This window comes from Artibeus jamaicensis, unplaced genomic scaffold (assembly GCF_021234435.1).
Source record: "Artibeus jamaicensis isolate MK-2021 breed Jamaican fruit bat unplaced genomic scaffold, CSHL_Jam_final contig_2566, whole genome shotgun sequence".
NCBI classification, from domain to species: Eukaryota; Metazoa; Chordata; class Mammalia; order Chiroptera; family Phyllostomidae; genus Artibeus; species Artibeus jamaicensis.
The window spans coordinates 608,875-753,053 of NW_026521552.1; the positions used below are offsets into that span (position 1 = coordinate 608,875).

A 144,179-nucleotide genomic window follows, 5' to 3' on the forward strand; every position below is an offset into this window, starting at 1 on the left:
AGCTCACCTTGATTGTAGCCTTCCTCGTTCACTGCTTTTCCTTTATCCACATAATTATTGCTAAAATTGGTAACATTTCTTTTCAAAACTACTATTTTGGTGACCTTCCAATGATTACATTTTGCCTAAGGTCTTTGCCACCCCTTGCAATTTTTTTCCCCAGGAGTGTCACCTTCTTGAGTCTGTCTATAAAATGGCTCTGGGAGGGAAAAGGGCAGGTTCTGGGGACCGAATCTGAACACAGTGCTAGGGACACGAGGCTAGGCCTGACAAATGGCTGGGCATGTGCAGTGACAATTAGGGAGTGAACGAGTGCCCTGTGTGGACCTCCTGGGGAGTGGCCTGAATTTCAGGAGCTCTGCTTTCAAATTATCCTTTTCAGATTTAAAAATGCTGCCATTGAAACCGGAAAAGTTGGCATTTGTTTTGCCTGCTACCAACAGTAACAAGATGTAGAGATAGGGATTGAAATTTTATGGAGGTTTTATGCAAATGGCCTGAGATCTGAGAAAATGGTGGGTTATGTACCCTAACACACCTTCTTATATTTCATTTTAAACCAGCTTTTTATAAGGAGAAAAATATATAGATAAGGGGTTTGAAATTGGGGGCAGGAGGGTGGGGAATATAGATACAAGGTTTGGATTTAATGCAAAAGGTTAATGAGATAAAAACTGCAGTCCAGCAATCTCTTTACCATCCTTTCATCTGTTGACAAGTGGTTCTTTTTCTTTATTTAAATATTTTATTTATTGATTTTAGAAAGAGGGGACAGGCGGGAGAAAGGGAAGGAGAAACATCAATGTGTGGTTGTCTCTAGAGTGCACCCAACTGGTTCACAACCTGGGGAAGGGGCCTGACTGAGAATCGAACCAGTCACCCTTTGATTTGCAGGTCAGCACTCAATCCAGTGAGCCACACCAGTCAGGGCAGTAGTTGAAGGTCTTTAATAAAGGCAGAATTCTTCATCTTGGGCAGCTTTGATAAAGATAATGCAAAGAAGGCTCTGGGACAAAGGAGAAATGTATATAAACTGCTGACCTTGGTCATCATAAAAAGAAAAGAAATAACTAGAGGAAAATCTCACTAGGCGAGAACATCAGAAGTAGAGAAGTAAAGGTTGCAAGTTCTAAATCCACTCATATTAGGTGGAAAAGCAATCATAGCCTTTGACCCAGGACACATCCTTTCCCTGAGAAGCAGCCATGTTGTCCTGGTCCTGCTCCTCCAGCTCTGGGTTGTTTTCTCAGGTGATGACATACTCAGTAGTCAAGACTGCATTTTGAGGATGTGTCTTCTAAGGCCTCAGCACAGCCCTTTTATATAATTCCACCACACTCACTGGCAGAAAGATGTGGAAATGCTGGAAGTGTCACTCTCCCTTCTTTGTCACAGTCAGGAACAATAAGCTTTCTTTCTGCTTTTGTGTTGATGAGACACCTCAAGAGTTAGAAAGTTAGTTTTAAGTAGTAGTTTATAAGCTTAGTAGTGAATGCATGTAACAAAACTATTGTTTCAGGAACTGAATGTATGACTCACCCTGACTCCAAAAGAATACAGGCGATTCTACTTTTGTGCCCCAGGAGGACTGCAAAAAAATGAAGATCATATCTGACCCATCTGGGCTGAGATCACTGATGAAATTTTAATCTAGCAGGATTTATTTGCCAGATCATCCTTTAGGAGAGGCAGGCTGGACTCTATATGCAGATGGAAGCAGTTGTGGGGACGAAGAAAACAGAAAGGCTGGTTATGCAGTAGTGAGTCTTGAAGGGGTAGTGGAGGCCAAGGCCTTGCCGCCCAGAACCTCTGCTCAGAAAGCTCAGCTGATTGCATTGACGAGAACACTGAAATTGTCACACAAAAAGAGAGTGAATGCATATACCTACTCAAGGTAGGTTTTTCTGATTTGGCACATACAAGGTTCCATCTGGAAAGAAAGAACACTGTTGACCTACAATAGAAAAAGTAGAGTAATCATAGAGCAGAAATTTTAAAATTATTACAAGCCGTTCAGGTACCTTTATAGGTGGCAGTCATTCACTGTCTGGTGCATCAGAAAGAGGACACTGAAATCTGGCTGATGGAGCAGTGAAAGAGGCTGCTAAATGAACCCTTATAATACCTTTGTTACCTATTCTAGATTTGTCACAATTTGACGTTGAATATTTGACCGTAGACAGAGATAAAGCTAATAGCTAGGGTTTATCTGAAGAAGGTCCTGATAGTAGATAAAGAATAAGAAAAGAGCCATACTGCTTCCTGAACAATTGATAGAGCCAGTCATGAAGCGTTTGCAGGAGATGACTCACTATGGAAAGGGCTCTTTAACTGCTTATATTAAATCACGGCTCACAGGTCCTGGAATTTCTAAAGCCATAAGAAAAGTAATTGCTAGATGGGTTGTGTGCCACAAGAACAGCCCCAACACAGATCTCCATCAAAATAAAGGCTTGAGTGACGTAGCTCAGTGGGTTGGGCATCATCTCACAAACCAAAGCCTCACTGCTTCACTTCCCAGTCAGGGCACGTGTCTGGGTTGCGGGCCAGGTCCCTGGTGGGGTATGTGAGAGGCCACAGATCCATGTTCCTCTCACACATCAACATTTCTCTCTCTCTCTCTTCCTCTCCTCTCATGTCTCAAAAAGTAAAATATTATTTCCCTTTCATAAAAAGAAAGGGAAATAATAACAAGAACAGGGCCCATTTAAAGATTGGCAAATAGAATATGCCCAGTTGCCAGGGGTCCAAGGATGGAAACATTTGGTAGTCTTTGTTGACACCTTTTCAGGATGGGTAGAGAGGCCTATCATAGTAGAACTGAGATATCCTCAGAGGTAGTGAAAGCCTTACTGAAAGAAAGCCTTACTGAAAGAGGTAGTGAAGCCTTCCTCACTTTCACCTACCCAGCAGCATCAAGAGTGGTAGTGGAACTGCTTTCGTTTCAGAAATTACATAGAAACGTAGTAAATTTTTAGGAATCAAGTGGAGACTGTGTTACAGAACAGATCCGAAGTGGGGACAAAATACTGTTACCAAATGGACCCCCCCAATTCTCCCAGGGTCCTCCTGTACCAGGTTCACCTTCCCTGCTGCCAGGGAATTATAGCTCTCAATGCCACAGATTGGTAAAAAGGAAAGGAATTATTTATTCAAGAGTTATATAGACTTAAGAGTAATGACTTGATGTGCTCATTAAAATTCCAAAGTCCCTTAAGACACCCACCAACACACACAGTCCTTCCTTCCCCCCTTTGCCCAGTCTGGAGTAGCATATCTCAGGAAAACAAATAGAAGTCCATGGCTCAGGTAGTCCCTGGTTCTTCCCAAAAACCCAGGCTCCGCTGGCAGGCCTCCTGCAGTTCCCAACACCATTAGCTGTATTGCCAGGATCTCCAGTTCTTAATTTAAACCCGTGTGACATCTTCTCCTGGCGAAACAGCAATAGTCCTTTCACCCCTTTCCTTTGGGGAGCATCTCTCCTGCATTCTTCCAAACTGCTAAGAGAGAGCCCTGCATCGCTGCTACATCTTGCTTTCTGGTTTCCTAAGCTGCTTGGCAAAGGGAGCTCCAAAGCCATGTGTTTCCAGACCTTGCCAAAACTGTGTGGTCCTCCATCACCAAAGTCCTGTGGTTTCCCTATTGCAAAGGAGCCACGCTGAGTTTTAAAATCCCAGTGCCAATCTTCCTCTGTATCTCCATTTCCGACTCCTCCCACAATTAGCTACACCTGCCAACATTCCTGTATTTTTCCAGCTTTTCTGGGCTGCCATAATAAGTCCAGGCATGCTCAGCCCAGTGGTGTGGAGCCAAGTTCTTATTTTCTTATGCAAGTTCCTCTACAAAGTTCTTATGCATGACGCTGTAACCGGGGGAGTTGCCTCTCAGTTACATCCTGCATGGAAGTCTCTCCCATATCCCTGGCTCAAAGCATGGCTATATATATATATATATATATATATATATATATATATCCATGAAACCAGTTAAAAGTTACAGATATATTAAATGACATATCTATATGTCATTTAACATATAGTTATGTTATTATCTATAACATATCTGCTGAGGTTGTTTGCAAAACTTGCTGTGCAAAACAACTCTCAATGGCCCTGCTCCATGTGTCCCATGTCCCGTTTCAGACTGGTGGAGATGAAGACATCCTATATTTTTAATATTTCCTAGATACCCTGAGTTCTGGACCCTATTAAAATCCCTCTTTGGGGCCCCCCTGGCTGCACCCTGTTACAATTCCACACCACATGGAGAGCCCAGGCTTCTGGGAAGGTAGAGAAGATGTATCACACCTTGAAGCAAAATGTAAAGAACCTGAGTCAAGAAACTCATCTCCACTGAGATCAAGTTTTACCTATTGCCCCGCTCGGGGTAAGGGTAGCTCCTTGAAGTGGGATTCACTTGAGTCTTTATAAAATTCTGTACAGGTGACCATTTCAAGCTATGTTTAGAGTGGGAGATATGAATATAGATCAAGATGTGAAGGTAAAGAAATAAGTACAACATTTAAGTCAGAACTTAGCTGTAATTAATGACCTTGTTTGTATTAGACACCTTTGCCCACAGGTTTGCTGCATTCCTTTCAGCCTGGGGATAAGGTTTTACTTAACCCTTGGAAGACAGAATCCCAGAGAGCTTCCTAGAAGAAAAGTGAACTGGACCTTGGGACATACTCCTCACCAGCCCAACCTCAATGAAGTCAGGATGACTAAAACTTTAATTCATCGCGCCAGACTAAGGAAAGCACGAGAAGAACAATGGACCACCAAACCACAAGAAGACCTGAAAATCATCTTTCAAAAACAGTGACTTATATTCTTTTCATTACTTTTTGTTTAACCCCATTTTATGGAGAACTTTTTTCTTTTCAAATTGAAACCAGAAAAGGCTGTGTTCCTGCTGCTTCTCACATACCAGATCCAATAAGTAGAGAGAGGGATTGAATCTTTACGGACACTTTATTCAGATAGATGGCGATCTGAGAAGAGGGCCCATTTGTACCCTAGCAGATCATCGTAAATTCCATTTGAAACTGACCCTTTTTATTAGAAGGAAAGTGTAGGTAAGGGATTGGGAATTCAGGGAAAAAGTTAATCAGATAAAAAGCTGCAGTATTCTTTACTCTGTGTCTAGGGCAGTGGTTTTTATCTCTGCCTTGGGCAATACTCTTTATCAGTGTCACCCTGGAGTACAATGGCTCAGATACCATCCTGATGGCTTGCAGTCCTCCTGAAGCACAAAGATGGAACTGCTTATGGTTTCCTGGAGTCAGAGTGGGTTATACCATCAGTTCCTGAAATAGCTTTGTATATACATTGATTACTAAGCATCTTAGCTGTTACCTGAAAGTAAAATTTTTCCAACATTGGAGCCCCCCATCAAGTGGGATGAAAGTATTTGGGTATATTTAGCACAAGAGGATCTAAACATCTCTTGTCTTTCAGGAGGAACCTATATCAAACAAACTATCACTTCATGTCTTGTAGGTGTTTGTACTTCCCTGGAAAGCCTTGAAATTTATACTTTGTTTCAGCATATCAATAAGACCATAACCTCTGATATTTATCATTGGGGACCTGCAGTAACTCTAAAGGACAGGGAAATGTCTTCCTTAAAAGTCACTTATTTAGCCCCAGTGGGAAAGTGCACAACTTTTGTCGAATGTACTAAAAAGAGTTCTATGCTTTTAGCAAATGGAAATGAATTGCAACATCACCACTAATGTATCTTATGCCGTTGGCCAAGTCAAGTTGCCTGCAGGATGGTTGCTATCAATAATACGTAGAAGGACTGTTTATTCCTATGTTCCAGTATATACTTCCGGGGGACCTTGCTTTCTAGCAAGACTGACAGTGTTTATGCCTCAGAAGCCCCACAACACTCAGGCTCAAGGGAACTCTGTCTTTCACCTGATTACAATAGTGATTTGTACCTTTTTAGCTCCACTGAATATGTATCTTTGACTATATTTCCTTTTATTAAAATTAGGCACGTACCCTGACTGGGAATTGAACCTATGACCCTTTGATTCACAGGCCAGCACTCAATTCACTGAGCCACACTAGCCAGGGCTGACTATATTTCTAATGCCAGCCATGGTAATCTTTTTGAATACAGAAATAAGATTAGCCTGTGCTATGGTAAAAGCTTTGAATGCTACCTCTCAAGCCATAGGTATCATCAGTCAAGAACTAGGGTAAGTTGGAGAATTGATATTAGAAAATTGGACAACTATGACTCTGGCTGCTGTGGCTCAGTGTGTTGAGCGACAGCCTAGGACATGAAAGGTTGCAGGTTTGATTCTGCCTCAGGACACATGCCTGGGTTGTGTGCCAGACCCCCAGTTGAGAGTGTGCGGTGGCAACCACATATTAATGTTTCTCTCCCTCTCTTTTTCACTCCTTTATCCTCTTGTTAAAATAAATAAATAAATAAATAAATAAATAAATAAATAAATCCTATCAGAAAAAGAAAATCACACAACTATGGGTTACCTTCATAGTTGTGAAGTTGATCCAAGACATAATCATGGATATGAAGAACTTAAAGGACTCTGCTGTTGCAAACTGACTGATAATTCACATCTCATAGAACATAAAATAAAGCAAGTAAATTAAGAAGTATCCAAGATATAACAAAGAGAGGGATTCTTTTGTATTGATTTGTCTAAACGAACTTTCTGGTTGCCTAGAAATACTGGCATTCGAGGGGCAGTTGTTGTTTTTATTCTTTTCATCTCTTTCAGTTTTATAAGCTGTTGTACACAATGTGCCCCCTCTTATGTGGATCTGCAATAAAGGAGAAAGAGTGGGAGAGAAACATCAATGTGTGGTTGCCTCTCTTGTGTCCCCTACTGGGGATCTGGCCTGTAACCCAGGCATGTGCCCTGACTGGGAATCCAACCGGTGACCCTTTGCTTTACAGGCCCGTGCTCAATCCACTGAGCCACACCAGCCAGGGCTGATTACTTCTATATGAAACTGATCTCATAGAAATAAGGTAGTTTGGACTAAGAGTGGGGGAATTATGAGGGAACTGGAGTTGCAAAATTTTAGTTTTAAGTAATAGTTAATAAGCTTAGTAATTAATGCATATAAAAAGCTATTGTTTCAGTAACTGAAGACATGACCCACCCTGACTCCAGGGGACCACAGTCAATTTGACGTTTGTTTCAGGGAAGGACTGCAAGCAATCAGTCTGGCATCTGAGCCTCTGTGCTCCAAGGAGGTACATCCTGACCCCCAGATAAGAGATAAAGAACCACCTGTCAAAAGATGAGCAGATGCAAGAGAGATTGTGGGATCGCAACTTTTATCTGGTTAATCTTTTCCTTTAATTCCAAACCCCAATCTACAATTTCTCCTGAATTCTAAACCCTTTAACTACACTTTTTCCTTCCTTATAAAAAAGGTTGGCTTGAAATGAAATGTAAGATGGTCTTTTAGGGTACATAACCCTCTGTCTCCACACATCGCCAGCTATCTAATAAAGCGTCCACAGAGAGTCAATACCTGTCTCTACTTATTGGGTCAGGTTTTGACAAGCAAGACAAATGCCAACTTTTCTGCTCTCATACCAGCATTTTTAAATCTGGAAAAGAAAATTTGGAGGCAAAGCCCATGGAAGTTCAGGTTTCTCTACAAGCAGGTCCACAAGGTGGCATTCACTTCTTCATTCTAAGTGTGCTCGCCTAGCATCCTGTTAGGCCTCCAGCCCTGTTGGTAGCGATCTCCGCCCAGACTCTTCACCCAGAACGCCCCCTTTCCCCTCCAAGCTCCATCTTGTAAATATTGAAGAAGGTGAGAGTCCAAAGGGAAGGTCACATTGTGTGGCAAAGATCTTAGCTAAAATTTTATTATTGGAGGGTCACCAAAATATTGATTTTGTAGCGAAATCTTACAAATACTAGGGATAATTATGTGGCTAATTAAAAGGGATGACTAAGGAAAGCCTATAGGAGACAGGTGGAATGGCGCCCAGGCCAAGCCACTTCATTAGCCCCTCCCCTGTATTTCTCGGCTCGTCACAGCCACGCGCTGTGGACGCCCGAGCGTGCCCCGCCCCCCGCCCCGCCCCCCTACCCCTCAGTGTCAAATCGCTCATCTGCGGCTTTGCCCCGCCCATCCACGGAAAGTGTTAGGAGCATGCGCAGTCTCTGACAGACGGCTACTACTAACTGGAGAAATAGAGGTCTCTTCTTGGTTACTTAAGTGGTTTGGTTTACCCGGTTGAAACTTCTCCAAGTCCTCATTCCTAAGCAGGAAAAGGCTGAGGATCACTACGGACGTTGAAACCCCTACCAAAGACTACGGCGGGGGAGTGTACGGCGGTGAGTCCAGGGACCCTGAGAGACCAGTAGACACTCCGCGTCCGTTTGTGCCCCTCTCCCAACCTCCTCGCTCAAGGCTGGTTGCATCCCGACTTGGGCATCTGCGTCCGCCCCACCTGAGGCCTCCTCCTCCCCATTAAATAAGAGGCCCGAATTCTAGGACAGCACACTTCCCATAGGGTGGGTCTGAGGTGGGGAAATCAGCCCCACGCGGGGAGGGGCTTTGTGGAAGCGGTGACAGTGAAGGAGCGGCTGGGGAAGCTGCAGAATGAGGCTGTGAGCGGATCCGGAGGTCGAATGAGAGAGACGGGCACGCGAGGGGGAGAAAAGGTCCAAGAGGAACCGTAGGGGACGTCAGCGCGGGGGAGGTGGGAGGGACGTAGGAGTGAAAGGGTAAGTGGGGAAAGGAGTCGGAAGAGGAAGACAGGGGAGAAATGCCGAGGATACGGGGGAGCCCCAGAGAGACTAGGGGAGCTGACGGGGAGAGGGGCCTGCGAGCAGACGTGGGAGTAGTAAAGGGGTAGACGCTTCAGACGGAGGGAGTAGTTCTGAGGAGAGTCGAGGGGGAGAGAGCAGGGACAGAAAGGGGGGTTGGGGAGACCGATCAGAGGGAGAAATAGCACTGAAGTCAGCCAGCTGTGGGGGTGACAGGGAAGACAAGGGCCGCAGAGGGGACACAGCTATGGCGCAGGTGGGGTGGGGTGGGGATGAGTGTGGAGATGGGAACAATCAGATCTGGGAGAAAGAGCAAGTGAAGATGAAATAGGTTTCTCTTGCTTCGCGGAACATGTGTAGGGACAGAAATAGAGAAAAGAGGAGAAAAAGCAGGGAAGGGGAAACACAGGAAAGGATGAAAGTGCAAAGAAGGAGGGAAGAGGCAGAAGCCGATCCAGGCACAGAAGTACAGCGTAGCAGGACCAAAGTGAACCTGGATGTGGATGATTAAATTGTGAGATGTCAGCTTATGGTTTTACAATCTGTTAATATTTAACATTTCCTGAATTGTTTCCCTTAAGAACATTTGACTTAGAATTACAAATCTCTGATTTATAAGGATTGTGAATTTTATAATGAGTTGCTTGCATGTGCAACTTTTATTCACTCAGAGGTCCAAGACTTGTCTGCCAGTCATGGCTCCCTTTTCCTGTCCTGGAATGGCAACAGGGAGGTAACCTGGGATGTGAAGTAACTGAGTCTGTTACCACATGATGCTTTTTCCAGTGATATTAAATCCATTGGTTCTTTTTCTCTGTCTCCATTGTATTTGCATTTTTCCTTCTAACTCTTACATTGAATCTATTTATTTTTATTTATTTTTAGAGAGAGGGGAAGGGAGGAGGAAAGAGAAACATCAATGTGGTAGAGAAACATCCATAGGTTGCCTCTGGTACTCCCCCAACATGGGACCTGGCATTCAACGCAGGCCTGTGCCCTGACTGGGAATCCAGCCTTTGACCTTTTGGTTTCCAGGCAGGCGGTCAGTCTACTGAGTCAAACCAGGCAGTGCTGAATTAATTAAGCACTTAATTAATTTTAAAAAAAGATTATTTATTTATTTATTTATTTATTTTTAGGGAGGGGGAAGGGAGGGTGAAAGGGAGAGAAACATCAGTGTGTGGTTGCCTCTCACACACCCTCAACTGGGGACCTGGCCTGCAACCCAGGCATGTGCCTTGAGTGGGAATGGAACCAACGACCTGACCCTTTCTTTTTGCAGGCCAACACACAATCCACTGAGCCACACCAGGCAGGGCTGAATTTATTTTTCAAAAACATATAGAGAAAAATCTTAGTTTGTTGAATATCTCTTCTGTGAATAGTCTTTAACTTTTAAAATAAGCATTGTTGATCTCTCTCTTTTTATTTAATATTTTATTTATTCTTCTTTTCAACGGAGGGAGAAGGAGACAGAGAAACATTGATGTCTGAGAGCAACATCAATCATTTTCTTTTTGCAAGCCCTCAGGTGGGGATCCAGACTGTAACCCAGGCACATGCCATGACCAGAAATTGAACCAGTGACCTTTAACTTTTCAGGAGGATGCTAAATTGACTGAGCCATGCCAGTCAGAGCAAGACTTTGATCTTAGAAGTCATTACTTTAAAAAATACTTCTACCTTTGGCTAGTGTGGCTCAGTGGATTGAGTGCCAGCCTGTGAACTGAAAATTTGCCGATTCTATTCCCAGTTCTATTGCCTGGGTAGCTGGCCAAGTTGGGGTAGCTGGCCAGGTTGCCTCTTGGGAGTTTGTGAGAGGCAACTGAATCTCTTGCACATTTATGTTTCTCTTCCTCTCTCCCTCCCTTCCCCTCTCTCCAAATGTAAATTAATTAAAATAATTCCAGATAGTTTTCCTTTTGAACATACTGTGTATAATTTAAATTCTGAGTCCTGCATCCTTTCTACTCTTTATTATATCAGGCTGTTTCATTGTGTACTTGTTAAAGATGCCTCTAATCTTACTATAGTCAGAAGTAGCTTCAACTTTCAATTGATATTCAGCAGCTTTTTTCTTCCCTTTATGTGATTCATTAAATTAGTGACTGTGAGCCACAAAGGAGCTGTTTCTCTCAAGTTCTTCTTGTCTGTTCTCTGAAAATACTGAAGGATTGATCTGAAACATGGTTTCTGGAAAACCCATCTATTCATTGTGTTGATGAACATATTTTCAATCAAATATTTTTTAAAGTTTTCAGCATCATATCTTGCATTTATCATTTTATGTTTCTAAACTAAGTCTTTGTAATTTCTTACAAAATAAGAAAACATTTTTCCTTGGAAGCTTGTCATTTTAGAAGTTTCTGCCCCAAGTCCTAACAGTACCCAGAGGTCTGAGGTGTGCTAGGTCTGTTATCTCTGGACTAGTGCTATAGAAAACAGCTCTTGGGGAGCAGTGCAGGCACCAGGAGGGAACTAGATAAATAGGACATTTCATCAGCCCCACTGCAGATAGATCTACAGAATAATAACGAAGAGTGGGGCCCTTATTCCCTAGGGGTCTGCATGGGTATTTAAGCTAAAGTGTTTCCCTTCAGGTTACTATTATGTCACCTGAGAAGTTTGAGAAATGACATCAGCTGTGTCATCTTAGACAGAGTTGGACAACTGTCTGGGTAAAGCATCATTGTTTATTGAGGTGCTCTGGGTCATGCTAAGGTGATCCCAGGAATTTGCAGGAGTGCTTTGGGATGCATTAAAAAAAAATCCTCATTCAGCCCTGGCTGGTGTGGTTGAGTGCCATCCTGCCAACCAAAGGGTTGCCAGATTGAATCCCAGACGGGGCACATGCCTGGGTTCCAGGCCAAGTTCTTTGTTGGGGTATGTGGGAGGCAAACACACATTGATGTTTCTCTCTCTCTTTCTCCTTCCCTCCCCTTCTCTCTAAAATAAATAAATAAACAAACAAATAAATAAATAATTGATTAAAAAAATTCTCATTCATGGATATGGTTGTTGATTATAGAGACAGAGGAAAAGAGAGAGTGAGAGAAACATCTATGTGAAAGAGATGTGTGGATAAGCTGCCTCCTACACAGGCACTGAGGGGTATAGAACCCTTACCCTGACCAGAAATCAAGGTACAAAGTTTTGGTATATGGGGTGATGCTACAAAAACTGATTCACTCACATGGGTCATATTTTTTTTAATAAGAATAATTTTATTTAAACATACTCTGTCCAGAAGAAGTGGAAACAATAGACAGACTCAAAAGAAGGTCCCTTGGACTCTGGCTGGTGTGGTCAGTGGATTGAGTGCCAGCCTGTGAAACCAAAGATTTGCTGGTTCCATTCCCAGTCAGGGCACGTGCCCCAGTTGTCCAGGTCCCCAGTAGGGTGCATGAGAGGCAACCACACAGTGATGTTTCTTTCACTCTCTTTCTCCCTCCTGTCCCCTGTCTCTAAAAATGAATAAATAAAATCTTTAAAAAAAAAAGAAAGACCTGGCTGGTGTAGCTCAGTGGATTGAGCATGGGCCTGCGAACCACATGATTGCGGTTTGATTCCCAGTCAGGGCACATGCCTGGGTTGCAGGCCAGTTCCCAGCAGGGGACTCGCGAGAGGCAACCATACATTGATATTTCTCTCCCACTCTTTCTCCTTCCCTTCCTCTCTAAAGATAAATAAATAAAATCTTAAAAAAAAGAAAGAAGGAAAGAAATGCATACTGAAATTCCCAGGGACATAATGGGAGTATGCTATCAAATAATTTAGGAAAAAGTTTATTTACTATTCTTTAACTATTCTATCAGCAAGATTGTGTTAAAATAAAAACATTGGGAAAAAAAGGGCCCTGGCTGGTGTCGCTCAGTAGATTGAGTGCTGGCTTGGGAACCAAAGGGTCACAGGTTTGATTCTCAGTCAGGGCACATGTCTGAGGGCCAGATCCCCAGTTAGGGGCGCCCAAGAGGCAACCACACATTGGATGTTTCTCTTTCTCTGAAAATAAATCTTTCAAAAAAGAAGGGCCCTTGGATCTTAGCAGAAAGAAAAGACAAAGGTATGACGGCATGCCTTTGTAAAGCTGGGAGCACACTTTGCTCAGGAGAGGCAACAGAGTGCTTTCCTGGGTTTGCGGTTGAGGAGAGCAGTGCTCGTTCTCATTGCTGTATGAATTTGTGGACATCTGTGGGGGAAAGGAGCACCTGAAAAGAAGAGAAAAATTGCCAGTGTGGAGTTCGTGTAAAAGTTTACTATTCCTGATTCTCCTGTTACAAAGGACAAGGGTAGGGGACCTTTCCAGCATTTGCAGTTCTTTTTGCTTGTGGGTGTGCTGGAAGCAGATTACAGGGCTGTGTGGAAACCTTTGAATTCACATTCTCAAAATGCAGACCTGACTCCAGCAGATCATCACCTGAGAAAACAACCCAGAGCAGGAGCAGGAGCAAGACCAGGACAACATGGCTGCTTCTCAGGTAAATGATGTGTACTATGTCAAAGGTTATGTATGCTTTTCTGCCTAACATCAGTGGGTTTAGAACCTGTAACATTTATTTCTCTGCTTCTGATGTTCTTATCTACTGAGGTTGTTTTTGTCTGCTTATTTTTTTTCCTTTCTTGTGATTGTCAAGGTCAGCAGCTTATATACCTGTTCCCTTTGTCCCAGAGCCTTCTATTTATTATGTATATCCAGGCTCCCCAATGCCATGAAGAATTCTGCTTTTAATTAATGACCTTCAAGTACTAAAAACATCCCCTTTATCATGGATCCACCTGGGAAACCACTCAACACAGTAGCCTTGTTTGATGGGTGTCAGAGGCTCAGGTATTAATGAAGAAGGAAAATGTAGGTTTTAGGTTCATGTGGCTGCAGCATCAGCTCTGTAGACAAGGATAAGAAATGCTCATTTTACTGGTCAGGATAGCTCAGAAAGTTCTGACAAAGGAGACTTGATAGAAAAGACTCACTGATTTGGTGCAAAAGTCTTGCTATTTAAATGCACTACAGTATTTGTGTTCAGTACATGGGATGTACATGTGCATTGACATTTGCAAACATTAATGTTTATTTATGAACACTTTATCATAATTTATTTACTTTTAAAAATTTTTTTAGAAAGAATTTATTTATTTTTAGAGAGGGAATGGGAGGGAGAAAGAGATGGGAAGAAACAATCTATGTGTGGTTGCCTCTCATGTGCCCCCTACTGGGGACCTGGCCTATAAGCCAGGCATATGCCCTGACAGGGGTGTCAAACTGGTGACCCTTTGGTTTGCAGGCTTGCTTTTTTCAAAGTTTGTAAAAAAATACTTTAGAGATAGGTGAAGGAAGGGAGGAAAAAAAGGGAGAGGAACACCCTTATCTGGCCCACAATCCTACCCTGTTCGCTGAAGGGGAATTGAACCAGCCACCTTTGGGTTTGCAGGCTGGTGCTCAATCCACTGAGCCACACCAGCTACGGCAATGATTTGTTTTGTTTTGTTTGTTTTTTTCTGTGATGTCACAGCATGGATGCTCTGTTCTTGTGTGTGCTTAAGTCATCTGATACTCATTTGGCTTTAGTGGTCTCTTTACTATATAGTTAATAGCTTTCCTCCATCATTAACAAGGGTCTAACAAGGAATTACTGAGAGATTTGAGAAAAGCCATCATATTGCATGTGGAAACAACCCTCTCTTAGTTTTTGTTTGCTTTGAAAAATGAAGGCCCTTTCTTCATTTCCTAGAGATCATTGGCTTTTGATATGAAGGATTGAATCAATCAGGCCTTTCACCTGTAAATTTTCATTCTATTCCATGCTCATGTCACAGATATGTCCATTATAACTTTCTGTATTTTCAAGAAGGTTTACAAGACTCATATTAATGTATGTTGCATTTTGTTAAATTTCTACAATATGCCCTGGCTGGTGTAGTTCCATGGATTTAGCATAGGCTGTGAACCAAAGGGTTGCTGGTTCCATTCCCAGTCAGGGCATGTACCTGCTTGGCGGGCCAGGTCCCCAGTATAGGGCACTCGAGAGCCAACCACATGTTGATATTTCTCTCCCTCTCATACTCCTTTCCTTCCCTTCTCTGTGAAAATAAAAAAATAAAATCATAGAAAATTTCTATAACTGTTCCCTTATGGTACACAAAAATTTTAAAGGTAATAAGAGACTAAAAAACACTAGCTTTGATTTAGTTTTTATCATTATGTGCATTATTCCTTTTTTAAAAGGTAACAAAAAGACTTATGAGATATAGAGAATCGCAAAACAATTTTAATTTCATTGTCATGAAAATTGTGAAAATTGTGCTTTGTATAACTTTTTATTTCTACCTAGTTTCCATATATATATGTCTGTGTGAGTAAATGTTAACAGTTGACATATTTATATTTAGTCTTCTTACTCTTAAAGTGTTTCTGTTCTTCTCAGTTACAGAAACTCTAATGAATATCCATGAGGTCTCTTTATATGTCTTTGCGTGTTTATTTCTTTGAAAAACATTTTAGGTAAAGTTTGGAGTAAACCGTAAGAGGTATGTTTTACTGTATGGTTCAGAAAATACTCTTACAGGAAGAATAATATTGTTCTAAGTTTACTTTCACTAATTTTTCAAATAATATGTGGCTGATATTTTTGTTATTCCTTCAGAAATGTAAATTTTATAAAAGTCCGTCAACTCAAAGTCATGTATGAATTATTTTCTGTGTCTTCTTTTTTGTGCTATTCTGAAGTATGGCTTGTGAGACATTGATCTCACTAGGGAAAAGTAAGGTGGTTAAAGATGTGAAAACACAGGCCCCATCCCAGAACTTCTGAATCAGAATCTGCATTTTTACAAAACTGCAGTTCTTTGTTGGGTGAAGTAAACGTGAAGGAGTACTTATACTTTGAACTCACCATGTCTTTTCCTGCTGAGAAATGTACACAATTGATCATAAATGATACAAGTACCACACTCAACAATCCATATGCCTATATCTATTCCTTCATTTTAAAGATTTCATTTTTTTTTTAGAGAGAGAAGGGAAGGGAGGGAAAAAGAGAGGGAGAGAAATATGGATATGTGAGAGGAACATCAGTTGCCTCTCACATGCTCCCATCCCGGGACCTGTCCCTCCACCCAGTCATGTGCCATTGCCAGGAATCGAACCAGCAGACTTTTGGTTCACAGGCTGGCACTCAATCCACTGAGCCACCCCAGCTGGGGCTATCCCTTCATTTTTAAAGGTTATTTTTCTGAAAAGTAAAGTCTCTGCAGTGGATTGGTGGACATGTGTCAGTCTCAATTATCTGTGTTAGAAAATACATTAGAGAATATTACTGGGTCAAAATGATCTTGCTAGATAATTCAGTATACTCTAGGTTAAAACTACTTCTAACACTTTTCAGTCTGGGTTACATGATTAACTCTTGGCGGCCCCTTGGTAAATGTGTCTTTATTTTTTAGGTACTGTTTACCTTGAGGGATGTGTCAATAGATTTCTCTCAAGAGGAGTGGGAATGTCTGGACCCAGCTCAGCGGAAATTGTACGTGGATGTGATGTTGGAGAATTACAGGACCCTGGTCTCCCTGGGTGAGGATGACTTCCTTTCAGAGACCTTCCACCTGCAGGGTTTCCTTTTCTTTATTAATTTAAGGTCTTTGGGGGACTTAACGCTTTATATGGTAGCCTTTTAGATTCTTGCATTCAAGGGAGAAACTGAAGTTTATTATTATTCTACCAGTCTTAAGTGAGCACTAACTGGATTATAAATGGGAGAATCTCCATCAAAACTAATGTTTCTTTTATAAACAGGTTGTGTCTTCCCTCAGCCAGTCCTGGTCACTATTGTGGAAGAAATTAAGGAACTCTGGGACATGTGCAGAAAAAAGTCAATATCCACCTACCCAGGTAGGAGGGAATGGGGAAGCAGATGACACAGGTGAGAGGCCCAAAGGTCACAGAGGAAGGCAGACTTTAAGGTGTGATTTGGGAAGTTGTGTTTCAACAGAAAGAACTTTGAAAAGCCCAGGTTTATTTATGTTGCTGTCATAGAGGGCCAGCTGTTCTCCATCATGTCCCTTGCTCCCATATTATCTTGGGATTCTGGTTCTACTCCAGTGACCTCTGTCATCCTATTAGGAATTGGGGCCAGAGTCCTCCCCTTTGACTCTGAGGGCCACCATGGTCTGGCTCCTCTTTCATTGTGTTGGGGACCCAAGAAAATCTGTGCACATTGCTGAAAAATTGTAAGTTAAGTGTTATTTTTTAAGTTTTGTTTTTATCTCATGAACGGAGTATATGAAGGAAGTGGTTGAGATCCTGGAATTTGTTGCAGAAATCCCAGGAACCCTGGGGACAGGTGTCATGTTTTCTGGTTTATAATTTCTAACCCTGTGGAGGCTTCAAAGAAGATCCTACAATCTTTAGACTCAGTGAGTTCATCGCAACACAATGCATCTCCCCCAAATGAGACAATCTGATTCTCTATTTCACTTCACAATGTTGTTTTGCTTTGTATGAACTAACACACAAAATTTCCAGTTTGTAGTCTCCAATTTCTGTTAGAATAGATTAATGTGTCTCCTTACTGTATAGAGTTCTTCAATAAATCACTGCTATAAGTGGCCTTAGAACATTGACCACCATGTAGAAAAGTCTTTTATTTTTTTCCAGTACATTTTAATTTAATTTTTTCCACATTTTTTTATTATCGTTCAAGAAAAGTCTTTATTGTTAACCTGATTTGTTCATTGCGCAGTCATTTTAACATTCTCTTTTGTTCCGTCCATTGCTGCCTGAGAGACTGTGCCTTGATGTGTTTTCACTTTCTGATTAGACCTTGGGCAGATTTCTGCTTTTTTTAAAAGAAATGCTGATAGAACATGCTCAAATGTACTCATATGGCAAGAAGTGAGCTACAGAATTATTAGGCACTTTATATTTAGGAAAATGTTCAGTGGGGCTTCGGTGCTCTCTGAGTCTGCCCCATGAATGTGTCACTTGTAGAAGTGGTAGGGTTGCAGTCTGACATGGTTCTAAGCGGTTCACTGGGTGCACTGGCTCTGGATCCTCTCTTCAGGTGTGAGGTCAGCCACCACCTAGGAACTGCCCAGTTTCACCCAGCACCAGTTATAGAGCGACGTGCAGATGGTTCCTACTTGTGTTGGATTTGGAGGCCGAGATACAGTTCAAAGCCAGCTGCAGCTAGTGCTGTCTGTGCGGCCACTGAGTGAGAGGTACCGGGCTTGCAGAGGCCAGATGCGGTTTGTTTCTGAGATTAAGGAGGGTCTGAAGCACAAGGCAAAAGAAGCCATTTGTATGGAAAAGCCACTCGACATATCTTGGGTAGGCTGTCAATGTGATTGGTGTAAGGTTTTATGGAGTCACCAGGACAGGGCTACAGTGTTAGCCAGGTAGATGGAGAGTCAGTTATGGCACTGGTTGGTAGCTCTATGGTAGGAAAGGCTCAGCAAGGGAATAATTGCCTCTGCCAGGGCTGCTGTGTGGGAGAAAGCTGCCCTTCCTGTCTTTGCCCTGAAGCTAGACAATTCAGTTTCTCCTGTTACATCCCTGGTGCCTTTCAAGCTTCTGTCCTAAAGCTGGAGTTCAGAGTGAGGGTGTCCCAGTAAATCTATGTGCGGGCTCTTTAAGAGAAAGACTTGGACTCCAGCACCCATCAGTCTTACTCAGCCACAATTCCCACTGGTGTTCCAGCATGTTTCCTTTTTTATGATTGGTTCCCCTAATTTAGTTGACTGCATTTTTGATTTTCATTTCTATGTTATGAATGTGAATGATAATTCTTCAATTAGTACACTTAACATTGTGGGACTTGATTCAAATATGAATCAGCCACATGTCAGTTGCCATTAACATTATGTGCACGTTTGTGTGGTTTTTACCCTGCAGTGTTCATGACTTAACCTTGTTTCTGAGTGCTGTTAATGGTCAGTGGTTGATTGATCCTATGAATTTTGGAAATAGTCTTATATCTCTTCATAGCTGAATTTATGTTCTATTTATGTGAGAGGAAAAAACTTCTCAATTGATGTAATTTTGTAACGTTTTAACTATCCCTTTTAGATATTATATTTTATTGTATACTTTGATAAAAACTACCCTGACCTGTATGGCTCAGTTGGTTGGGCAACGTCCTGCAAATTCAGATATTGCTGGTTAGATTCCTAATCAGGGCACATAACATGCCTGGATTTCAGATTCTGTGCGTGGTTAGAGCACGTACGAGAAAGGCAGCCAATCATTGTTTCTCTCACACACTGGTGTTTCTCTCCCTCTCTTCTTCCCTCCCGTACCCTCCCTCTAAACATATAAGTATATAAAATGTTTTGAAAATCCTATGTGAGGAAAAAAAATCTTACCATCTTAACCATATATAACTCTATAGTCCAATTGTATTAAGTATATTCAATTTGTTGTGCATGTGATCATTTGAAATTTCCATCTTGCAGACAAGTCTCAGTGTCTATTAAACATCCACTTCCTCATTTGCCTGAAAACCAACGCCCAGGTGACTACCTTTTTCTTTTTTATGATGTTGACTTCATAAGACATTCACCTAAGTGGAATCCTATAGTGTCTGTCTTTTGTGACTTGTGTGCTTCACTTAAAAAAGTCCTTAATGTTTGTCTTTATAGTATCGGGTGTAACGTCTTTTTCTGTTTCTTGGCGGAGCAGTACTTAATGTATGTAGTAATTTTTAAAATTTATTTATCCGTAAACATGGGGGTTGTTTCCCCTATATAGGCTTTTGTGAGGAATACTACAATGGACACAGGTATGTACACATCTCTTACAAATCCACCTTTTAATACTTTTTGATAAATTCCCTGAGTAGAAGAGCTGAATGACGAAACAATTTTATTTTAATTTTTGTCAAACTCTTTATTGTTTTTCATAATGTTTGTATCAATTTATCTTTTATTCAATCATGTACACTGTCTAGTTTTTTCACATTTTTGGAAATACTTGGTGGTATTTGTTTCTTTGAATCTGGAGATTTTTATTTATTTATTTATTTAGATTTTATTTATTTGTCTTTAGAAGGGAAGGGAAGGGAAGGAGAGAGGGAGAGAGATATCAAGGTATGGTTACCTCTCATGTGTCCTCTGCTGGGAACTGGCTTGCAACCCAGGCATGTGCCCTGACTGGGAATTGAACCTCAATCCTTTGGTTTGCAGGCCCAGGCTCAATCCACTGAGCTACACCAGCCAGGGCTGAATCTGGTCATTTTTATTGTTGTGAAGTGATATAGTGTGTGTGTATGTGTGTGTGTGTTTCACTGGAGGATGCAAACTTTTGTTTCTTGGATGGGCATAAAGAACCATAGGAAAGGTGCATTAACCTCAGTACAGGTACTTCAGAGAAGAAGGTCTGTGAATGACTTTTTTATTTTTATTTATTTAAAAGATTTTATTTCTTTATTTTTATAGCGAAGGGAAGCGGGGGGAGAAAGAGAGGGAGAGAAACATCAGTGTGTGGTTGCCTCTCACATGACCTCCACTGGGAACCTGGCCTGCACCCCAGGCATGAGCCCTAATGGGGGAACCCAACCAGTGACCCTTTGGTTTGCAGGCTCAGTCCATTGAGCTACACCAGCCAGGGCTTAGCCTGTCAACTTTTTGTTTCATAGCACTGTGGTCAATCTACTGAGTCGTACCAGCTAGGGCTGTTAAGGATTTTAAAAAATATTTTATTATATATTTTACTGTTGTTGGCCCAGTTTTTCCCCTTTGCCCCGTTCCACCCTGCCCACTCCTTTATTTTTAGTTTTGTGAGGTCTCAAGCTCTCTTCCCAAGGGACAGTACTATTGTATATTTTCACCAGCAATGAAAGAGAGTTAGGGTTGCTCCACATCCACAGCAGCATTTACTGTTGTCAACGTTCTAGATTCCCTTCCTAGTAGGGGTTTAGTGTTGCTTGAATGTGCTGTTTGTATAACTTTCATTGTTTTAATGTGCATTTTCTCAGTGATATAAGGTGTAGAGTTTCCTTGCAAATACTAATTTTTAATCTATATATTTATTTTTAGCATGCTTTCTGTTAAGCTGTTTGTCCCTTTTCAGTAATTTATTTGTCACTGTTGAGTTTGAAAACATCTTTCTATGTCTTGTACAATAGTATGTACATACTGTCTTTTACAAATACTTTTCCCCGTCTTGTGGCTTCTGTTTTTTCTCATGATGCGGATCACTTTTTTGTTTGTTGTTTGTATTTTTCCTTAATGATTGAGACATGAGAATTTAAATCATAACACTTTGGGTTAAAAAACAAAGTTGGTAAAGAATTGGCCTTGAGAAAGTGTGAGGTACCTAAAATTGTTTGTTTTATATTCAATAACATGGATATTATATTTGTAGTTTTTTAAAAATTTTAAATAAGCACACAATGAGTCATAGCTTTAAGGAGAAGCTTATATTAAGCTTACATTGAGATATAATTTCTTTGATATTATGTGTCAACTAAAATTAAATCTCATATTTATTCTAGAGTTTCAGTACCATTATGCCAATGGTCCTTTTTTTATATATAATGCTCCATTATATATAATGCTCCTTTTTTTATGTATAATGCTCCTTTATATATAATGGTGTATATTCTGGTGGATATAATGGTGTATATTCCATTTTGAATATGTCTTCTCATATGCTTTAGATAAATCCCCATAAATGGAATTACTGTGTTATATGGTACTTGTTGGTATATTTTTGAGGGCCCTCCATTTTGTTTTCTATAGTGCTGCACCAATTTGTTTATAATCTCACTGACAGTGCATGGGGGTTCTCATTTTTTCACATCATTACCAATTCTTGTTAATTTTGTTTTAAAGATTGCATGTATTTATTTTTAGAGACAGAGGAAGGGAAGGAGAAAGAGGAAGAAAAACTTGATGTGTTAGAGATATGTTCATTGGTGGCCCCTAATACGTCCCCAACTGGAGACCAGGCCCATAACATAGGCATGTACCCTAATTGGGAATCGATCCTTTTGGTTTGCAGGCAGGCTCTCAATCCACTGTACCACACCAGCTAGGCCTGCTAATTTATTGATAATTGCCATCCTGATACATATGTGCTGCTATTTCAGTGTGGTCTCAATTTGCATTTCTGTGCTAATGAATGATGTTGAACATCTTTTCATAAGTCTATTGGCCATCTTTATGTGTTGTTTAGAGAAATATATGTTGAGGTCTTCTGCCTATTCTTTCATCAGAATGTTTGTTTTTTGGTGTTAAGTTGTATGAGTTCCTTGTATATTTTATACATTTAGCATCATTGGTGGATATCTTCCTGTGTTCAGTAGATTGGTCTTTTTTTTGTTTGTTTTCTTGATGGTTTACTTTGCTACGCAAAAATTTATTTTGTTGTAGTCTCACTTGTTTAACTTTTTTTCTTGTTTGCTATGCCTACCAAGATATATAAAAAAATGGTTTGTAAGAGCAATGGCACAGTTTATGAGTATTTCTTTGTTTCGTGGATTTAGGTCTTACATTTTAGTTTTTAATTCATTTTGAGTTTGTTTTGCTACATGGCATAAGAAAATGGTTGAAGTATATTATTTTTTGTACTGGTTCAGTTATTCTTGTACCATTTACTGAAGAATCTTCTCACCCCATTCTGTATTCCTGTTTTTTTATATTAATTAACCATATATCTTTGGCTGTTTTTAAAATTGTGTTAGTTGTTTTACCATGTTTTTCTGTAAAACTTCTTTATATATTCTGAATATGAAAGACTTATAAAATACAGGCTTCATGTAAATTTACTATATTTCACAGGCTGTGATTTTGACTCCCTGAGTATTTTCTTAAAAAAGTGCATGAGTTTTCATGTTTGGTGTGATCCCATTTGTTTACATTTACTTTGTTTACTTATTTTTGGTGTTATAATGAAAAAGTAAAACAAATCCCTAAATCTTTTCCATATATTTTTTGTATGCTTGATATTGGTCTAATGCGTGGTTTCTGTGATGTTTGATCAATTATTCATCTCCAGTATGCAATATAGTGCATGCACCACTTATTGACATGGTTTTAGCACTGTTTCACACAAAAAAGAAAAACATATTTCATATATGTTGTTAAATGGCAAGATCTTTGAACACACTGTACCCTCCATCTCTGTAGAGTCAAAAGTGGGGGGAATTGAGAGTTTCCTGATAATATTGCCATTGTGTGGCAATGGGAATTTGATCATTATGATTGCCAAAGGTAAACAACTGTTCCTTTTGATAGACCTTTTCTCGTTGTACCATTCTTAGTCTTGCTTTGAACACTTGATGCTTTTGAAGTACTCAAAAATCTACTAATATAGCCCTGGCTGGTGCATTTTTGAGTGCTGGCCTGGGAACCAAAGGGTAGCTGGTTTGATTCCCAGTCATGGCACATGTGTGGGTTTTGGACCAGGTCCACAGTTGGGGGCGTGTGAGAGGCAGCCACATATTGATGCTTCTCTCCTTTTTCTCCATGCCTTCTCCTCTCTCTAAAAATAATTAAGTAAATAAATCAAAATTTTAAAAAATGTAATAATATGTTTAGTAATTGCTTAGCTGCAACATATATTGACCTGAGTCTCCTAATTGTGAACCTTAATTTTGTATCTTTCAGATCTGACATCTGAAGACAACCAGGCCTTGTTGCAAAAGCCAGGAATAGAAGATTTAGTCTCTAAAATAATACTGGTAAGATATGAAAGGTGTACCTTTGATAGTGTAATGAAAGACTCATGAGAAAGTGTGTGACAAGAGAAAAGGATGTTAAAATGAACAGATCTTACCTGGAATAATTATTTATAATAAAATCCTTGTTATCAAAAGAGGTAAAAAATAGTAGACATTTGGGGAATCTCCCACTTTAACTGAGTTACATTTGCAGATCAAAGTGTTTCCAATTGTGAAGCTGGCAAACAGTTTTCTAAGTGAAAACTATTCTTCTAAAGGCAGTATGGAAAATCTAGAACTCTCATAATTTATGGTGTGAATAATCATTTGAATTGCCTAAAATGAAGAGTGGGATTAAACATTCAGTCAATATTTTGTAAACTTTAGTGAATTCTAATGCACAAGTAAAATTTAAATGTGATCAATAGGCAGTCCCTTTTTTAAGGAATTACCATATTTCATTGAGAAGGAATGTTTTCTTTTATTCCAAAAGAAAAACATTTTTCTTTTTGGAATAAAAATATCCCAAAATATTTTCTTTTGTATAAAATTTTCATGAACTTGGGAGTGGTTTGTGATTCAGCCTCCATATTTTAATAAGAATCTCAGATTTGGTATTTGGGAATAAGTATACATGTATAATGAAATTACAGGTGTCACTAAAGAATTTTCTATTTTCAATGATTACCAGAGTACATGTAATGAAGATAGAAGTTATGAATGCAGTGGAAATTGGAAAATGTTTAACCACAAGTCAAATAATAATAAATATCAGAATACTCATCTTCCAGAGAACCATTGTAAAGGTGAAAAAGTTTTTGACCAAATGTCAAGTCACAATATACATCAGATTATTCCTGTTGTGGAGATAACAAACAAACAAAGTAAATGTATCAAATTACTTAAGGAACCTTCTAATAGTACTGAACAAAAACATATTCCTGTTGGGGAAGAAGATTACAAATGTTTGCCGTGTGGGGAAGTCTTCAGTAAAATAGTTAATCTAAATAGACTGAAGAAAATCTGTACTGAAGAAAAACATACGTGGAAAGAATGTGATAATCGACCTTCAGGTCTGACTCTAGATCAGAAAATACATACTGGACATAAGCCTCACATATGTAGAGAATGTGGTAAATCCTTTATGTCGTTCTCAACCCTTACTATTCACCAGAGAATTCATACTGGAGAGAAGCCTTATAAATGTAGAGAATGTGGCAAAGCCTTTATGTCATTCTCAATCCGTACTATTCACCAGAGAATTCATACTGGAGAGAAGCCTTATAAATGCAGAGAATGTGGCAAAGCCTTTAGGGAGTCATCAGCCCGTACTCAGCATCAGAGAATTCATACTGGTGAAAAGCCCTATAAATGTAGAGAATGTGGTAAAGCCTTTAGCCGTTCTTCATACCTTACTCAGCATCAAAAAATTCATACTGGAGAGAAGCCTTATGAATGTAGAGAATGTGGTAAAACCTTTCGCTGGTCCACAACCTATAGAAAACATCAGACCATTCATACTGGAGAGAAGCCTTATAAATGTAGAGAATGTGGTGAAGCCTTTCGCTGGTCCTCATCTCTTACACACCATCAAAAGATCCATACGGGAGAGAAGCTTTATAAATGTAGAGAATGTAGTAAAGTCTTTTCCTGGTCCTCATCCTTTAGAAAACATCAGAAAATCCATACTGGAGAGAAGCCATATAAATGTAGAGAATGTGGGAAAGCATTTCTCCAGTCATCAATCCTAACTCAACATGAGACAATTCATACTGGAGCAAAGCGTTATAAGTGTAGAGAATGTGGGAAAGCCTTTTGCTGGTCCTCAGGCCTTAGACAACATAAAAAAATGCATACTGCAGAGATGTCTTATAAATGTAGACAGTGTGATAAAGCCTTCCGTCATTTCTCAAGGCTTAGACAACATCAAAATATTCATACTGGACAGAAGCCTTATAAGTGTAGGGAATGTGGTAAAGCCTTCCGCCATTTCTCAAGGCTTAGACAGCATCAAAATATTCATACTGGACAGAAGCCTTATAAATGTAAAGAATGTGGTAAAGCATTTCACCAGTCCTCAACTTGTAGTACACATCAGAAAATTCACACTGGAGAAAAGCCTTATGAATGTAGACAATGTGGTAAAGCCTTCCGCCAATTCTCAAAGCTTAGTCAACATCAAAATATTCATACTGGACAGAAGCCTTATAAATGTAAAGAATGTGGTAAAGCATTTCACCAGTCCTCAACTCGAAGTACACATCAGAAAATTCACACTGGAGAAAAGCCTTATGAATGTGGAGAATGTGGTAAAGCCTTTTGTCGGTCCTCATCCCTTACAAAACATCAGGTAATTCATACTGGGGAGAAGCCTTATAAATGTACGGAATGTGGTAAAGCCTTTCGCTGGTCCTCATCACTTACTCATCATCAGGGAATTCATACTGCACAGAAGCCTCCTTAGAGGGTGTGGCAAATCCTTTGGATTCCTCAAATCTTTCTCAATAGAATTCATAATGGTTGAAAAGCCATGTAAATGTAGGGAATATGGTCCTTTAGTTGGTCTTCAGCCCTTATAATCAGACTAATCATACTTGAGAGAAGACATGTAATTGTGGATCATATAGGAAAAGCCTTTTATTCACTCCTCAAAACTTATCCCTACATCAGGTCGTTCATACTGGAGAGTCACCATATAAATGTAAGTGCCAAATCTTTTCATCATCAGTAGTGTCTTCACCAACAGGAAAGAATTTATCCTGGAGGAAAACGTCAAATGTAGAGAATGTGGCAAAGCTTTTACCCTGTGTTCAAAACTAACTCAACATTGGAGACTTCAAGCTTGAAGGAAACAAAAAATGTGAAGAATTTAACAAAACTTTAACCATTGTTCAAGCCTCTTCAAGGTTAGAGAATTTATATGGAAGAGAAGTCTTAAAAATATAACACATTTGTGAAAGTATTAGGAATGTATGTAATTTAAACAATTTCAAAATATCAGAGAATTCACAGTAGAATGTTAAAAATAGTTTTCATGTGTTGCTATAAATCAGAATACTTACTATTAGAGAATCATCCAAAATTTAAAAACACAGATCATTACTTTATAGTGTGTTTCAAAATGTCAAGGGGCTGGATGACTGGATATGTGTACTTCCTCAGAATATATACTATTGCATAATGATGGTGTTTGAAATATTTTGAGAAAGAAACATTACTATGATTCCAATCTCTTGTTTGTTGATGCTGCTATGTCTTTATTCCCAGTGTATATGTGAAATCATGGGGTTGATTGTTGGCTCCTTAAAAATCTGTGAACTCTTGAACTGAGCTACAGAGACCTCATAGCCATTCTTTTTTTTTTTTTTAAGATTTTATTTATTTTTAGAGAGAGTGGAAGGGAGGGAGAAAGAGAGGGAGAGAAACAGCAATGTGTGCTTGCTTCTTGTGTGCCCCCAAGTGGGGACCTGGCTTGCAACCCAGGCATGTGCCCTGACTGGGAATTGAACCAGCAACTGTTTGGTTCGCAGGCCAGCACTCAATCCATTGAGCCACACCAGCCAGGGCCTCATAGCCATTCTTGTTTGAAGTGCTAGGGTGACAGCACCCTCTCCCACATCAGCCAAGAAAGCCCTTTTGGTCTGATCAGAGTTTGGAAATTTTCTAACACAATGACACATCAGAATTTGTTTAATATTTTTATTATATCTTCTGAAAAAATGAAGATTACAACTCATGGTGAACCCTGTGATTTTGAATGTGAATATGGGTTTTTGGAAAGTAACTAATGGCATTTCTGTGTTTGAAAATTAGAATGATCTGCCTTGACTGGAATGGCTCAGTGGGTTTGGTGTAGTCCCCTACACTGAAGGAGTCCCCGAAAGGTCTCCCATTCAGTTCCTGGTCACAACATGTGCCAGCATGGCAGCTGAGGATGTGAGAGGCAACTGATCCACGTTTCTCTCACACGTTGATGTTTCTCTCCTTCTCCCTCCGTTCCTCCCTCTCTCTAGAAATAAATAAAACTGATTTAAAAAAGAAAATTAGAATGACTGTTCTGGTACTGATTTTCATTAGAGTCCTTGAGAAGTTCTCAATGTTACATCATTATCTTCTTTACTGAAATAAAAGAGGACAAGTTGAACACATTTTATTCTCAATCATAAATGTAGCCAACTCTTGGTCATTCTTTCTGGAGAAATCTCAGAGTCCATAGCAGACTTTGGGGTGAAACATTTTCTTTATTATTTTGGACACAAATTTCTTTTCTGTGTTTTGCTTAGCTAGGGATGTACCCATTGGCCCACTGGTATCTTGAGTGTATTTCAAGCCATCAGCACCATTTCCAGGAATTTCAGGTGGGGAAAGTTTAACGTGGAAGTCCCAGAGTCCATTGGCTTTTTCAATGTCCTGTGCTGGATCAGTAGAAGCTGCTAAATATTAGTACCTAGGCATGGACCTGCCCAGAAAATGAGCATGCATACTATAGAAACTAGATACTGAACACTGTTCTACTTTACTTCCTGACATAGTTACAGACACAATATATGCAGCATTATTTATATGCATCTACTGATGTTTTGTATCTAGGACTCACTACTTGGATCAGTGGTTTTATGGTTTTAGTTTTGTTACAAGACAAAAGTCCAGTGCACAGAATGTCCATAGGAATAAAATCTCAGCTGTATGAGTTTTTCCATTTTCAGGTATATAACAGTGAAGAAGATTGAAGAGGTGTATGAATGCAAATATTACCTGCGTTAATTTTTGTAGGTTTATTCTGGTCATTTAAAAAACACATATTGCCCTAGGTTTAGAGTTAATTCTCTCTTAATTGTGTTCAGAATACATATTCTTTCGCTTTGGGGTAAAATTCTCTAAATGTGCCAAATCCATCTCCTTTTACATCTCATTTAAAACTGCTTTTGTTGTTGTTGTTGATTTTCTGTCTGTTAGATCTATCTGTGGATGTCAATGGAAAGTTAAAATCCCCTACTGTCACTGTATTGCTGAATTTAAAAATTGCCATAACTATATACCTATCAGTAATCACTTGAATATAAATGTATTAAATGATCAAATGAAAAAGAGAAAGTAACCCTGACCAGTGTGGCTCTCAATTGGTTGGGCATTGTATTGCAAAGTGAAAGGTCTGTAGTTCAATTCCTGGTCAGGGCACATAACTAGGTTGCGATTCAGTTACCAGATGGGGCACATAGATGAGGCAACCGATTGATGTTTCCCTCTTTCTCCTTTTCCTCTCTCTAAAAATAAATAAATCTTTTTAAAAATTGGGTAGTGAATAGTTAGAACAAAAGCCATGAATATGCTGTCTACACTTTAGATGAAAAGATACAAAGTGAAAATCAAAAGGTAAAAAGTTACTCAGCTCTATCTTTGGGCCTGAGAAGAACCTGCTCTGCAGAGAATTCCGTTCTAGTGAGACATCTCATAGTGGACTGTGTACACATAATAGGCATGAAAATAACTGTGCTAATAGTGAGCTGACTATGTGGTAGAGGTAAATTTTAACAGAGTCAACGTGTATACGGTTTTTAGATACCCAGAAACTTGTTTTGGCAGGTCCTCAGGCAGGTCAGAGCAGGTCTTATGGGTAACTCATGGAAACATACTTTTTGTTTGGTTGGTTTTTATTTATTTTTTTAATTAAAAAATTTTTCAAGATTTTATTTATTTATCTTTAGAGGGGAAGGGAAGGAGAGAGGGAGAGAAATATCAATGTATGGTTGCCTCTCATGCATCCCCCACTGGGAACTGGTCTGCAACCCAGGCATGTTCCTGACTGGGAATAGAACTGCAATCCTTTGGTTTGCAGGCCTGTGCTCAATCCACTGCGCTACACCAGCCAGGGATGTTTGTTTGTTTTTTAAATGTGAACCATTTAATTGATGATTGATTACTTTCTCTTGGAAATTTGGAATTGCAATAAAGAAAAGTCTATGCCATTGTGAAAAAAGGTATTTCATTTGAATAGAAATTTTAAAATGCTGTGGTAGCCATACTTATGTCAAAAGGAAAAAATTAAAAGAGAGGCTACAAAAAGAAAGAAGGATATTTCATAATTACAAATGGATCAATTTCAGAAGACTGTAACCCTTGTAAACATTAATGCACCCAATGTAAGAGCATCTGAGTATAGACGGCAAATACTATTGAGCATAAAAGGAGAGTTGGACCTTTTTAAATTTGGTATGCATTGTCAGAATTACTGAAATATTAGGGATTGTAAACCCTTATAAGGTCTGTAACTTATATTATTTTCTCCTTTTTGATAGACTTTTTACTTATGTGATAGTGCCCTTTATTGCACAGACCACTAATTTTGATGAAGACTGACTTCTCTTACGTCATCATCTCTCTGTTTTTTGAATTGGTGTTATATCTAAAAATCTACTGGCAAATCCAAGGTCATGAACATTTAACCCTATGACTTTATCTAAGAATCCTATATGCTTACTTCTTACATTTAGCTCCCATATATTGATAGCTTCTATGTCTTGGCTACATTGACCATTTTTTAATTTAAAATACCTACTGAATCTGCCCTGGATGGTGTGGCTTAATGGGTCAAGAACCGGCCTGTGAACCAAACGGTCACTGGTTTGTTTTCCAATCAGGGCACATGCTTGGATTGCAGGCCAGGTTGGGGTTGCACAATAAGCAACAGGTTGATGTTTCTCTCACACATTGGTGTTTGTCTCCCTCTCCCCCTCCTTTCCCCTCTGTACCTATAAATACGTACATAAATAAAATGTTTAAAAATATAAAACACCTGCCCTGGCTGACGTAGCTCAGTGGATTGAGCGCGGGCCTGTGAACCAGAGTATCGCGGTTTGATTCCCAGTCAGGGCACATGCCTGGGTTGCAGGCCAGTTCCCAGCAGGGGACTCATGAGAGGCAACCATACATTGATATTTCTTTCCCACTCTTTCTCCTTCCCTTCCCCTCTCTCGAAAAATAAATAAATAAAATATTTAAAAATATATATATAAAACACCTGTTGAGGGAGAGTGCTAACCACCAGGTTTTTGTCAGATAGGTGTGCATGAATAAAAAATATTTTCTGTTAAAAAATACTGTGTACATAATTTTTTATTTTAAAAAATTTTTATTGAATTGTGACATTAGTTAATAAAATTATATATATGTCTCAGGGGTATAATTATATATTATATCATCTACATATTGTATGTTCAACATCCAAAGTCAAGTGTCCTTCCATCAACATTTATCTTTCCTTTACCCTCTTGTCCCTTTCCACACCCCCCCTTTTGCCATTATGTTTTGTGAAGGAGGGTTTTTTTTTTTTGCCTAAGTACTTATGTACATGTTAAACCAAATTGTGTAATAAAAACTTGTTAACTTAAGCCCTGGCTAGTGTGGCTCGGATTGAATGGCAATTTGTGAATCAAAGGGTTGCGGATTCAATTCCAAGCCAGGGCACAGAAGTTGGGTTGCAGGCCAGGTCCCCAGTAGGGGGTGCATGAGTGCAACCACACATTGATGTTTCTCTCCATCTTTTTCCTCCCCTTCCCCTCTGTCTAAAAATAAATAAAATCTTTAAAAAATTAAAATAAAAAAGGGGCATTATTTGTGCCAGACCCTGTACATTCAGCTGTGCTTGTTAACTTGGTTCTATCAGTCAAAATGAAATGGAATGACAAAAATGTAAAACAAACAAACAAACTTGTTAACTCAGATTTGAACTTTGAACTGTCCATTGTATTAAAAATTATTAATATTTTTGAGTCAGAAAGCTGTTTTTTTCTTTAAATGCATTAATGAAGTCAGACAGAATATTTCTTGCATCAGTCTTCTTTTCCCTAAATGCTTGGGCATGTGTGCACATCAGTACATCGCTATGTATATACTTTTCTTTAATCCTAGTTTCTGTAGAGCTGCAAGGACATCCAGATATGCCTCTAAACAAACTGTACTGACCAGCCTTGGTGATAGTACAGAGCCTACTCCTCATCTCTAATGTGGGCCTGAGTAGACACCCCTTCCCAGGTAGATCGCCTCAAAGGAGCCTCTTCCTGACTTTCATGCCACTGCCACATGCAGAGACGTGGTAAGGATGCTTATTGCCTTATGTGAATAGTAAAAGCAAAAGGCAGTAGTTTTCAAATTATCAATAAAATCAATTATGCCAATCATTTTAAATGAGAAATATGCAAGTTAATATCTGTTCTCTTTGCTGTGGAGCTTCTGAAGATGGTATTGGCAGGTGTTGGTTCAACCACATAATAAATATACATACTACAGAAGTATCTAAAAAGTTATTTCCAATAAAGAGCATCTATTTTTCTCAGAACTAATACGAGTTTTGAACTTTCAAAGTATTTTTACCCTAATATTTTAGTGAGCTTTTATTATTTTAAGTAAATAAATAATATATTATATTTTTTGGTGTATAATGTCCACCCATGTTTTTGGCCCAACTTTCAGGAAAATATCTTTCATTTTAATTTTTTCAATTCAATTTTTTATTTCCATTAGATTCTTGTTTTTTTATTATAAAGGAATTTTGCCATTTATTTTTGAACATATTATGATACAAGAAATTTTATGTAACAGAATTACAAAACAGATATTTCTGATACCACCTATGTAAAGGTATTTCGGATACCACCTGTATAATGGGCATCCTTATTTTCCCTCAAAAATTTGGTCAAAACATATGCATTATACAGGGCAAAATTGAACCTTCAGAAGATAAATTGCTCTTGAATTAAAATAGGAAACAACCCTTTCCCTGACTCTCTATCCCCACTCCCAGAACTGAGCTCACTGCCCCTGAGCTCTGCTCACTGTACATAGTCTCACCATCTCTCTATAGACAAATCTTCCAAAGAAAACACACTTCATAGATATTGACTAGCACATATAACAACAAAAATTATTGTGTAGAAAGAGAGGTAAACTTAGTTGATATTTGGTAACTTAGTTGATATAAACCTAATTTTCCTTAGGTTCATATTGCAGATAATATACCTCCCTATTAAATGTTGCAAAATTAGTGATTCTTGAGGCAAAAATAAATCCAAATGTTATCTTGAAGTTATACAATTTATAGGCTTATTCACACCTAACAGAATATTTTGAAAAAGGACACGAGGAAAAGGTTACAATTTTATTTTTTATTTTTAAAATAAGAGAGTGGGAAGGAAGGAGAAAGAGTGGGAGAGAAATATCAATGATTTCCAATCCGATTTCATCCACTACTACGTCAGCCAGGGCAAGGTTACAATTTTAAAATAAAAAAATAAGCTTTGTAGTTACTGTCCCAAGGAACATAAAATGAATTTGAAATTATATTTGGATACGATTGAAGGATGTTCTGATATAAGGAAATTTCAAAGATGTTTAAAACTACTCCAAGTATGGTACAGAACAGTTAATATACTTTACATCAAGTTTTAAAACCTTATTTCCTTTTTGAAAGCAATGTACATTGTCCTGAATAATTACCTCTTCTGGTCTTTCTCACAACCCAGGTCATATCTCTATTAAGACCATGAATGAGCCTTGCTGAATCCTGGCCTCCCTGGTAAATGGGGAATAGAAAAGGAAACAGTGCTGAGTTTCATTACTTGATTGTCTGTTGTACCCAGGGAGAGCTGTGTATTTCACATTCTACTTAATGGTTACACATATAATTGCAGTAGTTGTTCAATAAAACTTTCTATTAATTCTAATTGCAGTAACGTTTCTGGATCCAACTCCCTTCCCACCTCCAGCATCTTAGGTCCCAGTTCTTACAGAGTTGCATCATCCTCACCAGCAGGAAGAGCTTGCAATCTTAGGCAAAAATAGCTGTTGACTTAAACCTTTTCAAAGGCAATACAAAACAGCTTACTTTTTAACGCAGTTGGCTCATATAAATGTATGTGTTGCCTTAAAACTGTTCAATATAGTGACTTAAATTCAGTAAGAAGCAAAGCTTCTCCACTGACAAAAAGCACACAGGAACATTTCTCTTTTAAAAAATTTTTGTTGCCTTGGCTGGTGTTTCTCAGTTGGTTGAGCTTGGAGCTACAAAGTGAACTGTATCCAGTTTGATTCCTGGCCAGGGCATCTGTCTAAATTGCAGACTCAGTCTCCAGTTGGGGTTGGTGCAAGATGTTTCTCTCCTTTTCTCTCTCCCTTCACCTCTTCAAAAAATTTGGTTTTCAATTACTGTTTACTTTGAGTATTATTTTATATTAGTTTCAGGTGTGCAGCCAGTACTTTTAGACAATCATATAGTTTACAAAATATTCCCATTGATGATTCCATTACCCAGCATATATAGCTACTACAACTATATTCCTTTGGTTCGCAGGCTGGTGCTCAATCCACTGAACCACCCCAGCCAGGGCTTACTGACTATATTCCTTACACTGTAATTTACATTCCAGTGACTATTTTGTAACTGCCACTATGTACTTTCTAATCTCTTCACCTTCTTCACTCTGCTCCAAACCTCTTTTTCCCTGGCAACGCTTAGTTCAGCAGTCCCCAACCTTTTTGGTACCAGGGACCTGTTTCATGGCAGACAATTTTTCCATAGACTTTGGGGGTGAGGGATTGTTGTGGATGATTCAAACAGGTAATGTTCAAGCAAGTGTTCAGCTGTGTGGCCGGTTCCTAACAGGCCCAGACAAGTACCTGTCCAAGGCTAGGAGGTTGGGACCCCTGCCTTAATCTGGTCTTGGTTTCAATGAATCAGTCTTTATTTTATTTATTTTTGTTGTAGATTCCACATTGTAGAGAGCAGAACTGAACTAAGATGACGAGTCTTGTTTACTAAGATTGCATTGAAAAAAAAAGACATTTAGAGCATGTGCAGTACAGCAATGATGAACATGCAATCCCTTGAACGTGGTGCAGTAGAAGGGAACAAACAACATGTGTTCATTGAAAGTGTAACACCACCCTCTCAGAGCATGCACAGTAGAGTAACATAAGCCACATGTGCCTACCGATGTTGCACAAAACAATGTGAGTTCAAACAGAAGCTGATGCAACATTGCATCATACAAAAGTATATAAGCAGAGGACTTCAGACCACAGAAAATGCATCCTGAGAACAAGTTACTTTGAAGCATCCTGCACGTTCTTCCTCAGGAGAAAGTTCTGCTTTGATTTCATCCCTCTGACTTTGCCTTGTGACACATTAACTGCCCAGCTGCCTCCTGGACCCAGACCTGAACTGGATTCTTGGAACTCAGGTTCGTTGTTCCCTAATTCTCTTTGTATGATATTGTAAGTGATTGTTTCTGAGTGTTATTCCTACTGATTATTATTAGTTGAGATTGAACCTGCCTTAATAAAAGCTGAGTGAATTGCACAGTCACCTGTGTTGACTTAGTGTTATTCCTATGTACTAGAACTACCTGCAGGGATGGAAGCCTTATAGGTGGCCCACTGCTTTCGGTTCCTAAGGCTTGGGTCAGATGACCCGAGTGGGGCTCAAGGGCTGAGTTATAGGAAAAAATATATCGCAAAATATTTGCCTGTTACACAGATATAAGGGAAATCATATGATATTTGCCTCTTCAGATTGACTTATTTCACTTAACAGGATACAGAATGATAGGGGAACTCAAGAGTTAGAAAATTTTAGTAATTGATGCATGTAAAAAGCTATTGTTTCAGGAACTGAAGATGTGAACCCCTTGGAGTCCAGGAGACACAAGCGATTCAACCTTTGTGCCCCAGGGGAACTGCAAGCAATCCAGGTGTATCCAAACCACTGGGCTCCAGGGAGAGACATCCTCCTGCACAAGACATAGATAAAGAACCACCTGTGAAGAGCTGATAGTGCTGGACTGCAGCTTTTAGCTCACTAACCTTGTTCATTAACCCCAAACCTTTTATCTACATTCCCCGCCACCCCATTTCAAATCCCTTATCTAAAATTTTATTCTCCTTATAAAAATGCCTGGCTTAAAATGAAATATAAGATGGTCTTTTAGGGGGTATATAACCAGCTGTCTTCTCAGATCACTGGCCATCTAAATAAAGCACCCATAAAGTTTCAAACCCTGTCTCTACTTCTTGGTGTTGGACAGGCATAATGAATGCCAACTTTTCCAGGTTCAAAACCACCATTTTTAAACCTGAAAAAGATAATTTGGAGACAAAAAGCTTGGAAGTTCAGGCCTCTCCCCAAGCAGGTCCACAGGGTGCCACTTCTTCACTGTCTCTCACTACGCATGGCTGGGCTCTTGTCAGGCCGGGCACCCTGTCTGTCCCCAGTGCTGTGTTCAGACTCTGCCCCCAGAACGCCCTTTTCCCTCCCAGCTCCGCTTTGTATAGCTAAGGAAGGTGAGTGCCAAGAAAGGTCCCACTGTGTGGCAAAGATCTTATCCAAAATGTAATCATTGGAGGTCACCAAAATAGTAATATTACAGATTTTAGGAATAATTATGTGGATAAATGAAAAAAAATTAACAAAGAAGGCTATAACCAAGGACAGCTAGCCGGAATGGAGCCCAGCTAACACCACTGCGGCTGCCCCTCATATTCCTCACTTCCGCCCAAGCCTGGCCTTTTCCAAGCAGCCCCTCCGCCCTCATCCCTGTCCCTGACCAGCGCCCTCCCAGACTGTGCGCAGAGCTAAAGCTCTGACTCCTCCCATTCGTTGAGGTGAGGAGCATGCGCAGTTTCTTACGGACGCTGTGCTACGCGAGTGGGAAAGGTCAAAGGTACCTGCTTGGTTTTGGTGTTTCCGCTTGAAGCCTGATTTTCTCATTCCTCGTTCCTACGCCGGTGAACCCTGGAGGTCACTAGAGGCGGTGAAATCTCCGCTGCAAGGCTCCTATGTGGTGAGTCCAGCGTCCCCAGGAGACGCTGCTAAGAGGACGTTCTGCCTTCATTTCCCGGGAAGCTTTGAGGCCGTCCTGCCCGCTGTTTCTCTGCCTTCGGGTCGTTGGACGCGGCCTGCCCTGTGGTTTTCTTGTTGAAAGTCCTTCCCTGCGTAGCCCTCCCACCCCTCGTCTTGAAAGTGTTGGGAAAGGCAGTGAAGGCCTTTCGCCCCTTCCCCCTGCCTCTAGGCTCTCGGCTCCCAGAGCCGGGAGTGTACCTGGGACTGGGGATCTGCAGACCCCCGTCCTCTGTCATTTAATAAGTAATCCGAATTCCAGGCAGAACACTGGTTCCAAGGGGTGGGATTTAGGAAGTGAGAACACACTGTCCCTAGGAGAGGTGACCTGCCCCTTGCGAAAGGGGCTTTATGGAAGCGGCGAGGGCGAGAGGGCGGCCGAGGATCAGGAAACAGATGGAGCAAGGCGGACTCCTGACTAGGAAAAAAGGTCCGTGAGGGGCTATAAGAGACGGCAATGCAAGTGAGAGATGCTGGAGGGACGTGACCTTGGAGAAGGAATGAAAAGTCTTTCACCACATGATGCTTTTTGCAGGAATATTAAAAGCACGGGTCTTTTTCTGCCCAGTGAGTTTAGTTTTTACTTCTGCATCTCACATTGAATTTACTTTTATTTTTAAAAGAAAGTGGAAGGGAGGGAGAGAAACATGGATTGGTTGCCTCTTGTGCCCCCAACCGAAAACCTGGCCCACAATCCAGGTATGTGCTAGGACCGGGAATCAAACCCGGGATCTTTCAGTTTGCAGGCTGGCACTCAATCTAGTGAGCCACACCAGCCAGGGCTGAATTTACTTTTAAAAAATACAGAGATTAATCTGAATCTGTTGAAGATCTACTTTTCTGTAAGTAGTCAGTAACTTCTGAAGTAAGCATTGGTGATGCGTCTCAACCAGCATTTAATATTCTTGTCAAAATATGAGGCAGTCTCAAGGTTTTTTAAACTTTGACCATGGAACTAATATATATATATATATTCATTCCAGGTGGGCTGATTGGCTTAGTGGATTGAGTGCTGGTTTGCAAACTGAAAAGTTGCAGTTTCAGTTCCCAGTCAGGGCATGCCCTTGGGTTGGAGACCAGATCCCCAGTTAGGGGTGTGAGAGAACCAAGGATTCATACACATCGATTTTTCCCTTTCTCATTATCTCCCTCATCTCCCCTCTCTCCCTTAAAAAAAAAAAAACACAACAAAAAACCAACCAAAAAAACCCCCAAAAAACGCAGAGCCCAATTTGTAGGTGAAGCTTAAGAATGCATTTAAAACATTTTTTCAGTTTCCCTTTTAAATATATTGTATATAGTTTAAATTATAAGCGCTGTATCCTTTCTGTTTATCATATGTTGCAAAATCTATTGGTTCTTAGTAATATGAGGTAGTTCAGTGTGCACTTGATAAGGTGGTCAATGATATTAACAGTGAGAACCTAGTTTCATGAGGTCAGCAACTTTTTCTTGTATTTAGGTGATTTGTTGCATTAGTGACTGAGCCACAAAGGAGCTGTTACCATCAAGTTTATTCCATTCTCTGAAAATATTGAAGGGTGGACTGGATTGACTTGAAATGTGTTTCCCAGAAAGACCATCTACTGATTATGTAATTTGATAGACATGTTTTCATGGCTAATATTTTTTAATTTCAGCATCAAAACTTGCATTTATCATTTTATACTTTTAATATAATTGTTTTTCCCTGGATAATAAGAAATAATTTTTGCCCAGGGATCCTGTCATTTCAGAAGTTTCTGCCCAAATTCCTCACAGTACCCAGAGGTCTGAGGTGTACAGGCTCTGATATGCCTGGTGCAGTGCTACAGAAAACAGTTCTGGGGGAGCAACCTGGGCAACAGGAAGGAACTAGATAAAGATGGCATTTCATGGGCTGCATTGCAGACCTGCAGAATTATAACAGAGTGCAGCCCTTAGGGTCTGCAGGCTTATTAAATCTACACTGTTTCTCTTCAGAGTCCTATTAAATCACCTGAGAAGTTTTGAGAAATGACATCAGCTGTGCCATTCTCCACAGAGTTGGACAAATGCTTTTGGTGGGGTATCTGTTTAGTGAGATGCTCCAGTTGATGCTGTTAGTCTGCAGATTAGCAGGAATGCTTTGGGATGCATTAAAAAAAAATACTCACCTGAAGGTATGGATAGTTAATTTACAGAGAGAGAAACGTTTATACAAAAGAGAAACATTGATGGGCTTCCTCCTGCATGTGCCAGAAGCAAGGATGGAACCTGCAATCTAGTAAGTACTCTGACTGCAATCAAACCTGCAACCTTTTCTGTGTACAGGACATTCCTACAACCAACTGAGCCACGAGTTCATGGTATGCGTTTATTTTTTAATGACATTTTATTGATTATGCTATTATAGTTGTTCTAATTTTTCCCATATATCCCCTCTACTGAGCACCCCCCACTTCTTCAGATAATCCCCCCACCGTAGTTCATGTCCATGGGTCATTGTATAACTTATTTTCCTGTACTCCATTTCCTATACTGTACTTTACATCCCCATGGCTATTCTGTAACTAACTATTTGTACTTATTTAATCTCCTCCCACAATCCCCTCCCATCTGGCAGCCATGCTCTCTGTATCAATGATTCTGTCTCAGTTCTTGTTTGCTTAGTTTTTTAATTCAGTTGTTGATAGTCCTGGCTGATGTGGTTCAGTGGATCGAGTGCCAGCCTGTGAATTGAAAGGTTGCCAGTTCCATTCCCAGGCAGGGCACATGCCTGGCTTGTGGGCCAGCTCCCACTTGGGGGGATGCGAGAGGCAAAAGATTGATGTATCTCTCACACATTGTTTATCTTTCTGCGCCCCTTTTCTTTAAAAAGAAATAAAATCTTTATAAATACATAAAATTTTTACCCTCTTTTGGTGTGGCTCAGTGGATTGAGTGCCAGCCTGTGAACCAAAGGGTTGCTGGTTCGATTCGCTGCCCAGGCACATGCCTGGTTGTGGGCCAAGACGCCAGTTGGGGGCAAGCAAGAGGAAAACATTCAATGTTTCTCTCACAAATCAATTCTCTCCCTCTCTTTCTCTCTCCCTCTCTCTCTGAAAATAAATAAAATCTTAAAAAAAAAAATAGATCTCTTGCTGCAACAATGAGAATGGGAGCCAGGACCTGGATTTGGCAGCCAAGGCCAAGGATTGTTTTAAGAAAATGCTAGACAAAGTGGACATGGGGGAAATCGTCAGCTTCGATAAGGCCGAGCTGAAGAAGACAGAGACCCAGAACACCCTTCCTACCAGAGAAACAATCGAACAGGAGAAGCGGGGTGAAATTTCTCAAGATCCTGGAGGATTTCCAACCCCTATCCTCTTCGGGACCCCAGCTGTGGAGGAAAAGCTACTTGCAAAATGGACACAAGCGACAAACTGCACTGTGAACCCAGGCATTCTGTGCCCAAACCATCAGCCTGTGGGTTTCTGAGGGGACCCATCTCCATTCGAACTGCCAAATTTTCCAGTTTGCCCTGGGATATTGTAGAAAATTATTTGTATGATTAATAAAAATAAAACACATCTTGTGGCAAAAAAAAACGTCAAAAATATATTAAAAAATAAGTTGATAGGTATGTATATATTGCCATTTTATTGTTCATAGTTTTCATCAGCTTTATCTTAATTATCATTTCATATAATGGTTTGGGAAGCTTTTTATCTGCAGTTTGATTCTAAATGATAGCTTTGTTGGGCAGACCAAGCTTGACTTTAGGTCCTTACTTTTCATGACTGAATATTTCTTGCCAATCCCTTGTAGCCTGTGAGGTTTCTTTTGAGAAATCAGCTGGCAGTGTTATTGTAAATTCCCTGTAGGTAACTAACTTTTACCTTTGTTGCTTTTAAGATTCTCTCTTTAACTTTTTGTCATTTTAATTGTGTCTTGGAGTGGGCCTCTTTATATCCATCTTTTTTGGGACTCTCTGCTTCCTGGACTTGCATGTCTTGCTTCCTTCACCAAATTGGGGAAGCTTCCATTATTTTTTAAAACAGATTTCCAATTTCTTGCTCTTTTCCTTCTGGCACCCATATGAAGCAAATGTTGGATCCTTTGAAGTTGTCTCAGAAGCTGCTTATACTACCCTCATTTTTTTGGCTTCTTTTTTCTTTGTTCTAATTGGTGGTTTTTTGCCTGTTTCAAATCATTGATTTGATTCTTCGCTTATCTACTCTACTGTCTTTTTCCTGTAATTTGTTCTTTTTGTTCCTCCCCAAGGCTTGTGGTTTTGATTTTTCATTTATTTATTTTTAGAGAGGGGAAATATCAGTGTGTGGTAGCCTTTCATGTCCCCAACTGGGGATCTGGCCTGCCACCCAGGCATGTGCCCTGACTGGGAATTGAACTGGTGACTCTGGTTCACAGGCTGGAACTCAATCCCCTGACCCATACCAGCCAGGTCCGTAAATTGTTCTTTAATCAGTGTATTCTTTGTTTCTGACTGGATTATTTTTATGCTCTTGTGTTCCTCTTAGTTTCTTAAGCATCCTTATTACCAGTGTTTTGAACTCTGAGTCTGATAGATTGCTTATCTCCATTTCCTTTAGCCCTTTTCCTGGAGTTTTGATCTGTTCTTATTTGTGCCATGTTTGTCTCATTTGGCAGCCTCCCTGTTTGTTTCTGTGTATTAGGTAGAGCTGCTTTGGCTCTGTGTGTTGGCAGTGTGGCCCAATGTAGTAGTAGAGGTCTTCTGCATTCCAGTGGCATAGCCTCAGAAAGGGGGTATTGGAAGTCTGTGCTTTGCGTGGGGTGACTATGCCCTCCTCTTGTAGTTGAGTTTTGGTTGCTATTGTCAGGTCAGTGGGAGAGATTTCCAGGCCAGTCAGCTGCAAGGACTGGCTGTGACCAATTAACCACCAACCTCCACCCTCTGGAGGATCAGCTGTACTGGGTAGAGTGGTGGTGCTCTAACATAGTCTGTAGCTATCCACTGGGTGTGCTGCTCCCTGGGTTTTTCTGGGTGGTGCAGGCCAAGATCAGCTTCCATTTGTGTTTTGCCTGGGACCACCCTTCCTGAGTTGTAAAGCAATATGAGATGGCAACTACTTCTGCAGAGCTTGGAGATTCCCAGGTAAAACCAAGTGAATAAAGGGTGACTGCTGCTTGTGCCAGGCCTGGGGCTTACAAAGGCCAACAGTTGCATGTTTGAGAGGATTAAGGAAGATGTGAAATGTTGAGCCAAGACCAGCCATTCATAGAAAAAGCAGCTGGTATGAGACCAGAAGTTGGGTGGGGTGGAATCTCTGGGATCGCCAAGGCTTTAGCCAGATTGATGGAGTCTCAGATATGGCACCAGCTTGCCAGCTTTTGGTTCTGTGTGGGGATGGTTTAGAATAGGGACAATGGCCTCTGCTTACCTTGATAGTAGACCCTTTAGATTCTCCCTGTATGGCACTGATGCTTTTCAAGGTGCCGTAGTGCTGGAGCCCACAGTGAGTCTAAGTCTGCGTGAGGATTCTTTAAGAATCCCTACTGGTTTTTGCAGCCAGTTGTGGAGACTTATTTCTTGGCACTGGAATCCTGGAGTGGGGGCCCTGTGTGGAAGATATCCCTTGCCAATTTTTTCAAATACACATGGGTGAGGGAATAGCCCATTTCATGTGTGCCCCTCCTACCAGTCTGGAGAAATGTGGTTTCTTCAATTCTGTAGTTGTCAGAGACTTCCAATCAACTTGATTTCTGACCATCTGAGTGATAGTTCTATATTTTAGTTATATCTCTGATGTGGTTTGCAGAGGTGAGCCATGATGTATGCATATACCACCTTGACTGGAAGTCTCTGCATTTATTTTTTATGAGGAAATTTTCACCCTGGCTGGTGTGTCTCAGTGGATTGAGCGCTGGCCTGTGAACCAAAGGGTCCCCAGTTTGATTCCCAGTCAGGGGACATGCCTGGGTTGTGTGCCAGGTCCCCAGTAGGGGGCACATGAGGGGTAACTACACATTGATGTTTCTCTCCCTTTCTTCCTGTTTTCCTTCCCTCTCTCTAAAAATAAATAAAATCTTTTAAAAAAAAGGAATTTTCATTTGATTCACAAGTAGAAGAGGGCTCAGGGAACAAGACAGAATCACACGAGGGACCCTTGGAGGTTAGGAGAAGGAAAGGGCAGAGATTATCTACAGGGTGGAAGGGATGAAGAGGCAAGAAAAGGCATGCCAGAATGCACTTGGAGGAGTGGGGGAGCAGGCTTTGGTCAGGGGAGGTTACAGTGCTGTGCTGGTATTGGGGTTCAGGAAAGCAGTACATGTTCTCATTGCTATAGGAGTTTGTGAACATCTGAGGGAAGAAAGAGCACCTGAGAAACAAGAAAGACAAAACTCACAGTGAAGTTTCCATGTAGGAGCTCATTGTTCCTGACTCCTGTGACAGTCAAGGATGTTCTTTTGAGCATTTCAAGGTCTTTATGCCCGTGAAGGTGGTGGGAACAGTTCAAGGGTCACACTAATTCATGTGAAGGTACACTGTCAAAATGCAGACATGAGTCCTCCATGTAATGTCACCTGACAGAGCAACTCAGAGCACAAGCAGGGCCAGGACAACATGGCTGCTTTTTAAGTTAACATTGTGTTCCCAGTCCCAGGCTGTGTCTGCTTTTTTTCTAACATCTCTGGATTTAGGACCTGCAGCATTTAATAGAGTTCTTCCTGTGTAGAGTGAGGTTTTCAGCTGGTTATTGTTTTCCTTTGCTTCTTATAATTGTCAATGTCAGCTCTTAAGAAAACTTGTTCTTTGTCCCAAAACCTTGTTTACATTTTCTCTATCGAGACTCCATGAAAGCATAAAGAATCTGGAAGTAATGACCAGCTACTGAACACATCCCCTCTGTGACAGATCAACCTGTGTTGGGATGGGCCCAGAGGTTCTGGTATCAGTGAAGGGACATGTTAGGTTTTAAGTTCTCGTGGCTGCAGCATCAGCTCTGTAGACCAGGATAAGAAAATGCACATTCTACTGGTCAGGGTAGCCCAGAAAGTTCTGAGGAAGAAGAGCAGATAGAAGAGACTTGCTCACTATATTGGTCAGACAGACTTGCTATCTAAAGGCACTATTAGAATTCCTGAACATGGGAAGTATGTGTGGATTTACATTTGCACTCAAAGGTAGCTCTTTAGTATACATCTTTCCTGTGCCCCAGAGCTTCTGTCTGTCCTCTTCATCCTGACTTTCCATGTGGCGTGAACAATTCTCCTTTTGTGACAGATGAACGTAAGAATGTGTTGATATCTGAGATGCCAATTTGGGGTGGGGTTGGATACTAGAGTACCTGTGAAGAACATTTCATGTCTGGTCCCACCTGGATGCTCAATTTGTTGCACTGTAGACCAGGATTAACAAAAAGCATAAACAGGATGAATATATGGTTCCCAAAACTCAACTTTCTGAAGAAGAGAGTCTCTCTGCTTAGAATGCTAAAATAAAAGACTTAGTTTAAAAATAAAAGACTTATGGGAAGATCAGTTTGTTAGAGCATTGCCTCAAAACACAAAGGTTGCTAGTTTTATTTTTAGGGAACATACAAGAATTAACCAATGGATTAAAAAATAAGTACAGCAAATTGAGGTGATGTGCCCCATATCGTGTCTAGTATAAGTTTAAAAAGATTAGGTTTGTCAAATCTGTTCATACATGGAGAGCAAGACTCTGAGCATAGCTAACACTTGAGGGCCTGAGGGCCTGAGGGCCTGAGCCCCTGGGCCTTGATTCTAGCTACCCCTCTGTGGGATGTAAGGCCCTTCCTGCCTTGTTCAGGATGAGCCCAGGACCAGAAAGGCCAGAGGGATGTATGGATTTGGGGCTCAGGGAGCCCAGAAGAGAAGACTGGTTTAAGTTGGAAATTTAAGGCATATAAATACAGGGGAAAATCAAGCCCCTTGTTTTAACACCCACAGCATTTAGTTGTTACACCCCCACCCCCCCCCAAGAAACTTACTCAGTGCCTGCTGCATACGAGGCACATGGCCAGTGCTGTAACATGAGGTCAAGTGTCCAGGACACATTGTGGGGGTGCCTAACTCTGCTAGAAGTATAGGAAGGGTTTTCCTCAGGAGGATAATTTAATGTTGGATAAGACATCACTCATGATTAAAAGATTTGGCACATATGCTACATTTATATTGTTTCTCTACAATATGCAAGACAGGATGTGGAGTAAATTTTGAGGTTTAAAGATTTTGCCACCTCCATGTTTATAAGACTTATCTCAAGTATGATTACTCTGATGATCAGTAAGGGTTGAGGACCACTTCAATACTTGGTATATTCCCTACATTAACACGACTCCTCTCTGGTATGAATTCTCTGAGGTTTAATAAGGGTTGAGGAGTGTATAAAGGCTTTATCACATTTGTTACACATATAATGCTTTTTCACCAGCATGAATTCTATGATGTTGCATAAGGGTGGGGGACTACATAAAGGCTTTGCCACATTCTGTGGATTTATAAGATTCCTCTCTACTATGAATTTTCTAATGAGTACTAAGCTTTAATGACTGGCAAAAGACTTTTGCACATTCATTACATTTATAAGGCTTCTCCACAGTATGAATTTTGTTGTGTGTAGTAAGGGAGGAGGAAAACCTAAAGGCTTTCTCACATTATCTACATATGTAAGGCTTTTCACCAGTATGAATGCTCCAACATTTAGTAAGCTTTGAGAACCAGCTAAAGGCATTACCACATTTGTTGCATGTGTAAGGTTGCTCTTCAGTATGAATTCTCTGATATTAATGTATGAAGGGTGGCTGAATTCTTTGCCACAGTCTCTACATTTATAAGACTTCTCTCCAGTATGACTTTCCTGATGCAGAGTAAGATTTTAGGATTGGATAAAGGCTTTACCACGTTTTCTACACTTATAAGGCTTCTCTCCAGTATGAATTTTCTTATGTTTAGTAAAAGAGGAGGAAAACCTATAGGCTCTCCCACATTGTTTACATATATAAGGCTTTTCACCAGTATGAACTCTCTGATGTTGAGTAAGCTTTGAAGACTGGCTAAAGGCTTTACCACATTCTTTGCATATATAAGGTTGCTCTCCAGTATGAATTCTCTGATGCTGATTAATGTATGAAGCTTGGCTAAATGCTTTGCCACATTCTCTACATTTATAAGGCTTCTCTCCAGTATGAATTTTCTGATGCATATTAAGGTTTGAGGATTGGATAAAGGCTTTACCACATTCTGTGCATTTATAAGGCTTCTCTCCAGTATGAATTTTCCTATGCTGACTAAAGTTTGAAGAGTTGCAAAAGGCTTTACCACATTCTGTACATTTATAAGGCTTCTCTCCGGTGTGAATGTACTGATGTTCAACAAGGGTTGAGGAGCGACCAAATGCTTTACCACATTCTCTACATTTGTAAGGCTTCTCTCCAGAATGAATTCTCTTATGTTGACTAAGGTTGGAAGAGTAGTTAAAGGCTTTACCACATTCTATACATTTATAGGGCCTCTCTCCAGTATATATTTTCTGATTTAGAGGAAGACCCAAAGGCCAATTATATGTTTTACCAAATTCTTCCCATTTATCTTTTTCTCCACTACAGATGTTCTTAACATTGTTTAGATTAAATAGTTTACGGAACACTTTCTCACATGGCAAACATTTGTAAACTTCCTTCCCAATAGGAATATTTTGTTCAGTACTATTTGAAGATTGCTTCAAAATTTTGACATATTTCCTTTGTTTGTTTGTTGTCTCCACAATAGGAATAACCTGATGTGTAATGTGATTTGGCATTTGGTCACAGACGTTTTCACCTTCATAATGGTTCTTGGGAAGATGAGTATTCTGATATTTGGTAGGATTTGACCTGTGGTTAAAAAATTTTCCATCTTCATTGCACTGATAACTTCTGTCTTCATCATATGTACTCTGGTAATCAATGAAGATAGAGGCCTTTAGTGACACCTATAATTTCATTAATCATTTAACTTATTCCAAAATAATCATTCTGTGATTCCTATTAAACTATACTGGTTGTATTAAAAATCACTCGCAAGTTCATGAAAATTTTATATTGGAAGAAAACCATTATTTCTTAATGAAGTATGGTAGTTCCTTAATAAAGGGATGACTAAACTGATCACATTGAAATTTTACATGTGCATTAGAATCCACTAAGTTTTATAAATTATTAACTGAAAGTTTAATCCCACTCTCCATTTCAGACAATTGAATGATCATTCACACAACAAATTATGAGTTACTAGATTTTCTAGGCTGCTTTTAGAAGACTATATGCACTTAGAAAATTGTTTCCTTAGTATATATATAATATACACACTTAGAAAATTGGGAAATACATCAATCTACAAATGTAACTGACTTAAAGTGGGAGTTTTCCCAAATGTGTGCTATTTTTCACCTCTTTAGGTAAAAAGGACTTTATTATGAATAATTATCCCAAGTAAGTTCTGTGCATTTTGACATCCTTTTATCTTGTCTCACACTTTATCAGGTTTTCAATACGTTATCAAAGGCACAAAATTCATATCTTACCAGTATTACCTTAGAGATTAAATCTTCTATTCCTGGCTTTTGCAACAAGTCCTGATTGTGTTCATATGACATAGCTGCAATACAGAAAATAACGGATCACAGGTATCACACTCAGGTAAATGTACACTGAAATGAGAAACTATTGAATAAATTACATTATTGAGTACTTCAGAAAAAGTGTAATGTTCAAAGCAAAACCAAGAAAGGTACAATGAGAAAAAGTCACATCAAAAAAGGAAGAAATAGCCCTGACTGGTGTCGGTCAGCAGTTTCAGTGCCTACCTTCGAACCGAAGGGTTGGTGGCTCAATTCCCAGCTGGGGCACATGCCTGGGTTGCAGGCCAGGTCCCCAGTACAGGACACGTGAGAGGCAACCACACATAGATGTTTCTCTCTCTCTTTCTCCCTCCCTTCCCCTCTCTCTAAAAATAAGTAAAATTTTAAAAAAGGGTAAGAAACAGTTGCTTACATTTGGTAATAATACTGCCCCCAAATGCTTAAGATTGTCTCACCTTTAGACCAGCCCCATGAAACATCAGTTTTGAAAAATTTTCTAGATGTAATAAGTAAAATCGTAAACACTGCATCTTATAAACATATAAAACTTTTGCGCATATAAATGCATACACTAATATAAAAGTCAGTAATGGTCTAATGACCAATTACAAGTCACTTCAATATTTCCTAGATAACTTTCAATAATACAAGTCATAAAATCTTATATCCATTTTATAATATACACAACATAAAAGATATATTGTGATACCAAAGACATAAGGAGGTAGAGGTGTATAAATGGCAAGTAGTAGACAATTTTTGTATGCAACCGATGCCATCAGTTTAAAATTTATTATTCTAGCCTTAAGATGTTTTCCGTACCCCCACCATGGTAACAATAAAAAGAAAAATAATAATAAAATGATCTTAGTTAACTGATGAGAAAATTGTGTACTGCAAAATCATACTGAATCCATGTTAAAAAAATGACAGAAATGAAACATTTTGAAACTGCAAAATATAACAGCAGCCCATAAAATTAGTTGTTTACATTAACAGAAATTAACATACACACAAAAAACAAGAATGTAATTACATTATCAATGGTAAATCAGGATGATATTTAAGACTTATCTTCTTGAAAAACCTGCATGACTTATATGATGAAAGTGTAAAACATTGCTGGTCATAATTTTTAAGAAATCAATAAATGAAAAGTTTGCAGGTATCTTCAATATCAACCACCGTCATGAGTAACACAGTAAATATCTGGAGCAGGATGTTCATGACCAATAGACTACTTCACAAGAAACAAGTGGTCATTAACATCCTTTACTCTGGTAAGTCAACAACATGCAATGAAGAAAATCAAGAAAAACTAGCCAAACTGTGTATGGCCACACTAGATGTCATCTTTGTGTTTGGATTCAGAACCCATTTTGGTGGTGGAAGACAACTGGCTTTGTTACGATTTATGATTTCATAAATCATACCCCCCCAACACAAGATTTATATGACATGGGCCATATAAAAAGACCTCAGGAATACAGAGATAGGAATGTAAAAGCACGATAAACAATATCAAGGCAACTGCCAAGGCCAATGTTGGTCCTGGCAAAAAGAAGCAGTCAAGGATCTTCTGGCACTTTATTGGTGGTGATTATGTAGATTTTTCATGACAGGATTAATTAACTAATAAGTTTAAGAAAATTATCCCATGATCCTAAACTGAAATGCTAGTAGTATAAGGCCTCAGTCATACTCAACATGATCTAAACATTCCAAGAGTTAGCTATCAGCCCTGGCTGATGTGGCTCAGTGGACTGAGTGCTAGTCTGCAAATGTGAAGGTTGCCAGTTCAATTCCCAGTCAGGGAACATGCCTGGGTCTACAGTTTGGCCTAGGCTGGGGCACAAGTAAGACACAATCATTGATGTTTCTTTCTCATATCAGTGTTTTTCCATCTCTCTTTCCCCTCTCTCTAAAACTAAATAAAATATTTACAAAAATTAATATACACAGGGTACCATGCAACAAACATAATTATAGGAATAAAGTGTACAGTTAAGGGCATCGTGCCTTCTGATTTTAAAACATGTCAAAGCTGCTGTTATCAAAAAAGTATATTACAAATATTAAGACAGATGTAAATAATGAAGCACAGTGGACTAAAGAGCCTACGTACAACTTCTGGATAAGGCCAAATGACCTTCAACAAGTGTGATTATTCTAAAAATTAAGAAAAGTATTCTCATTCTGACTGAGCAGCTCAGTTGACTGGACAGTCCTGATAGACATAATGGTTTGTCTAGTCTTCAGTTAGAGCACATACAAAAAGCAATCAATGAGTACAAAAATAAGTGGAACAACAAGTCAATGCTTGTCTCCCCATCTTCCTTCTCTCTTTCTGTAATCAACAAAAATAAAGTATACAATATTTCTGGCTATATCTAAAGAAAATCTCCAACCAGAATGCTTATACCACAAAATAAGAAAAGGACATTCTCATAAACAAATAGTGTTGAGAAAGTTACATGTCCACATGTAAAAGAGTGAATTGGACCCTTTACCTAAATAGTATGCAAATATTAAATCACAATGGAAAAAAGACAAACATAAAGCTGATAACTCTAAATCTATTAAATGAAAAGGTAGGGAAAAACATTTTTAAAGATTATTTATTTTTAGAGAGAGGGAAAGGGAGGCAGAGAAACATCTATTGGTTGCCTCATAAGCATCCCCATTTGGGGACCTGGCCTGCAATTCAGGCATGTGCCTTGACTGGGAATCGAACTGGCGAGTCAGTTTCACAGGCTGGCACTCTATCCACTGAGCCACACCAGCCAGGCTGGAAAAAATTCTGATATTTTTGTTTATTCCTTGTAACACCAAAAAGTAAACAAACCAAATGAGAAAGAAAAATAAAGAAAACAAAACTCTGCAGGTTGAACAGGAAATCTAGAAGTCATCCTCACCTAGGGAGACCAGGTTCTTGTAGTTCTCCAACATCACATCCGTGTACAATTTCCACTGAGCTGGGTCCAGGAACTCTAACTCCTCCTGAGAGAAATCTACTGCCACATCTCTGAAGGTCAATGATCCCTGATGAAAAGGACACTTTTACACTGGAGCCACAGACCAACTTCATACTGTCATTCAACATAAAAACAGCTTTAGGAAAAGTGGTTTTGATCTAGGAGAGTACCCTGAATTATCTCATAAAATCATACTGACCCAAAATATTCTCTAATGTATTTTATAACACTGAGGAATGAGGATGAGACAGGTTCACAAATCCACTGCAGACCCTTTTCTTTTCATGAAAATAAACATTAAAATGAAGGAATAGACACAGGTATATAGGTTGTTGAGTGTTGTGTTTTTTTCCTTCACCATCAATTGTGGATCTTTTCCAGCTGGAAAAGACATGGTGAATTGAAAGTGTCATATTTAATTCAGACAACAAAGACCTGTAGATTTGTAAAAATGCAGATTCTGATTCAGAAGTTCTGAGATGGGGCCTGTATTTTCACATCTTTAATAAGTTCACTTTTTATTAGTGACAGCAATGTCTTTGGTGCCATACTTTTGAATAGCACACACAAAAGAAAACATAAAAGAATTCACACATGACATTGAGCTGAAGAACTTGTATAAGAGTTACAGTTCTAAATAAATAAGACACATAGAACCACAGTTTTTGAAAATTCTGTACACATAATCTTAAAGATTATTATTTTCCCTCTGTTATGAGAATAGTTTCTGAAACATAATGGGCAGACTTTGACTTTTACTCAAACTTGATCTACAACTTTTCAAAAAAACTGGCAGATACAGTGAACATGTCATGAATGTCCACAGCAGTTCTTTAACAGAAGAATGAAAGCATCTTAAGAATACAAAGACTAAGTATCTCAAATGTTAACATTTTATGCAGACAGACAACATACATATGGAAACTAAGTATAAATGAAATGTGATAGAAAACAGAATTTTCATGTCAATGAAGATTATTTTGCCATTGTGTAAATCTCATAAATCTGCTACTTATGGATGATACCCTTTGTGTTTTATAAATACAGTAAGTATAGGAACACACATGATGATAAAAGAAGTTAAAGCTGGTGTTAGTTTTTTATTTTCATATTTCTGGGTATCATTAGTAGAAAGCTATACTTAGAAATTTAACTGATTGAACATACATTCTTGTAAAGTCTTGAAAATATGAAAAGTAGAGTTAGCCTGTAGCATGTGTGGAATATAAGGAAAATTTACAGAAGAAGATCTGATTAATTAAATCCTCTACCTGTAAAGCCAATAATCTCTATGAAATGAATTGATGGCCTTCTTTTTCCAAAGGAAAGAGAAACAAAGAAGAGGGAAGTTTCCAGATGAAATGTGATCCTTTGGGCACATCTCTCAATAATTCCCTGCTGGACCCTCATTAATGATGGGAAGCTCGTAACTAAATAGTGAAGAGCACCTCATTGAGTTGATCATCAGGTGGACTGGAAGAATGGATACCAGGTGACTGAGGCACATGGGAAGACATGTCACCACTGCTGTGACATTATTGGCAAAAATAAAAATACACAAATCATTATGTGAAAATGATCATAAATGAATATTAAATTTTGCAAATGTCAATGCACATGTACCTTCCACTTTTTTCTACACAAATACTGTATTGCATTTAAACTATAAGAATTTTGTACCAAAGTAGTAAGCAGTTATGTTCTATGTGCTTTCTCCTTTGTCAGAACTCCCCTCTGCTGACCAGTAAAATGTGTATTTTCTTACTCGTGGTTTACAGAGCTGATGCTGCAGCCACATGAACCTAAAGCCTACATTTACCTTCTTTTTTGATATCCCACCCTCTGAACTCATCCCAATAGGGGTGTTGGACATGAGTGCCTTCCAGGTTGATCTGTCACAGAGGGGATGTGTTCAGTAGTTGAAGGTCATTAATTCAGGAGGGGAATTCCTCATGTGTTTGAGGAAACTGGATAAAGAGAATGCAGAAAAGGCTCTGGTACAATGGACAGAAATATATAAATTGCTGGCTTTGACAGTCATAAGAAAAAGAAAAACTAAGTAGATAAAAACAACTTCACTAGGCAAGAACATTAGAATGGAAAAAATAAAGACTACCCATTCTTAAACTGATTTTAGGAGGAAAAACAAACACAGTCTCTGGTCCAGGACACATTGTTTACCTGAGAAGCAGCCATGACACCCTGCTCCTGCTGTGGGTTGTTTTCTCCTGGAATGACATGCTGAGGAGTCACACCTGCATTTTGACACTGTGCCTTCAAAGGCCTCAGCACAGACATTTTAATCTGCTTCCACCACACTCACAGGCAGGAGAACCTGGAAACGATGAAAAGGCCACTCTCTCCTGTCCTTTGTCACAGGAGAGTCAATAACAAAGAGCTCATACATGGAGACTACACTAAGTTTTTTCTTCTTTTCAGGTGCTGTCTCCACCCACAGATGTCCAAAAACTCCTACGAGAACGTACATTGCTCTCCTAAACCCCAAACCCCATCCTGTTACTTCCTCTGACCAAAGCCTACTTCTCATTGTCACATATGCATCTAGGCATGCCTTTTCTTCCCTTTCCCTCCCATCCTGCAGATAATCTTTACCTTTCTTTCTCCTAAGCTACAAGGGCCCTTCTTCAGACTTTGTCTATTGTTCCCTGACCCCACTTCTTTTATGTATGTCTAAGTATAAAAATTTTTTTAAATAATTTTTTTTAGTAAAAAAATTTTTATAAAAAATAAAATGCATGCCGTGTCCTGGTGACTCAGTTGGTTACAGCATCTTCCTGTACACAGAAAAGGTTGTGAGTTTGATTCCAGATCAGAGTACTTATCTAGACTGCAGCTTTGATACCTGCAGGGTCCAGGCCTATTGATGTTTCTCTTTCACATCAGTGTTCCTCCTTCCCTCTCTCATCAATAAGCATATACTTGGATAAGAATTTGTTAATTTAAAAAAAAAAAAAGCTTTCCTGCTGATCCCTGAACACACCATATTATTTCCTGGAGCACTTGATTAAACGATGCTCCACCCAAGAAGTTGTCCAACTCTGTGGAGGATGACACACCTCATGTCATTTGTCAGAACTTCTCAGGTGATTTAACAAGACTCTGAAGGGAAACAGTATAGCTTTAATAAGGATGTAGACCTTAAGGTAATGAGGGCTCCACTCTGTTATAATCCTGTAGGTCTCCAATGCAGCCCATGATGAAATGGCATCTTGATCTAGTTCCCTCCTGGTGCGCATGTTGCTCCCCCAGAGCTATTTTCTATAGCACTAGGCCAGACTTATCAGACCCATCACCCCTCAGACCTCTGGGTACTGTGAGGACTTTGGGGAGAAACTTCTAAAATGACAGGCTCCCAGAGCAAAAAATTTTTCTTATTATCCAGGAAAAAACAAGTAATTGCATTAAAAACATTAAATGATAAATGCAAGTTTTGATGCTGAAACCTTTAAAAAAATACTAGCCATGAAAACATGTCTATCAAATTACATAATCAAGAGATATGCTTTTGCCCTGGCTGGTGTGGCACAGTGGATTGAGTGGGAGCATGGGAACCAAAGGGTCACAGGTTGGATTCCCACTCAGGGCACATGCCTGGGTTGCAGGCCAGGTACCCGGTAGGGGGCAACAAAAGGCAACCACTTATTGTTTCTCTCCCCCTCTTTCTCCCTCTCTACCCCTCCCTCTAAAAATAAATAAAATCTTAAAAATATATATATAGGTGGGCTTTCTGAAACTACATTTCAGGTCAATTCAGTCCATCTTTTAATATATTCAGAGAAAGGAAAAGTTCTGAGAGGAACAACTCCTTTGTGGCTCAGTTACTAATTCAACAAATCACACAAATTCATGAAAAAAGCTGCTGAATATTAGATGAATTTATAAAAATAGGTTCTGACTATTAAGATTATAGACATCCTTACCAAGAACACATTGAAATAGCCTGATATTACTGACTAAGTACTAATGTATGTTCCAACATATTATAAACAGTACAAAGTAAGCAGGGCTCAGATTTTAAAGTGGGCACGATAAATTTAAAAGAAAAACTAACCTGGAATTTTTTAAACGAGTTCTATGGTCAAAATTTTAAAATGTTGAGGCTACTTCACACTTAGAAAAGAATGTCATGTGCTAGTTAACAGATATCACCAATACTTATTTCAGAAGTGAATGACTATCTGCACAAAAACAAATACTACAGGTGTATCTCAATGTGAGATGCAAAAGGATAAAAGTAAATTCAGTGTGCTGCAAGAAAAGACAAGACCCTATGCTTTTAATGTTCCTGGAAAATATCATGTAGTGACAGACTTACTCATTTCTTCTCCCAAGTCACCTGTCTCTTCCCATCCCAGGAAATGACAAGGGACCCATGACTGCCAGACAAGTCTTTGATGTCTGAGTAAATAGAGCTTGCAATTGAAAGTAATAATTATAAAATTCACGAGCCTTACAAACTGGACATTTGTAATCCTCATTCAAATCTGTTTAACTGAAACAATTCGGCAAATGTTAAACTATATAAGATTATAAAGCCACAAGCCCACAAATCACAACGTTTTCCTCCACATCCCCTCAAGCAGCCATTCATTCACACCTGGTTTCTCCATCTTCTGCTACTTCGTATTTGTGTAAGGAACTGTTTGGGTCTCTTCCGTGTTTCTCTGCACTGTTGTCCTTTCCTGTGTTTCCTCTCTCCCTTCCCTGCTCTTTCTCCCCTTTTCTGTAACCCTGTACCTACACCTGTTCCCTCAAACAATTACTCGTTCAAACCTATTTCACCTTCACTTGCTCGTTCTCCATGATATTTCTTAATCTCCCATCTCCATACACTTGTGTCCCCTGCACATGTCTGTGTTCCCTGTGCTGCCTCAGTTACAGTCTTTCCTGTCCCCCGCTGGCTGACTCTCAGCGCTGTTTCTCACTCTGATCCATCAACTCGAACCCTCTTTTTTTCTCCGGTCTCGCTCCCCCAGTTGATCTCCTGAGAACCACTCCCTCCGTCTGAAGTGCCTCGCTCCCACGTCGGTTGGCTACTCCTCCCGCTAGTTTCCCCACATACCCTTTCACTCCTACGTAGCGGCCCGTCCCTCCCCCATCCGAGTTGCCCCCTCTAATGGCCCCTCACCGACCTTTTCTCCCCCTCACGTGCCCGCCTCTCTTTCCGGCTCCCGATCCCCTCACAGCGTAGTTCCGGCGCTTTCCCGCCGCCCCTTCACCCTCACCGCTTCCACAAATCCCTCCCCGCGTGGAGCAGGTCACCTTCTCTGGGGGACACCTTGTTCTCCCCTCCTCAGTCCCACCCCCAAGGAAAGTGCGCTTCTCTTGGATTCGGGTCTCTATTAAATTGGGACTTGAGTCAGTAGATCTCCCGGCTATGCCGAAATCTGGGCTCCAGGGAAATCTGGCCTCCGAATGGTGAGGCGGAGGGAGAAGCACTCAGGCTTTGACTGCATCTCCAGACTTAAAAGGGCTTGCGGTGGGAGTGCTGCCCAGGGAAGTGCTTCCAGCTTTTTTTAAAAAAAAAGCACGAGCCAGGTGGAGAGACCGCAGGGCCGGAAGGCCCCAAGTTTCCCAGAAACAAACATGGAGCGTCTCACGGGGACGCCAGACTCACCTCTGTAGGAGGCTGGGAGCGGGGATTCAACGTCTGTAGTAACTTTCAGGCTTCACGGGCGTAGGAAGAACTGAAAAGTCAAATTTCAACCCCAAAAGCCGAATCTTGGAAGGACCACGTGAACTTCCCTATTCCCAGCCGCGTTCGCGTCAGGAAGATACTGCGCATGCTCCTTAGGTCGGCAGATGGGCGGAGTTAGAGTTTGGGCCCAGCACCTCCTAAGTGAGGAGGGCAAGTACGGAGGAGGGAGGGGGCCCGGGAGGTGGGGTACGGCGAAGTTTGAAAAGAACCAGTCCCGTGCTGAGATGAGGAGTGCAGGGAAAGGGCAGTCACAGGGTTGCGGCTTGGGCTCCATTCCAGCTAGCTCACCTTGATTGTAGCCTTCATCGTTCACTGCTTTTCCTTAATCCACATAATTATTACTAAAATTGGTAACATATCTTTTCAAAATTACTATTTTGGTGACCCTCCAATGATTACATTTTGCCTAAGATCTTTGCCACCCCTTGCAATTTTCCCCAGGAGTGTCACCTTCCTGAGTCTGTCTATAAAATGGCTCTGGGAGGGAAAAGGGCAGGTTCTGGGGATTGAGACTGAACACAGTGCTAGGGACAGGAGGCAGCACCTGACGAAAGACCAGGCAAGTGCAGTGTCAATTAAGTAGTGAATGAGTGCCATGTATGGACGCTGGGTAGAGGCCTGAATTTCTAGAAGCTTGGCTTCCAAAGTATCTTTTTCACCTTTAAAAAGGCTGCTATTGAGCCCTGGCTGGTGTGGCCCAGTGGATTGAGCACTAGCCTGCGAATCAAAGGGCAGTCTCACTTAGGGCATGTGCCTGGGTTGCAGGTCAGGTCCCCAGTTGGGGGCTTGTGGGGGGCAACCACACACTGATGTTTCTCTCCCTCTCTTTCTCCCTTACCCTCTCTAAAAATAAATAAATAAGATCTTTTAAAAAATGCTGCTATTGAAATCAGAAAAGTTGGCATTCATTTTGCCTGTCCCCACTGAAACCAAAAAGTGAGACAAGGATTGAATCTTTATGGCGGTTTTATGCAGGTGGCTGGAGATCTGAGAAGATGGTGGGTTATGTATCCTAACAGACCGTCTTACATTTCATTTTAAGTCAGCCTTTGTTATGAGGAGAGAAAAAGTGTATGTAAGGTGTTTAAAATGGGGTGGGGGAGGAATGTAGATAAATGGTTTCTGATTAATGGTTGATGAGTTAAAAGCTGCAGTGCAGCAATCTATCATCCTTTCATCTGTTAACAGGTGGTTATTTATTTACTTACTTAAATATATTTTATTGATTATGCCATTACAATTGTTCTATTTCCCCCTTCATTCCCCTCCACCCTGCACACCCCGCCCCCACCGTTCCCCCCTTTAGTTTATGACCACGTGTCTCAAGTTCTTTAGATTCTTTATCTCCCCTACTATTCTTGCCCTACCCCCTATCTATTTTCTACCTACCATCTATGCTACTTATTTTCTGTACCTTCTCCCCCCTTCTCCTCTTCCCACTCCCCTGTTGCTAACCCTCCATGAGATCTTCATTTCTATGGTTCTACTCCTGATCTAGCTGTCCTTTTAGCTTGCTTTTGTTTTCGCTGTGGTTGTTAATAACTGTGAGTTTGCTGTCCTTTCACTGTTCATCTTTTTTACCTTCTTTTTCTCAGATAAGTCTCTTTAACATTTCATATAATAAGGGCTTGGTGATGATGAACTCCTTGAAATTGATCTTATCTGAGAAGCACTTTATCTGCCCTTCCATTCTAAGTGAAAGCTTTGCTGGATAGAGCAATCTTGGTTGTAGGTCTTTGGATTTCATGACTTGGAATACTTTCCAGCCCTTTCTTGCCTGTAAGGTCTCTTTTGAGAAATCCGCTGACAGTCTGATGGGAACTCTTTTGTAGGTGACTGTCCCCTTTTCCCTTGCTGCTTCTAGGATTCTCTCCTTCACTTTAATCTTGGCTAATGTAATTATGATGTGCCTTGGTGTGTTCCTTCTTGGGTCCAACTTCTTTGGAACTCTCTGAGCTTCCTGGATTTCCTGGAAGTCTATTTCCTTTGCCAGATTGGGGAAATTCTCCTTTATTACTTGTTCAAATAAGTTTTCCACTGGTGGCTGTTCCTTTTCCCCTTCTGGTACCCCTATAATTCAAATGTTGGAACATTTAAAGATGTCCTAGAGGTTTCTAAGCCTCTCCTCATTATTTTGAATTCTTGTTTCTTCATCCTTTTGTGTTTGGTCATTTTTTCTTCCTTCTGGTCCACTCCCTTGATTTGAGTCCCAGTTTCCTTTCCATCAGTATTGGTGTCCTGTGCATTTCCCTTCATTTCAATTAGTTTAGCCTTCATATGTTCCTCTAATTTGTGACTAAAATCAACCAGTTCTGTGAGCATCCTGATCACCAGTGTTTTGAACTGTGCATCTGAAAGTTTGGGTATCTCTTGGTTGCTTAGAGTTATGGGCTCTGGGCCTTTGAGTTCTTCTTGAGCCATGTTTTGGTCTGTTTGCACCTGTTACGTATGAGAAGAGGAGCCTTAGATGTTCACCAGGGCGAGGCCACCCAGGTCGCTGGGTTGTGATGTTGTATGTGGGGGCAAGGTAAAAGGGGGGCAATAGCGGTCCCCTTTGCTGCTTCCCGCTGCTGGGGCCTGCACGGTCCATCTCACTGCTCACTCCTTTGCCGGTTTATCTGCGAGTGAATGTGTGACTTTGGTTAGCCTGCCGCCTTGCACCCTCAGTGGGTCCACCCGTTGTTGCTACTCCACACCTGGGATCCACCCACGGCTGCCTGCGTGCCTGGGTCACGTGCCTGGGTTGGTCCAGTGGATCTTTCCTGCCTGATCCCGCTCTGCTGCTGGCTTCGCCCCTCTTACCCGTCTGGCTGAAAGGCTCGTTGTTGTCAGATTTTCGTATAGTTCAATTTTCTGTGGTTTGGCTGCGTTTTTGTTGCTAAAACTTGGTTGTTTTTAAACTTGGTAGTGAGAGAAGGCACAGTGTCTCCGCCTACGCCTCCATCTTGGCAGAAGTCTGACAGGTGGTTTTTTAATCCATGTTCTGTGCAGCAAGGTCTCTCTCCCTGGGCTTGGATACCATCTTAATTGCTTCCAGTCCTCCTGGGGCAGTGAAGTTCAATTGCTTGTGGTCCCGGACTCCAGGTGGGTCATATCTTCAGTTCCTGAAACAATAGCTTTAAGTGTGTGTGTGTGTGTGTATGTGTATGTACATAAACATTTTCTTTAGTCATTCATGGCTTCTCAGCTTTTAGGCTAAGATCAAATGTAGTATCTGTTCTAATCAGTTTAATATCTGATACGTCGTCTATCCAAGAACATAATATTAAATGGATTTTTGGAGCTGGGAGATGGAATAGAAGGTAGCTCTGTCCACTCTGTGCATTGACTTGTATTGCAGTACTTTTGGGAACGGTGCACCAGAAAAGATTTTATATATTCCTTTTTAGAGAGGAAGAGACGGAGAGAAACATCACTGTGTATTTGCCTCTTGTGTGCTTCCCACTGGGGACCTGGCCTGCAACCTGGGTATGTGACCTGACTGAGAATGGAATCAGAAACCACTTGCTTCACAAGCTGACACTCAATCCACTGAGCCACACCAGCCAGGGCTTAAGTATATTTTATTGATTATTCTATTATGTTTGTCCCATTTCCTAATCCTTCTCTGACCTACACCACCTTCCCTCTAGCATCCCTGCCCCCCGACCCCACTTAGTTCCATGGGTCATACAGATAAATTCTTTGGCTTTTCCATTTCCTATACTATTTTTAACCTTCTCCTGTCTATTTTGTATCTACCACTTATGCTTCCTATTCCCTGCATCTGTTTTCCCCATTCTCTCCTCACCACCTCCCTGCTGATAACCCTCCACGTGAACTACATTTCTGTGAATCTGTTCCTCTGCTAGTTGTTGGTTTAGTTTGTTTTTGTTTTTGTTTTTGGTTCAGTTTTTCATAGTTGTGTTTGTTGTCATTTTACTGTTCATAGTTTTGATCTCCTTTTTCTTGGATAAGTCCCTTTAGCATTTCATATCATAAGAGCTTGGTAATGATGAACTCCTTTAACTTGACCTTTTCTGTGAAGCATTTTATCTGCCTCTCTATTATTAAAAAAACACATTATTTATTTTTTAGAGAGGGGGAAGGGAGGGAGAAAGAGAGGGAAAGAAATATCAACGTGTGGTTGGCTTTTGTACACCTCCAACTGGGGACCTAGCCTGAAACCCAGCAATTTGTCCTGACTGGGAATCAAACTAGCAACCCTTTGGTTTGCAGGCTGGCAGTCAGTCCACTGAGCCACACCAGCCAGGGCTGCCTTTCTATCCTAAATGATAGCTTTGCTGGATAATCTAGGTTGTAGGTCCTTGCTTTTCATGACTTTGAATACTTCTTTCCAGCCTACCTCTGTAACTTTCTAAATGAACGTTGTCTAATAGTTTGGAAAAAAAAGTCCTTAATGTTGCCCCAGCTAGAGAGTGCAACTCTTGTCAACTGTGCTAAAAAGTGTTTTGTGCTTTATCATAGCTTGTTGTTGCATACAATGTGCCTCCTTATGTGGATCTGCAATTAAATGTATTCCTAAGCCCCCTACCAGATGGTCTAATGACAGGATACGTGCCTACAACAAAATGAATATTTGCATATGAAATGGATCTCATAGAAATAAGATAGTTCAAACTAACAGTGGGGGAATGATGGGAGACTCAAATGTTGGAAAAATTTTAGTTTCAGGTAATGGTTAATAAGCTTTGCAATCAATGTTTGTAAAAAGCTGTTGTTTCAGGAACTGAAGGCGACTTCAGCATCTTCACTCCAGGGACCATAAGCAGTTCCACCTTTGTGCCTCTGGAGGACTGCAGGCAATCAAGATGGTATCTGAGCCATTGTACTCCAGGGTGAGACACCCACTGACAAAACAGATGAAAACCATTGCCTAGGTCACAGATAAAAGAATGCTGCAGCTTTTATGTGCTCAACTATTCCCCTGAATACCAAACCCCTTAACTACACTTTTCCCCTCATAAAAAGGGCTGGCCTGAAATGAAATGTAAGACATTCTCTCGGGTACATAACCCAAAGTTTTCTCAGATCGCTGGTCATGTAAATAAAGCCGCCCATACAGAGTCAATTTCTGTCTGTACTTACTGGGTCTAGTGGTGTCAAGCAACACAAACATCAACTTTTCTCGTTTCATAACAGAATTTTTAAACCTGGAAAAGAATCTCTGGAGGCAGAGCCCATGGAATTCAGGCCTCTTCCCAGGCAGTTCCACAAGGTGGCACTCATTCACTTTCTAATTGTCACAGCTTGTATGGATTCTGGTCAGGTTGCCTGCCTTGTTTTAGAGAATCTGCCCAGACTCCCCAGAACGCCCACTTTTCCCTCCCAGTGCCCTTTTGTTTGAGAAAGGTGAGAGTCCAGAGGGAAGGTTACATTGTGTGATAAAGATCTTAGAGAAAATTTAATCATTGTAGGATCACCAAAATACTTGTTTTGAAAAGAACTCGAACAAATTTTAGGAATAATTATGTGGATAAATGAATGACCAAGGACCATTTATAACCAAGGAGATCAAGGTGGAATGGAGCCCAGACCACGCCATTAAGTCTGCCCCCGTCCTCCATTCATCTTATCCCTAGCTTGGCCTTTTTCAAGCCTGGCCTCTAACCCCTCCGCCTGTACTCTTTGCGGAAGCGCTCAGCTGAGGCTCAGACCGGCCCATCGGTGTTTTGAGTGAGGAGCATGCGCAGTGTCTTTCAGACTTGGAACGGACTGGAGAAACAAAAGGTCAGGCGATTCTTCCTGCTTTGGGTTTTCCTAGTTGAAGGTTAAATTTCCTAAGCAGGGAAAGGCTGAGGGTCACTACAGACGTTGAAATCCCTTCCCGAGCCTCCTACAGCAGTGAGTCGGGGTTCCCTGTGAGACCCTGAGGCGCGGACTGCTCTGCGTTCTTTTGTACCCCTCCCCCAGCCTTGTCAGTCTCCGCTGATGGCACTCCGACTCGGGGATCTGCGGTCCGCCCCACCTGAGACCGCCTCGTCCCCCATTAAATAAGAGGCCCGAATTCCAGGAAGAGCACACTTTACATAGGGTGGGTCCTAAGTGGGGAAATCAAGTTGTCCCGGGGAGAGGTGATCAGCCCCACGTGGGGAGGGGCTTTGTGGAAGCGGTGATGGTGAAGGGGCGGCTGGGAAAGCGGCGGAATGAGGCAGTGAGCGGATCCGGAGGACTAAGAGAGACTGACACGTGAGGGGAAGAAAAGGTCCCTGAGGAACCGTAGGGGGAGGTGGGAGGGACGTAGGAGTGAAAGGGTCAGTGGGGAAAGGAGTCGGAAGAGGAAGACGGGAGAAATGCCGAGAATACGGGGGACCCCCAGAGAGACTAGGGGAGCTGACAGGGAGAGGGGCCTGCGAGCAGACGTGGGGGCAGCAAAGAGCGAGGCGCTTTAGGCGGAGGAAGTGTTTCTGAGGGGACGAGTTAGGGAGTGAGAGCAAGGACGGAAAGGGGGTTTGGGCGTGACGGATCGGAGTGAGAAACAGCACCAAGAGTCAGCCCGCTCGTGGGGTGGCGGTGGGGTGACAGTAAAGACTAGGGCAGCAGAGGGGACACCAGTGTGGAGGGAAGGGCGGTAGGCAGATGGGAGCAATCAGAAACATCGGGAGAAAATGCAGCTGAAATAAGTTTCAGTTGTTTAATAGAACACGTGTAGGTACGGCAATAGAGAAAAGGCAAGAAAGAGCAGAGGAGGTTGGAGGGGAAACAGGAAAGGACAAAAATGCCGGAAACAGGGAAGAGACGGAAACAGATCCATACGCAGAAATATAGTACCAGGAAGAAGGGGAACCTGGATGTGGATGATTAAGTTGTGAGATATCAGCTTGTGGTTTAACATTTGCTAATTTTTTTCTTAAATACATTTGAATTAGAATTATAAATCTTCACTTTATAGGGCTTGTGAATTTTGTAATTATTTGCTCTCACATGATGTTTTTTCCGGGAATATTAAAACCATTGGGTCTCTCCCCCCTTTATTATACTTGCTTTTTTCCTACTATCTCTCACATTGAATTTATCTTTAAAAAACATATTGAGATAAATATTAGTCTGTTGGGTATCTTTTCTGTAAATAGTCATTAACTTTTAAAATAAGCATTGGTGTTATCTATTTTTTTAATTTTATTTCTTTTCAAGAGGGGGAAAGGGAGGGAGAAGGAGAGGGAAACATCAATTTGTGAGAGAAACATCAGTCAGCAGCCTCTTGCACACCCCCAATTGGGGCCCCTTCCCATAACCCAGGCATGTGCCCTGACTGGGAATTGAACCATGATCCTTTGGTCTGCAGGCCTGTGCTCAATACACTGAGCTACACCAGCCAGGGCTATTTTTAATTTTTTAAAAAGATTTTATTTAAATATTTTTAGAAGAGGAGGGAGGGAGAAAGGGAAAGAAACATTAATATGTAGTTGCCTCTTCTGCGCCCTCTACTGGGAACCTTATGCACAACCGAAGCGTGTTCCCTGAGTGGGAATCAAACCAGCGACCCTTTGGTTCACAGGCTGACACTCAGTTCACTGAGCCATACCAGCCAGTGCGGGAGTCTGTTATTTTAGAAGTTTTTGCCCTAAATCCTCACAGTACCCAAAGATCTGAACTGTGCTGGTTCTGATATCTCTGGTCCAGTGACACAGAAGACAGTTCTGGAGAAGTAATGCAGGCACCAGGATGGAACTAGATGAAGATACTATTTCATGGGCTGCATTGCAGACCTGTAAAATTATAGCTTGGGGGGGGGGCTCCTTATTCCCTAGGGGTCTGATGGTTGTTAAAGCTACACTGTTTCCCTTCAGGTTCCTATTACATCACTGAGAATTTTGAGAAATGTCATCCACAGAGCTGTACAACTGCTCTGGGTGGAGCATCATTGTTTATTAAGGTGCTCCAGGTTATGCTAAGGTGCAGCCAGGAATTTGTAGGAGTGCTTTGGGATGCATTTTTTAAAAAATAATCATTCATGGATATACTTATTGATTATAGAAACAGGAAAAGAGAGAGAAACATTGATGTGAAAGAGAAATATCGACGGGCTTTCTCCCACATGCATCTCGAAGGGTATAGGACCTGTAACCTAGGTAAGTTCCTTGACCAGCAATCAAACTCACAAAGTTTTGGTGTCAAGAAGGTGTCAAGAGACAGTCAAGAAGGGCCCTTGCAACTTAGCAGAAAGAAAGGACAAAGATAATCATTAGGTTGAAAGGGAAGGAGAAGAGGGAAGAAAAGGTATGCTGGCATGCCATTGTAAGAGCTGTGAGCAGACTGGTCAGTGGAGAGAGTGGGGTGCTCTGCTGGGTTTGGAGTTCAGGAGAGCAGCATGCATTCTCATTGCTGTATGAGTTTATGTGGACCTAAGTCTAGGGGGAGAGCACCTGAGAGAAAGAAAGAGAAAACTGCCAGCGTGCTCTCTATTTACGAGCTTACTGTTCCTGACTCTCCTGTGACAAAGGACGAGGGAGGATAACCTTTCCAGCATTTTCAGGTCCTTCTGCTTGTGACTGTGCTAGAAGCAGATTGAAAAGCTGTGTGAAAACCTTCAAAGCCATATCCTCAAAAAGAGACGTGAATTACTCAGCATATCGTCACCTGAGAATACATCCTGGAGCAGGACCAGGACAACATGGCTGCTTCTCAGGTAAACAGCGTATCCTGGGTCAGAAGCTATGTTTGTTTTTCTACCTAATATGAGTGGATTTAAAACCTGCAAAATTTATTTCTCTGTTTCTGATGTGAGGTTATTTTTACCTACTTTTTTTCTTCTTACGATTATTAAGGTCACCAGTTTATATACTTCTCCCCTTTGTCCCAGAGCCTGTATTATCTTCATCCAGGCTGCCAAAGGCCATGAAGAATTTCCACCTGTAATTAATGATCTTCAGTTACTAAAAACATCCCCTCTGTGACAGATCAACCTGGGAAGGCACCCATATCCAGCACCCCTGTTGGGATGGGCTCAGAGGCTTGGGTATTGGTGGAGAAGGGAATGTAGGTTTAGGTTCATGTGTTTGCAGAATCAACTCTGTAAAACAGGGATAAAAAGTGCTTATTTTACTGATCAGGATTGCTCAGAAAGTTCTGACAAAGAGGAGTAGATAGAAGAGACTTGCTTACTAGTTTGGCACAAAAGTCTTTCTGTTTAAATGTACTCACTATTTAAGTGCCCTGGCTGGCGTGGCTCAGTGGATTGAGCACTGGACTGTGAACCAAAGGGTCACTGGTTCCATTCGCAGTCAGGGCACATGCCTGGGTTGCCAGCCAGGTCCCCAGTAGAAGGCACGTGAGAGACAACCACACATTGATGTTTCTCTCCTCTTTCTCCTTCCCTTCTCTCTAAAAATGAATATAATCTTTAAAAAATAAAGTAAAAATAAATATACTACAGTATTTGTGTTTGACATGTGAGAGGTACATGTGCATTGACATTTGCAAAAAATAACGTTTGTGATTATTTTCACATAATGATTTTTAAAATTTTTTTAAAAAGATTATAAGAAAATATTTTATACAGAGGGGACGAGAGGGAGATAAAGATGGAAAGGAACATTGATGTGCAAGAGGAACATCTATCCGTTGCCTCTTGCATGTCCCCTACCAGTGACATGGCCTATAACCCTGGCCTGGGCTGAGAATGGGTTTGAACCATTGACCTTTGGTTTTGCAGGCCAGCACTCAATAGCAAGGCCAGTCATTCTTTATTTGTGTTTTTTTTCTCTTCAGTAATGTCACAGAAGTGATGACATGTCTTTCCATGTGCTTAAGTCACCTGATACCCATTGTTATAGTCTACCTGGTATTCATTTGGCTGAGGTGGTCTCTTCACTATATAGTCAATAGTTCTTCTTCATTATTAACAAGGGCCTAGCAGGGAATTATTGAGAAATTTGAAAAAACCATTACATTTTATCTGGAAACAACCCTCTCTTAGTTTTTGTTTGCTTTGGAAGACGAAGCCCCTATGTTTATTTCTTAGGTATCATTGGCTTTTGATATGGAAGATAAAATCAGTCAGGGTTGTTCCTGTAAGTTTTCATTATATTCCACACTCATTTCACAGACATACTCTATCTACATTATTGCTTTTTGTATTTTCAAGAAAGTTTACAAAAATAATTTTAATGTATGTTGCATTCTTTTAAATTTTAAAGGAAATAAAAGGCTAATAAACACTAGCTTTAATTTATATTTCATCATTATGTGCACTCCTCTTTTTATTTTTAAAACAAAAAGGTATCATCCACAAATAGATTTATGAGATTTATAGAATCACAAATCTTAATTTTATTGACATAAATATTCTGTTTTATATCACTTTTCATTTGTACCTAGTTTCCATATGTATATATGCCTGTGTACATAAAATGTTAACAGTTGAGACATTTAGTCTTCTTACTCTCTTAAAATGTTTTTGTTCTTCTCAGTTACAGAAACTTAGTGAACATCCATGAGGTCTCTGTGTGTATTTGCCTGTTTTGTTTTTGGAAAATTTTAGCTCCAGTTTGGAGTAAAACTCAAGGTCTATGATTTACTGTATATTTCAGAAAATATTCTTATAAGAGGCAGAATAATCTTGTTTTAGGATTACCTTCACTAAATTTTCAAATAATACTGTGTCTGATATGTTTCTTATTTCTTCGGAACTATAAATTTTATGAAAGTCCTTTAGCTTAGAATCATGTATGAATTTATTTTCTGTTTTCCTTTTTGTGCTATTCAGAAGTATGGCACATGGACCAGAGATGATGGTGTCACTAATAAAAAGTGAAGTTGTTAAAGATGTGGAAACATAGGCCCCATCCTAGAATGGTTGAATCATAATCTGCATTTTTATAAAACTGCAGTTATTTGTTTTCCGAATTAAATATGAAGAGCTCTTACACTTCCAACTCACCATGTCTTTTCCTGCTGAGAAATATAGAGAGAAGGGAAGGGAAGGAAAAAAAGAGAGAGAGAGAAACATCAATCAGTTGCCTCTTGGATGCCCCCAAACAGGGCCCTGGCTCCCAACTCAGGCATATACCCTGGTTGGGAATAAAACCAGTGACCTTTTGGTTTGCCGGCCAGTGCTCGGTCCACTGAGCCATACAAGCCAGTGCTATCCCTTCATTTTAAAGGTTATTTTTCTGAAAAGTAAGGTCTCTGCAGTGGATTGGTGGACATAAGTCATTTTCATTTCTCAGTGTTAGGAAATACGTTAGAGAACACCACCGGGTCAGAATGATGTTACTAGATAATTTACTATACTCTCCTAGGTTGAAACCACTTCTAACACTGTTTTCAAGCTGGGTTACATTATTAACTCATGGTGGCCCTTTGGTAAATGTGTCTTATTTTTCAGGGACCGTTGACCTTCAGGGATGTTTTAGTAGATTTCTCTCGGGAGGAGTGGGAATGCTTGGACCCAGCTCAGCGAAAATTGTACGTGGACGTGATGTTGGAGAACTACAGGAACCTGGTCTCTCTGGGTGAGGATGACTTCCTTTCAGAGTCCCTGCTCCACCCACAGGGTTTTGTTTTATTTAATGTCATTTGGGGACTCTACTGTGTATGGTAGACTTTTAGATTCTTGCTCTCAAGTAACAAATTGGAGGTTACTATTATTCTACCAATCTGCTTACTTGAGCACAAACTGGATTATAAGTGGGAGAATCTCTGTCAAAACTAATGTTTCTTTTATAAACAGGTTGTGTTTTCCCTAAGCCAGTCCTTGTCACTAGTGTGGAGGAAACAAAGGCGTACTGGGACGTTTGCAGAAAAAAAATAATATCTGCCCCCCAAGGTAGGTGGGATGGCAAAGCAGATGATGCAGGTGAGGAGCCCAAAGGTCACAGAAGTAGCCTGATTTTTAGGTGTGATTTGGGAAGCTGTGCTATGGTGGGAAGGATTTTGAAAAGCCCAGGTTTATTTCTGTTGCTGTCATAGAGGGTCAGCTGGTCTCCAGTATGTCCCTTGTTCCCATATCATCTTGGGACTCTGGTTCTACTCCAGTGACCTCTGTCATCCTAATAGCATTTGGGGCAAAGTCTTCCTCTTTGACTTGGAGGGCTAATGTAGTCTGGCTCCTCTTCAGTTTTGGTGGGGGCCTGGGAAAATCTGTGTAGTTGCTGAGAAATTGTCAGTTAAGCCTTATTTTTTAAGTTTTGTTTTTGTCTCATGAATGGAGTTTACGAAGGAAGTGTTTTGTTTTGTTTTGTTTAAGATTTTACTTTATTTGTTTTTAGAGAGAAAGGGGAGAGAAGGAGAGAAACATCAATGTATGGCTGCCTCTCGTGAGTCCCCTGCTGGGAACTGGCCTGCAACCCAGGCATGTGCCCTGACGGGGAGCTGAGCCTCGATCTCTTGGTTCTCAGGCCCATGCTCAATCCACTGAGCTACACCAGCCAGGAATAAATAAATATTTTTAAAAAACACTTCCTGCCCTGGCTGGGCCACTTCAGCCCTGGCTGGTGTGGCTCAGTGGATTGAGCACGGGCCTGCGAACCAAGAAATCAAGGCTCAGCTCCCCATCAGGGCACATGCCTGGGTTGCAGGCCAGTTCCCAGCAGGGGCCAGTTCCCAGCAAGGGTGGTTCAAAGGCCTGCGCTCAATCCACTGAGCTATACCAGCCAGGGTGGAAATGGTTTTGATCCTAGAATTCATTGCAGAAATTCCTAGAACCCTGAAGACAGATGTCATCTTTTCTGGTTTATGATTTCTAATCCCAGAGAGGCTTCAAATAAGGCCCTAGAATGTTTAGACTCAGTGATTTCATTGCAGCAGAATGTACTTCCCCCAAATGAGACAATCTAATTTTCTGTTTCACTTCACAATGTCATTTTACTTTGTATGAACCAACGTGAAATTTCTAGTTTGTAGTCTCCAATTTCTTTGTGTTAAATGATTTTAATGTATCTCTCTACCTTACAGAGTTCTTCAATAAGTTACTGCGTGCGATAAGCAACCATAGAACTAACATGAATTTCCAGTTTATATTCTCCAATTTCTTTGTGTTAGAAGAGTTTAATGTATTTCTCTACTTTACAGAGTTCTTCAATAAGTTACTGTGATAAGCAACCATGTAACATGTATTTTTAACCTGATTTCATCAACGCTATCATTTTATTCTCTGGTTCAGTCCAGTGCTGCCTAGGACTGTTCCTTGATGTGTTTTTGCTTTCTGATTAGACCTCAGTCATGATTTCTGTATTTTTATTAAAAATGAGGGGGACCCAGTTCCTGCAGCCCACACTCCCCTCCCTTCAAAAAAGAAGTAATGAGAGCCCTGGCTGGTGTACCTCAGTGGATTGAGCTCGGGCCTGTGAAGCAAAGGGTCACCGGTTCGGTTCCCGGTCGGGGCACATGCCTGGGTTGCGGGCCAGGTCCTCAGTAGGGGACACATGAGAGGCAGCCACACATTGATGTTGCTCTCCCACTTTCTTCTTCCCTTCCCCTCTCTCTAAAAATAAATAAATAAAATATTTTTTAAAAAAAAGAAGTAATGAGACAACATGATTGAATGTGCTGTTTTGGTAAGAAGTGAGTTAAAGAGTTATTAGATACTTCATATTTAGGAAAATGTTCATTGAAGCTTTGGTGCTCCCTGAGTCTGCCCCATGAGTGTGTTGCTTGTAGAAGTGGTAGGGTTGTAGTCTGACGTAGTCCTAAGCTGTCCACAGGTGCACTGGCTCTCAGTCTTCTCTTCAGGTGCAAGGTCAGCCACCACCTACAAACTGCCCATTTCCACTCAGCACCAGTTGCAGAGTGGTATGAAGATGTCTCCTTGTGCTGGCTGTGAAGTTGCCCAGAGAGGCCAAGATGAGACCAGAGGCCAGCTGCAGCTAGTGCTCTGCGTGTGGCCACTGAGTGAGAGGTACAGGGTGTGCAGAGGCTAGATGCAGTTTGTTTCTGAGATTAAGGAGAGTCTGAAGCATGAAGCAGGAGAGGCCATTTGTATGGAAGAGCCCTTGGACATGGCTTGGGTGGGCTGTTAAGTTGAGTGGGGCAAGGTCTCCAGGAATAACCAGGACAAGGCTAAGGTGTCAGCCAGTTTGTTGGAGACTCACATATGGCACCTGCCTGCTAGCTGTGTGGTAGGGAGGACTCAACAAGGAAATTAATGGCCTTGGGCAGGACTGCTGTGTGGGAGAAAGCTGCCCCTTCAGCCTTATCCCTGAAGCCAGACAATTCAGTTCCACCCACTACATCCCTGGTTCCTTTCAAGCTGCTTTTCTAGGGCTGGAGTTCAGAGTGAGGGAGTCCCAATAAGTCTGTGTGCGGGTCTTTTAAGAGAACGACTTGGACTCCAGCACCCATCAGTCTCACTCAGCCACAACTCCCACTGGTTTACCAGTGTGTTTCCTTTTTTATGATAGGTTCCCCAAATTTACTTGAATGCATTTTTGGTTTTTATTTGTATAGGAATATGAATAATAGTTCTCCACTCAGTACACTTAAGACATTGTGGGACTTAATACAAAATGTATTAGCAATATGTCAATTGCTATTAAAATTAATGTGCACATATGTGTAGTTTTTATCCTGCAGTGTTCATGACTTACCTTGTAAGGTAAGTCATGAGCTTGGTTAATGGTCAGCTGTTGATTGGCCCTGTGAGTGTTGGAAATAGTCTTAATTTTATAGCTTCATGACTCAATTTATCTTCTGTTTATGTGAGATAAAAATTCTAAATTGAATGTAATTTTTGCAAAGTTTTATAACTTTTTTAGATATTATATTTTAAATTTTGATAAAAAACTGCCTTGGTGGGTGTGGTTCAGTTGACTGGTTGGGCTTCGTCCTGCAAGCTCAAAGGTTGCCAGTTTAATTCCCGGTCAGGGCATGTACATGCCTTGGTTTCAGGTTTGGTTTTTGTTTGGAGCATGTACAAGAAAGAGGAAGTTGATGGATGTTTTTCTCCCTTTTTTTCCTCCCACCCTTCCCTCTCTCTAAAGAAGAAAATAAAATCTAAAGAAAAAAAAATGTGAGAAAAAGATCTGCCCTCTTAACCTTCTGTAACTCTATAGTTTGGTCATATTAAGTATATTCTCCTTGTTGTGCATCTGATTTTTTGAAACTTCCATTTTATAGAAACGTCTCAATGTCCACTAAACAACAACTTCCTTAATTTGCCTGAAAATCGAGGCCCATGTGACTACTTTTTTTTTCTGTGGCACAGACACCATGACATTACTCACCTAAGTGGAATCCTATAGTATGTGTGGCTTTTTGTGTACTCACTTAAAAAAAATTCTCAATGTTTGTGTTTGTGCTATGAGGTTATAACATCATTTTCTGTTTCCTGGCAGAGCAGTAGTTTATGTATATAGTAAATTTTTTAGTCTATTTATTTGACCATAGACATGGGGGTTGTTTCCCCCTCTGCAGGGTTTTGTGAATAATGTTAAAATTGACACAGGTATGCACATGTCTCTTGCAAATCCTCCTTTGAATACTTTTTGATAAATATCCTGAGTAACAGCTGAATGATGAAACATTTTTATTTAATTAAAAAAAAAGTTTTTATTTATTTGTTTTTAGAGAGAGGGGAAGGGAGGGAGAGAGAGGGAAACACCAATGTGTGGTTGCCTGTCATGTGGCCTCCCCACTGGTGACCTGGTCCTCAACCCAGGCATGTGCCCTGACTAGGAGTCAAACCGGTGATCCGTTGGTTCTCAGCCCACACTCAATGCATTGAGCTATACCAGCCCAGGCTTATTTTAATTTTTTGGCAAACCCCTTCTTGTTATTCATACTGTTCACACCAATTTATCTTTTATTCAACTGTGTAGAGTGTCTAGGATGTCCACATTTTTGGCAACTTGGTGTTTGTTTCTTTGACTCTGGTCATTTTTATTGTTCTGAAGTGATATATTGTATGTGTGTATTTTAATGGAGGATGCAAATATTTGTCTCTTGGATGGGCATAGAGAACCATAGGAAAGATGCATAGACCTGAGTACAGAGACTTCAGAGAAGGAGGTCTGTGAATGACTTTTTAAAGAGCAGTTGGTTCATTGCAAAATTGTGTAGAAGTAAATGAGAATTTCCACACTTCCTGCTTCTACGTGCATACCCATGGCTTCATCAGTGCCCTCCACTAGAGTGGTACATTTGTAATATGTGTGAACCTACATTTGCATATCATTGTCACCTAAAGTTTTAGTACCATAGTGTTCACTGCTGGGTTGTATATTCTTTGGGTTTGGAAAATTTATGATGACATATATTCACCATTGTAGTGGCATACAGACTAGTTTCTCAGCCCTAAATGTTCTCTGTGCTCTGCCTGTCTATCTCTGTGTCTCCTAGACTCTTACAGCCATTGATCTTTTTACTATTTCTCTCATTTTGTTTTTTCTAGAATGTCATGTAGTTGGTTTTTTATAGTCTGCAATCTTTTGAAATTGGACTTTTCTATGTGTTTTTTCCCAACTGTTTTCTGGTTTTTTTTTTTTTTTAAGAATTTATTTATTTATTTATTTACTTTTACAGAGAGGGGAAGGGAGGGGGAAAGAGAGGGAGAGAAACATCAATGTGTGGTTGCCTCTTGCACCCCTTATCAAGGACCTGGCCCTCAACCCAGGTGTGTGCCTTGACTGGGAATTGAACCAGCAACCTTTTGGTTCACAGGCCTGCACTCAATCTGCTGAGCCACACCAGCTAGGGTCTGTATTTTTAATTTCATTTATTGATATTTTAGAGAGACAGAGACCAGTAGAGAGAGATAAAATTTGATTTGTTGTTCCACTTATTTATGAATTCATTGGTAGAATCTTTTATATGCCCTGATTAGTGATTGAATCCACAACCTGGTTTTTCTGGACAATGCTCTAACCAATTGAGCAGCCTGTCAAGAAGATTAATTTTTTTCTCCTAATTCAATGTGTCTAGGATTTTTTCATATCTTTTCATGTCTTATTATTTCTTTGTAGTGCTGAATATTTCATTGTATGTGTTTCAGTTTATTCACTTGTTGACATATTTTTATTGCTTCCAATTTTTGGATATTATAAATGAAACTTCTATTAATATTCTCTGGTAGGTTTTTCTGTAGATAAAGTTTTTAGATATTTAGTTAAATAATAAGGGGCACAATTACTGCATTATATAATAAGTGTATGTTTAGGGGTGTTTTTGTTTTTTAAAAAATTTTATTTATTTATTTATTTATAGAGAGAGAAGAAGGGGGGAGAAAGAAGGAGAGAAAGAAACATCAGTGTGTGGTTGCCTTTCACACGTCTCCTCCTGGGGACCTGGCTGGCAACCCAGGCATGTGCACTGACTGGGAATCAAACTGGCAACCCTTTGGTTCACAGGCCAGCACTGAATCCGCTGAGCCACACAAGCCAGGGCAAGTTTTTGGTTTTTTTTTAAAAAAATTTATCTTTAGAGAAGGTGGAAGAGATGGAGAAACAGAGGGAGAGAAACATTAATGTGTGACAGATATATTGATGGGTTGCGCTCTTACGTCCAACTGGGGACCTGGCCTGTAACCCAGGCATGTGCCCTAACTGGAAATTGAACTGGCGACCTTTTGGTTCACAGGCCAGGGCTCAATCTACTGGGCCACTGCAGCCAGGGCTCTTTGGGGTTATTTTAAAAATACTTTGTTGTATGTTCTATTAGTTGTCCCAATTTGTCCCCCTTTGTCCCCTCCACCCAGCTAACCCTATTATTTTTACTTTTTTGACAATCCCGAGACTCTTTGCAAGGAGCTGCACCATTTTACATTTTCGCCAGCAGTTAATGAGAGTTCCAATTGTTCCACAACCACAGCAGCATGTGCTGTGGTCAGTGTTCTGGATTCCCTTCTCATTAGGGGTTTAGTGTGCTGTTTGTGTAACTTTCATTGTTTTAGTGTGCATTTCCTCTGTGATATAAGGTGTGGATGTTTTTGTAGATACTAATTTTTAATCTACATCTAATTTTTCGTGTGATTTCTGTTAAGGTGTTTGTCCCTTTTTATTTAGGTTTGGTTTTTTGTTGAGTTTGAAAAAATCTTTGTCTTGCATAATAGTCCTGTACATGATGTCTATGTCTTGCATAATAGTTTTGTACATGTTGTCTATTACAAATATGTTTTCTCGGCTTGTGGCTTCTCTTTTTTCTCATGACAGGGATCACTGTTTGTATTTTTTCTTAATGATGAGACATGGGATTTAAAATCATAATAATACTTTGGATTGAAAAACAAAGTTGGTAAAGAATTTGCCCTGAGAAAGTGTGAAGTGCATAAAATTAAGTTTATTTTATATTCAATAACATGGATATTATATTTGTAGTTTATTTAATTTTTTAAATAAACATAATGAGTCATGGCTTTAAGGAGACCCACTGAGATAAAATTTTTTTGTCATTATATGTTAACTAAAATAAAATCTCTTCATTTATTCCAGAGCTTCAGTACCATTATAACAATGGCCATTTTTTTCCTTCTGTTCTATATCTTCCATCATGTAAATAATGCTCTAGTGGGTATGGTGGTTTATGTTCCATTTCGAATTTATGTTCTTGCATTCTTTGGATAAATCCCCAGAAATAGAATTGCTGTGTTACATGGTACTTGTCTGTAAATTTTGAGGAACCTTCACTTTGTTTTCTGTAGTGGCTGTACCTACTTATTTATAATCTCACTGACAGAGCATGAAGGTTCTCATTTCTCCACATCATTGCCCATTCTTATTGTTTCTTACTTCTTTAAGAGATTTATTTATTTACATTTAGAGAGGGAGGAAGGGAGGGAGAAAGAAAGAAAGGAAGAGAAACAGTGATGTGTGAGAGAAACATCCATCCATTGCCCCTCATATGCCCACAACTGGGGATGTGGCTGGCAGCCCGGGGATGTGGCTGGCAGCCCAGGCATGTGCCCTGACTGGGAACTGAATCTGTGACCTTGTGGTTCTCAGGTGGCTCTCAAACCACTGCGCCACACCAGCCAGGTCTGTTAATTTACTGATAATTGCCATCCTGATACATACGTGCTGGTATTTCTCTGTGGTCTCAATTTGCATTTCTCTGATGATGAATGACATTGGACATCTTTTCATATGTCTACTGGCTATCTTTATGCCTTGTTTAGAGAAATATATATTCAGGTGTTCTCCCTATTATTCAGTCAGATTTTGTGTGTGTGTGTATGTGTGTGTGTGTTAAATTGTGTAAGTTTCTCCTTTATTTTGGATATTTAGCATCATTGGTGGATATCTTTCCCTCTTCAGTAGTTGGGTTTTTTCTTTGTTTTCTTGATGATTTACTTTCCTATACAAAAATTATTTTGTTGTAATCTCATTGGTTTAATCTTTTGTTTGCTATGCCTACCAAGATATATTCAAAAAATTTTTCTAAGAGTGAATGGCAGTTTATTAAATTTCTTTTCTTTTTTTTTTAGATTTTATTTATTTATCTTTAGAGGGGGAAGGGAGAAGGAGAGAAATATCAATGTATGGTTGCCTCTTGGGCATTCCCCTGCTGGGAAATGGCCTGCAACCCAGGCATGTGCCCTGACTGGGAATTGAACCGTGATCTTTTGGTTCACAAGCCCGTGCTCAATCCACTGAGCTACACCAGCCAGGGTAAATCTCTTTTCTTACCGTGTTTTCATTACTTCAGGTCTTACATTTTAATTTTTAATTCCTTTGAGTTTATTTTGGTTCATGGCACAAGAAAGTAGTTGAACCCTGGCTACTGTAGCACAGTGGATTGAGTGCAGTCCCGTGAACCATAAAAAGGTTGCCAGTTTTATTCCCAGTCAGGGCACATGCCTCCGTTGCAGGCCAGGTTCCCAGACCCCCCAGTAGGAGGAGTGCGAGAGACAACCACACATTGATGTTTCTCTCCCTCTCTTTCACCCTCCCTTCCCCTCAATCTAAAATTAAATAAATAAAATAAGAAAGGTGTTTGTTTTTAAAAAAAAAAGAAATTGGTTGAATTATATTATTTTGTGGGTATTCAGTTACACCACTTATTAAAGCATCTGCCTCAGTCTGTTCTGTATTCCTGCTTTTTTTTAAATATTAATTAACTGTCTATCTTTGGCAGTTTTAAAAATTGTGTTACTTCTTTTATCATGTTGTTTTGTAAAAGTTCTTCATGTATTCTGAATATTAAACACTTACAAGATACATACTTTGCACAAATTTTCTTCCATTCCATGGGTTGTGTTTTTAACCCTCTGTGTATTTGCCTTAATGTGCAGGTGTTTTCATATTTGGTGTAATACCATTTGTCTATATTTAGTTTGTTTTCTTTTGGTAATATAATGAAAAAAAAACCAACTGTCATAAAATCTTCCCATACATTTTTTTGTATGCTTGATACTAGCATACAAAATAGTTTTCAGTCCTGCTCTGTCTTGGTATTTGATCAGTTGTCAATTACTCCTCTTTTTTAGTATGTACTACAATGCATGCACCTCTTATCAACATGGTTTTAGCACTGTCATGTAAAACAGAAAAATGTATTTCAAGACACTGATAAATAGCAAGATAATTGAACACAGCTGTACCTTCCATCTCTTCAGAGTAGAAATTGGAAACTAGGAGTTTTCTTGTAATATTGCCATTGTGTGCCAGGGGACGTGGGCAGTATGGTTGCCAAATGTAAGCACTCTCTGTTTCTTTACATTGTACCTTTCTTGGTCTTGCTTTGAACATTTAACATTTTTGAAGTACTCAAAGATGTAATATATTCAATAATTGCTTAACTTCAATGTACATTATCTTGAGTGTCATAACTGTGAACCTTTATTTTGCATCTTTCAGCTATGTTATCTGAAGACAACCAGGTCTTGTTGCAAAAGCCAGGAATAGAAGATTTATTCTCTAAAACAATACTGGTAAGATATGAAAGGTGTATCTTTGATAATGTAATGAAAGGCTGATAAGAAAGTATTTGACAAGAAAAAAGGATGTTAAAATGCACAGAACTTGTGTAGGGTAATTATTCATAATAAAGTCTTTATTACCCAAAGAGGTTAAAAATAGGTTATGTTTGGGAAAACTTCCACTTTAAGTCACTTAAATTTGTAGAACAATGTGTTTCCAAATGTGAAGCCTATAAACAATTTTCTAAGTATATCTATTCTTCTAAAGGCAGTCTGCCAAATCAAGGAACTCTGATAATTTGTAATGTGAATAATTATTTAATTGCCTGAAATGGAGAGTAGTATTAAAGTTTCAGTCATTAGTTTGTGAAATTTAGTGAATTGTAATGCATATGTAAAATTTAAATGTGGCCAGTTTGGCAGTTTCTTTATTAAGAATTATTATACTTCATTGATAAGGAATGTTTTCTTTTATTCCAATATATAAAATTTTCATGTACTTAGGAGTAATTTTGAATTCAACCACCATGATTTTAATAGGTATCAGAGAATAGCGATTTGGGAATAAGTGTACATGTTTAATGTAATTATAGGTGTCACTAAAGGTCTTTCTATCTTTAATGATTACCAGAGTACATGTAATGAAGACAGAAGTTATCATTGCAATGAAAGTTGGAAAATTTTTAACTGTAAGTCAGATTCTAGTAAACATCAAAGTACTCCTCTTCCAGAAAACCATTGCAAAGGTGGAGAAACCTTTGATCAAATATCAAATGACAGTATACATCAAGTTATTCCTCATGTGGGGAAGACAAAGAAAGAAAGTAAATGTGTCAGATTACTCAAGGAATCTTCAAACAGTACTGAACAAAAGAATATTCCTATCAGGGGGGAAGTATACAAATGTTTACCATGTGGGAAATTCTTTAGTCAAATATTTAATCTAAATGGAGTTAAGAAAATCTGTACTGTGGAAAAACATAAATATAAAGAATGTGGTAAAACATATAATTGGCCTTCAGGTCTTACTGTACATCAGAGAATACATACTAATCAGCAGCCTTATATATGTAGAGAATGTGGTAAAGCCTTTAGGTGGTTCTCAATCCTTACTATTCATCAGAGAATTCATACTGGAGAGAAGCCTTATAAATGTAGAGAATGTGGTAAAGACTTTCGCCAGTCCTCAACCCTTACTCAACATCAGAAAATTCATACCGAAGAAAAGCCTTATAAATGTAGAGAATGTGGTAAAGCCTTTCGCCGTTCCGAAACCCTTACAAACCATCAGAAAATTCATACTGGAGAGAAGCCTTACAAATGTACAGAATGCGGTAAAGCCTTTAGCCGCTCCTCAACTCTTACTCAACATCAGAAAATTCATACTGGAGAGAAGGCTTATAAATGTAGAGAATGTGGTAAAGCCTTTCGCCAGTCCTCAAATCTTATTCAACATCAGAATATTCATATTGGAGAGAAGCCCTATAAATGTAGAGAATGTGGTAAAGCCTTTCGCCAGTCCTCAACCCTTACTCATCATCAGAAAATACATACTGGAGAGAAGCGTTATAAATGTAGAGAATGTGGCAAAGCCTTTAGCTTGTCCTCAACCCTTACTAGACATCAGAAAATTCATACTGGAGAGAAGCCTTATAAATGTACAGAATGTGGTAAAGCCTTTTGCCGGTCCTCAACGCTTATAAACCATCACAAAATTCATACTGGAGAGAAGCCTTATGAATGCAGAGAATGTAGTAATGTCTTTTGTCAGTCCTCAGTGCTTACTCAGCATCAGGAAATTCATACTGGAGAGATGCCTTACAAATGTAGATAATACGGTAAAGCCTTTTGCTAGTGCTCAGTGCTTACTCAACATCAGAAAATTCATACTAGAGTGAATTCTCATAAGTGCGAAGGATGTGGCAAAGCCTTTAGGATTTCTCAAACCTTAGTCATCTTCAGAGGATTCATAATGGTGAAAAGCCTCATATATGTAGAAAATATGGTAAAACCTTTCACCACTCCCCAAACCTTACTCAACATCAGAAAATTCATACTGAAGAGAAGCCTTATAAATGTAGCGAATGTGATAAAACCTTTAGACAATCCCCAACCCTTACTCAACATCAGACGATTCATACTGGAGAGAAGCCTTATAAATGTAGAGAATGTGGCAAAGCCTTTAGGGAATCCTCACAATGTATTCAACATCAGAGAATTCATACTGGTGAAAAGCCATGTAAATGTAGGGAATATGGCCAAGCCTTTAAGCAGTCTTCAGTTGTTAGTGTAATCATACTTGAAATAAATCTTATCAGTTTGGACTATGTGACAAAGTCTTTATTCCTCAAAACGTATACCACATCAGGTCATTCATACTGGAGAGAAATGATATAAATGTAAGTGCCAAATCTTTTAATCATCAGTAGTGTCTCTAGAGGAAAACTGTTCAAATGTAGAGAATGTGGCAAAGCTTTTAGCCTGTGTTCAAAATTTCCTTGACATTGGAGACTTCATGCTGGAGAGAAACAAAAAATGTGAAGAATTTAACAAAACTTTAACCATTATTCAAGCCTCCTTCAAGGTTAGAGAATTTATATGGGGAAAAAGTCTTAAAAATGTAACGAATTTGGTAAAGTGTTTAGCCCTCATTCATATCTGTCAATATCTTACAATTTTTCTTGGATAAAATGTAGCAAATATAAAAAATGTGGCAAAGCTCTACCCATATCTTACTTCACATCAGAATTCATTCTAAAGAGAAAAAATACTAATGAAGAATGTTGTAAACTGTTTTCTCAAGGTTTACAGATTATTTGACATGTGAGAATTTATACTAGGGGGAAAAAACCTTAAAAAAGAAGATTGTAAGAAATTGTACATGTGGACATACAGGGAATGTACAATGGGTATGGAATTTTATGTTCATAATAACTATAGGCTTTTGTTCAGTATATACAGTTCACAAATCCCAAAGAATTTATGCCTGAAATTGGTGTTAAAGATGTAGAAATTTAGGTATGTATGTAAGTGAAACATAATTTCAAAGTATGAGTGAATTCACAGTAGAGCGCTAAAAATAGTTTTCAGGTATTATTATAAGTCAGAATACTTACTATAGAGAATTATTCAGAATTTAAAAACATAGAGCATTACTTTTTAAAAAGATTTTATTTTCAATGACAATGGATGGGCAGGAGAGAAACATTAATGTTCAAGAGAAACATGAATCAGTTGGCTCTCTCATGCCCACTCTCTACTGGGGATCTGGCCTGCAACCCTGGCATGTACCTTGACCTGGAATTAAACAGTGACCTTTTGGTTCACAGGCTGGCACCAAATCCACTGAGCCATACCAGCTGGAGCTAGGTCATTATCTTTTGATGTGCTTAAAAATGTCAAGGAAATGGGTGTCTCGATGTGCATAATTAACTCAGAATATATACTATTGTATATCAACAGTATTTGAAATATTTTGAAAAGAAATTGTTAATCTCCTATCAGTTGATGCTACTATGTTTTTATTCCTGGTGTGTGTGTGAAATCATGGGGTTGATTGTTGATCTTTAAAAATCTGTGAACTCTTGAATTCAGCTACAGAGATCTCATAGCCATTATCCACTGAAGTGCTGGGGTCATAGCATCTTAATTGCTCTCCCCCTCCCCCATCAGGCAAGCAAGCCCTGTTGGTGCTAATCAGTAGTTTGGAAATTTTCTAATATAATGACACATCAGAATTTGATAAATGTTTTTATTATAGTTATATATTTTAGAAAAAAATGAAGGTTGCAACTCATGGAGAACCCTATGTTTTTTAATGTGAATATGTGTTTTTGGAAAATAACATAATGGCATTTGTGTGTTTGGAAATTGGAATGATCTGCTGTGACTGGTGTGGCTCAGTGGGTTGGGTGTTGTCACAAGAAAAGAAAGGTCACCCATTCAATTCCTTCTTAGAACACATGCCTGGTTTGAGGGCAAGGCGTGTGAGAAGCAACTGGTCCACATTTCTGTAACAAGTCAGTGTTTCTCTCCCTCTCTTTCTTCCTCCTCTTCTCTCTCTAGAAATAAATAAAATCTACTTAAGAAAAAAGAAAATTTGTGCTGTGGTTTGTATGGCTCAGTGGATTGAGTACTGGCCTGCAGACTCTTAAGGTCGCCAGTTCGATTCCCAGTCAGGGCACATGCCTGGGTTTTGGGACAGGTCCATGATTGGGGCATGTGAGAGGCAACCAATCGATGTTTCTCTTCCCCTCTTTCTTCCTCTCTTCCCCTCTCTCTAAAAGTAAATAAATAAAATCTTTAAAAAGAAATTAGAATGATCTTTCTGGTCCCGATTTTCATTTGAGTCCTTGAGAATTTCTCAGTGTTACATCATTACCTTCTCCTTTACTGAAGTAAAAACAGAACAAATTGAACAGGCTTTATTTTTAATCATAAATGTAGCCAACTCTTGCTCATTGTTTCTAGAGAAATTCCAGAGACCATTGCAGACTTTAGGTTGAAAGATTTTCTTTATGATTTTGGATGCAAAATTATTTTCCGTGTCTTTTACATAGCTTGGGGTGTATCCATTGTCCCACACATACCTTGAGTGCATTTCAAGCCATCAGAACCATTTCCAGGAATTTCAGGTGGAGATAGTTTAAAATGGAAGCCCGAAAGTCCAATTGGCTTTTTCATTGTCTTGCTAGATCTGTACAAGCTGCTAAATATTAGTCCCTAATGCATGCACCTGCCCGAAAAATCACAAACATTATAGAAACTATAGATTGGATACTATTCTACTTTACTTCCTGACATAGGTATAGACACAGTATATGCAGCATTATTGCTATGCATCTACTGATGTTTTGTGTCTAGGACTGATTACCTGGACCAGTGGCTTTATGATTTTAGTTTGTTAAAGGACAAAGTCTAGGGCTCAGAACATATATAGGAATAAAATCTCAGGTAGATGAGAGTTGTTCCTTATCAGGTACTCCAGTGATGAGTGTTGAAGAGTTTTATTAATACAAATATTACCTACATAAATTTTTTAGTCTTTTGTGGTCATTTTAAAAAAGCTTTTATTGTTCCTTAGATTAGAGTTGATTCTGCCTTCATTGTGTCCAGAATATATATTCTGCTTTGGGGTAAAATTCTTTAAATGTTCCACATCCATCTCTAATGTGTCATTTAAGACCATAGTTTTCGTCTTGGTTTTCTGTGAGTTCTATCTGTGGATGTCAGTGGAAAGTTAAAGTTCCCTACTGTGACTGCATTGCTGAATATGAAATTTGCAATAAATGTATACCTGTCAATAATCATTTAAACATAAATATATTAAATGTCCATATCAAAAAGATAAGGTAGCCCTGACTGGTGTGTCTCTTTGTTGGTTGGTCATCGTCTTGCAAAGCAAAAGGTCTGTGGTTTGATTCCTGGCCAGGGCATATGCCTGGGTTGCAAGAAGTGCCACCAGATGCGGTGCATATGAGAGGCAACCGATTGATGTTTCTCTCACATCTATGTTCCTCTCCCTCTCTCTAAAAATAAATAAATCTTTAAAAAACAGGGTAGTGAATAGATAGCACAGCAAGAGCCATGAATATGCTGTCTGCAAGACACCCACATTAAATGAAAAGATACAAAGTGAAAGTAAAAGGGTAAAAAAAGTTAATTCACCTCTACTTTTGGGCCCCAGAAGAACCTGCTCTGCAGAGAATTCTGTTCTGAGATATCTAATAGTGGATTGTGTACATATAATAGGTATGAGAATAGCCATGCCAATAATGAGCAGAGTTTTAATGGAGTTAATGTATAAACAGCTTTTAGATATCCAGAGACTTATTTTGGCAAGTTAGAGCAGGTCTGATGGGTGACTGAGGTAAAGATGCTTAAAAAAAAAACAAACATGAATCACTTGATGATTATTTACTTTCTCTTTTTAAAATTTGGGATTCCAATAAAGAAATGTCTGTGCTATTGTGAAAAAGGTATTTCTTTTCAATGGAAAATTTAAAATGCTGTGGTAGCTATACTTATGTCAAACAAAAAAGAAATTAAAAGAGAGGCTACAAAAGGAAAGGAGGATATTTCATAATCACAAAGGGATCAACTTACCAAGAGGATATGACCCTTGTAAACATTAATACACCCAATGTAGGAAACCTGAATATAGAAAGCAAATACTCAGGAACATAAGCGGGATTGATCTTTTTAATTTGGATTTCTTGTTTTTGGTTATTGAGGATTTTTAAAAAAGATTTTATTTATTTTTAGAGAGAGAACAAGGGAGGGAGAAAGAGTGGGAGAGACATTAGTGTGTTGCCTCTCACATGGGCCCCACTGGGGACCTAGCCCACAACCCACGCATGAGCCCTGATTGGGAATTTAAATGAACAACCCTTTGGTTCGTAGGCTGGTGCTCAATCCACTGGGCTACACCAGCCAGGATGGTTACTGAGTTGAAAGAATTAGTCAAATATGGATAGTAGACCCTTTGATAGACTATATTTTTACTTATGTGGTAATATCCTTCATTACATGGAATTAATTTTGATGAAGATTGATTTATTTCATTTTTTCCTTTTTTGTGTGTTGGTGTTATATATAAAAATATACTGGTAAATCCACAGTCATGAACATTTATCCCTATAATTTTATCTAAGAATCCTATAGGCATGCCTGCTTCTTACATTTAGCTCCCATATATTGATAGTTTTTGTGTCTTGGCTAAATTATAACCATTTTTATTTAAAATACCTACCGAAGCCTGGCTGTTTTGGCTCAGTGGATTGAATACCATCCTGAGAACTAAAGGGTCGCCAGTTCAATTCCTAGTCAAGACATATGCCCGGGTTGCTGGTCAGGTCCCTAGTGGGTGGTACACGGGAGGCAACTACATGTTGATGTTTCCCCTCTCTTTAAAAATAAGTAAATAAAATCTTAAAAAATAAAATAAAATAAAACACCTACTGAATCTGCTCTGGCTGGTGTGGCTCAGTGGGTTGAGTGCCTGCCTGAGAACTGAAAGGTCACCCGTTTGATTCCTGGCCAGGTCCCCAGTTGGGGGCGTGTAAGGTGCCCATTTGGGGATTGATGTATCTCTGGCACATGGTGGTTTCTCTCCCTCTCTTGCTCCTTTCCTCTAGAAATGAATACAATCTTTTTTATTTTTTATTTTATTTTATTTTATTTTATTATTTTATTTTTTTTTATTGATTATGCTGTTACAGTTGTTCTATTCCCCCCTTCATTCCCCTCCACCCTACCCCCCATCCCCACCATTACCCCCCTTTAGTTTATGACCATGTGTCTCAAGTTCTTTAGATTCTATATTTCCCATGCTATTCTTGCCCCCCCATCTATTTTCTATCTACTGTCTATGCTACTTATTTTCTGTACCTTCTCCCCCCTTCTCCTCCTCCCACTCCCCTGTTGCTAACCCTCCTTGAGATCTTCATTTCTATGCTTCCACTCCTGATCTAGCTGTCCTTTTAGTTTGCTTTTGTTTTAGGTGTGGTTGTTAATAACTGTGAGGTTGTTGTCCTTTCACTGTTCATGTTTCTTTAACTTCTTTTTCTTAGATAAGTCCCTTTAACATTTCCTATAATAAGGGCTTGGTGATGATGAACTCCTTGAATTTGACCTTATCTGAGAAGCACTTTATCTGTCCTTCCATTCTAAATGAAAGTTTTGCTGGATAGAGCAATCTTGGTTGTAGGTCTTTGGATTTCATGACTTGGAATACCTCTTTCCAGCCCCTTCTTGCCTGTAAGGTCTCTTTTGAGAAATCCACTGACAGTCTGATGGGGACTCCTTTGTAGGTGACTGTCCCCTTATCTCTTGCTGCTTCTAGGATTCTCTCCTTCATTTTAATCTTGGCTAATTTAATTATGATGTGCCTTGGTGTGTTCCTTCTTGGGTCCACCTTCTTTGGGACTCTGAGCTTCCTGGATTTCCTGGAAGTCTATTTCCTTTGCCAGATTGGGGAAATTCTCCTTTATTATTTGTTCAAATAAGTTTTCCACTGGTGGCTATGCCTTTCCCCCTTCTGGCACCCCTATAATTCGGATGTTGGAGCGTTTAAAGATGTCCTGGAGGTTCCTAAGACTCTCCTCATTTCTTTGAATTCTTGCTTCTTGACTCTTTTCTGTTTGGCCATTATTTGCTTTCTTCTGGTCCACTCCATTGATTTGAGTCCCAGTTTCCTTTTCATTGCTATTGGTTTCCTGTGCAATTCCATTCATTTCAATTAGTTTCGCCTTCATATATTTGTCTAATTTGTGGCTATAATCAACCAGTTCTGTGAGGATCTTAATGACCAGTGTTTTAAACTGTGCGCCTGAGAGTTTTGCTATTTCTTCATCGCTTAGATCTATGGGCTCTGGGGCTTTGAGATATTCTTGCAACATTTTTGGTCTGTTCGCGTCCTTTAAGTGTGAGAAGCGGTGCCTTGGACTCCCAGGTTGCTGGGTTGTGACGCTGTATGTGGGGGCGTGGTCAGAGTGGGAAATGGCGACCCCCTCTGCTGTTTCTCACAGCTGGGGAGGGTCAGCGCCTTAGGTGGTTCACCTGGGCCTGGCCACTCAGAGTCGCTGGGTTATGACGCTGTATGTGGAGGTGGGGTCAGAGCAGGGAAATGGCGCCGCCCTCCACTGCCGCCGGCTGCGGGGACGCACCCGGGCTGGTCCAACCGCCCACTTCCTCACCTGTCCGCCCGCGCACAAATTCGCGACCACAGTCAACACGCAGCAGCACCGCTCCCCTGCTGTCTCCCCCGCAGTCGCTCGCCTGGTCGCTCGCCTGGTCGCTCACTAGGTCCAACCCTGCGCCTGGATTCCGCACGTCTGGATTCCGCGCCTGAGTCCGTCTGACCGAGTCCTCCTGTGCAACCCCGCTTCACCAGCCACTGGTTTCGCCCCTTACCGGTCAGGCTGAAGAATTTGTTGTTAACGGACTTCCGAAAAGTTCAATTTTCTGTGTTCTGGCTGTGTTTTCTGTTGCTAATATTTAGTTGTCTCTAAACTTGGTTGTGTGAGAAGGCACGGTATATCCACCTATGCCTCCATCTTGGCGGAAGTCCTAAAATCTTTTTTAAATAAATAATACATCTTAGAGTGCTTAAGTAACCACCAGGGCTTTTGTGATACTGTCTGCAGAAAATAAAAAATGCTTACTGTTAAAAAATCAGGTTCATAATACATAGTTTTTTTTTTTAAGTTTTTTATTCATTTTATTGGAGGGACATTGTTTAATGTAATTATATTGTTTCAGGGGTACTGTGTTACATCACCAGCATATATCGTTCTTTATTCACCATCCAAAGTCAAGTGTCCATCCATCAGCCTTTATTTTCACTTTACCATCTTATAGTCTCCCACACCCACCTTTGCCTCTGAAAATCATTATGTTTTCTGTGTCTATGAGGGTTGCCTTTTGGGGTTCCTTTGTTTTTTGTTTTCTTTCTTTTTTGGCCTAATTTCTTAGGTACCTTTTAAACCAAATTGTGTAATAAAAACCTGTGTTATTGCCCTGGCTGGTGTGGCTTAGTGGATTGAGTGCTGGCCTGAGAACAAAAGTCACGAGTTCAATTCCTAGTCAGGGCACATGCCTGGGTTGTGGGCCAGGTACCCAGTTGGGGGTATTAAAGGAACCCATTGATGTTTCTCTCCTTCTCTTCCTCCCTTCCCCTCTCTCTAAAAATAAAGTCTTTAAACAAATTTGTTTAACAGGAAATATACAAGTTAATATCCACTATTACGTGGCTTTGGTTTAGAGGCCCGCGCTCAATCCACTGAGCTATACCAGCCAGGGCTCATGTTCTAGTTCTTAAAGGTTACGGAGATAATTGCAGTAGCTGTTTAATAAAACTGTTTCCACTAATTGCAGAATCATTTCTGGATCCAACACCTTCCCCAACTCCAGTTTCTTAAAGAGATCCTAGTTCCTACAAAGTTGCTTCATCCTCACCATCAGGAAGTGCTTACAATCTTAGGCAAAAATAGCTTTTGACTTAAACCTTTTCAAAGGTAAAAGATAGTATGAAACAACTTACTTTCTAACTCAAGTGGCTCACATAAATATATACTTTTACCTTAAAACTGTTCAACATAGCAGCCTAAATTGAGTAGGAAGCAATGCTGCTCCACAGACAAAAACAGAAAGGAACATTTCTCTTATAAAAAATTGTTGTCTTGCCCAGTGTTTCTCGGTTGGTTGAGCATCGTCCTGCAAAGTGAAAGGGAATCCAGCTTGATTCCTGGTCAGGACATCTGTCTAAGTTGCAGACTCAGTCACTGGCTGGAGCTGGTACCAGATATTTCTCTCCTGTTTTACCCTCCATGTGCCTGTCTTGAAAAAAATCTGGTTTTCGATTACTGTTTACTTTCAATATTATTTCATATTAGTTTTAACTGGATTGATAGCATGTTTAGACAATCATATAATTTACAAAATACTGATGATTCCAGTGCCTGGCATACATAGTTATTAAAATATTACTGTTTCCCTATGCTGCAATTCACATCCCTGTGACTCATTTGTAACTGACATTTGTACTTTCTAATCCATCATCTTTACTCTGGGTCAAACCTCCTTTTCTTTGGCATCCTTTAGTGTGTTTTCTGTGAATCGGTTTGTATTTTCTTTATGTATTTTATTTTAATTTCCAGATTGTAGAGAGCAGAACTGAACTAAGATAGCATGTTAAGAAGTCTTGTTAACAAAGATTGTGTCAAGGAAAGCCATGTTTAGGGTATGCCCAGTAGAGCAGTGATGCAGTGAGATGATGCAATCTCTCAAGCATGCTCAGTACAAGGAAATAATGTGCTTATTTGGGAAGTAACACCACCCCCTCAGAGCATGCACTATAGACCTACATTAACCACATGTGCCTATTGAAGTTGCCCAAAATAGCATGTGTTAATCACAAGCTGAGGCAACACTGCATTATATACGAGTGCACAAGCAAAAGACTTCAGACCATGGAAAATGCATCCTGAGAGCAATTACATTGAGATGTCCTGCACCTTCTGCCTCAGGAGAAAGAGTTTCGCCTTGATTTTGTCCCTCTGACTTTGCCTTGCAAGACAAGGACTGCCTGGCTGCCTCCCAGACTGGGACCAGATCTGGACTGTTGAGACTCAGGTTTGTTACTACCCAATTCTTGCAAGACAAGGCTGCCGGGCTGCCTCCTAGACCTGAACTGGATTTGGACTCTTGCGACTCAGGTTTGTTACTAATTCTCTCGTGATATCGTAACTGATTTTTTTGTGTGTGTTATCGCTACTGATTATTACTGAGATTGAACCTGAGCAATAAAAGCTGAGTGAATAGTATAGTCACCTGTGTTGACTCACAGGTGTTATTCCTTGGTGCCAGAATTGCCTGTAGGGCTAGTGGGCCAGCCAGCTCTTTAATTTCCTAAGGCCTGAATCAGATGACCAGAGTGGGACTAAAAGGCTGAGTTACAGAAAAAAAAAATATTGCAAAAGAGTTGCCTGTGACAGATATAAGTGAAATCATATATTTGTCCTTTCAGACTGACTTATTTCACTTAGCATGTTATAAAGTGATGAGGGAACTCAAGAGTTGGAAAAATTTTAGTTTGCAGTAATAGCTAACAAACTTAGTAATCAATACACGTAAAACGCTGTTCTTTCAGGAACTGATGATATGAACTATCTGGAGTCCAAGAGAAACAAGCAGTTGACCTTTGTGCTCCAGAACTGCAAGCAGTCTAGGTGTGTCTGAGCCACTGTGCTCCAGGGAGACATCCTTCTGCAGAGGACACACAAAGAACCACCTGTCAAGAGCTGAGAGTGCTGGACTGCAGCTTTTATCTCATTAACATTGTTCATTAATACCAAACCTTTTATCTACATTTCTCTCCACCCCATTTCAAATCCCTTAAACTTTTATTCTCCTTATAGAAAAGGCTAGCTTAAAATGAAATGTAAGATGGTCTTTTAGGGAACATAACCAGCTGTCTTCTCTGATCCCTGCCAACTATATAAAGCCCCCATAAACATTCAAACCCTTCTCTACTTTTCGGTTCTTGTGGTGACAGGCAGTATGATTGTCAACTTTTCCAGTTTCAAACCAGCATTTTTAAATCTGACAAAGAATCTTTGGATGCAAAGTGCATAGAAATTTAGGTCTCTCCCCAGGCAGTTCCACAGGACAGCATTTATTTACTTTCTAATTGCCACTGCACATACCTGCCCTCTTGTCAGGACTGGCCTCCGGTCCATAGCACTGTGTTCAGACCAAGCTCCCAGAACACATCCTTTTCCTTCCCAGCGCCATTTTCTGTAGACTTTGAATGCCCAAAGGATGATCACAGTGTGTGGTCAAGATCTTAATTCAAAATCATTGGAGGGTCACCTAAAGATTATAGGCCAGGCATTGAAGGACAAATACCATATGATCTCACCTTTGACAGGAAGCTAAAGAATAAAACAAACAAGCAAACAATAAAAACAAAGACACTGAAATAGAGAACAAGTGGGCAGCGACCAGAGGGGAGAGGGAAGGGAACTTAAGGGGAAAAAGGGGGAGGGATTTTGAGGAACAAGTATGAAAGACACAGAGATGAGGACTGGGGGGGTGGATGGGAGGGAGGGGGGAGACCGGGCGGGGTGGGGGGGGGGGGGTGGGAGAAATAGATAAAAAAAAAATGTACTTGAAAAGTAACTAAATAAAATTTAATATTAAAAAAAAGATTACATTTGAAAACAAATGTCATAGATTTTATAAAGTTACGTGGATAAATAAAAAAACAATGAACAAGGAAGGTTATAACCAAGGAGAGATAGCTGAAATGGAGCCCATTCAAGGCCACTGCATTCGCCCCTCTCCTATATTCCTCTTTTCTGCACTGGACTGGCCCCTTGCAAGCCCCGCCCCTTCCCACGCCCCCTTACCCCCACCCCCGCCTGCACATCGCACAAATCAGCACTGAGTAAAATCTCCCATCTACTGAGGTGAGGAGCATGCGCAGATTCTTACAGAACTGAGGTGAGGAGCATGCGCAGATTCTTACAGAAACGTACTACTGCGGAGTAGGGGAAGGCACGCAGTCCTTCCAGGTTTTCGCATTACCAGTTGAAGCCTGATTGTCTCAGTCCTCTTTCCTACGCACGTGAAGCCTGCGGGTCTCCGAAGGCTATGAAGTCGCTGCGAGGCTCCTGCCGCGGTGAGCCCGGCGTCTTGGGGAGGCTCCGTTAAGTGAACGCTGCGCGTTAGTCTGGGGGGAATCGGAAGCCGTGCAGCCCGTGATCGCTCCGCTTTCCGGCAGTTGAACGCAACCTCCCCTGTGATCCTCGTGCTCTGAGCCTTTTCCTGCACAGCCCACCCATCTGATGCTCTTTAAAGTCTCGGGAGGGGCAGTGACGAGACTGTGAGGGGATCCGGAGACGGAACACGTGAGGAAAGGTCTGGACTGAGAGAGACGACAACGCTGGGGAGGTGGGAGGGACGGGAACGCGACGTAGGACTGAAAGGGTAACTAGGGAAAGTACCCAGAGGAGGAAAATGGGAAAAATGCCGTGGAGGCGCAGGAGCCTCTGAGAGACCAGAGGAACTGACCGGGAGAGGGGCCTGTGAGCAGACGTGGGGACAGCAAAGGGTGAGACGCTTCAGACGGAGGGAGTCGTTCTGAGGAGACCAGTTGTAGCGAGACCGGGGATATGAAGGCGGTTTGAGGTGACGGATCGGAGGGACGAAGCACCGAGAGCCAGCTTTTGGTGGGTAACGGGAAAGACTTGTAACTGGGGCAGCAGAGGGGGCAGGGCGGGGGATGCAGACGGAGCGATCAGATACATCCGGGAGAACGAGCAAGTGAAGGTGAAATAGGTTTCACTAGTTTCACAGAACAGTTGTAGGTACAGGAATAAAGAAAAGGGGAGGGAAAATCCGGGAACGGACAACAGTGCAGGGAGACAGGGAAGGGACATAAACAAGATTCATCCAGAGAAGTACAGAGTAGCAGGAAGAAGGGAAACCAAATGCAAATGATTAAGTTGTGATTTATAGGCTTGGGGCTTTATACAACATTTAGTTAAACATTCACTGAATTGTGTCAGTTAAACAGATTTGAATGAGAATTACAATTCTCCAGTTTATAAAGCTTGTGAATTTTATAATTATTTGCTTCAAGTAGCAACCCTTATTCACTCAGAGGTCAGAGACTTGTCTGCCAGTCGTGAGTCCCTTCTTATATCATGGGATGGCAAGAGGGAGATGACCTGGGAGATGAAATGAGTAAGTCTATCACCACATGCTTTACCCAGGAATATTAAAGGCATTGGGTCTTTTTATTTTCTGCCCACTGCGCTTACTTTTTCTACATCTCATGTTGAATTTATTTTTGAAAAACACATTGAGATTAATCTTAGTCTGTTGAGTGTCTACTTTTCTGGAAGTAGTCATTAACTTTTTTTTTTTAATTTTTTTTATTGATTATGCTGTTACAGTTGTTCTATTCCCCCCTTCATTCCCCTCCACCCTACCCCCCATCCCCACCATTATCCCCCTTTAGTTTATGTCCATGTGTCTCAAGTTCTTTAGATTCTATATTTCCCATGCTATTCTTGCCCCCCCCCCATCTATTTTCTATCTACTGTCTATGCTACTTATTTTCTGTACCTTCTCCCCACTTCTCCTCCCACTCCCCTGTTGCTAACCCTCCTTGAGATCTTCATTTCTATGTTTCCGCTCCTGATCTAGCTGTCCTTTTAGTTTGCTTTTGTTTTAGGTGTGGTTATTAATAACTGAGTTTGTTGTCCTTTCACTCTTCATGTTTCTCTAACTTCTTTTTCTTAGATAAGTCCCTTTAACATTTCATATAATAAGGGCTTGGTGATGATGAACTCCTTGAATTTGACCTTATCTGAGAAGCACTTTACCTGTCCTTCCATTCTAAATGAAAGTTTTGCTGGATAGAGCAATCTTGGTTGTAGGCCTTTGGATTTCATGACTTGGAATACCTCTTTCCAGCCCCTTCTTGCCTGTAAGGTCTCTTTTGAGAAATCCACTGACAGTCTGATGGGGACTCCTTTGTAGGTGACTGTCCCCTTAGCTCTTGCTGCTTCTAGGATTCTCTCCTTCATTTTAATCTTGGCTAATTTAATTATGATGTGCCTTGGTGTATTTCTTCTTGGGTCCAACTTTTGGGACTCTCTGAGCTTCCTGGATTTCCTGGAAGTCTATTTCCTTTGCCAGATTGGGGAAATTCTCCTTTATTATTTGTTCAAATAAGTTTTCCACTGGTGGCTGTGCCTTTCCCCCCTTCTGGTACCCCTATAATTCGGATGTTGGAGCGTTTAAAGATGTCCTGGAGGTTCCTAAGACTCTCCTCATTTCTTTGAATTCTTGCTTCTTGACTCTTTTCTGTTTGGCCATTATTTGCTTTCTTCTGGTCCACTCCATTGATTTGAGTCCCAGTTTCCTTTTCATTGCTATTGGTTTCCTGTGCAATTCCATTCATTTCAATTAGTTTCGCCTTCATATATTTGTCTAGTTGTGGCTATAATCAACAGTTCTGTGAGGATCCTGATCACCAGTGTTTTAAACTGTGCACCTGAGAGTTTTGCTATTTCTTCATCGCTTAAATTTATAGGCTCTGGGGCTTTGAGATCTTCTTGAGCCATTTTTGGTCTGTTCGTGCCCTTTAAGTGTGAGGAACGGAGCCTTGGACTCCCAGGTCGCTGGGTTGTGACGCTGTATGTGGGGGCGTGGTCAGAGTGGGAAATGGCGACCCCCTCTGCTGTTTCTCACAGCTGGGGAGGGTCAGCGCCTTAGGTGGTTCACCTGGGCCGGGCCACTCAGAGTCGCTGGGTTATGATGCTGTATGTGGAGGTGGGGTCAGAGCAGGGAAATGGCGGCGCCCTCCCTGCTGCTTGCCATGGGGACCGCTGGGTCCCGGTCCAATCGCCCACTCTCTCGCTTGTCTATCCGTGCACAAATGCGCGACCACAGTCAACCCTCAGCCCTGCTCCCTTGCTGTTTCCCTGTGGTCGCTCGCTCGGTCGCTCGCTCGGTCCAACCCTGCGCCTGGATTCTGCGCACCTGAGTCCGTCTGACCGAGTTTTCCTGTGCAACCCCGCTCCATCAGCTGCTGGTTTCGCCCCTTACCGGTCAGACTGAAGAATTTGTTGTTAACAGACTTCCGAAAAGTTCAATTTTCCGTGTTCTGGCTGTGTTTTCTGTTGCTAATATTTAGTTGTGTCTAAACTTGGTTGTGTGAGAAGGCACGGCACATCCACCTATGCCTCCATCTTGGCGGAAGTCCTCCAGCTTCAGTCATTAACTTTTGAAATAAGCATTGGTGATATCTCTTAACCAGTACTTAACATTCTTTTCTAAATATGAGATAGTCTCAACGTTTTTTAAACTTTAACCAGAGAAGTCATTACATTAAAAAAAAAAACCCAGTTTTCCTTTTAAATATATTGTGCCTAGTTTAAATTCGGAACCCTGTATCCTTTCTACTGTTTACTGTATGTTGAAACATGCATTAGTACTTAGTGATATCAGGCTAATTTACTATGCACTTGGTAAGAATGTCAGTGATCTTAACAATCAGAACCTAGTCTCATGAGTATGTCTAATGTTCAGCAGGGGGTTTTGTTTTGTTTTGTTTTTTTGCCTTCATGTGATTTGTTGAACTAGTGACTGTGAGCCACAAAGGAGCTCTTCCCCTCAAGTCCCTCTTTCCATTCTCTGAAAATATTGAAGGGTGGACCGGATTGACTTGAAATGTATTTCCCAGAAAGCTCATCTACTTATATTTAATTTGATTAATATGTTTTCATAGCTAATATTTTTTAAAGTTTTCAGTATTAAGACTTGTATTTATCATTTTAAGCTTTTAATATAATTCTTTGTTTTTTCCTAGGAAAAAAAAGTTTTGCCCAGGGAGCCTGTCATTTTAGAAGTTTTTGCCCAAAGTCCTCACAGTACCAGAGGTCTGATGTTTGCTGGCCTGATATGTCTGGCCAAGTATACAGAAAACAGCTCTTGGGGGAGCAGCCTAGGAACCATGAGGGAACTAGATAAAGATGCCATTTCATGGGCTGCATTTGCAGACTTGCAGAATTGTAACTTAGAGTCCTTATTACCCTCGGGTCTGCATGGTTATTAAAGCTACACTGTTTTCCTTCAGATTCCTATTAAATCCTGAGACGTTTTAAGAAATGACATCAGCTGTGCTGTCCTCCACAGAGTTGGTTTACTGCTTTGGGTAGGGCATCAGTGTTTAATGAGGTTCTCCTGGTGATGCTAAGGTGAGCCCATGGATTAGCAGGAATGCTTTGGGATACATTTTTTTTTTAAATACTCACATGAGGATATGGTTATTGAATTTAGAGACAGGAAAAAAGAGATAAACATTGATGAGCTTTCTCCTGCATGTGCTGGGACCAGAGATGGAACCTGCAAGCTAGATAAGTACTCTGACCTGTAATCAAACACACAACCTTTTCTGTATACAAGATGATGCTGCAATCAACTGAGCCACCAGGTCAGGACATGCATTTATTTTTTTATAAAAATTTTTTTACTTAGAAAGTAACAACACATAGAAGGAATGTGGCCAAAAAACAATTATAAGAAGGAGCATTTCTTGGAGAAAGAAAAGGCAAAGCTTTTCTGCAGGGTGGGAGAGAAGGGGAAAGTGAAGGAAAAGGCATGTCTGGATGTATTTATAAGGTCATTGGGGGTAACCAGGTAATTACTGAGTTTGGGGGTTCAGGAGAGCAGTGTATGTTCTCATTGCTGTAGGAATTTGTGGACATGTGTGGGAGGAGAGAGCCTCTGAAAAACAAGAAAGAAAAAACTCATAGTGTGGTCTCCATGCAGGAGCTCATTGTTCCTGACTTTCTCCCGTGACAAAGGAGAGGAGATAGTGCTCTTTTTAGCATTTCAAGGTCCTTAGGCCTGGGAAGGTGGTGGGAGCAGTTAAAGGGGTTGTGCTGATGCCTGTGAAGGCAAATCCTCAAAATGCAGACATGACTCCGTGTAATGTCTCCCGAGGAAACAGTTCAGAGCTGGAGCAGGACCAGGAACACCTGGCTGCTTTTTAGGTAAATACTGTGTTTTGGGTCTGAGTGGGCCTGCTTTTTCTCTTAACATCCCTGGATTTAGAACCTGCAACCTTTAATTCTCTATTTCTGTTTTTCCTGCCTAGTGAGGTTGTTTTAGCTGCTTATTGTTTTCCTTTGCTTCTTATGATTGTCAAGGTTAGCTTTTAAGAATACTTATTTCTTTTGTCCCAGAGCCTTCTCTACATTCTCTCCAGCTAGGCTCCCTGAGAGCATAAAGAATTCCCATCTGGAGTAAATGACCTTCAACCACTGAACACATCCCCTCTGACAGGTCACTCATGTCCAGCATCCCTGTTGGGATGGGCTCAGAGGCTTGAGTATTGGTGAAGAAGGGACATGTAGGTTTTAGATTCATGTGGCTACAGAATCAGTTCTGCAGACCAAGGGTTAAAAAATGCACATTCTTACTGGTCAGGATAGCTGTGAATGTTCTGTTAAAGTGGAGTTAATAGAAGAAATTTGTAATTAGAAGGCACTGTTAGAGTTACTAAACATGAGAAGTATGTGTGGGCTTACATTTGCATTCAAAGTTAGTCTTTCCTGTGTCCCAGAGTTTCTCTCCATCCTCTCCATCCTGACTTCCCATGTAATGTGAACAATTCTCACCATGATTAATGACCTGCAATTATTGAAAGAATTCCCTTTGTGACAGATGAACATAAGAATGTGTTGATGTCTGAGATGCCATTTTGGGGTGGAGTTGGGGCAGGATATCTGTGAAGGAGAAACTTTCGTGTTTGGTCCCATCTAGATGCTCAATCTTCTGCACTGTAGACCAGGATTAAGAAAAAGCATGAATAAAGAGAATGAATATGTGGCCCCCCAGATTCCACCTTCTGAAGAAGATATCCTTACTGCCTAGAATGCTTAAAAAAAAAAAGACTTAGTATTTAAAATAAGGTAAAGCTACCTTGGCTGGTAGTTCAGTTATTTAGACCATAGTTCCGATATACCAGGATTGTGGGTTTGATCCTTAGGGAACATGCAAGAATTAACTAATGGATGCAAAAATAAGTAGAGCAACAGATTGTTGTCCCTCTTTCTCTCTCCCCTCCCCCCTCTCAAAAATCAATCTTAAAATTTTAAAAATAGCTCTGGATGTTGTAGCTCAATGGATTGAGTGCTGGGCTGTGAACTAAAGGGTTGTAGTTCGATTCCCAGTTAGGGCACATGCCTAGGTTGCAGGCCAGATCCCAAGCAAGGGGTATGTGAGAGGCAACCACACATTGAAGTTTCTCTTCCTCTCTTTCTCCCTCCCCCCCTCATTAAAGTAAATAAATAAAATCTAAAAAAAAAAATTTAGCCCTGGCTGGTATAGCTCAGTGGATTGAACATAGACTTGCGAAGCAAAGGGTCCCAGGTTCAATTCTCCATCAGGGCACATGCCTGGGTTGCAGGTCAGGTCCCCTGTAGGGGGAGTGCAAGAGGCAACCATACATTGATGTTTCTCGGCCTCTCTCCTTCCCCTCCTCTCTAAAAATAAATAAAATGTTAAAAAATTAAAAAAACTAAGGGTTACAAGTCATGGGGGCTTATTGTGGCTTTAAATTTGCATAAAACTCTTGGTTTCTCTTGATTACATCAGTAGTATGAGTCAGCACCCCTCCATTAGATGATGTCACAAGATAGATGATGTCATCAGTATGAGCGGCAGACAACTGATACCAATTTCTCCCATTACATCTGCAGAGGGCTGGGCAGGTCCAGTAGAATAGTGCAAGCTAACAAGACAGGTGCAGGAGAGGGCCATGTGCCTGGAGCATGAGCAGAAATTAGTCACCAGACTCACTGGGGCAAAGTGCTAGTGTCAACATAGAAAGGGTCACGACTGTAAAAAATAAATAGCCATGATCTAGATAGCACCAAAGGACCTTTAATGTCAAGGTAAGAAGGCTGGGTTTATCCTGCAGGTGATGGGGAGGCCACAAAAGTTGTACAATAACCTAGTGCAGAAAAATGAGGTTTTACACATCCATTCATATCTGGAGAACAGGAGTTAGAGCATAGCCACCAGCTGGGACCCTTAGCCTTGGTCTTGACTCCCGCTACCCCTCTCTGTGGGATTTGGGGCTCAGGAGTCCAGAACAGAGGATAAGGCCCAAATAGGAAATTAAAGGCCAAGAATTGTAAGGGAAAGCAATCCCCTTGTAACCTCCACTTCATTTACTCGTTTTCTCAAACTCACTCAGTGCCTGCTGGATAGGAGCTCTGCACCAGGCCCATAACCAGTGCGCTTAACACGAGGTCTGGTGTCCCAGAACACATTGTAGGGGTGCCTAACTCTGCTGGAAGTATAGGAAGGGTTTCCCTGGGGAGGAGCATATAGTCTGGGCCTGAGAGATGAGCAGGAGTCAGGAGGTTAAGAGGCAGAGATTGGGTTCCATTGTGTATAGGAGCCATGTACAAAGGCTCAGATTCAGAGAGATGGGTACCATGCAGGGTGAGAAGCCCTTCAAGGATGCTGCAGGCTAGGCTGGGAAGAGAAATGGGAACTAAGGGGCAAGGAAGGGTTTTCAACAGAAGTGATGTGGTTAGATTTGCTGGTTATAAAACAAATGTACTTATTTTTCTATTTCCTATATTCTAAGAGTTTTATGGTTTTACATCTTACATTGTCTTTAATTCATTTTGAGTTTATTCTTGTATATGGTGTGTAAGGTGGTTTAGTTTCATTTTCTTGTATGTATTAGTCCATTTTCTCAACACTGTTTATTGAAGATACTCTTTTTACCCCATTAATATGTTCTTGCCTCCTTTGTCATAGGTTAATTGACCATATAGGTGTGGGTTTATTGATGGACTCTTTTGTGTTCCACTGATCTAGGTATCTATTTTTATGCCAGTACCATGCTATTTGAATTACTATAGCCATGTAGTATAGCTTAATACTAGATAGTGGGATACCTCCAGCTCTGTTCTTCTTTCTCAAGATCACTATGGCTCTATGGGGTCTTTTGTGGTTCCATATACGTTTTTGGATTATTTGTTCTAGTTCTTGGAAAAACACAATTTTATTTTGATAGGAATTGCATTGACTCTGTAGATTGATTTGGGTAGTGTGGACATTTTAATGATGTTAATTCTTCCCATCCATGAACAGGGCATATGCTTCCATTTATCTGTATCTTCTTTCAGTTTCTTTCTTCAGTTTCTTATTTTCTGAGTCCAGGTCTTTTACCTCCTGGGTTAACTAAAAAAATTTTTTTAAGTATCTTTTATTGATTATGCAATTACAGTTGTCCCATTTTCTCCCCCCTTTATGCCCCTCCACCCACTCTCCATCCCTCCAGCATTTCTCCCCTTCTCCTTAGTTCATGTCCATGGGTTGTACATATAAGTTCTTTTTTTCCTCTTAACATTTTATTTATTATTTTTTTAGAGAGAGGGGAAGGGAAGGAGAAGGAGAGGGAGAGAAACATCAGTGTGTGGTTGCCCCTCACATGCCCCCAACTGGGCACCTGGTCCACAACCCAGGCATGTGTCCTGACTGGGAATCAAACTGATAACCCTTTTGTTTACAAGCTGGCACTCAGTCCACTCAGCCACACCAGCCAGAGCTATTCCTAGGTATTTTTTTTTATGCAGTTATACATGGGACTGTTTTCTTAGTTTCTCTTTCTGATAGTTCACTATTAGTGCATAAAAATGCAACTGGTTTTTGAATATTTATTTTATATCCCGCTACTCTACTGAATTCATGTATCAGTTCTAGCAGGTTTTTCGTTGGAATTTTTAGGGTTCTCCATGTACAGTATCATGACATCAGCAAAGAATGACAGTTTTACTTCTTTATTTCCAATTTGGACGCCTTTTATTTCTTCAGAATGCCTTCAACACATGAGGTGTTTCTAGGAAATGGCAAAAATGTGTCTTCCTCTGCATAGGGACCCGGTGCCTGGGCTTATCACCGTGGACTGGAATTCAGCCCCATGTTGTCCCTTCCTTGGGCTCCTTTGTGCAGCACACAGACTGCTGAAGCCTTCCAGCAGCCCTGGGTTTGTAGCCCAGGCTACAGAACTAAACAGACTGGTCATTGGAATCCCAGCTGCCACTTGGTGGCTGTGTGGCTTTAAACAAGGTATGTACTTGGAACCTCAGTTGGCTGACTGAACTCTCACCATGTTGCTGTGAAGGTTCAGCGAGGGGACATGTATTCAGCCCTTAGCCCAGTGCTTGGAATGTGCTCAGCCCTCCAGTGGCGCTAGGATGATTATTCAGGAGTGTTTGTTTATGATGTATTTATCTTTGTATATTTTAGTGTTGAGTTCTCAATTAGATAAGCATTTATTCATAAAGCACCATGGTCCTCTGTCAAATGAAAGCAGTTTCCTTGGCTCTGAGGTCACATGATTCTGACTGCTGCATGTCATTATTTATGCACCGTTTTATTTATTTTAATAGATTTTTAAAAATATTTTATTTACTTATTTTTAGAGAGGTGAAGGGAAGGAGAGAGGGAGAGAAAACATAAATGTGTGGTTGCCTCTTATGCGCCCCCTACTGGGGACCTGGCCTGCAACCCAGGCATGTGCCCTGAGTGGGAATTGAACCGGTGACCCTTTGATTAGCAGGCCAGCATTCATTCTACTGAGCCACACCAGCCAGGGCTATGTGCCATTTTAGATGTAAGATTTTGTTGTCTCAGGAAAGAGAAAAGCAGGTGTGGAAGGAATCAGTGTAGGTCAGCACCTAATCTTTGGGAGTTCTTTATATTGCAATCTCATTTGATCTTTAAACCAATGAGAAATTGGGGCTGAGAGAGAGTAGGTAGCTCACTTACAGTCATGAGCAGCTAGGAAAAGGAAAGCCAGGATCCCCCTCATTTCATTTCACCCCATCCCTGGTCTCCACCTTTCCTGGGGTTAAAAGGAGATTCCTGGGATTCCTCTGTCCAATAACCATTTAGTCTGTAGTTTGTCTTTAGAGTAAAAATTTCATCTGTGGAATCAGTCTCTTGAAACTTAATTCCGAGGCGTTTTCATAACTCTATCACACACCTTCGCCAGCAGGTTGGCGCTATCTTGATCTGCCCCAAGACTCTGCTTTGCTTGAACAGATATGGACTCAGCACCTATTTATGTCCCAGGCACAGGTCTGCAGTTTTAAGAAACAGGTGTGACATGTCCATCTTTCTAGTCTCCCAGGGAAACACATTTTGAGAGGAGGTAAAGCCAGTGTAAAATCCTGGCAGCAGGAGAGAGCTGACTGCATCGAGTGACAAGGGAGGTGTGTGGAGGTGACATCTAAGCAGTGAGCACAGACCACACCTGACCTCATAGGCCCTGCTAAAGATTTTCAGTTTTATTCAGAACCTGGTGGGAAGTTTTGAGCAGGTGACAGACATGAGCTAGTTTAGCTGCTAGAAAGTATCCCTCGGGGATGCTTTGCAGGGAAAAACTGTCATAGAGGGCACAGGACAGTGTGACAAGCCCAGAAGCAGGCGCCTCAGGTGGAGGCCTTGGTGGTGATCCAGGGGAGAAATGACTGGGGTTGGCTTCCTGCTTCAGTCATAGATTTGGTGAGAATGGATGAAGTTTATAATATAATTCTTAACATGGTGGTGACTGGACTTGTTAAATGGATAATGGGATATCAGAGAAAAGAGGAATCAAGGAAGATGCCTAGACTTTTGGACTGACTGACTTCGTGAAGGATGTACCCATTTAATTATGTGAAGAAGTCTTTGGGAGGAATGGATTTAGGAAAGAGCTTAAGAGTTCCAGTTTGTAGATGTTTGGTTTTAGAAGTCTGTAATATAACTCTCTGGAGTTAGGAGTTGAGTAACCAGTCCACAGTTTACAGCAAAGGTTGGATCTGCAAAATACACATTTGGGAGTCAGCAGGGTAGGGAGGGAGAAGGGAGCTAAAGACTGAGCCCCAGAGTTGTGGGGTGCATCCTCCGGTTCCATCTGTTCTGAGACTCTCTGTGGTTACGCTGACAGAGCAGCGGCTTTGCTCTGGGCCCAGCAACCCCAGAGACCAGGACTCCTGAGCTCCATCACGAGTCCCCAGTCCATAGGCTGAGCAGAGAGAAGGGTAACCTTGTTTTTTTGTGTAAATCACTAACTCCTTGTCCTCTCATGCCCTGCGCCCTGCTCCTGAACATCACTATGGTGTGTTTCACTGAGAAGTCAGCCTTCATCTCCATAGGTTCCCGGAGGCTCTGTTGTGTCTGTGCCAGGAGGAGTTCCCTGGCCATCCTCTTCTTTGGGGGCCCTGGCAGCATCTGTCCTGTTTACTGTGAGACCCTGAGTGGGGTGTAGTATTACTGCAGGAATGTGGCAGAAGTCAGGCATCTGTTTTTAACTTCTAGGGAAGCTGCCCTGTTCGTACTGTTGTTCATTGTGTGATACACTGTGAAGTGTCTGCTTATGGTCAGGTAGTTAATGGAGTTCTGTGAGGACCAGGGAGGACTCATGGACCAGGGAAGGCCTCACAGACCAGGGCTCCCATTCAAAGTTATCTGGCTTTGGTGTCATCCACGTATCCAGGCTGGGCAGTGGTAACTGCCGGCCAGGGTTAAAGTGAGACAGGCAGTAGAGGCAGAACGTTCTCAGGACTGGTGCAATTATGTTGCCTGATGTTACCGCAGTCCACATAAATTGAATATAGGTATTTAAATACACAAGCACTGGTGGTGAATGTGTTTGTAGAATAAGGCAGAGTAGAGACCCTGAGATGTATTGAGTTATCACCCAAGAAAGCCTGGTTCTTCTCGCCGATGCAGTAAAGAATTACAGGTCAGTGAGCCTATTAGCACGCAAGCAGTTTATTAGTGAATGGGAGAGCAAAAGCAAGGGTGGCCAAAGGCCTGGGGGGGCCACCACCCAGGTGGCCAGAGGCCCTCCGGCCAGAGGTCCCCTACGTGGCAAGAGAGCCATGAGCCCCCAAAGAGAGTCCTTTGTTCTGAGGACTTACATAGTTGGCAGGGTCAGGGTGAAGAAGTTTCATATTGATTGACAACTAAAGGTGGTGCCAGTTTTCCTGGGGAGACATGACTACCCAAATGTAGGTATGGGTGGGGGTGTGTTAGCCCAAATTCTTTTCTTGCTGTAGATTCTATTTGTTCAATAATAAAAAAATAAACGATTCGGTTGCAGACATTTGAAGATTGGGAGAATGCTGCAGGTAAGCATCCCTGCCCAGCCCAGCACAGCTGGGCGGATATTGGCAAGATGTGGCATCACAGCTGGAACATCCCAGCAAATTCCAGTAAGGCAAGGTATGTCCTGCTGCGCCTGCTCTCTCTCTCTCTCTCTCTGTCCCGTTCTCTCTCTGATCTCTCCCTGCCCCCCTCTGATCTTTTTTCAGATCTCTGATCTCTCTCTCCCTCTCTTTCTCATTTCTCTGATTTGTCTCCACTCTGATCTGTCTCTGATCAGTCTTCGTTCTCTGATTCCTGTCTGTCTTTGATCTTTCTCTCTGCTTTCTCTTATATTTTTCTTTCTGTTTGATCTCTTTCTGCTACCTGTTTCCATCTCTAATGGATAATTTCTGTCTCCCCCTTTTCTTTCTCTGGTCTCTTTCTTTTTTCCCTCATGTTTCTTCTTCTTCTTCTTTTTTTTTTAGATTTTATTTATCTTTAGAGAGGAAGGGAAGGAGAGGAGAGAAACATCAATGTGTGGTTGCCTCTTGTGAGTCCCCTGTCGGGAACTGGCCTGCAACCTAGGCATGTGCCCTGACTGGGAATCGAACCGTGATCGAGTGGTTCGCAGGCCCGTGCTCAATCCACTGAGCTATGCCAGCCAGGTTTCCTTCATCTTTCTTTCTGATCTCTCTGATAATGTCTATCTGTTCTCTGATCTCTCCCTCCCCCTCTCTCCTTTGATTTCTTTCTATCTGATCTCTCTACTGTATGATCTCTTGTTTCTGCTCTCTCTTGTTCACATCTCTCTGATCTTTTTCTGATTTTTCTCCCTCTCTTCTCTCATTAGCTCTGATTTCTATCTGAGCTCTCTTATCTTTCAGATCTCTCTCTCATCTTTTTGTCTTTCAGATCTCTCTCTTTCAGATATTTCTGATCTTTCTCTCTCTGATCTGCTTTCTATCTCTGCTTTTGAAGATCTCTGTGTCCCTCTCTCTAATCTTTATCTCCCTCTCTGATCTGTTTTCTGTGATCTCTGTCTCCATCTTTTTTTATGATTTTTAAAATTTATTTTTAAAGGTGGGGGAGGGGGGAGAAGGAGATGATACACTGATGTATGAAAGAAACATCGACCTTGCCTGCAATCCAGCCATGTGCCCTGATGGGGAGTTGAACCCGTGACTTTTTGGTTAACAGGCCAGTACTCAACCCACTGAGCCACACCATGGACAACTCTCTCTCTTCTTTATAAAATCTGTTTCTCCTTATCATCTCTCTTCTGCCTCTGATCTCTTTCTAAACTGTCTGTGGTCTCTTTACCCTATCTGATCTCTCTCCCCCATCTATGATACCTCTTTGTACTGATCTATGTCTCCCTCTCTTTTCTTTGACCTCACTCCCTAGACTACACTAGATTAAATTGTGAGGTTACAAGGTAGGCCCTTCCCCCAGAGCCAGGGACGTAACCAAGTAGGACCAATTTAGATAGCGTATACTAGACTAGATTACATAGTGAGTTTGTATGTAGACCTCATTCCCAAGATCTGACAATGGACCAAGACAGACTACATAAAACTAGACTACACTGTAATACACCTCCTCTTCCCTCATAGCTGCCCATGGAGCCAAGACAGGCTATACTAGACTACACTAGACCAGACTAGTCTACACTGAGCTAGACTAGACTGTGAGGTGTGTAGGTAGTCCTCTTCCACCAGAGCTGGCCATGGAGCCAGGGTACATTAGAAAAGGCTAGAGTGTGAGGTTTGAAGGTAGGCCTCTTCCCCAAGTATTGGTCACAGAGCCAACCTGTACTAGACTAGACTAGAGTGGGCTCCAATAAACTAGACTAGTCTGGACTACCATGTGAGTCTGATAGGTAGGCTTCTTCCCCTGGAGCCAACCACGGAGGCAAGACATACTAGACTGTGAGGTTAGATAACCCTCTTCCTCCAGAGCCAGTCACATTGTCAAGAGAAACTAGATTATACTAGCTTTAAATAGATTAGGCTATAGTGTGAGGCTGGTAGGTAGGCCTCTGCCCTTAGAGCCAGCAATAGAGGCAGGGAAGTTAAAGACTTGTACACTGAAGCCTACAAATAATTGCTGAAAGAAATCAAATACTGAATAAATAGAAAGGCATCCTGTGTCATGAATTAGAAGACTTAATATAGCTAAGTTGGTAATACTCCCCAGACTGACCAATGTGATGTCTATCAGAATCACAATGGCAGTGCAAGGGACCCCAGCAGCCAAAACCATCTTAACGGAACAATACTGGAGGTCTCACACTTAATTTTCAAAACCTACTACAGAACTATAGTAATCAAAGCGGCATGGTACTGGCTTAAATATAGATGTATAGATCAGTGGGAAAAATACTTTGGTGTGGGTTACATGACCATTAGCTGGTAAAAGGACAGTCTTTTCAACAAATGGTGCTGGGAAACTGGGTGGCCACAAAGGCACAGACAATGAAAGAAAAAAACCGATAAATGAATACTTACCTGACAGGGGAGACACTATGATCACAAAGGTAGTTTTCTCAGGATGAGCCTTATCCATTGCACTCCAGATGTGCTGACCCTTGTGATTTCCCCAAATATGGGAAACCCGACTGCATAATTTGTGGTTGTCTGGGAGAGGTGGGGACTGTGTGTGTGCTCTACCCTAAAAAAAAAGAAAAGAAAAATAGACTTCTATGAAAATTAAAAATTTTTTTTCATCAAGAGACACTATCACTCTGGCAGGTGTGGCTCAGTTGGTTGGAGTATTATCTTGTAAACTGTAAGGTCACAGGTTCAATTCTTGGCCAGAGCACATGCCTAGGTTTCCGGTTAGATCCCCCGTCAGGGGCGTATGGGAGGCAACAGCTCAGTATTTTCCTGTTTTTATTTCCCCCTTCCCTTCTCTAAAGTTAACAAGCATGTACTCATGTGAGGAGTAAGAAAAAAAGATTTCAACAATAAAAACTCAACTCACAATACTTGCCTGGCAGGAGAGAGACCATGATAAAGGAGGTAGTTTCTCTAGGGCAAAGCTCCTCCACTGCACTCCAGGTATGCTGACCCGTGATTTCCCCAAATGGGGGAAACTCAACTGCATAATTGGTGGAAACGAGGGACTGCATTCACATTTTCCTGTGGGGGGACCTCAAAATGGCAGAAAATATTGCCAAATCACACATCTGATGAAGGATTAATATCCAGAATACATACAGAACTTCTGAAAGTCAACAAAACCCAACCCAATTAAAAAAAAATGGGCAAAGAGGTGTTTCTGCACCCATGCTTGTAACAGCATTATTCACATTAGTTTATATGTGGAAGCAACCCAAGCATCCATTAACTGGTGAGTATATGAGCAAAATGTGAAATACGCATAAAATGGGAGTATTATGTAGGCCTAAAAAGGAAAAGTTCTGACACATGCTACAACACGAATAACCGTGAGGACATTGCACTAAATGAAATAGCCAGCCACAGAAAGACAACGGTATGATTCCTCTTATATCAGGTACTTAGGAGTAGTCAAATGGTAAGGACAAAGTATAAGGGTGCCCTTACCAGTGTGGCTCAGTCAATTGTCATCCCACAAAGTGAAAGGCTGCCTGGTCAGTTCCTGGTCACATGCTGCAAACTTCAATTCCAAGGCTGCAGACTTGGTTCCCAGTTGGGGCATGTATGAGAGGCAACTGATCAGTATTTCCCTCTCTCTTCTCCCCCTAAAAATAAAATATTTTTCAAAAGTACAGAGGACTTCCGCCAAGATGGAGGCATAGGTGGATGTGCCGTGCCTTCTCACACAACCAAGTTTAGAGACAACTAAATCTTAGCAACAGAAAACACAGCCAGAACACAGAAAATTGAACTTTTCGGAAGTCTGTTAACAACAAATTCTTCAGTCTGACCGGTAAGGGGCGAAACCAGCAGCTGGTGGAGCAGGGTTGCACAGGAAAACTCGGTCAGACGACTCAGGTGCGCAGAATCCAGGCGGCAGGGTTGGACCTAGTGAGTGACAGAGCGAGCTAGCGAGCGACCGAGCGAGCGACCACAGGGAAACAGCAAGGGAGCAGGGCTGCGGGTTGACTGTGGTCGCTCATTTGTGCACGGATAGACAAGCGAGAGAGTGGGCAATTGGACCGGGACCCAGCGGTCCCCATGGCAAGCAGCAGGGAGGGCGCGGCCATTTCCCTGCTCTGACCCCACCTCCACATACAGCGTCATAACCCAGCAACTCTGAGTTGCCCGGCCGTATTGAACCACCTAAGGCTCTGCTCTGACCCTGCGGTGCGTTAACAACAGAGGGTGCTGCCATTTCCACGCTCTGACCACGCCCCCACATACAGCGTCACAACCCAGCGACCTGGGAGTCCAAGGCTCCGTTCCTCACACTTAAAGGGCCAGAACAGACCAAAAATGGCTCAAGAAGAGCTCAAAGCCACGGAGCCTATAAATTTAAGCAATGAAGAAATAGCAAAACTCTCAGACGCACAGTTTAAAACACTGGTGATCAGGATCCTCACAGAACTGTTGATTATAGCCACAAATTAGACAAATATATGAAGGCGAAACTAATTGAAATGAATGGAATTGCACAGGACACCAATAGCAATGAAAAGGAAACTGGGACTCAAATCAATGGAGTGGACCAGAAGCAAGCAAATAATGGCCAAACAGAAAAGAGTCAAGAAGCAAGAATTCAAAGAAATGAGGAGAGTCTTAGGAACCTCCAGGACATCTTTAAACGCTCCAACATCCGAATTATAGGGGTACCAGAAGGGGGGAAAAGCACAGCCACCAGTGGAAAACTTATTTGAACAAATAATAAAGGAGAATTTCCCCAATCTGGCAAAGGAAATAGACTTCCAGGAAATCCAGGAAGCTCAGAGAGTCCCAAAGAAGTTGGACCCAAGAAGGAACACACCAAGGCACATCGTAATTAAATTAGCCAAAATTAAAATGAAGGAGAGAATCCTAGAAGCAGCAAGAGCTAAGGGGACAGTCACCTACAAAGGAGTCCCCATCAGACTGTCAGTGGATTTCTCAAAAGAGACCTTACAGGCAAGAAGGGGCTGGAAAGAGGCATTCCAAGTCATGAAATCCAAAGACCTACAACCAAGATTGCTCTATCCAGCAAAACTTTCATTTAGAATGGAAGGACAGATAAAGTGCTATCTCAGATAAGGTCAAATTCAAGGAGTTCATCATCACCAAGCCCTTATTATATGAAATGTTAAAGGGACTTATCTAAGAAAAAGAAGTTAAAGAAACATGAACAGTGAAAGGACAACAAACTCACAGTTATTAACAACCACACCTAAAACAAAAGCAAACTAAAAGGACAGCTAGATCAGGAGTGGAAACATAGAAATGAAGATCTCAAGGAGGGTTAGCAACAGGGGAGTGGGAGGAGGAGAAGGGGGGAGAAGGTACAGAAAATAAGTAGCATAGACAGTAGATAGAAAATAGATGGGGGGGCAAGAATAGCATGGGAAATATAGAATCTAAAGAACTTGAGACACATGGTCATAAACTAAAGGGGGGGAATGGTGGGGATGGAGGGGTAGGGTGGAGGGGAATGAAAGGGGGAATAGAACAACTGTAACAGCATAATCAATAAAAAATTAAAAAAAAAGTACAGTGGTTGTTGCCAGAATTTGGGGGGAAGGGAGAAAGAGGAGTTGTTGCTTAACAGGTAAAGAGTTTCAGATTTACAAACTGAATTATGAGAAGCATGGTACATTTACACAATGGACTACTTACACAGCAATAAAAAGGAACTCTACCTATTTCGGCAGCATGAATATAAGAAATAAGCCGGCCAGTAAAATGTGAATACCACATGATCTCATTTACATGCTGAGTCTAACGTACAAAGTAAACAAAACAAATGGGAAGATACACAGAACAGATTGGCAGCTGTTGGAGGCAGGGTGAAGGGATTAGCCAAAGAACATTTCTGTATGACCTGTGTACTTAGACAACGATACAGGGATTAATGGAAGGGAGGGGATGAGGCTGGGTGCAAGTGGGCAAAGGGAAAAGGCAAGAACAACTGATAGTATAAGTAACACACACACAAAAAAAACATTAGCAAATTAGCATATAATTGAGGTATATTCGTGCAACAATACCATATCACAATGCAGGGTACAACACAGATGGGTCATGCAGTGTTGAATGAAGAAATGAGAAGAAAAGGTGAGTCACAAAAGACAACCTTTAGGAGTCCAGTGTGGGTACTACCACAAAATCACCTGAGGTGGGAATGGGGTACCAGGAGCTTTCAAGTCTACCCACGGGGAGAATATATATGTTTTATATGATTCTTGGTTGCTAAAAGTAACAGAGAAGAGAGTGTGACTAGAATAAAAGTGGAAATTTATGGGACCCAGGTTTGATTTAGAACCTTACTAGCGAGAGCCATTATCGTCATTGAAGAAAGGTCAGAACACCCATTTTCCAAAGCAAATTACAAAGAGAAACTGAAAGGAAGGGGGTGTTTTCAGATTAAATATGATGGTTTGTGTACATCTCCCAGTAAATCCCTACAAGATCCTTAATGCTAGAGGATGAATATTAACATTATAAAGGAAGAATCTGGCAGCCCTTCAACCAAGTGAACTGAGTTAAATTAACATCAGCTGCCTGATGCATGCAGCATCGTGTTGATAGTTTGAAAAAAAATCCCCACACATTCATAATATACATTTAGTCATGAGAAAATGATGGCTTTATGCAATTTCAAGCTACATAATGCTCTCATACGCTCTACTCTAGTGTATTTGAAATGGTAAGTCTCTAAAGCAATCTAGAAAGCAAGGCTGTCTTTCCTGTTCAGGACTTGGAGTTCTTTCAAGCCATATGGCAATTGTATGATTTTGTGCATTTTCCTAATCCTGGCTGTAGGGAAAATGGAGTCAGGCTCTCTCAACTGGATGTCCGAGCAAGCATAATTTAGCAGTGTTCATATAACCTTGAGTAGGGGCCTGCATGCGTAGAATGAAGCTCTGTTATATAACCTGAAGGACTGTATTGGCACCCCGGAGGCACTCCCATAAGGGAGTCGGGGCTTCCCCACAGTGTGACACGTGGCTTGTGATGTGACTGGGTCACACCACCACCTCCTGCCTCCCCCCAGAATAAAGGCATGTCAGACATCCCAACAGCTCTGTGAATTTTCTTCTGTTGCCTGAATCCTGTGTGAATCTGCCTGGCTGTGAGTGGCTGCTAAACATACCATATCCAGATGGGACATAAATATCAAATATTCCTCTTTTTCACTGGTATCCCAGGACTTAACCCCACCCCCAATGGGAATCTTGGTACCAACACATCATCATGTTGGTCTGACACAGAGGGATTATTTTCAGTAGTTGCAGGTTGTTAGTTCACGGTGAGCATCCCTTGCGCCGTACTGAGAAGCTGAGGGGACAGCATGGAGAGCAGGCTCTGGGATGTGAGAGGTACATTCTAAAGAACCGTGACTATCATTGACGCAGAGAAAGTAGTCAAAACCAAATTTTTTAAGAGGGCTACACGAGAGAAAGAAGTAAATGTTTGCTGGCTCTAAATCTACCAATTTTAAAAGGGTAAGCAGACATAGCCTCTGACCCAGGATAGATCCTTTACCTGAGAAGCAGACAAGACGTCCTTCTCCTTGGGGCAGGCCTTGGGGAACACAGCTTGGGGCTGTGTTCTCAGGCGATGATACATGCTCAGGAGTCACGTCTGCATGTTGAAGTCTGTACCTTCAAAGTGATCCGCACACCCCCTTTATCCACTTCCACCACACTCACAGAAGGACTTGGAATGCTGAAAAGGCCACCATCTCCTGTCCTTTGACACAGCAGAGTCAGGAACAGTGGGCCCCGCCATGGAGACCAAGCCCGGGTTTCGCCTTCCGTGTCTTCCCGGGCCTGTCCCTGCCCACAGACGCCCACACATGAGAACAGTGTGCCCTGAGCTCCCACCTCTCCTGAATCCAGGTCAACACATTATCTCCCTGAACCAAAGGCTGTGCTCAACGCTCACAAACATGTTCAGAGCCCTCCTCCCGGCATTAGCCTCACCTTAGAGTCACCTCCTTAAAACATCGAGGCTAAACCCAGACCAATAGACGCTGGGGGTAGGGCACAGGTGGTGATGTTTTTAAAGCTCACCAAATGACGTTTATTAATCTGATTGATGAGCAGGGTTGGAAGCTTTGCATGCTCGTGTTCCACGTGCATGTAAATTCCTTGGTGCTCCAGGCCCCACAGGAAGGAACCTTGATTCCCTCTGCAGGGCAGGGGGAGGGGTCCTGACTGGCATCTTTAGCAAGTTCCCTATCAGTGGGTGTGGCTCCCCTGGACTTTTTTTTAAAAAAATATTTTATTTATTTATCTTTAGAGGGGAAGGGAAGGAGAGAGGGAGAGAAACATCAATGTGTGGTTGCCTTTCATGCGTCCCCTGCTGGGAACTGGCCTGCAGGGAACTGGTCTGCAACCTAGGCATGTGCCCTGACTGGGAATCGAACCACGACTGTCTGGTTCGCAGGCCCGCACTCAATCCACTGAGCTACACCAGCCAGGGCTCCCCTGGACTTCTTGTTAGCACCACTCTGCACACCTGAACCCTCATGTCCACCATCATATCTCAACAAAGCCAACTTCTGTTGAGATCCCAGTAAAGAGAGCACTGTCTCCTGTTAGTTTCCAGCAAAGACCACAATCACTGTCCTCACGGATTATATGCTTTGCTGGCACTTTAAGCTTTCCATAAGGCCAAAGCAGTAACATCTTGGCAAGTCTTTATGTGGAAAATGTGTGCCTACATGTTCATTAACATGCACTTATTGAGCATCTACTATGTGCTCGTGAGTAGATTATTATGGTTACTGTGTTGGGAGCCTCACCCATATTATGTGAGTTAATCCTCATAGCACCCTAGAGCGGGGGCACTAGGAGTCCCATGATAACCATAAGCACCAAGATCCTGACTTTCTCTCTCCTTCGGTTTCCATATTATTGATTTTTTTAAATGATGCCAGTGTACAACACGAGATAAGTAAGAATGGAGAGAGCTCTGGCTGGTGTGGCTCCCTGGATTGGGCATCCACCTGCAAACTGAAAGGTTGCTGGTTTGATTCCCTGTCAGAGCACATGTCTGAATTATGTATGGGCCAGGTCCATGTCTGGGTTATGGGTCAGTTGGGGACAAGCAAGAGGCAATCAACTGATGTTTCTCTCCCTCTCTTTCTTCCTCCCTTCCCCTCTCTCTGAAAATAAACATATTATTTCTCATTAAATTATTTGATTCCAGAGTCTTCACCCAGCATCCTGTTTTGAATTTCTGCAGACCCAGTAGTTGATCAAGTCACAATAAAGTAAATGCATGTATACATCATGAAATGATTACAAAAATCTTACTAATGAACATGCCATTAACTCACATGGTTAATCCCATAAGAATGGAGGGATTCAGAAAGGAGGCATAGGATGAGAAGCTCAAAGTTGTCATTGCTGTGTTTACATTTTTTTTTAGGATAGATAAATGTTTAAACAAGTAAAAGCCAAACAGTTTTGCCAACCGGAGGTAACTTTTTCTCTTCCATCAACAATACAAGATCATTTAAATTCTCGACATGCTCACTAAAATGTGGTGTTACAAGTTTTATATTCTTTTTAAATTTAGCTATTCTAGAAAGTGGGAAGTGGCATCTCACTATTGTTTCCCTGGAGTCTAGGAGGAATAGAGAAACAAATGTACATATGAACATATAAAGAAAAAATATATGAATGTTATTAAGCCTTCAAAAGAAGACACCCTTCCATCTGGGACAGCATGGATGAACCGGGAGGGCATTATATTAAATGGAATAAGCCAGTCAGAGGAAGACAAATACCATATGATCTCACACGTGGATCTGATAAAATCAAACTTCTCAGAACTGAGAACTGTGATTGCCAAAAGCTGGCTATAGGGCAAATGGGAGCTATGATCCAGCAACACAAGATTTAGTATAGTTGTGCAAGAGGAATAAATTCCAGACACCTGAACTACAATTTGGTAACTCTGGCTAATTAGAGTGGGTATTATACTTGACATTGGCCAAGAGAGTACATCTTAAATGTTCTGGACACACACACAAATTGTAACCATGGGAGTTAATGGTATGTTCATTAGTAAGATTTTTGTAATCATTTCATGATGTATGCATGTATTTACTTTATTGTGACTTGATCAACTACTGGGTCTGCAGAAATGCAAAACAGGATGCTGGGTGAAGACTCTGGAATCAAATAATTTAATGAGAAAGGCAAAAGATACCAAAATATATAGTTCTTTGAAACTGCTGGGTCCTGGGTAGCTTACCCCTCTCTCCCTCTGACAGGCAAGCAGATTCAGATTCTGGTGTCAATCTGATCACAGTCTGCACAGGGCATCCAACTCCCAAAACTACCTGGTGCTAGGTGGACAGTCCCTGCGGAGACTGATCCCATGTCCCCACAGTGACCCAAGTAGTGGGAGAGGCCCAGGCTCACTCTGTGGCTTCAGGCAGAACCTAAACATGTCCAGCTGAAGCCATGACCCTTAAATGTAAGGCTGTCTGCAATAAGCGACCTCCACCTCAGTTCATAGTTTACAGGTGAGCATGGTTTGGACTACAATTCTATGTGGGTCTGGACTTTTCATTGTTAAAGGATCTCCTTGGCTCTTGATGGTGCTGTAAGGCACCGTCTGGTGTCCCTGAAAGCACAGGGTGAATGTGCTCATTTCCATTCAGGAATCCTGCCCTGACTTGCAGGAGATCCCGACAGAGCACCAGGTCACTGCTCATAATCTGAAGAGAAACCTGGGGGCCCCACCTCTGTGAACCTGTGGCTCTAAGTCTTTGTTGATCTTTCAAAATCCAAAAAGTATCTCCCCTGGCTAATCGGTTCATCCTGACAACTGAGGTTGGCCCTCTGTTGAGATCCCCAAGTGGAAAGCAGGCTGTATGTAGAATCTGGATAGGATCCTTCTGTCTATGTGGGTATTTCAGCAAGAGGAGGAAACCCTGAATAGAGATTTCTGAGGGAGGATGCTGTAATAAATTCCCAATATCCCCAGGGTCTGGACTGAGGTTTTGAAGCTACAGAATTAGTTCCCCAGAGAGGAAAGGGTGTGGCAACACCCTCTGCTCCTACTGGGCATTTGGGCAGGAGTCCATATTCTCAGGCCAACTTGCTGTGCGAGCACACAGCTGTTTGAGATTCTTGGGCCTCAGAGATTCTGAATAAGTTTCAGATCTGAAGAGGCCAGATATATTGGAATAAAGGGTCGTGTTAAACATAAATGCACAAGCCAAAAATGGCATCACTCTGTGCTGAAGCCATCAAATCTGGTTTTGTTTTTTAAGATTTATTTTTATTTTCAGAGAGAGGAGAAAGGAGGGTGAAAAAGATGGAGAGAAACATCAACGTGTGCTTGCCTCTCGTGTACCCCCTACTTGGGACCTGGCCTGAAACCCAGGCGCGTGCCCTGACTGGGAATGGAACCAGCAACCTTTCTATTCACAAGCCAGCGCTCAATCCACTGAGCCACACTAGCCAGGGCCCAATCCTAGTTTTAATGCCAGATCTAATTGCAATTTCAACCTCTTTTAGAAACGTAATCTTAATCAGTCTGGATTTTTCTGGTCAAGCATTAGTAAAGTTGTGTCTCATGGGCCCTATCCAACCCCATAGAAAGAAGAAGCAACCTGCATGATAAGAAACACTTACAGCCCTGGCTGGTGTGGCTCAGAGGATTGAGTGCCAGCCTGCAAACCGAAGGGTCACTGGTTTGATTTCCAGTCAGGCACACGCCTGGGTTATGGGCCAACTCCCCGGTAAGGGGCACTTGAGAGGCAACCAGACATTGGTGTTTCTTCCCCTCTCTCTCTTAAAGAAAAACACTTCCAGTACTGGATGGTGTGGCTCGGACTGAGTGCTGGCCCTCGAACTGAAGGATCACCAGTTCAATTCCCAGTCAGAATATATACCTGGGTTGTGGGCCAGGTCCCCAGTTGTGGGCACACGAGAGGCAACCACACATTTATGTTTCTCTTCCTCTCTCCCTCCCTTCCTCCCTCTCTAAATAAAATCTTAAAAAAAAAAGAAACAAAAATAACCAAACAAAAACCCACTTTTGCCCTGGTTGGTGTGGCTTAGTAGACTGAGCACCAGCCTGCAAACTATAAGGTTTTGTGATTCCCAGTCAGGGCACATGCCTGAGTTGTGAGCCGGGTCTCCAAATGGGGGCAAGTGAGAACGGTGACCAAAGTTTCTCTCCCTTTTCTCCTCTCTAAAAATAATTTTTTTAAAATAAAAAGACCCCCCGTTTTTTTTTTTTTTGTCCTGACTGCTGTGACTCAGTTGGGTGGTCATCATCCCACAAAATCCACTGGTTAGATCCCCCCTCAGGGCATGCACGAGAGGCAACCAATTGATGTTTCTCTCCCTCTCATTCACCCTCCCTTTCCCTCTCGCTAAAAAATAAATGTATTTTTAAAAGAAAATGCTAAAGAAATTGTGATGAGAATAATAGTAATAACTAAAAGTTTTGAGTTTGTCCTAAGCATTACTGTAAATAGTTTCCATACATTAACTTCTTATGTTAATAGCTCACTGGGGAAAGATCTGGTCTCACCTTACAGAGAAGAAAATGTGTCACAGACATTATAAAAAACTCACTTCAGGTCTAAAGCTATGAGTTAACTAACCAAACACCTGAGCCCACTTAGCCAGTGGGCTTTAAAATTGAACCTAAAAAATGTAAAAAGTTATGTAACACATGTAATTTAAAAAGTGCACTGACATGCCCTGGCTGATGTGGTTCAGTGGACTGAGCACCTGCTTGTGAGTAGAAAGGTCACTGGTTCCATTTCCCAGTCAGGACACATGCCTGGGTTGTGGACCTGGTCTCCAGTTGCGGTAAGGCAGAGCCAACCAACTGATGTATCTCTCCCTCTCTTCCTCCCTTTCCCTCTCTCTAAAAAGAAAATGTCAACTTTCTTCTTCATTTCCAGTCATGAAGACTTTCTAGTCAGTGACTCCCTCATTTAGGTTCAAATGTATTTAATATAAAAGCAGTCAGAAAGATTTCCTCTTATTGTCTCCCCACCCCATCACCCAGAACTTATCAGGTAGGTATTTGTGTGTATTTTTATGTGACTTCAATGTGCATCTTTTTTTATACTGGTTGATAAAAGGACCCATGTCACAACCCTGGCCAGGGAGGTAACTAAGCTGGTTACAGTGTGTCCAGATAGTCAAAGTTTCAGTTTACATTTCCATCAGGGCATATTAAAAAAAAAAAAAAAACCAAACCAATGAATGCATACATAAGAAAGTACAAATCTGTTTCTCTTTCTAAAAAATTATTTTAAAAACTATACTTATCACTGGATCATGGTGAAATGGAATCTAACTAGAGATGACTGGAACTGAGGGATGGCCCCAGGTTGAGGGTGAACAAAAAAATGTCAGGCAGGACAATTCAGTCAAAGAAGATCAGCCACTCAAAGGGCATTTCAGGGAAGACAGGCACTACTGAGTATATGACTGCATGAGAAAGAGCCATTGCTGAACTCTCGCATTCCTCTTCCTCCTCTTCTGGGCTTCTGCCTTAGGCAGCAGGTGCCTTTAAAAGTTCACCTGGAAAGTGGAAATATGCCGTTTATCCACATATCCCCTTCCTGTGCCCAAACCACACAGACAGTAATGATCTCACCACATGAGAGAGAAGGTGTGTGCTACCCATTGCTAAAGGGGAAATCCAAAGACTGTAAACTGCTATCAGAAACAGACTAGTGAATTTTCCCACCACTTTCTACAGATCAGGTCGCCCTTCTACTGACACCTTCTCACACACGGGTTAGCGATGGGGACCTCCAGTGAATGGACACTTGGTAAGCCCTGATCAAACCCCAAGCAGGGAAGCAACTACAAAGGGAAGCTGAAAGGCTGGTCTAGAGAAGGATGTGAGGATTGGGACATGGAGGAGGTCTCAGGTCAGGGGTTGGGTTGCCAGATTCCCAGAGCCAAAAAAAAAAAAGAAAGATCTTGGCTTTCCAGGAGCTGGGTGGGGACGCTGTTCCCAGAGACCTGGACAGTGAGGGTGTGTGCTGCCAATCCACCTCCTGAGAGAACTTTAATGGCGCTTAAGGGGCAGAGAAGACAGTAAAGGGTAAGAAAGAAATTGATACTAAAGGCACGACTACCATGGAGAGAAGACAGAAAAGCCAAAATCAGTGAGGAGGTTGGCAGCCATTTTAAACCTTAAGGGAAGTCTCCAGCCCCTTACAGCTCCACCCATTTACAAGGACAACAGGAACTCTAAAGGCCATGATGCCCATTAGACACTATGAAAAATATAGGGCTGGGAAATGCAGGTGTATCCCAGAAAAAAAAAACAACCCTACAACAGTACTGCATCCTCTCCTCTGGAACCTCATCTTCCTCAGCCTATACAAAATGGCACTGGGAGGGAAAAAGGAGCCTTTCTCTGCGGAGTCTGGGCAAAGTGCTATCAATAGAGGGCAGCAGGTCATCAGAGGCCAGGAATGTGCAGTGACAAGGAGTAAGTGCTTGAGTGCCAAGTATGGAACGACCTGGGGAGGTGCTAGATTTTCTCACTTTATTTCCAATGTTTGTTTTTTCAGGTTTAAAAATGCTGGCATGTATTATGCTAAGTGAAATAAGTCATTCAGAAAAGGCAAAAACCATATGATATCACCTATAACTAGAATATAAAAACCAAAATAAAAAAATTGAAACAAGGTCACAGAAACAAAATAGACTAAGGGTTGTATGAGAAAAAGGGGCTTGGGGAAGAGTCAAGGCGAGGGGATTAGAAAGTACAAAGTGGCAGTTACAAAATAGTCACAGGGATGTAAAGTACAGCATAGGGAATACAGTCAGTAATATTATAATATTTATGTATTGGGTATTGGAAAAAGTGGTAATATTCTGTAAAATGTGATCATCTCAACTCATGGCTGCACACTTGAACCTAATACAAAATAATGTCAAATGTAAAAAGTAATTGAAAAAAATTTTAATTATTATTCCATTACAATTGTCTACATTTATCCCACTTCTCCCCAACCCCACCTCCCTCCATTGGTTTTTGTCCATGTGTCCTTTACAGTTGTTCCTGAAAACCCTTCCCCCCATTACCCCATCTCCCTTCCCCTGTGGTTAGTCAGATTGTTCTTAATTTCAATGTCTCTGGTTATATTTTGCTTGCCTTTTTTGTTGTTGCTGATTAGGTTTTAGTTAAAGTGAGAGCATAGGACTTCCGCCAAGATGGAGGCATAGGTGGATGTGCCGTGCCTTTTCACACAACCAAGATTAGAGAAAACTAAATAGTAGCAATAGAAAACACAGCCAGAACACGGAAAATTGAACTTTTCGGAAGTCCGTTAACAACAAATTCTTCAGCCTGACCGGTAAGGGGCGAAACCAGCGGCTGGCGGAGCAGGGTTGCACAGGAGGTCTCGGCCAGACACACTCAGGCCCGCGGAATCCAGGCGCAGGGTCAGACCTAGTGAGCGACCCAGCGAGCAACCAGGCGAGCGACTGCGGGGGAGACAGCCGGACCCGGGGCTGCGTGTTGACTGAGGTCGCGCATTTGTGCGAGGGTGGACAGGCGAGTGAGTAGGCGGTTGGACCAGGCCGGCAGGTCCCCACGGCAAGCGGCAGTGGAGGGCGCTGCCATTTCCCTGCTCTGACCCCACCTCCACATACAGCGTCATAACCCAGCGACTCTGAGTGGCCCGGCCCAGGTGAACCACCTAAGGCACTGCTCCTCCGCACCCAGCTGTGAGAAGCAGCAGAGGGGGTCGCCATTTCCCCGCTCTGGCCACGCCCCCACATACAGCGTCACAACCCAGCCACCTGGGAATCCAAGGCGCCGCTTCTCACATTTAAAGGGCCCGAACAGACCAAGAATGGCGCAGGAGGATCTCAGAGCCCCAGAGCCAATAAATCTAAGCGATGAAGAAATAGCAAAACTCACAGACGCACAGTTTAAAACATTGGTGATCAGGATCCTCACAGAACTGTTGATTATAGCCACAAATTAGACAAATATATGAAGGCGAAACCAATTGAAATGAATGGAATTGCACAGGACACCAATAGCAATGAAAAGGAAACTGGGACTCAAATCAATGGAGTGGACCAGAAGAAAGCAAATAATGGCCAAACAGAAAAGAGTCAAGAAGCAAGAATTCAAAGAAATGAGGAGAGTCTTAGGAACCTCCAGGACATCTTTAAACGCTCCAACATCCGAATTATAGGGGTACCAGAAGGGGGGAAAGGCACAGCCACCAGTGGAAAACTTATTTGAACAAATAATAAAGGAGAATTTCCCCAATCTGGCAAAGGAAATAGACTTCCAGGAAATCCAGGAAGCTCAGAGAGTACCAAAGAAGTTGGACCCAAGAAGGAACACACCAAGGCACATCGTAATTACATTAGCCAAGATTAAAATGAAGGAGAGAATCCTAGAAGCAGCAAGAGCTAAGGGGACAGTCACCTACAAAGGAGTCCCCATCAGACTGTCAGCAGATTTCTCAAAAGAGACCTTCCAGGCAAGAAGGGGCTGGAAAGAGGTATTCCAAGTCATGAAATCTAAAGGCCTACAACCAAGATTGCTCTATCCAGCAAAACTTTCATTTAAAATGGAAGGACAGATAAGGTGCTTCTCAGATAAGATCAAATTCAAGGAGTTCATCATCACCAAGCCCTTATTATAGGAAATGTTAAAGGGACTTATCTAAGAAAAAGAAGTTAAAGAAACATCAACAGTGAAAGGACAACAAACTCACAGTTATTAACAACCACACCTAAAACGAAAGCAAACTAAAAGGACAGCTAGATCAGGAGTGGAAACAGAAATGAAGATCTCAAGGAGGGTTAGCAACAGGGGAGTGGGAGGAGGAGAAGGGGGGAGAAGGTACAGAAAATAAGTAGCATAGACAGTAGATAGAAAATAGATGGGGGGGGGCAAGAATAGCATGGGAAATATAGAATCTAAAGGACTTGAGACACATGGTCATAAACTAAAGGGGGGGTGATGGTGGGGATGGGGGGTAGGGTGGAGGGGAATAAAGGGGGAATAGAACAACTGTAACAGCATAATCAATAAAAAAATTAAAAAAATAAAAAATAAAGTGAGAGCATATGTTAAAGGGGATCATATTTGTCCCTCATCACCTGGCTTATTTCACCTAGCACAATTCTCTCCAGTTCCACACATGCTGTCACAAAGGGTAGGAGGAGCTCCTTCTTTTTTTCTGTGTAGTATTTCACTGTGTAAATGTACCATAGTTTTTTAAATCTACTTACAGATGGTCACTTAGGTTGCTTCCAGCACTTGGCTGTTGTAAATTGTGCTGCTAGGAACATTGGAGTGCATAGGTCCTTTTGGATTGATGTTTCAGGGTTCTTAGGATGTAACCCTAAGCAGTGGAATTGCTGCGTCAAAAGGTGGTTCCACATTTAGCTGAGGAAATTCCATACTGTTTTCCAGAGTGGCTGCATCAGTCTGCAATCCCATCAACAGTGCATTAGGGTTCCCCTTTCTCCACATCCTCTCCTACATTTGTTTGTTGATTTGTTTATGATGACCATTCTGGCTGTTGTGAAGTAGTATCTCATTGTGGTTTGATTTTGCATCTCTCTGATGGCTAGTGATGCTGATCATCTTTTCATGTCTCTGGACCCTGTGTATGTCCTCCTTGAAGAAGTGTCTGTTGAAGTCTTTTGCTCATTTTTTAATTGGCTTTTTTTTGTCTTCCTGGAGAGGAGTCATATGATTTCTTTATATATTTTGAGATCAAACCCTTGTCTGAGGCATCATTGACAAATGTTTTTCCATATAATTGATTCTTTTCATTTTAATGCTGCCTTCTTTAATCATGCAGAAGCTTTTTAATTTGATGAGGCCCCATTTGTTTATTCTTTATGTCCCTTGCTCTAGGGGACATATTGGTGAAAATGTTGGTGCGTGGAATATCTGAGATTTTCCTGCCTGGTTTCCTCTAGGACTTTTATGGTGTCACAACTTATACATAAATCTTTTATCCACCCTGAGTCCCTGAGTTTATTTTTTGTGTATGGTGTAAGTTGGTGGTCAAGTTTTTTTTTTTTTGTTTTTGCATGTACTTGTCCAGATCTCCCAACAGCATTTATTGAAGAGCTATTTTTATTCCGTGTTATGTTCCTACCCCCTTTGCCAAATATTAATTTACCATAGAGACTTGGGTTTACTTCTGGGCCCTCCGTTCTGTTCCATTGATTTATATGTCTGTTCTTATGCCAATACCAGGCTGTTTTGATACAGTGGCCTTATAATACAAATTAATATCAGGTATTGTGATCACTCCTACTTTGTTCCTTCTCAAAATTACTGCAGCTATTTGGAGTCATTTATGGTTCCATATGAATTTTTGAAATGTTCTATATCTGTGAAATATGTCATGGGTACTTTAAAAGGGATTGCTTTGAATCCATAAATTGCTTTGGGTAGTATGGGCGTTTTGATGATGTTAATTCTTCCAGTACATGAGCACGGTACATAATTCCATTTCTTTGTGTCTTCCTTGGCTTCTTTCTTCAATGTTGTGTAGTTTTTCTGGTCTTTTACCCCCTTGGTTAGGTTTATTTCTAGGTACTTTATTTTTCTTGTTATGTCAAATGGAATTTTTCCCGATTTCTGTTTCTGATATTTCATTGTTGGTGTACAAAAATACCTTTGACAAAAATCTAATAAAAAAAAAGATTTTTACTTATTTTTAGAGGAGAAAGGAAGGAGGGAGAGAAACATCAATGTATGGTTGCCTCTCGTGTGTCCCCTGCTGGGAACTAGTCTGCAACCCAGGCATGTGCCCTGACTGGGAATTGAACTGTGATCCTTTGGTTCTCAGGCCTGCACTCAAACCACTGAGCCACACCAGCCAGGGCTGAAAATCAAATTTTTTTAAATTAAATTTTTATTTAGTTATTTTCCAAGTACAGTTTTCTGTTTATTTCTCCCATCCCAGACCACCCCGCCCCATGCACCCCACCTCCCTCCCATTTCCACTCCCCTTAGTTTTTCTCCATGTGTCCTTTATACTTGTTGCTCTAAATCCCTCCCATTTTCCCCCCTTAAATTCCCTCCCCTCTCCCCTCTGCTCGCTGTCCCCTTGTTCTCTATTTCAGTGTCTTTGTTTTTATTTTGCTTGCTTGTCTGTTTTGTTGTTTAGCTTCCGGTTAAAGGTGAGATCATATGGTATTTGTCTTTAAGTGCCTGGCTTATTTCACTCAGCATAATGCTTTCCAGTTCCATCCATGTTGTTGCAAAGGGTAGTAGTTCCTTCTTTCTCTCTGCTGCATAGAATTCCATTGTGTATGAGTACCACCATTTTTGATCCACTCATTTACTGACAGGCACCTAGGTTGCTTCCAGCTCCTGGCTATTGTGAATTGTGCTATTAACATTGCGGTGCATAGGTTCTTTGAAACTGATGTTTTGGGGTTCTTAGAATATAATCCTAGCAGTGGAATTGCTGGATCAAAAGGCAGGTCAATTTTTATTTTTCTGAGAAAATTCCATACTGTTTTCCATAATGGCTGTACCAGTCTGCAATCCCACAAACAGTGAAGTAAAGACCCCTTTTCCCCACACCCTCTCCAACATTTGTTGTTGGTTGCTTTGTTTATGATAGCCATTCTGACTGGTGTAAAGTGGTATCTCATTATGATTTTTTTTATTGCTAAGTATTTTTTTATTTTAATTAATTTTATTTAGTTATTTTTCAAGTACAGTTTTTTGTCTATTTCTCCCATCCCAGCCTCCCCCGCCCCTTGCTCCCCACCTCCCTCCCATTTCCACCCCCCTTAGTTCTCGTCCCTGTGTCCTTCCTATTTGTTCCTCAAAATCCCTCCCCCTTTTCCCCCTTAACTTCCCTTCCTTCTCCCCTCTGGTCACTGTCCCCTTGTTCTCTATTTCAGTGTCTTTTTTTTTTCTGCTTGTTTGTTTTGTTGTTTAGCTTCCTGTTAAAGGTGAGATCATATGGTATTTGTCTTTCAGCACCTGGCCTATTTCACTCAGCATAATGCTTTCCAGTTCCATCCATGTTGTTGCAAAAGGTAGTAGCTCCTTCTTTCTCTCTGCTGCATAAAATTCCATTGTGTATATGTACCACAATTTTTGGATCCATTCATTTACTGATGGGCACCTAGGTTGCTTCCAACTCTTGGCTATTGTAAATTGTGCTGCTATGAACATTGGGGTGCATAGGTTCTTCTGGATTGGTATTTTAGGGTTCTTAGGATATCATCCCAGCAGTAGAATTGCTGGGTCAAAAGGCAGGTCCATTTTTAGTTTTCTTAGAAAATTCCATACTGTTTTTCCATAATGGTTGTACCAGCCTGCAATCCCACCAGCAGTGAACTAGGGTCCCCTTTTCCCCATAACGTCTCCAACATTTGTTGTTTGTTGCTTTGTTTATGATAGCCATGCTGACTGGTGTAAAGTGGTATCTCATTGTGGTTTTAATTTGCATCTCTCTGACAGCTAATGATATTGAGCATCTCTTCATGTGTCTCTGGATGTTCTGTATGTCCTCCTTGGAGAAGTGTCTGTTCAAGTCCTTTTCCCATTTTTTAATTGGTTTGGTTGTCCCCTTAGAGTGGAGTCGTGTAAGTTCTTTGTATATTTTGGAGATTAAACCTTTGTCTGAGGTATCATTGGCAAACATATTTCCCCATACAGTTGGTTCTCTTTTTATCTTAATACTGTTTTCTTTAGCCATTCAGAAGCTTTTTATTTTGATGAGATCCCATTTGTTTATTCTTTCCTTTATATTCCTTGCTCTAGGGGACAAACCAGTAAAAAAGTTGCTGCGTGGAATATCTGAGATTTTCTTGCCAATGTTCTCCTCTAGGACTTTAATGGTGTCATGGCTTATATTTAAGTCTTTTATCCACCTTGAATTTATTTTGGTGTATGGCGTAAGTCTGTGCTCAAGTTTCATTTTTTTTTTGTATGTAGCTGTCCAGTTCACCCAACACCATTTGCTGAAGAGGCTATCTTTACTCCATTTTATGTTACTGCCCCCTTTGTCGAATATTAATTGACTGTAGAGAGTTGGGTTTATTTCTGGGCTCTCTGTTCTGTTCCATTGGTCTATGTGCCTGTTTTTATGCCAGTACCAGGCTGTTTTGACTACAGTGGCCTTGTAATACAGTTTGATATCAGGTATTGTGATCCCTCCTACTTTGTTCTTCTTTCTCAAAAGAGCAGCGGCTATTCGGGCTCGTTTATGGTTCCATATAAATTTTTGAAGTGCTTGTTGTATATCTGTGAAATATGCCATTGGTACTTTAATAGGTATTGCATTGAATCTGTAAATTGCTTTGGGTAGTATGGACATTTTGATGATGTTAATTCTTCCAATCCAAGAACAAGGTATGTTTCCATTTGTTTGTGTCTTCCTTGATTTCTTTCTTCAGGGCTGTGTAGTTTTCTGCATACAGGTCTTTTACCTCCTTATTTAGGTTTATTCCCAGATATTTTATTTTTGTTTTTGCTGTATCGAATGGGATTTTTTCCTTGATTTCTCCTTCTGCTGATTCATTGTTGGCATACAAAAACACCTTTGATTTCCAGATATTGACTTTGTAACCTGCCGTTTTGCCAAATTCACTTAGTTCAAGCAGTTTTTGGGTAGAGTCTATAGGATTTTCCATGTACACTATCATGTCATCTGCAAACAGTGAGAGTTTTGTTTCCTCCTTTCCTATTTGGATGCCTTTTACTTCCTTTTCTTGCCTGATAGCTGTGGCTAAAACTTCCAATACTATACTGAATAGAAGTGGTGAAAGTGGACATCCTTGTCTTTTTTCTAATCTTAGTGGAAAAGCTTTTAGTTTTTGCCCATTGAGTATAATGTTGGCTGCAGGTCTCTCATATATGGCCTTTATTATATTGAGGAATGCTCCCTCTATTCCCACTTTTCTAAGTGTTTTTTATCATAAATGGGTGTTGTACCTTATCAAAAGCTTTTTCACCGTCCATTGATATGATCATATGGCTTCTGTGTTTGCTTTTGTTTATGTGATGAATTACATTTACTGATTTGCAAATATTGAACCATCCTTGCATCCCTGGGATGAATCCCATTTGGTCATGGTGTATGATCTTTTTGATGTATTGTTGGATGCAATTTGCCAATATTTTGTTGAGAATTTTAGCGTCTATGTTCATCAGCCATATTGGCCTGAAGTTTTCTTTCTTTCTTGTGTCTCTATCTGGTTTTGGAATTAGGATGATGCTGGCTCCATAAAAAGCATTTGGGAGTTTTCCATCCTTTTGGGTTTTTTTGAATAGTCTCTGAAGAATAGGGGTTAGCTCTTCCTTAAATGCTTTGTAGAATTCTCCTGTGAAACCATCTGGTCCAGGGTTTTTGTGTGACGGGAGTTTTTTTTATTACTGCTTCAATTCCTTTTGCTGTTATTGGTGTGTTTAGATTTTCTGCTTCTTTTTCATTGAGTTTTAGAAGATCGTATTTTTCTAGAAATGTGTCCATTTCCCCAAGGTTTTCAAATTTCTTGGCATACAGTTTTCATAGTAATTTCTTACAATCCCTTCTATTTCTGTGGTATCAGTTGTAATCTCTCTTCTTCCATTTCTGACTGTGTTTGTGTCCTCTCCTTTTCTTGATGAGCCTACTTAAAGGCTTGTCTATTTTGTTTATCTTCTCAAAGAACCAACTCCTGGATTCATTGATCCTTAGAATTGTGCTTTTAGTCTCTATGTCATTTAATTCTGCTATGATCTTATTTCCTTCTTTCTGCTTGCTCTGGGCTGTTTTTGTTGTTGTTCCTCGAGTTCTTGCAGGCGTAGAGTAAGGTTGTTTGAAATGTTTCTATCTTCCTTAGGTAGGCCTGCATTGCTATAACTTTCCTCTCAGGACTGCCTTCACTGCGTCCCATAAGTTTTGGGTTGTTGCGAGATTGTTTTCATTTGTTTCCAGAAACGTTTTGATTTCTTCCCTAATTTCATTCTTTCCCCATTCATTGTTTAATAGCATACCATTCAGCCTCCATGATTTTGGGTGCTTTGGGCTTTTTCCTTTGGGGTTGGTTTCCAATTTCAGTCCCTTGTGGTCAGAGAAAATGATTGGTATGATTTCAATTTTCTTGCATTTGTTGAGACTTGTTTTGTGTCCTATCATGTGGTCTATCTTTGAAAATGTTCCATGTGCATTTGAAAAGAATGTGCATTTAGCTTCTTTGGGATGAAGGGCTCTCTATATGTATCAGTTAAATCCATTTCATCTAGCGTGTTGTTTAATGCCACAATATCTTTGTTGATATTTTGTTTGGAAGATCTGTCCATTTTTGATAGTGGGGTGTTAAAATCCCCTACTATAATTGTGTTGCTGTCAATATCTTTCTGGAAGTCCTCTAAGATTTTCTTGATATATTTGGGTGCCCCTGTTTGGTGAATATATATTTATGATGCTAATGTCTTCTTAGTGGATTCTTCCCTTGAGTGTAATGAAGTGACCTTCTGGGTCTCTCTTTATGGCCCTTTTTTTGAAGTCTATTTTGTCCAATATCAGAATTGCTACCCCAGCTTTTTTTTTCTTGTTCATTAGCTCAGAAAACTTGTTTCCAGCCTTTCACTTTTAGTCTGTGATGGTCTTTTGTCCTGAGATGGGTCTCTTGTAGGCAGCATATGTGTGGGTCATGCTTTCTTATCCATTGAGTTATACTGTGTCTTTTGATTGGAGCATTTAATCCATTTATGTTTAAGGTTATTGATAGGTACTTATTCATTGCCAGATTTGTGCCTGTGTTCCTCTCTGTCTCCCTCTTTTCCTTCCTTTCCTTAAAGCAGTCCTTTTAGTATTTCTTGTAGAGATGGCTTGGTGACAGCATATTCTTTTAGAGTTCTTTTGGCTTGGAAGCTCTTTATTTGGCCTTCTATCTTGATTGAGAGACTTGCTGGGTAAAGTAGCCTTGGTTGTAGGCCTCTCGTTCTCATTACTTGGAATATTTCTTCCCAATCTCTTCTTGCTTGGAGTGTTTCCATTGAGAAGTCAGTAGCTAACCTTATTGGGGCTCCTTTGTATGTTACTTCTTTTTTCTCCCTTGCTGCCTTTAAGATTCTCTCTTTGTTTTGGAATTTTGCCATTTTGATGATGATGTGTCTTGAAGTGGGCCTCTTTGGGTTCCTCTTGATTTGGACTCTATGTGATTCCTGGATTTGTGTGACTTTTTCTTTTATCAAATTAGGGAAATCTTCTCTCATTACTCTTTCAAATATGTTTTCTATGTCTTCTTTTTCATCTCCTTCTGGTATTCCCATTATTCGGATAGTATTATGTTTCATATTGTCTTGCATTTCTCTTAATCCTTCTTCATTCTTTCTGAGTCTCTTTTCCCGTTCTTGTTCTTTCTGTGAGATGCTTTCTACTTTGTCCTCCAACTCACTAATCCTATCCTGTCTCATCTACCCTATTTTTAATGCTTTCTACTCTTTTTTAATTCAGAAATTTCAGCCTTCATTTCCTCTTGTCCCTTGCTGATATTTTCTATTTCCTTTTTCATGTTGATGTAGTTTGCAGAGAGATCATTGTAGTTCCCCTGTAGTTTCTGGTAGCTCATTGTTAGCTCATTGAACTTTGTAATAACCAGTGCTTTGAATTCAATATCTGATAGTTGATTAGCCTCTATTTCATCTAACATTCTTTCTTAAGTTCCTGTTTTTTCTTTCATTGGGAGATTATTTCTTTGTCTTCCCATTGTTTGAGACTCTTCTTGTTAATCTCAGCTTCTAAAATTGATCTATTCTGACTTCCTGGGTTTATGGTGTGAAGTTCTGTGGTGTAATACTAGTGGATTTCAGTGGTGCAGACTCCTTCAGGTATCTTGATGTTCTCTGTCTCCACCTACTGTCATGCTGGTCCTTAAGCTGGTCCCCGCGCTGGTCACGTACGGCTCCTCTAGCCAACTCCTGTGGCACCCAGGCCCACCACAGTGGTTGCACTCCCGTAGCTGATTCCCCAGCTCACAGGCCCGTTGCTATGGCAGCGGCACAGGGGCCTCTAGTGTCCCAGCACTGTACCTGACTCCCTGGCGCCCAATTCCTTCACTATGGCAGCGGCACAGGGGCCACATGTGCCCCGGCTCCCATAGCTTACTCTGCTGCTGTCTGGAGTTTCAGCATCAGCCACAGTCTCTGGTTTTTTAATTTCACAAATGCTGGGTAACCGATGGTTTATTGTGCTGTTTTTCTATAGATCAGCCAGGATTTTCACCCATTGAGTCCGGGAGCTAGAATCCGCTCCTCCTACTTCGTTGCCATCTTCCCAGCATCAGTGAAAACCAAATTTTTAAAAGCAAAATGTGCCTGTGTGCTTTTCATGTTTGCAGCAGCATTACTTCATGTTTCACAGGTTTAAGTTAAAAGCATACAGTTATGTGAGTGACATGTATTTCCTATTAACTTTGAAAAGGTTTAAGTGAAAAGCTGTTTTTACTGAAGACTGCATGCATGTCCTGCTAGTGAGGTTGAAAGAACTCTGCAGGCTGTTGGTTACAACGGCTGTCAGTGAGTTGGGACAAGAAAGTATATTTAACTGTGACTCTATGAGCTGTGGTCTATTGCATGAAATTTCAGGAAAATGTAGTGGCAGTTCAAGGCTCCTAGATACAGAAAATAAATGCCATGAGAACAATATCATAAAGTTGCTTAGAGTTCGCTTCAAGGAAAAAAAACATCATCAGTATTGTAACTATCATAATGTTTCATCAGGTACAATAAAAATATATCAACAGTGAAGGATTTTTCACATTATTTAATGTCTAAGGTCGCTGAGGAAAGAAATTGCTAGTGACATAATTGCACAGCATTACCATATAGCATATACCTACAACCTTGGGTAAGGTTACAGGTATAAACACTTTAATGTTCATTCATGTTTATTAATAAATATGGTAAATTCACACAGCATCTAAATAATCACAATCCAATTGTTACCATTTGTCAACATATATACTGCAATCGTTAAGAAGCATTACTATTCCTGTTATATAATGATCTCATAATGCAGCTTTCTTTGGCTTTGTAACTGGAGACTATTTAACAAACATGGACAACAATTTTATGCACTAAGGGATGAACTATCCATATTTCCTTACATATCTCTGATTACTTTTTTGTTCCAACCACATCAACTAACATTCATCACTTGTATCTATGAACACTATGAGAATACATCAGGATTTTAATATACTGGCATCTTATTTTTTTTCACATGTATTTTGTAACAGTAGTTAAAATTTTTAATGTTCCTATGTTTTGCTATAATGCAGAATGCAAAATGACTTCCATGGTGACACACAACAGAATTCTTAGTCAACCTAATGGCAACTTCATTTAGATTTTTGCATACATTGTGCATTACAATGTCTTCAACTTTCTGTGGAAAATGAGACACAAGCGAAACCCCTCCAAATTAGGAGTTCACAAATTATTAAGGCACCAACAATCAACCCACTGATTTGACACACATCAGGAATAAAAAACATAGCAGCATCAAGTGATATGAGTGTAATCAATTAAACATTTCCTTCTCAAAATATTTCAAATGTCAATATAAATTATATATTCTAATTATACATATCCAAGCATTCCAGCCTTGACATTTTGAAGCACACTAAAAAGTAGTGATCTATGTTTTTAAACCTTCTATGATTCTCTATAGTAAGTATTCTGATCTAGAGCAATAATTAAAAGCTATCATTAATTTTCTACTGTGAATTATGATAGTTTCAAAATTTCCATTATATACTTTCCTGAAATTTTTTACATCCTAAAACCACATTCTGGCAAAAATTCTTTGAGACTATGGGAACTGTATATTTTAACAGCAGTTGTTCATTCTTTATTATACACTTAGAATTCCACACCACTACACTTTCTGTGATATGCAATGTAGCTATAGGTCCAATTATACGAGTTCTTACAATCTCCCTTTTTAAAAAAGATTTTATTTATTTCTAAACAGAAGGGAAGAAGGAGAAAGAGAGGGAGAGAAACGTCAATGTGTGGTTGCCTCTCATGCATCCCCTACTGGGGACCTTGCCTGCAACCCAGACACATGCCCCAACTGGGAATTGAACTGGTGACCCTTTGGTTCACAGCCTGTGCTCAATCCACTGAGCTACACCAGCCAGGGCCACTTTTATTTCTTTTATAGAACTTTACCAAAAACAAGCAATACATTTTTACATTTATAAGACACAAAAGATGTAATATCTTTAACAGAAGTTGGTAGATGGGCAGAGATGGCAAGTAGTAGAGAGCAACTGATGGTATCTGACTAAAGCACATTCTTATAACTTTAAAATGTTTTTAGTACCCCCACCAAGATAGCAATAAAAAAATGATCTCTGTTAACAGGTGACAACATCATGTACTGCAAAATCATACAGAATCCACATTTAAAAAAAATAACAGAAATCAAACACATTCTTCTAAAGGTAGAATATAAAATCAATGCATTAAGTTAGTTGTTTTTGTATATAAATTAATGCAAAAGCCCAAGAATGTAATTAAATTACATTGGCATGGGGCAGAAACAATATTTGAGTTCTCTTCATGAAAATGGTACATGACTTTCAGGATTAAAAGCATAAAATATTGCTGGTTGTACTTTTAAAAAATCAATAAATGAGGCCCTGGCTGGTGTAGTTCAGTGGATTGAGCACGGGCCTGAGAACCAAAAGATCACGGTTTGATTCCCAGTCAGGGTACATGCCTGGGTTGCAGGCCAGTTCCCAGCAGGGGACTTATGAGAGGCAACCATACATTGATATTTTTCTCCTTCCCTTCCCCTCTAAAGATAAATAAATAAAATCTTTGAAAAAAACCCTTTGAATAAAAAAAAATCAATAAATGAAAAATTCAGTGTTCTTCCCTGGCTGCTTGAAGATTGGCTACCATCATAAATAACACAGTAACTACCCTAACCAGGAAGTTCATGACCAACTGATTACTTCACCAGAAAGAAATGGTTATGAATGACTTTCATCCTGGGAAGGCAACAGCATGCAAGACAGAAATTCAAGAAAAACTAGCCATAAAGTATAAGATCAACCAGATGTTAGCGTGTGTTTGGATTCAGAACCCATTTTGGTGATGGCAAGACAATTGGCTTTCTTATGACTTACGATTCCATAGATTATATCCACACACAGACACACACACACAACCCAAACATAGACTTGAAGACAGCTTATATGAGAAGACAACCTCAACAAAACAGAGATGGGTACACAAGAACATAATGAAGGTCAGGGGGACTATACAGGCCAATGTTGATGCTGGCAAAAAGACAAAAGGAGTAAAGAATCTTCAGTGACTTTACTGGTGGTGATTATGCAGACTTTTTGCAAAAGGATTTGTAATCTAAGCACCTTTAAAAAACGTATCCTATCATCCTAAATTGAAATGCTAATAGTGTAAGCCATCGGTACTACCTAAGGTGATCTAACTATTCAAAGCAATACATCAAAGAATCCCAGTAACACTTGTAGCAACTATAGAATAGTTCATTCTACAACACTGGCCTTGTCTGGTGTGGCTCAGCTGGTATCATTCATCAAAGCAAAAGTTGCTGGTTTGATTCATAAGGAAAAGCAGCATGGGTGGGCCCATAAGTTGGATGGCGTGGAGTATTTGGGGATGTCCAAGGCAGGTCAAACAGTGTTACCCAGGTTGATAAGAGTCTCAGATGTGGCACCAGCTTCCTGGCATTGTGGATCTGTGCAGGGATGGTGTAGAAAAAGGACAATGGCCTCTGTTCACCTTTACGCCAGACACTTCATTCTCTGTATGCCACTGGTGCTCTTAAACCTGCTACTCAGTTGCTGGAGCTCAGAGGGAGTGAGTCTCAGAAGGTGAGTCCATGGGTGGGTTCTTTAGGAAGTATTGCCTGGGGCTCCAGCTGTCTCCTCCACGGACTCAATTCCTGCTGGTTTTTGAAGCCAGAAGTTGTGGGGACTTATCTTTCTGGCACTGGAAATTTGTAGTGGGTGCCTGGTGTGGGGCTGGGATTCCTCATTCCCTAGATAACCCTCCTGAATTTTCATCTACCATACGTGGGTGAGGGACCAGCCCATTCCATGTCTGCAACCCTACTTCCAGTTCTTTAATTCTGTAGTTGTCAGACTTCCCATTGAACTTGATTTCTGATGGTTCTGACTGATGGCTGTTCAATATCTTAGTTGTAGTTTTGATATGGTTGTGCAAAGAGGCAAGCCATGTCTGCCCATGCAGTCATCTTTACCAAAGATAATAACTCTTAGTTCACCAAAAGAAAACACTATGACATTTGAGTTTTTTTTTCTTGGTTATGACATCCAAAGGAAAGGTAAAGAAGGAAATATAGTCAAATGGGATTACACTAAATAGAGGAACTCCTGCACATTGCAGCACGCAATCAGTAGGTTAAAAATACAACCTGTAGAAAGAAAATTTCTGCAAAGCACATCTGATAAGTAGTTAATAACCAGGTTATATAAAGAACTTTTACAAAACAACATGATAAAACAAGTGACACAATTTTTAAAATTGCCAAAGATATATTGTTAACTAGTTTATAAGAAATAATGCAGGAATACACAATGGGATGAGACAGATTCTTTCACAAATGGTATGAGAGAAGCTAGACCAAATACACACAAAAAAATTACAACTAGGACACTTTCTTATGCCATGTACTAAAAAAACTCAAAATGGATTAAAAACTAAAATATAAGACCTGAAACCATGAAAACACTAGAAGAAAGGACAGCTGATAAACTCTGCCATTGCTCTTACAATCTTGAATATAACTTGGTAGGCACAGCAAAAAAGAGAAAAAAATAAACAAGACTACAACAAAATAAGATTTTGCAAAGGAAATGACCAAGAAAACATATAAAAAGCCAATACTGAAGGGGAAGATATCCAACAATGACGATAAATACGAAAAATAAGAGGAAACTTACAACAACATCAAAAATCAAACAATCTGATTGAAAAGTGGGCAGAGCAAGATTGGCAGAGCTGTGCGGGAGGGACTGACTTAAGTGGAAAACTGAGACTCAGAGCTGACTGTACGCTAAGGCTGGGGTTGACCCGGTGAGAGATATCTCCAGTTTGACAAGAGAGTCTGTTGGAAAGTCTTTCCTCCAAACTGGAGGAAAGACCTCCAGTCTGTTGGAGCCCTAGAGACCAGCAGGCAAGCCCCATTGTTCCCTCTCTGGCCCCTCCCACACAGGCAGTATAGCAAAGAGGGTTGTCCTGCCTGGGTGCATACCTAAGGCCCCACCCACTTACAACATATCAGCTGTGCCAAGACAAAGAAATGTGGCCCAAATGAAAGTATACAGCAAAACCTCAGAAAGAGAACTATGCAATGAGACTGCCAATCTAACTGATGAAGAATTTAAAGCCCTGGCAATCAAAACGCTCACATAACTGATTGAGCTTGGTTGGAAAATGAAAGAGCAAATGAAAGATACCCAAAAGGAAATAAAGCAAAATATTCAGGGAATCAACAGTGACAAGAAGGAAACCAAGATTCAAAGCAACAATTTGGAACATAAGGAAGTAATAAACATCCAACTGTATCAGAACAAAGCAACAAGAATCCAAGAAAATGAAGAGAGGCTGAGGATTGTCTCAGACAACCTGAAATGTTCCAATATCAGAATTATAGGGGTGCCAGAAAGAGAAGAGAAAGAACAGACTGAAAACTTATTTGGACAAATAATGAAGGAAAACTTCCCCAATCTGGCAAAGGAAACAGACTTCCAGGAAATTCAGGAAACCCAGAGAGTCCCAAAGAAGCTGGACCCAAAGAGGAACATACTGAGGCACATCATTATTAAGTTAATGACAAAGAGATTAAAGACAAAGAGAAAATCATAAAAGCAGCAAAAGATAAGGAGACAGTTACCTACAAAGGAGTTCCCATAAGGCTACCATTGATTTCTCAAAAGAAACCTTACAGGCAAGAAGGGCTAGAAAAAAGTATTCCAAGTCATGAAAGGCAAGGACCTACATCCAAGATTACTCTATCCAGCAAAGCTTTCATTTAGAATGGAAGGGCAGATAAAGTGCTTCCCAGATAAGGTCAAGTTAAAGGAGTTCATCATCACCAAGCCCTTATCATATGAAATGTTAAAGGGACTTAGCTAAGAAAAACAAGATAAAAAATATAAACACTGAAGTAAAAATAAACTCACAACTATCAACAAATGAACCTAAAAGAAAAGAAAAACAATGAAAACAAAAGCTAAGCAAACAAACAAAACAGGAATGGAACCAGAGAAATGGACATCACACAGAGGGAGTTCAGTGGGGAGGGGGAAGGGAGGAATACAGGAGGAAAGGTACAGGGAAGAAGCATAATTAGTAGGCATAAAATAGATGGGGAGAGATAGAAAAAGGTATAGGAAACAGAGGACTCACATAACATGAACTAAGGGGGCAAATGCTGGAGGGTTGGGGGAGCAGTGGGGGGGTGGGGGTAAAGGGGAAAAATTGGGAAAAGTGAAATAGAACAATAAAAAATACTTTAAAAAAAGAAAGAAAAATGGGCAGAGAAATATCTGGATATTTCTCTAAACAGGATAAAAGGATGGCTAATAGACATATGAAAAGATGTTCAATATCATTCTTCATCAGAGAAATGCAAATTGAGACCACAATGAAATGCTACAACACATCTATCAGGATGGTAATTATCAATAAATCAAAAAACAATGAGCATTGGCAATGATGTGGAGAAAGGAGAAACCTCATGCACTGTTGGTGAGATTATGAACAAACTGGTGCAGGGACTACAGAAAACAAGATGAAAGTTGCTCAAACATTTATAAACAAGTACTATATAACACAGCAATTTCTTTTCTGTGGAGTTATCAAAAATAGAGTACACAGATTCTAAATGATATGTACGCCCCTAAATCCACTGCAACATTATTTTAAATACAGAATGGGACTTAAAAAATGACCATTTTTATAATGGTACTGTACATTCAGGAATAAATTTAAAGATTTTATTTTAGCCTTGGCTGGTATGACTCAGTGGATTGAGTCAGCCTGTGAAATGAAAGGTTGCTGGTTCGATTCCCAGTTAGGGCACATGCCTGGATTGCAGGCCAGGTTCCCAGTTGGGGGTGTGCAAGAGGCAACCTGTTGATACTTCTCTACCTTTCTTCCTATCCTCTCCCTAAAAATAAATAATAAAATCTTAAAAAATAAAACCAACAGATTTTATTTTAGTTGACATAAGAGGACAGTCCAGAAAAAGGCCAACTATCGTTAATATAACAAGAATGGTATGCACAACATCAACATAATCTGCCAGCAAGAGTTAAGGGAAGTGGACTGATATAAGCATGCATGAACAATGATGACTTCACTGTTAACAGTCAGTGTGAGCAGCAGATGCTGTTGAGTCAGCATGTGTACTGTGCTTGTTGCATTACAAATGACTGGGCGAGTAGAGCAATGAAGCTGTATTATATATTCCGATAAGCTTGAACATTCCTCCACGGAAACCATTCAGATGATTCAGAAAGCCACAGCTATGGGCAACTGGTGAATGGTAACTTCTTCACAAGAACAAACTATTCATGCATCATGTCTTGTGCAGAGTTATTTGGTAAAACATCAAATCACCTAAGTCACTCAGCCCCCCTACAGCCCAGATTTGGTGCGACTTCTGGCTTTTCCCAAAACTAAAATCACTTTGAAAAAGAACAGATTTCACACCATTGATGACATTCAGGAAAATATGATGGGGCAGGTAATGGCAATTGGGAAAACTGTGTGAGGTCCCAAGGTGCCTACTCTGAAGGGGACTGAGGTGTCATTGTCCCATATACAATATTTCTTATATCCCCTTCGATAAATGTCTCTATTTTTCATATTATATATCTGTATACTTTCTTAACAGACCTTGTATAATGTAAAAAGAACTACATTTCAATGTGTGTCCTTCAAGCCATGACTCATTATGTGTTTATTGAAAAAAAAAACAAACCCTGCAAATATAACTTCCATGTTATTGAATATTAAAAACAGCTTAATTTTATATACTGCATACTTTTTCATGGCGAATTTTATTAACCAACCTTGTTTCTCAATCCCTAGTATTAACATTTAAATGCCCATGTCCCAAGTCAAACACTAAGGAAAAACAAACAAATAAAAGGTAACCATCATCATGAGGAAGAAAAAGAGAAGCCAGTAGCTGAGAAAAAGTGTCTGTAAGCTGTGGCTGGTGTGGCTCATTGGACTGAGCACCCATCTCCGAACCAAAAGGTCACCAGTTTGATTCCTGGTCAGGGCACTAGCTTGGCTTGTGGGCCACGTCCCTGGTTTGGCATGTTGGAGAGTCAACCAGTTGATGTGTCTCTCACACACCCATGTTTTTCTCCCTCTCTCCCTTCCTCCCCATGTCTCTATTAATAATAAAATAAAAAACAAACATCTATAGGACTATTATGCAAAACATACAAAGACATCTACCGCAACCATGACAAAAAACCCTGACTAAAAAGGGCCAAACACCTGAAGTGAAAGCACACTAAAAAATACACAGATAGCCCTGGCTAGTGTGGCTTTGTGGATTTAGCATGCGTTGGCCTGCAGACTGAAATGTTGCCAGTTCGATTCTAAGTCAAGGCACCTGCCTGGGTTGCAGGCCAGGTCCCCAGTAAAGGGCACGTGAGAGGCAACTGATCTATGTGTTTCTCATACATTAATGTTTCTCTCCTGCTCTTTCTCCCTCCCCACTCTCTAAAAATAAGTAATATATTTTAAAAATATATAAGTAAAAAATTAGTCTCTAAAAAGACCCTCCAAATCTTATGTCACTAAGGAAATGAACATTAAAACAATGAAAACTAAACAAAGTGTATATTCATGGAACACAAAACCCCTACTGCAAAGGTCAGAATCCAGAACTGATAACAGCAAATGCTGCTGTGGATGTAGAACTGGATCTCTCATTCCTTGCTGGTGAAAATTCAAAATGCTACAGCTGCCTGGGAAGAGTTTGGAAATTTTCACACCACTAAACATACACTTATTATATAATCCATAAAGTGTACTCCATAGTATTTAACTAAAGAGCTAACAAACTTATCTAAACAAAAGTCTACAAGGGACTATTTATAGATCCATCATTCATAATTTCCAAAAATTGGAAGCAACAAAGATATCTGTCAACAGATGAATATGTAAGAAAACTGATATGCAATGAAATATTATTTAGCACCATAAAGAAATAATATATCAAGCCATGGAAGAAACCTAAATTTGGGCTTCTGGCCAAGATGGAGGTGTAGGCAGATATACTGTGCCTCCTTGCACAGCAAAAGGAGGACAACAACAATTTAAAAACAAAAACAACCAGAACTGACAGAAAATCGAAATGTATGGAAATCCAACAACCTAGGAGTTAAAGAAGACACGTTCATCCAGACCTGTAGGAGGGGCAGAGACAGGCAGCCAGGCGGGGAGGACAAGTGGCAAGGCAGTGGATGGATGGAGGACCAGGGCAGGCAAGGCAGCAGCCGGTGGATCTGGCAAGGCAGAGGCTGGTGGAGCAGGCAGTCCCACATTCATGTACAGATAAACTGGGAGGAACAACTGGGGAGCTAAACAGACCTCGCACCCCAGGGCTCCAGCATAAGGAAATAAAGCCTCAAACCACTGATTGAAAAGACCTATGGGGGTTGAGGCAGCAGGAGAAACTCCAAGCTTCAGAGGAAAGTTCATTGGAGAGACCTGCAGGGTCCCAGAGCATACACAAGCCCAACCAACTAGGAAACAGCACCAGAAAGGCCCATTTTGCTTGTGGGTAGTGGAGGAAGTGACTGGAATCTGGCACAGAGTGGTGCAAGTACCATTGTTCTGTCTCGGATCCATTCCCCACATACAGCACTAACTACATAATAGGATTGCAGAGACCAAAAAAAAAAAAAAAAAAAAAAAAAAGGCCCAAATGAAAGAAGAGATCAATTAGACACACAGTTCCAAACACTGGTAATCAGGATGTGCAGAGAATTGGGTTGAATTTGGTCACAAATTAGATGAAAAAATTAAGTCTATGCTAAGTAAAATAAAGGAAAATGCACAGGGAACCAACAGTGATTGAAAGGAAACTGGGACTCAAATCAACAGTGTGGACCAGAAGAAGAAACAAACATTCAACCAGAAAAGAATGAAGAAACAAGAATTCAGAAAATATGAAGAGACACTTAGGACCCTCCAGGACATCTTTAAAAGTTCCAACACCCGAATTCTAGGGGTACCAGAAGGAGAAGAGGAAGACAACAAATTGAAAATTATTCGAACAAATAATAAAGGAGAACTTCCCCAATCTGGCAAAGAAAATAGACTTTCAGGAAGTCCAGGAAGCTCAGAGAGTCCCAAAGAAGCGGACCCAAGGAGGAACATACCAAGGCACATCATCATTAAGTTACCCAAGATTAAAAATAAGGAGAATCTTAGAAGCAGCAAAAGAAAAGAAGGCAGTTACCTACAAAGGAGTCCCCATAAGACTGTCAGCTGATTTCTCAAGAGAGACCTTACAGGCAAGAAGGGGCTGGAAAGAAGGATTCCAAGTCATGAAATCCAAAGACCTACACCCAAGATTGCTCTATCCAGCAAATCTTTCATTTAGAATGGAAGGGCAGATAAAGTGCTTCCCAGATAAGGTCAAGTTAAAGGAGTTCACCAACACCAAGCCCTTATTATATGAAATTTTAAAGGGATTTATCTAAGAAAAGATAAAAATATGAACAGTAAAATGACAGCAAACTCACAATTATTAACAACCACACCTAAAACAAGAACAAAAGCAAACAACTAGAACAGGAACAGAATCACAGAAATGGAGATCACATGGTTATCAACAGGGGAGTGGGAGGAGAAGGGTGAAGGTACAGAGAATAAGTAGCATAGACAATAGGTAGAAAATAGACAGGGGGAGGGCAAGAATAGTATGGGAAATATAGAATCTAAAGAACTTGTGACACATGGACATAAACTAAAGGGGGGGGAATAGCTACCTGTTAATATGAGGGGAGGAGCCTTAGGTGTTCACTAGGGTAGGGCAACCCAGTTGCTGGGTTGTGATGCTGCATGTGGGGGCTGGGTCAGAGAGGGGCAATGGCATTTGTTCCACTCTCTCTCAGATTTTGGTCCCCTCTGCTGCTTCCTGCAAGCAAACCGGGCCCCCCGGTGCCAGCTCCCGGGTGTGTGGGCCTGTGCACCATCCAGGACCCTGTGGGTCTCTCCAACAAACTCTCTGTGAGCCTGGGAGCTTCTCCCAGCACCTCAGCCCCGAGAGTTTTTCCAATTAGTGCTTTTAGGCTTTAATTCCCGTCGCTGGGGCACTAGCCTTCGTGGTCTCACTGCTCGCTCCTTCACCTGGTTTATCTAAGCTCTAAAGTGTGACCACGATCAGCCAGCCGCCTTGCGCCCCCACTGGGTTGCCCATTGCCTGGGATCTGTCAACGGCTGCCTGCACACCTGGGTCAGTCCGGTCAGGTCACTTTTTCCTGAGCGACCCAGATCAACCAGCTGCTGACTCCGCCCCTCTTACCAGTCTGGATGAATGGTTTGTTGTTGTTGGACTTCAGTACAGTTCAATTTTCCGTGTTTTGGTTGCGTTTTTGTTACTAAAACTTTGTTGTTTTTAAACCTGGTTGTGCGAGGAGGAACAATGTTTCCACCTACACCTCCACCTTGGCCGGAAGTCTTGTTTTAATTTTTTAATTCAATTTTTAATTTATTCATATTTAGATACTCGGTTTTTGTATTAAAAAAGGAATTGTAGCCTTTATTTTTTAATATATTATGGTAGAAGAAATTTTATGTCAACTCCTAGAGTTACACTTTAATATATAAAAGAATTACACTATAATAAATAAAAGAATTAAAACATTTATGTAGATACAGAATTAGTACTACTCATATATAATGTGCATCCTTATTTTTCCCTCAAAAATCAGAGCAAAAAGTGCGCATTATACATGACAAAATATGATAGCAAGACTTACCAATTTAGTGAGAAGGTCCCTTCTCTCAATTCCATTTTTTCAGAACATTAAGAACTATTCTGACTGATAAAAATGTGTATTTTCTTACCCACGATGTACAGAGCTGATTCTGTAGCCACATGAACCTAAAACCTACAGTTCCCTTCTCCACTGATACCTGAGCCTCTGAGTCCATCCAAACAGGGATGTTGGGCATGGGTGCCTTCCCTGGCTGATCTCTCTCACATAGGGAATATGCTCAGTGGTTGAAGGTCATTAATTAAAGGCAGGAGTTCTTCTTTACCTTGGGCAGCATAGATAATGATAATGCAGAGAAGGTGCTGGGAAAAAGAAAAAAAGTTACTGCTGACCTTGACAATCATAGAAAGAAAAGAAAATGAGTAAGTAGATTAAAAACCACCTCATTATTAATGAACAGAAGAAACAAAGGTTGTAGGTTCTAAATCCACTGATGTCAGGAAGTGAAGCAAAATTAGCTTCTGACCCAGGGCACACCTTTTACCTGAGAGGCAGCCATGTTGCCCTGGTCCTGCTGTAGGTTTTCTTAGGTGAAGATATGCTGAGGAGTCATGTCTGCACTTCGAGGATGTGCCTTCAGAGTCCTCAGCACAGCCCTTTAATCCACTTCACCACATGCACAGGTGGAAATGCTGAAATGGCCACTCTCTGGTGTCCTTTTTTTTTAGCATTTTTTAAAAGATTTTATTTATTTATCTTTAGAGGGGAAGGGAAGGAGAGAGGGAGAGAAACATCAATGTGTGGTTGCCTTTCGTGCGTCCCCTGCTGGGAACTGGCCTTCAGGGAACCTGCCTGCAACTCTGGCATGTGCCCTGACTGGGAATCGAACCGCCATTGTCTGGTTCGCAGGCCCGTGCTCAATCCACTGAGCTACACCAGCCAGGGCTCTGGTGTCCTTTTAAAGGAATTCAGAACAAGTCTCCGTGAAAGAGACCCAACTGTTTTTTCTTTCTCTTTTCATGTGCTCTCTCCTCGCACAGATGTATACAAACTGCCACACCAATGGGGATTGTCTACACCACCATACCCACCAGAACATTCCGTTATCTCCCTTGAATAAAACCTGCTCCCCACTCTCACAGATGCATTCCGGAGCACTCCTGCTAATCACTGGGCTCACCTGAACCTCACCTGGGGCTCCTCATTAAACACTAATGCCCCACTGGGAGAAGCTGACTGACTCTGTGGGGAAGGCCAGAGCTGGTGTCATTTCTTTGATCTTCTCAAGGGATTTAATAACAACCCAAAGGGGTACAGTTTAGCTTTATGAAGCATGCAGAACCCTCTTGAATCAAGGCCCCACTTGGCATCCATAATCAGCATTTCTGTCCCTGCACTCGCTTTTCCACTCCCCTCCTCTCTTTCTCAAGCGCTCATTAAATAGGGGAGTATATAAAGGAAGGGAGGGTCTGCGCATCTACCCGCCCAGGCACAATTCGGGCTCCATGGGCCAAGCAAGCCGAGGCGCACAAATTGCTCTGCCAGACCTGTCTCCCTGGCTTTAAGCTGGGCGGGACAGCCCGGCAGCCCAGGGACCGACTCTCCGTAGAAAATCCACGCTGCAGGCGAAGTTTCACAGAAGGCAGGTGGAGAATCCCCGGGCGAGAGGGCCTCAGGGTTTCCGCGAAAATGGCCCCTCCGCCGGGCAGCGAACCGGTCAGGGCTTGGGGGCGTCTCACGGGTGTTCTGGACTCACCGTCAAGCGAGGCGCCGCGGGGAGTATTTCAACGCCAGTAGCGACTCTCGAGTTTCCCGGAGCAAGAACGTGAACTCAGAGCTTCAGTTTCGACCTGGAAACACCAAACCAAGGGAGATCTGCCCGATCTTCGCGGCCCTGTAACTACTTCCCGCCGGCTCACAAACCGCGCAAGCGCGACTCACTGACACGCGTAGGGGTGGGACTAAGAGCAGAGCACTTCCGGCGATGGGCGGTGTCTGCCGATTGGCCGAGTCAAGTCCGAGACTTGGATAAGGAGGGGAGGTGAGGACTCGGGGTTTAGGCCAGGACTCCTTTTTACATATTTCTCCTTGGTTATATTTTTGGCTTGATCACTCCCTTTGACTTAGGAGCCATTTTTGTACGGCTTCAACTTAATTAGAAAATTTGTGAGATTTCCGTCAAAAATTAAGATTATAATACTCATATAATTAAATTTTAGATGATTCTTTGACACATTGTATTTGTAATCTTTCTCTTCCATTTATGTTTACTGTAGTTTAGTACTGTATCACTCTCCATTCAATATGTTACCGAAGCCATTAATGCCCAGCTGGTGTGCCAGAGAATTGTTGGATGTGGTGGGAAATCCTACAATTTGGTGACCAGGAGTGTCAGATTTTAGTGTGATGGTGAGTGTGGTCATATTAGTCTGACTAAAGGGGTCATAAAGGATACAAAACACAGTAGAAACACTTCTCTACAAAAGAGGAGGAAAACTGGGTTTTTCTTCACAAGAACACTTTGCCTATCAAAAGAACAACACACAGCCTTTAAATATCCACATAGTACTATAGCAAGACAAAACATTTTCTGGGCCCCCAAGCAATTCTTGATGCATTTTATATGAATTCCGGTGATAGAAAACGTGTTTTTAAAAGTCCTGCCTTATGGCTGCACTCACAAGTGAATATGAACCTCCAATCAGACTCCTCTGATTCAAAGCCCTTTGTAGGGTCCTCCTCACGTTACATGTTCTGGGGAAACACAACAATAACACCTCCTGCCTGCAAATCAGTTCCTTCATTTTTTGAAATCAGGACTATTGAAATATGATATTAAATGCAGTGGAAAAATTAAAATCACCTATAAAAGAAACATTTATTATTTGGGGATGGAAACAAATTATAGGTGGAGGATGTCGGGTGTCAGTTGCTATGGTAAAAGCACTGCAAACTTCACTTTCTCTGGTAAGTGTTCTGGCTCTCAATATGAATACCAGTCAGGAAGAAATGGCCCAACAGCCTGCAGCCATTTGTTGATGGAGATTGTCTCCTTGTTTAAAAATACACCCAAAGTCCTGGGATCTGTTCTCTTCATCATTCTATTTACTTTTACAGTACAGTGTGCTGCTTGACTTCCACACATTTGATTCTCAAGCGCCTGAGTGAAGCAAACTCACACAGCAAAAGACTTCTGTTCACAACCTGTGACATTCCAGTTCTTTCACTGAACTGAAGACCTAAAGCAACTCTTTTTCTTCATATTTATAGAGCACTTACTTTGTCTCTGTCTTTGTTTTATGTATATTTTCATTTCAAAGGAAGAAATGCTATGAAAAATGTATTAAATAAAAAATTTAATACAGTTCTACATGAACCATGACACATATTACTTCCTTTCCAAATTTTCTTTAATACAGTTTTCTAAAAATTTTTATTTATTTATTATTAGAGGGGAAGGGAGGGAGAAAGAGAGGGACAGAAACATCAGTGTATGGTGTCATCTCACGCATCTCCTATTGGGGACCTGGCCTACAATTCACACATGTACTCTGATTGGGAATTGAACTGGTGACCCTTTGGTTCATAGGCCAGCACTCAGTCTACTGAACTATACCTGCCAGGGCCTATCTAAGTTTAAAATTAACATTTTTATACCCTTCAGAAATTTTGTCACTGAGTTAGATTGTTCCATAATGGTTCTTACCTAGTAAACATGACAAAGCATTAATTTTCTTGAAACTGGTGTAATATTATCCTATGCAATATATACAAATAGTAGTTTACAAGCATTTTTAACAACTATGCCCTACAATGGAACCCATATGGGCATTCCCCATAGAAAAGAGATTGTAATGTAGTATGTGAAGAATGAAAATCAGGGTCTTTCCCAACCAAGAAGTCAGCAGTTTCAAGAGTAAACATTGAGATTCTTATGAAAAAGTCTGAATCCATTTGTAAATGCTTGACCATTCATATCTTTAAAGTCTTACTCCAGCTTCTCCCTCTTCTGTCAGTTTGGAAAAACTGGAAAAGCAGCTCGGGGGTTTCCTTGTTTGATACCAGCTGAAGGTTCATACTTTGAGCAGCTCACTGCACCCCAAGCCCACCCTGTATACACCCTAATACCTCAAAACTTTTATCATCCTTTATTCTCTGAAGCCATGCACTTGACAATCTCTGGATGTCCATCCTGTTCTCTGTAAAAAGCTTTTTTTTATGTTACAGGGAATCTCTAAACACTTTAGTGTGTGAGTGTAACAGGGTGCAGCCAGGACCCCCAAATAGGGACTTGTAATGGGGTCCAGAACTCAAGGTGTTCAGGAAATATGAAAATAATATATAGGATGTCTTCACTCCCACAAGTCTGAACTGGGGAATGGGACACATGAAGAAGAGCTGTTTTGCATTACCACAGTTTTACAGCTAACCTCTGGCATGACCATTTAACATATCTACTACTGTTAATTGGTTTCATGAATATGTTTTGAACCATGCTTTGAGCCAGGGAGATGGGAATGACTTCCACTCTAGATATAACTGGGAAGCAACTCCCCCCTGGTTATAGCAACTGTACATGAGAACTTGGAGTAAGAAGGGATCATGTGGCTTTGGGGCTCCCTTTGCTGCGCAGTTGAGGAAGCTTGAAAGCAAGATGTAGCAGCAATGCAGAGCTCTCACTTAGCTGTTTGGAAGGATGCAGGAGAAATGCTGTGGGAAGGAAAGGTGTGGAAGGACTCCTGCTTGTGCGCCATGAGAAGGTGCCATTTGGGTTTGGATTTACTGGAGATCATGGAGGCGACACAGTGGATGGTGCTGGGAACTGAGGGAGGCATGCCAGCTGAACACGGATTGCTGGGAAGAACCAGGAGCTACCAGAACCATGAACTTCTATTTCTTTTTCTGAGATAGGGTACCCTGGACTGTGCAAAGGGAGAAGAAAGAACTGTGTGTGTTTGTGGGTGTTTTAAGGGACTTTGCGATTTTAATGAAGACATTAAGGCATTACTCTAAGTCTGTACAACCTTTGAATAAATAATTCCTTTCCTTTTCACTAATCTCTGACACTGAGACACATCATTCCCTGGTGGTAGGCAAGGTGAACCTAAAACAGGGGGACCCCAGGAGAAGGTGGGGTCCATTTGGTAATAGTATTTTGTTCCCCCTCATGGGTCCATTCTGTAACATGGGCTCATCAATTTCAATACACATACCAAACACTGGATGCTTTTCCATTTCTCCCACTATGGTGACTACAAGTGCAAATTAATACTAAAAAGTTTTGGGGGTGAATGTATGAAATTTCTACTTTATCACACAACAACAAAAAAGTAGGTTCCCACTGTGTATTGGTAACCACAATAATTTTCCTGCGTGCTCCAAGCTCAAAACAAGTATTTTATTATTTCTTTTATGCTAAGTGAAATAAGCCAGTCAATGAAACACAAATACCATATGATCTCACCTATAGAAGGAACCTAATGAACCAAAAAAACCAAAGGAGCAAAATAAACCAGAGGCATGGAAA

At 40.9% G+C, this 144,179-nt stretch overlaps 2 protein-coding genes, 2 long non-coding RNA genes, 2 other non-coding genes and 1 pseudogene across 6 annotated transcripts; 5 read left to right on the forward strand and 2 right to left on the reverse strand.

Moving 5' to 3' along the window:
• Positions 1 to 8,180: 8,180 nt before the first annotated feature.
• LOC119041651 (zinc finger protein 11-like) lies at positions 8,181 to 83,517 on the forward strand. The gene is given in 9 exon segments (XM_053662579.1): positions 8,181 to 8,344; positions 13,174 to 13,257; positions 16,220 to 16,346; positions 16,569 to 16,664; positions 23,381 to 23,454; positions 24,125 to 25,862; positions 26,099 to 26,140; positions 77,367 to 78,308; positions 78,311 to 83,517. Coding segments are annotated over 8 exon segments (3,495 nt in total). The 5' UTR covers positions 8,181 to 8,344; positions 13,174 to 13,242; the 3' UTR covers positions 78,772 to 83,517.
• LOC119041654 (zinc finger protein 501-like) lies at positions 43,784 to 55,677 on the reverse strand. Its single transcript, XM_037135026.2, has 5 exons — positions 55,503 to 55,677; positions 52,046 to 52,199; positions 49,805 to 49,931; positions 46,833 to 46,906; positions 43,784 to 46,205 (listed from the first exon to the last, which is right to left on the reverse strand). Exons 2-5 carry the CDS (start codon positions 52,160 to 52,162, stop codon positions 45,147 to 45,149), a joined length of 1,377 nt encoding a protein of 458 aa, XP_036990921.2. The 5' UTR covers positions 52,163 to 52,199; positions 55,503 to 55,677; the 3' UTR covers positions 43,784 to 45,146.
• Positions 58,585 to 60,631, forward strand: LOC128626971 (uncharacterized). Its single transcript, XR_008391082.1, has 3 exons — positions 58,585 to 58,667; positions 58,973 to 59,051; positions 60,310 to 60,631. It is a non-coding gene; the product is annotated as an uncharacterized LOC128626971 (long non-coding RNA).
• On the forward strand, positions 58,759 to 58,948 carry LOC119041670 (U2 spliceosomal RNA). Its single transcript, XR_005081083.2, has one exon. It is a non-coding gene; the product is annotated as a U2 spliceosomal RNA (small nuclear RNA).
• Positions 83,518 to 89,313: 5,796 nt separating the features above from the next.
• On the reverse strand, positions 89,314 to 140,556 carry LOC128626973 (uncharacterized). Its single transcript, XR_008391083.1, has 3 exons — positions 140,409 to 140,556; positions 104,058 to 104,220; positions 89,314 to 89,608 (listed from the first exon to the last, which is right to left on the reverse strand). It is a non-coding gene; the product is annotated as an uncharacterized LOC128626973 (long non-coding RNA).
• On the forward strand, positions 104,050 to 104,224 carry LOC119041668 (uncharacterized; annotated as a pseudogene).
• LOC119047329 (U1 spliceosomal RNA) lies at positions 104,534 to 104,695 on the forward strand. The gene has a single exon (XR_005082126.1). It is a non-coding gene; the product is annotated as a U1 spliceosomal RNA (small nuclear RNA).
• Positions 140,557 to 144,179: the final 3,623 nt, after the last annotated feature.

What these genes read in the sequence shown, in the direction of transcription:
- LOC119041654 (XM_037135026.2), bottom strand. Translation starts at nt 52,162, where the DNA reads ATGTCTGTGCTGAGGCCTTTGAAGGCACAGTGTCAAAATGCAGGTGTG. An exon ending in GTGTCATGGCTGCTTCTCAG is followed by an intron (nt 49,932 to 52,045) that starts GTAAACAATGTG and finishes CCTTTTCATCAG; the next exon opens with GGATCATTGACCTTCAGAGA. An exon ending in CAAGAACCTGGTCTCCCTAG is followed by an intron (nt 46,907 to 49,804) that starts GTGAGGATGACT and finishes TCTGTATTGCAG; the next exon opens with CTATGTCATATGAACACAAT.